We start from the raw sequence: 107898 nt of genomic DNA on the forward strand, positions 1-107898 counted from the left end.
CTCCCACCCACATTTCCCAGAAAAGAATACCCATGGGAATTCTGGAACTGGAAACATGGTGGGGAGGGTGTACAAGCCTCATACTAACTCAGAGTCACTACATGTGCAAAAAGAACATAAAGATTATCCCACTTTGTTTAAACTAAGGTAAGGCATCCACCACATTATTTTCTTCAAAAATGTCTCCCCTCTCTCAAAATCCTCTTACACATTTGCAAAGAGAAAATTTTCCCATGGAAGGGGATGGTTTTTTTGGACGTGTTTTCCAAAAGTCCTTCTTTCATTGCTAGGAATTAAAGAGCAAGAGAGTCTTTTATTCTTATAACTCATTTATTTGTTCCAGCATTTGATTTCTTTAGTAACTTCCTTTTGGTGTTCTGGTCAGGCCTCATGACAATAATGTAGACTTTGGGGAAGAAGATGCACCCCAGCAAGCCTGCACTGGAGGCTAAAATGGAGAAGACCTCTACAGCCACCATAAACTTCCCTTTAGTGCTGAAATATGTGGGAATAAATGAGATCCAAATGCTGCAAAAAATCAGCATGCTGAAGGTGATGAACTTGGCTTCGTTGAAAATGTCTGGCAGCTTCCTGGCTAGAAAAGCTACAGAGAAGCTTACAATAGCAAGAAAGGCCATGTAACCAAGGACTGTGTAGAACATAGGGGCAGCTCCTTCATTACACTGGATTACTATGTGATTAGCCTCAGATTCAAAGTCAAAATCAGGGAATGGAGGAGAGGATTTAAGCCAGGCAATACAGATGATAACTTGAGTAAGAGTACAGAAAAGAGTGATGGAGTTTGTCAATTTTGTTCCATTCCATTTCCTAATCTTATTTCCAGGCTTAGTGGCCATGAAAGCCAGAACAACAGTGACAGTCTTTGCCAGGACACAAGAAATAGAGGCAGAAAATATAATCCCAAAAGTAGTTTGTCGGAGAAGGCAAGTCACTTTTCCAGGCTGACCAATAAATAGGAAGGAACAAAGAAAGCAGAGCATCAGGGTAATGAGAAGGGTGTAGGTAAGATTCCGATTGTTGGCTTTTACAATGGGAGTATCCTGGTTCTTAATAAAAACCCCTAGCACCAAAATTGTGATAAGAAAAAGGGAACCAGCTGTCCCAGCCAAACCAATCCCCAAAGGCTCATGAAATGACAAAAATGTGACTGACTTTGGAATGCAGTTTGTTTTATCTGGATTTGGGTACTGATCTTCTGGGCATTTCTCACAACAATCTGCATCTGAATGAAAGGAAGAAACATTAAATTTGAGGGGGGAATGCTTTGCAGCCAGGACGTCCAACTGAAGTGATGCAAAGACAATCCATTTTAGTCTCAGAAACTGACATGGCATGCAATGTGAGCTCCTGATAGTTTGATAATATATCTAAAGGTGCATGTGTCTCCCTCCTGTAGTTACAAACTGTTTGTCCAGGTTTGGGATTCAAACCAAAAACTGAGCTCCATCTCCCTTAGATTGGAAAGTAAGCTCATCTGTTCAGATGAGGGGGATCTGCTTATCTTAGTAGTAGCAGTGGCATTGGTGCCAGCATCCTTTTTTTAAAAAAAATGTCATCATGTGTGAGTTTGGCAGCATGGGGCTTCTTCTGATCTCTCCTGCACCTACAAGTCCCCTCTGGGGTTCAGTGGTCAGAGCTCTTGTTCCAACCACCCCCATGTTTCTGCAGTAGAAGTATGCTGGGTCACGTATTGGTCTTTGGTTGGCCCTCCCTGCATTAGAGAATGAACCACAAGCCAACTAAACTCTGTAGGACTTAAATTTAAGATAAACCAGTATATTGATTCCACTGAGATTAATACAGCAAAATATATGCACTTGTTTGTTTAATCAGGCTGTAGAAACATCATAGGTGTCCTCTCCGCTAGACATTGAAGGTAGTATTAAAAATTTTCCCATGAAGTTTGTACCACACTCATTTCACTGTCACATCAAGTAAACAGTTTTGCTGGGCTTTTCCACTGCATCAAAAACAGAAACAGTGAGTCAAAATACATGATTTTATGCCTGACATGAAACTATGTCTCTAACTCACTTTCAACTATCTTAAGGCCTATACTCACTAACTAGATCACCTTTCCCCAACCTCATGCCCTCCCAATGTTTTGGATCATCCTGGCTCGGAGTGATGGGTGCTATAGTTTAGAACATTTGGAGGGCAAGAGGTTGGGGAAGGCTGGGCTAGATAAAATTCTGAGACCACTTCTTTCTAATCAAATAGGTTATGAAGATGCCTTCTGATAAAATGAATGAATTGTAAAAAAACAAACAAACAAAAACACCCTTCTTTACATGTAATAGAGTATTTGCATACAGAGAATTTGCAAAGAACAAAGTCCCTTCTGATTTTTCAGAGCTATATGTGTGGGTCTGAAATTCACAGGACATTGACTATATTCCAGGTTTTTGCAAGACATGGTCTCTCCATAGCTCTTACTTGTGTAGTTAGAAAACGTTCCTTCTGGGCATGGAGAACAAGCAAAGCAACAGACAGGATTCCCTTCAATGGCTATCTTATGCTGACCTTCAAGGCAGCTCTTGGTGCAGATAGATTGTGGAACCTAAAACAACATGAAAACGAAGTTCACCACAGCCAATCACAAACAAACAACCACACCTTAGGCCAACCCCAACCTCTCTCACAACCAAAGGAACACAAGCGAATAGTAAAGAGAACCCACACAAGCAATGCTGACAAAAAACCTCACACATATGTAATAGAAACATTGCCACCCGACCCCACCCCCACTCACCATGCCTCCCTCCACCTCTTTCCCCCTTTTCTTCTTAGGTAACACTAATGTCTCAACAAATGAAACTGAACTGTAGAAAATGTAACTTGAAAAAAGAAACATTGCACATACTTCTGTAAACCAAGAAATCTTTAATAAAAACATGTTTTATTTATATAGGAAAAAAATAGAATAGAGATTCACAAAAATGATGGGGGAAAGCAATGGTTCATGTCAGCATGTGAAAGAGATTACTGAAAGACCATATGTTTTTTGTGAATATAAGCAAACTTTATATATCTGGGAAAACAAAATAAATGGCTCAAATGAAGGCTTCAAATGTATTTTTTATTCTTTTGTACTTTACTGGGAATCTGTATATTTGTGGACATTTCCATGGGTCAAATGCAATGTGTATTTATTGAAGCTGCACACAGGACTCCCATTCTGATTTTGGGGCTGATCCAGGGCTTCCTATCAGCCCTGATTTATCCTGGAACCAAGCCCCCAAGTGAAACAGCGGGAGCCCTAATGCTTAAATAGGCTTGAAAACCTAATTAAACATGCGGTTGAGAGGGAGAAAAGGAGATGCAGTGTCTCCTTCTCCCATCTTCCTGACTCCATGTTCCTGACTCCAAGCCCTGCTGATTCATGTCAGTCAAGACAGAAAGTATGGGGCAGGTGTATATTTTTTCCATATTTAAATACATATTTTGAGCGAATATATTTTAAAGAAATGCAAAAGTATGATGGAGCAGAAATAGACAGATTTTCTGATTCTCATCTTCAATTGCATTCAATTTAAAAGATTTAAAGATATATGAAATTACTACTTAGTGTGGTAGGGGGAGAAATTGCTAGTGCATAGTAGTATATTATATTAATTATCAGTGATTAAAATAAAAAACAAAACAAACCACAACAACAACCCCATAGCAATTCTTACTTTCTTGAAATTCTTTTGCCAAACAATTCTTGTTGAATTTATAAAGAAAAATGGTTCAATTGATGGATGGCGCATGTAGACTCTACCAACTTTCCTGTTAATTAATGTATTGTTTGGTAGGGTAAACCAATTGAGAATGTCATATCCAGATGTTGATTCCCCCCTCTCATCAAAAAAGACATCATCTGTTGAAGTAATATGGTATCTGACTTCCTTCAGAAAAGGATGCAGCTGCATAGCATGATCAATTAGAAGAAGGAAATGCACAATGGTCAATATTTTTTGCTCAAATGCAAGCAACATTTTTTAATATACCGCAATAGCATTTTTTGCATTCATATCCCAAATAATAAAAACATTAGACCTGTACAGACATCCTCTGTATACATGCTTGGAGTAATAAAGTTATGCACTATGCTGCAGAAGCCTGACTCTGGGCACTTTCATTTTTAGACGTGGACTCTTCTTGTGCTCAGAGCAGGGCTTTCACGGTAATGGATCCACAGCTGTTGAACCAAGTTACCTGGCAAGCCAAAGTAACTGTTTGGTTAATTTCAAATGTGGAAGACAAATATTGGATTACACCCAAACTTGAGTCAATATGAAATCAATGTGAGACTTTAATCATGACTAATGTTAATTCCTATTGATTTCGGTGGGAAGTAAGTACAACTAATTTAGTCTGGATGCAAGCTATTGTTATTTTAAAAGTCATTTTTGAAGACAATGTGGTTCTTTTGGTGTGTGTTTTTGTAATGGGAAGTAAGGGTAATAGTTTTATTTTTATGCATGATTTGCTTTTATGTGTATACTGCAAGTCCTCCAAGTTGGGAACAATGTAATTAAAAACATCATCACAAAGCATTCATAACACCATTAAGACTCCAAAAACACAAACTTGGAAAAAGTTTTCAAGCATTTTCAACTACTGGGTCTTAAAGGCCCAAGCGAATGGATAAAACTTTAACTGGCTTCTAAATGCCACCAATGACAGGCTAGCCATATTTCCTCAAGGATGGAATTCCAGAGACCAAGGGCCACTGCTGGAAAGGCCCTGTCTTTTGTTATCACTCAATGAGCCACCCCCAGTTGTGGGACCATGAGCATGATCTCTCCAGTTAATTGAAACACATGGACAGAGTAATATTGCAGGCCATGATTTGGGATGTTTTATGTCCCATTAGCCCCCATCTGGGGGCTAATCATCAAAACTTTTCTCATGGACCCCTTTACCAGAGTACCCTTAACATTTTGTTGCAGTTTTGACTAAGGATCCAACCTGTTATGGCTTGGCCTCTCCCACAAATGCGAGACAACTCTGGCTGTTAATTATTTCAGATTTATTGCTAAAACAACAAAATAGGACGGAGCTCCTCTACTCACCATCCTCCCCAGAAGATGGAGTTGCCCAGACTGAGCTCCTCCCCCTTCCCCAGCATGAAAGCCCCCACCTTCTTTTCCAGTATCTTTCGCACATCTCAGCCACTTTTGAGATCCTACGAGATTTGGGAGAGAATGCTTCCTGCATTCCAACATCTAACTCACTATTGGAGCTCTCACACAGCCGCCTGTCACTTTGGCCCTGTCTTTTGTCTCCCCTTTGTTCAGAGCTCAGATTACAGCTGCTCTCCCCCTCCTCTCTGTCTTCTGCTGTTAACTGTTCTCTTTCTATGCCTGGTTCTTCTTCTCCTGTCAGCATCTGAGCTTCACTGACACAACCCAATGCCTTTTCTGCCAAAAGTTGTGACTGTTGCTATGAGGTAGGCAAAAACTCCAGACAGGCTTAATTTGTCTGCAGGCAAATTCCTCCCTGGCCCTTAATACAGCAACTGATTAATTCCACAGCAAGGCTGTGCTGGAGCACTGTCTACTAGCCTTTGGGCAGGGCCAAAAGATACAGAGTGAGTGTGTTGACTGTGCTGGCCACTCAAAGCACAGCAAGAATTTATGCAACAGAGATGGATCTGAGTGGAGACTAGCTCCCTAAGGTTCATCTCCCAAACCACACTCACTATTGGCCAATCTTAAGTTTGGAGAGATGTCCCAGAAGTCCCTGCTACTGGTAAAAGCTGTTATTGCTGCTGGTGGTCATGCAGTTGAGAACCCCTGGTTTTCCCATGGCCACGCAAAGCCACGATTGCCGCCACTGGAAAAACAGTTTGAAGAACAATAGTAATCTGACTAACAAGAATACACTAAAGCAAGTAGTAGAAAGTGGTAGCAATAACTGCAACTGAATTGTTTCATTGGTGGGAACAGGCGGGTTTTTGGAAAACTGAAAATTTGGTTCCCCCTTCTTTAAGCTGGAGACCATCATTGCTGTCATTCATCTTTCAATTTCTCAGGAAATGGAAACCTTGAATAATAATATTCCTTTGTTAACATAGATCCATCCTGAGACATACTTTTCTTTAGTGGAAACAGAAGCTAGCAGCAATTGCTCATAACCTTAAATAAGTAGAAAGTAAATATTCTTACTACCTTCCATGGTTTAATTTTATGCATCTTTGGTCTTGATCTGTTCTCCAGCTTTGTTGTGATGTATCTGGATGAATACATTTCATGTAAAGATTTTGCGATAGCATAAACAGCTTTGTATATATTGTAGCTCAAGTCCAATGTTTGCAAATCAAATTTGTACTTAGGCAAATCCTTAATCCTTTCATTTCCAGTACATAGTTGCCAAAACATGCTGCCTGAATCTAGTGATGGAATGAAACAGCTGAATGCAGCCCCCCAAAAATGTGGCAGAAAGACATCATCTGGGTATTTGCTGAGGGTTATGTTCTGAAGAAAATGGCGAAATCCCACAATTTCATGTTTATGGAGAGCAAATGACAAGGTGCCACTGAAGGAAGAAAATCCCATATGCAGATAAGAGACACTAGATAGGAAGTCCCATTGGGATGTGATGATTAAAACCTTCCCTGAAACTGCAGAACTTTCAATAGTTATCTTTACCCAGATGAGGAAATCTGTATCTCCATACACCACAATGATACTGGAGGATGACTTAATTATTTTATTTTTTACATGCATAGTATTATCAAGCATTTTTGGAAGCATTTCTGTAAATTCAATGCACACACCCTTTTGGACAAATTCCTTCTTCAAGTTCAGGACAAAGGTTTCACCTTGATCATTATAAGATGCTATGAGGCCAACCCAGGTCCAACCAAAGTGCAAAACTAATTTGGTTATTCCTAAGGTCTGAAGACCTTCATTTGGGACAGTCCGGTAGAAAAATGGGAAAAGGGTTTTACTTCTCAATACTTCATCAGATGATCCATAGCTGATCTAAAATGAGGGGGAAAGAAGACAAGTGACCTTTTCACTGAGAGTCACAAACAAAGTATCACACATTTCCGTATTAATTTACATCCCAACATCCTTCCTATTGGTGGTGAAACCGTGCTCACATATAAACTGTCTAATATCGCTAGAGATAAATAATATGCCAAAAGAAGATCTGGATGTCTGAATGTTCTATCATGAAAGTCTCTCCCAATATACACACCTGTGGTATCTTGTATAAACCTAAGATAGTTGACATCTGAATGGATGACATGGACTTTAGCCCTCCAATAACAGCTATTAAGTTGTTCTGTTTCCTGCAGGTGTAGTTGGGAACTGCTCTGCCTCTTCCTGAAAGGATACTTAATGAACATTCATATGTTTTCCTTGCATTGAAATAGTTTTCATGGGTGTGAAATCCCAGAGTCATGTTGGGTAGCAGATTGGGTTTCTTGTTTATCTCCTCTACTGCATAGACCAAGGCAAGAACATGTTGATAATTGCGAGTCAAGGGACTGCAATGAGAATTAATTCCGTAAATGCACAGAAGATGCAGTATTCCATTACCGCCACACATGCACACACACTGCAAAATTTAATTTCAAGAGTAATTGCAAGAAACCACTTATAAAAAATGCAGTAATCATAACAAAATGCATAGAACTGAATCATAAGTACACCCCATTGAAATCACAACTGTTGGCAGCTGTTGAGTAAACATTCACAGGCAAACCAAGGTTTACTTCTGCGTAATGTGTGGAATGGACAGAAATACCAGCTTGATTTGGAGTGATCATTGAGTAGTTTGGGGAAAATATATGTAATTGCTGAAGATTTAAAAAAAATTCTTCCCAGTTTAGCCCTTATTTAAATATTTTTGTATATGTATTCAAGTATGTGTGAAGAATATGAAGAACCATGTCTGTATACCCACCAAACACACACACACACACACACACACACACACACACACACACACACACACACAAACCTTACAGGGATTCATCTTTATTGAAATAAATGAACTTTTTATAAGAAGCATTTCACAACATATTTGAAACAGCTTTAACACATTTAGAGGAAGAAGAGTGACTTACTATGGATCTAATGAGTAAGCAAGAGGAGGCTGAATATCAAATCTCTCTAGCTTTTCCCATGTAAGGAACTGAGATACAAGTGCACCAATAATGAAATCCCCATCTTTATGGTACCCCTCTGGGTAGCGGTGTTCAAGTATACACTTAAAGTGGGTTTCCTTCCCTACCACATTTGGAAACAGCAGTGAAAGGAATACCAGAGAGAGCATCATGAACATTTCAGAACAAGGTCTGCCAGGGCATGTTTCCTTCACATGTATCCCAGGGCTATGATAAGAAAGTAAGGCCTTTAGAAAAAAGATTGACTGAATAAGAGAGAGGAAGAACAAGGATTTTTGATGCATGCCTAGACTGAGGAAGTAAGTAATAGAAGAAAACCTTCAGATGAAGATACATTCCAATCTATCTCTCTATCTGCCTTCTGAATTGGACACAAATGGGAAAGGTGTTTGAGAAGAATTTGGTGTTTCCTGCGAAATATTCAAGGAATTTTGAAGAGGGTGGAGGGTTAAAATGAGTGGATATTTTTTCAGAGGTGCCTCATACCTCTGTGCTGCCACCTGCTTCACCAAAAATAAAATTTCAAGACCAACTCAGAGGTCCAGATGGAACATGCAAAGAATTTTGTCAAGAAGTGATTTGAGAAGGCTAGAAAAACATATTCCACACATGAACTAGATAATCTCAATATAAACCATCTTGCTTATAAAACAATACAATCTCACTTAGGAGTTAGGTATCTGAGGTAGAAATGTCAGGTCAGGCCAAAGGGTGGTCTTATTTATAGCTTCACTTAAGTACTCCTAGCCACTTTCACTGCAACATTTTTTCTTAATACATCCCTTCATTGCTATAATTCTGATGATCCTCAGCTGAATATGGGGCATGAGGGAATTTACCCAGGTGCTTCAGTAATTGAAAGGTAGATAGACAACTAATTTCACCCAGAAGAACTAGGTGAACTGTGGTAAATTCTTTTGTTTTAAGCTTGATACAGGTCAAACCAAACTAAAACAACTGACAGACTGCCTCTACCCAGATACACCCAACTGTTGTTTACATTCTCCAGTCCTTGTTCCATGTGCCAACATCATCTGAAGTTATGATATCATTATAATTCATTTCCACATTTACTCTGTGGATGTGGAATCTCCCCGAAGAGATACAAAAATCTGCTCTATTTTTGTATCTCTTCAGGAAGGAAGCAAAACATATCTGTTTTCAGACACCTCAGTCTGCAAGATGTACATTTCAGCCCTGTATTTTTTTTAAGTTGCTAATTTCCCCTTGTTCAATGCCACCAATAGTCTAAATTAATACACAAAATTAACACACAATACTCAACAAAACATTAAATCCAAGATAAATATATACCACAACTACAAAAGGTAAACCACACATGCACACCCCACCAAAAAATTAGTCTTAATTCCCACCAAAGGTGAACTTGTTGCAAAAATACAAATACAAATTGTGATCAAAACAAGATACATGTTCTTAATCAATATTAAATGATTGAGTGACTACTGTACTACTGTTATCATTGTCATCATCAACAACATTGTTACAATATGATTACATAGCAATTACAAATGTACTTCACATATATAAAAAGCTTTGCGTCTTGTAGGAATATTGCAAAAGTTAGAGACCTTGAGTTTCCAGGACAGGAGAGGATTTGGGGTCAAGGGGAGAGAGGGAGAGGAAAAGACAAAAATGAAAGGTAAAACAGGAGGATAAAAGGTAATGAAGAAAAGATTAGAAAAATCCCACATACAATTCTGATCTAACAGTAACCAAGTGAAAGCATCAAAGTTTAGTTGTGTGTGAGAGATGCATGATTCCTGGGAAAGAAAATGTAGTTTCTTATAAACTTGTACCTCTCTCCTGACTGAAAATATAGAGCAAGGCCTACCCAGGTATTTCTGTGGTTCTCTAGCCAGATTCAGCCTGTGGAAGGAGGCTAGAAATTTGCTAAATTTGGGATGAAACTAGTCCAGATTCTGGCATTCCACATTCAGTGTGTTTGTGTGTGTGCTGTTCTAATGTGCACAAAAAAGGAGCACATTTATCAATCAAAATGAAAGCATATATGTTTAGTGATGCTATCAAATTTGAAGTCACTTTTGAGAAAGCAACACCTTTAGCAAATCTTAAGTCAGTCTTTTCTTCTCATTTTGCACTACTAGGAATGAAATATGTCTCCTCACTGCTTCCTTTACTTCTTTATTTCTTAAACTATATATGATGGGATTGATCATGGGAGTCAGGATGGTATAACAGATAGAGAAGACTTTGTGAAGGGCATTCAGTCTGTCAGTGTTCGGAATCACATAGACAGCCATCAGTGTGCCATAGAAAATTGCAACTACCAATAGATGAGAGGAACAGGTAGAAAATGCTTTTTGTTTTCCGGTTGCAGAAGGGATTTTCATTATGGCTATAATTATGAAAGTATATGATGTGAAGGTCAATATAGATGGGGGAAAGGTGAATACAGAGCATAAAACATATATATACCACTTTAACGTGCTAGTGTCACCACAAAATAGTTCTATGATGGGGAAGGTGTCACAAAAGAAATGGTCGATTTTATTGTCACCACAGAAAACTAACTTGGACATGATAATCGTTGTCATAGTAATTGACAGAAAACCACTAAACCAAGAGCTCACTATGAGTTGGAAACACAATTTGCCATTCATCATGGTGACATAATGGAGAGGTTTACATATAGCTAAGTACCGGTCATAGGACATTGCTGATAATAAGTAGCATTCCACACCTCCAAAAAAACCAAAGAAGTAATGTTGCACAAAACATGCATTGACTGAAATCACTTTCCTTCCCGTAAGGAAACTGGATAACATTCTTGGCAAGATGTTTGAGCTGCAGAAGGTCTCCAAGCATGAGAGGTTCCCAAGGAAGAAGTACATTGGGGTGTGAAGGTGTCGGTCAGTGGCAACTAGTAAAATGATGAGGATGTTCCCAGCCATCGTCACAATGTAGATAAAAAGGAACAAAAGGAAAAGAAGAATCAGCAGTAGCTGGTGGTGATCTCCAAAGCCCAGAAGAATAAATTCAGTTACATGTGTATGATTTAGCTGTTCTTTATTTTCATATAACTGCACCTGTAAAAAAGAAACAAGTTCATGGCAAAATTGAATGGTTTTTATATCTTGGATCTTAACACTTCAAAAGGAGCACATTTCTTTTGTTCTACATATGATAATTGTTCAGCTGCATCAACTTTTAACCTGGCTAGTTTTTGCAAGAGTTTATAGTTCCAACAATCATAATTTCATTTCTCAAATGGAATATGGGTTTCCTGTTTCCACCTAATGGAACTACAATATCTGCATTAGAAATCCAACCTGCCAAATTTCCATTTCTCCATCTAACTCACACCTCCAGCAGCCTTGCACCCTTGTAATTCTAAGCATTGTTAAGTACTATATTGCATGCATTTTATATATTTCAAAAGAGAGTAAAAGGCCACATACCTTTAATTGGGTAGTCATGACTGATTCACATAGGTTAATTTTGTCTGTTTCAGCAACCAACACATAATTTCATTAGAAGTTCTTCATCTATAGAATTTGTTTTGTCATGTTGGATAGTCTTACCCATACTATCTAATATCTCCTTTGTGATTCTTCTGCTGTTCTTTCATTTAATATATGGCAGTACTTAGTCTGAAGAAAAAAATGTGGGTGACACTGAAAGTCAAAATATCAAGAAACGTGTTAATTGAAACCTCCTAAATGTGGCCAGGTTCCTTTCCACCTTCATGTCTCTTTCTCTAAACAGACAAAGGGAGACAATCCTACTTAATCTGGATCACAAGGTCTAAATATATATTTCTAGGCAGATGCTAACAGAACCATGTCCATTATTATTATATTACTGGAGAAAATACAGAAAGGAACCTATCACATCTGAAAGAATCTTTTGAATGTGACTTGCCTTTTATACATTAAGATTAGCTTCTCCTTGGTATAGTGATTATTACAAGATGCCCCTCCTTATTACTAGTGCATTCTGCACTCAAGGGGAATTTACAGGACAGGGAGCAATCAGCAATATATAAATTTATTTTCTTTAATGATGTCTGCTGAGCATCTTAATTCAGGAGTGGGCAATCTTCAATTCTGGCAGACAGGGAGGGGGCACATGGCAGTGGTAGATAGAGTCAGAAGCAAAAAAGAGGGTGGAGAGATGGATTTTATGTTTATACAGTAGCCTAGTGGATACACACACTCTCACACCCATCTCCACCATCCATCTGAACAAGCAAGTGTCATTAGAGTGCAAGGACACATTCCAGCAAGGCAGGGAATATCCAAGGATACAGTGGTACCTCGGGTTAAGAACTTAATTCATTCTGGAGGTCTGTTCTTAACCTGAGGTACCACTTTAGCTAATGGGGCCTCCTGCTGCTGCAGCACTGCCGCCGCGCAATTTTTGTTCTCATCCTGAAGCAAAGTCCTTAACATGAGGTACTATTTCTGGGTTAGTCTGTAACCTGAAGCGTCTGTAACCTGAGGTACCACTGTATTGCAAAAAATACACAAGGAGTGTGAGGAATGTGGCCTGGCAAAAGAGGAGTTGACTGTGGTGGGTACCAAATGCAAAACAGAGAGGCCTGGAAGGCAACATTTGGCTCCCAGACCTTAATTTTCCCCACTCCTTCCTTAAATTAAATCCCTTACCTGGCTTAATTTGGATATGCCATTCCCTGCCCCTGTATGAAATATAAAACTGCTTGACCAAGAGGCCAGTGAACAAGGTTGGAATTTTGACTGAGACCAAACAGGCTTGTCTTAAGCCCATGGTCGGTTTAGAATAATTAGAAGAAATTAGAATAAAGTTCTAAACTCAAACATTAAAAGCAACTGGTCCCTGGCAGGGGCCTTCATATGGCTTAGCTCTCCAAGGTGCAGGGCAAGGGTACCTGACTGCCCCCCCCATCTCTGCAGAGGCCTGGGGCTAAATATACCAATGCCCAGTCATAAATTGCTCCTTGAATCAGTTAATCCCTATGATTCATACATATGGATAGATGTAGTTCCTCAAGTCAGAGGAATTCCCAGAGCCCAATAGAGCCACATGGGCTAACCAGCATTTCTCAACCTGATACCTTCCAGATGATTTGAACTATAATTCCTATCACCCCTGACCAAGGGACATGTCGACTGAAAAGAATTGTTGTCCAGAGCAACTGGTGGTTAGCAAGATGGAGAAGGCAAGGCTAACCATTTTTTTAAAAAAAACTGTCCTATGTTAGCTATATTTCCACTGCATGTTTTTTCTGAGCATCATGTGCTTAACGTTACAACAGCCATTTAGAATTATAGAATTGTAGAGTTGGAAGGGCCCTCAGGGCTCATCTAGTCCAACCCCCTGCAATGCAGGAAACTCAACTAAATTGTACTTGACAGATAGCCTTAAAAACTTCCTTAAACATACAGTACTTCAAAAAGCAAAAAGGCCTGGCTTGGTGCAGAGTAGAATGAAATAATTTCATAGGCCCCGCCACTCATAAGGGTCAAGATAGCATGCTGATGCACACAGAGTCCATTGGGCAGTGTGTCATGTTAAAAACTTAAGTTTATTGTTCATAAAATGTTATGTTTGTATTCATTGTATTTGAAATGCTGTGCAGAGGTTTGCATTAGGTAGGTGATGAAGCATGGAGGGGTGAAGGTTTCTTTCCAGTCGAATTTAATTGATGCCCCATCTCTTGGAACTGGAGATCACTTTATTTTCACAGCAGGAGAAGTCATTCAGCTCAGCGTTATGAACAAACAAGTTGCATGTATGGATCTCTCTCTGGGAGCAGTGAGAGTCTAGACCTTGGACTGTATGAAGAACTTAAAGAAGACTGGGCCGCATTGCTAGTTGTTGAAGAACAACGTGTTAGTTTATTTTTGCAGTTTATTTTGTAGCATTTCTATTTTGCACAAGGTCCAGATCAGGGATTCTCCTTGCAACAACTCTTAGACTTTATACTTGAAATACACATAGGCTTTTGAGTCACTCATAGGCTTTTGTGGTGAATGGGAGAACACACATGGTTTGCTTGGGTGGAGAATAAATTGAAATCTTACTAAAAGAAAAAAAGTTTCCATAATTACTGCTTAATGAGGGCTCCCACACAGTACAACTCTGAAGTTCAGTACCATTTTTCATAAACTTATTAAAAATGCAACTTAACCTATAGATATTATAGTTTCTGGAGTACAAACACTGAATAAATCCTGCCATCGAATTCACCTTCATTTGCAGGTAACAAATTGGGGTGGCCATTTCTGTGCTTTTTCCAGGGCAGCAATTTTATCCATAAAATCTTTTGGGGGGAAGGACTTATCAGAGCAACCCCGAGAAAGAAAAAGTGCAACCAACAAAGCTCTGCAGCTGATGCCAGGACCCCAAAATTACTAGCAAATATGTTGACTTTAAAACACGAGGGGAGGGGGGAAACAAATTTATTGAAAAATAGAATGTGTTTGATAATTTTTGGAATCTATCATTCCAAGATATTATGCAGCCCTTTACGCTGTAAATATAATAGCAGACAAGGTCACTGAATACGTATTCTTAATGTTATTTAAACCATATTTTATTGTCTCCATATGAATATATGAGATTATTAATTTATATTGGTATTTCATGTTTACATTCCTATATATTAAATATGACTACAAATACTAGAGGGAAGGAGGAAGAGGGAAGGGGAGAGAGAGAAGAAAATAGGTATGTTGCTTCACACCCATTCCCTAAAAAAGGAAATCCTTTTACAATGTTGCACTTGCTGTTGTTGTTTAGTTGTTTAGTCGTGTCCGACTCTTCATGACCCCATGGATTAGAGCACGCCAGGCACTTCTGGCTTCCACTGCCTCCCGCAGGTTGGTCAGACTCATGTTTGTAGCTTCGAGAACGCTGTCCAACCTTCTCGTCCTCTGACGTCCCCTTCTTCTTGTGCCCTCAATCTTTCCCAACATCAGGGTCTTTTCCAGGGAGTCTTCTCTTCTCATGAGGTAGGCAAAGTATTAGAGCCTCAGCTTCACGATCTGTCCTTCCAGTGAGCACTCAGGGCTGATCTCCTTAAGAATGGATACGTTTGATCTTCTTGCAGTCCATGGGACTCTCAAGAGTCTCCTCCAGCACCATAATTCAAAAGCATCAATTCTTTGGCGGTCAGCCTTCTTGATGGTCCAGCTCTCACTTCCATACATCACTAAATGTTGCACTTACTCTCCTATTATTTCATTTCAGGTGTTTGGACCCAAATGCCACCTTCCCCAAATCAGACAAACCCCTGAAACCAAACAAAAGGAGAGCCAGTATGGTGTAGTGGTTAAGAGCGGTAGTCTAGTAATCTGGGGAACTGGGTTCGTGTCTCCGCTCCTCCACATGCAGCTGCTGGGTGACCTTGGGCCAGTCACACTTCTCTCAGCCCCACTCACCCCACAGAGTGTTTGTTGTGGGGGAGGAAGGGAAAGGAGAATGTTAGCCGCTTTGAGACTCCTTAAAGGGAGTGAAAGGCGGGATATCAAATCCAAACTCTTCTTCTTCTTCTTCAAAAGGAGACCAGCTACGTATATCTGCTACAACTACCATTGCATAGTCAACCCCAACTTCCACCCTTACTGGCACAAAGTCAGTAGGATTTTGGATTTGGTGGTTCTTCTGCCCCAGATTCTACCTTCCCAACCCCATAGGATTGATTTCCCTATGGTGCTATAATAGGTAAACACTTATTTTTAATGGTTTTCATGAGAACTTTCCATTTTCCTTCTTATTATTTTCCTATCTCTTTGTTAACACATTCTGCAGAATCCTCTTTTATGATCAATTACCCTAGTTCTGACCCATGCTACAACTGCAGACCTCTGAAGAGACTCCCTTACATCCTTGTTTCTTAGGCTGTATATGAGAGGGTTGATCAGAGGTGTTATGATTGTGTAAAAGACAGAGAAGGCTTTGTTCACATCTCCCATGGTGGCAGAGTCTGGTAAGGCATAAGCAGCTGCTATTGTGCCATAGAAAATGGTTACCACAGTGAGGTGTGAGGAACAGGTGGAGAAGGCTTTTTGCCTCCCAGTAATGGATGGGATCTTCAGAATGGCAGTAATGATATAGACGTATGACATTAAGGTTAGTGTAAATGGAGGAAGGGTAAATATAGATACAAAAATTAAAATCAGTATTCTTAAAAGAACTGTGTTACTGCAAGACAACTTCATGACTGGGAAAGTGTCACAAAAGAAATCTCATTAGGACCACAGAAGACTAACCTTGACATCAATATGATTGTTGTAGTACTAGCGAGAAAGCCAGTCACCCAAGAACCAGCAGCCATTTGGAGGCATAACTTGCCATCCATTAGGGATGCATAATGGAGAGGTTTGCATATGGCTAAATAGCGATCATAGGACATAGCAGAAAGGAGATAACACTCCACAGCTGCCAGGTATGCAAAAATATAATGTTGCACAAAACAACCATTGACTGAAATAGTCCTGTCTCCAGTCAGGAAGCTAGCCAGCATTCTAGGCAATATAGCTGAAGTGTACAGGGACTCCAAGCAAGATAAGTTTCCCAAGAAGAAATACATGGGAGTGTGAAGGTGTCGATCAGTCACAACCAGCACAACTATGAGGACATTCCCAGCCATGGTCATGATGTAGATCAGGAAAAAAACCAGTAGCAGAATAATTTTCATGTTTTGAAGATGACTGAATCCCAACAGAATGAATTCCTTGATGGCTGTTTGATTTTTCAGTTCTGGGGTTTCACCAGCTTGCATCTGTACCAAATAAATAATATTGTGGATCACTTTAATCACTACTTATGTTGCACACACTTCCACTGTTGAAGTCAGTCCAAAAAGTAAAATTTCTATTTAACACACTGGTTTTACTTACTGTCATGTTTTTCTTCCATGTGGAAAGCCAGTTGCTTTCAAATTCATAGATCCAGTCCAATAACACCCCCCAAAAAACTATATATCTGGAAATGACAGATATAAAACTACAACTGACTTGAAAGCAATTGTTTGTTGTAGAGAACAGCTCGCTTCCTATTTTTAAACATATTCCTTTGCATAGCTCTTGCTATGGATAAGATGCCTATTTTAAAACAGTATTCAGCAACATCAACAGTCCCTTGGAACCACAAGGGGAAAATATGAAATCCCCAGAGGAAATTTGCTGTGTATGGAAGAATCTGCATCTTCTAATGAATGTAACAAAGAGAACAGTGGATCAGAGGGACCCATTGTGGGATGGCAAGTGAGTAGAGTCCCTCACTCTTCAGGTAAAGACAGCTTAGAGTAGAGAGAATTAGGAGCAAGGTGAGTTAGAAATTTCAAATTTAGGATGGGAGTTTGCTGTGATGTGACTGAGAAGGAAAGCTGCAGGCTGAAAGGCAGCATGATGCCTGATGTCTGCTTGAATCCAGGGCTACAGCTATGAGAGGAATAGGACCCTCTTGGAGTGTCAATGCTGTGAATCCCTCCATCAGGCTAGACTCAGGCTACATATATGTATAAATGAACCATAAATGACACCACAGTCTCTGCTATGCCTCATTTTCCAAAAGAAAACACAAACCCTGGGCAAGCCACTTGGAACCCCCCTGGAGTCTTGCATCGCTCAGAGATTGGGGTGGGGTGCAACAGGATGATTACTTAAAAAGATAATGAGAGCCAAGGTCAATGAGATCAGAGTCCAGCATTCAAATTACCAGATTAATATGGGAAGCCTACAAGCAAGGCATAAGTGCAGTAGCATCCTTCTTCTCCTAAACCCAAGTAACTGATGTTCAGAGGCAAACTAGCATATAGCCATCAAATCTAGTATTTTATTGATTGATTGATTGATTGATAGATTGAATTTATATACCGCTGTAAACCCGGGGGTATATGAACAAATATTCTATGCTGGAGGGGAGGATCTAATCCCATTTTTTGGTCTAATCCCTCTTTCAATGTTTTGCTATGTTTTTATCGATTTGAAGTTACCCAGTATGGCTGGGACTACTCAGCCAGATGGACACTGCATCTTTCACATGAGGGAATAATCTCACTTTGGCCCATCCAGGATACGCGGACTTGTGGGTGGATGCCCAGGTGTTTCCCCATTGATTTGCAGCTGCGTGGACACCAGCCAAAAGTAAGATACTGTGGCCAAGGATCCATACATGCTTGCTGGGCGTACCTGGAAAGGAATGGTCACAGGGAACTCATAAGTGACTGCTGACTTCACTGGATGTAACCCTTCTATGCTTTGGAATGCCATGGCCTTGATGGGTTCAGGATCCAAACCCCAAGCTGCCACCATTGAGAATGAAATGTTACCTTGCAGGCATTCTAACACAAGAGGCAAAGGACTCGGATGATGCACTCAGATTTGGCTGACTGTTTGCCTACCTGGCTTAATTCATTAATTCTGCAAGAGTCACTATGTTAATTACTAGTCAATATTAAATGATATGTAAATTCAGCATGAATGCTTTAGCACCACATTATAAGTTGGTAGATTCATGCCACTGATTGCTTTGGCCCCCTTTTATACAAGCGGACCAGAGTGAAATTTCCCTTGGCATAGTCTGCTCCTGTTACCCCAGCCCCTGGCCCCTGCAGATTGACTGAATTTGAATCTGGGTTTGGTGGGAACCCAGAGGCCACCATGACGGCTGTTGGGGACATGTCAATGGGCAGGAAGAAAGAGGCTTGGCTGTGGGATGATGGGAGAGCCTTGCACCGGGTCACAAACGTCGCCCACTGCTGGATTGGTGAATGGTCATTATAGTTAAACTGTGTGCTGTATGAAAGTGTATCCTTTTACTTGTCCTGAATCACCCACCCTTCAGCTTAATTGGATGACCCCTGTTCCAACATTATGAGAGTATGTGTGTGAATCTTATTTCTTTCCACTTTCTCCACGGTGGGTAGATCTGTGTTCACGTGAAAGATTGGGATAATGTTTCCCATGTGTCAAGATAAACTGGTTTTGAAATTGAGCAGTGTTTTATTTGTTTGTTTGTTTGTTTGTTTGTTTGTTTGTTTGTTTGTTTATTGTGATACAGTCTGATAAAATCCAATTTCCTATTTGGTACATGAAAACATATGGATTCATCTTGTTTGAGCTATGTATCTACAAGCAACTGACGGATCTGTCTCTTCAGTGCCTTCTTTACTTCTTTGTTTCTCAGGCTGTAGACAAGTGGATTTATCATGGGAGTCAGGACAGCATAGAAAACAGAGAATACTTTGTTAAGGTCTCTCAGTGTGACAGTGTTTGGTAACACATAGACAATGGCTATTGTGGAATAGAAAATTGTGACCACAATAAGATGAGATGAGCAAGTAGAAAAGGCCTTTTGTCTGCCACTGGTGGACTTGATTCTCAATATGGCAGTGATAATGGAAGCATAAGATATCAATGTCAGCAAAAATGGAGGAACGGTGAATACAGAAGCAACAAGGAATATCAAAATCCTCAAAAGACTAGTGTCACTGCAAGACAATTCTATGAGTGGAAAGACATCACAAAAGAAATGATTTATTTCATTGGGGCCACAGAAAGCTAACCTGGACACTAATATTATTGTTATGGAAATAGCCAGAAATCCACTGATGAAAGAGACACCAACTAACTTCACACAGAACTTACCATTCATATGGGTTGCATAATGCAAGGGTCGGCATATAGCTAAATAGCGATCATAGGACATCACAGATAAGAGATAGCACTCAGCTGCCCCAAATGATGCAAAGAAATAGTGCTGAACAAAGCAGAGATTGAACTGAATAGATCTGTCACCAGTTAAAAGGCTGGCCAGAGTCTTGGGCAGAATAGTAGAACTATAGCAGGTCTCCAAGCCAGAAAAATTCCCAAGGAAGAAGTACATGGGGGTATGAAGATGTTTATCAGCTATAACAAGCATGACAATGAGAATGTTCCCAACCAAGGTAACCATGTAGAAAAGCAGAAAAAGCAAGAAGAGAAGAATTTGCAGCTCTCGGAGATTACTAAATCCTATAAGGACAAACTCGGTCACATTAGGTTGATTTTCCTTATCGGTGCTGCTTAGAAGTTGCATCTTTGGGTAAAACATATTCATATAATCTGGTGCAAATAAGAGAGGAACACAATATTGCAAATATTATGGGTTGGCCTTCAATTTCACCATTCAGAGGAGCAATCAAAGCAATGAGTCTTAAGCACATTTGAATGCTTAAAACTCGATGTGAATGGTACTGATGCACAACAACATTCTGATGCACAGCAACATTCTCTGATGCACAGCAACATTCTCTGCAGTGTGCTACAGCTTAGCTGTTGTTGTTGCTGCTGCTGTGATATTCCACCCTTCCTTCTAAAGGCACCTAGGGCAACAAACACATAAGTAATAAAATTAATTAATGTATTAAAAACATGTTTGAAACAATTCCATTACAGATGCAGAATGGGAAATATCTCTACTTGAAAGATAAGAGGCATTATGGAGAAATGTTACCTCTCCAGACTCAGAAAAGAGCCACTACTTTTTCTTGAGAGAGGAGGCTAAACTATGCTTCTAAAAGCAAACCAAAACAAAACAAGCTCCACATATTACCATCACCTGAAGAAATAACAAAAAAATATTGTCCCTGCAAATGGGGCTACATACATAGGAGCTTGAATGCAGGTCTTCCCAGTCTCTCCTGCTTTCTCCTACTCTGGATCTTAAGAGCAGGACTCATAAGCATCATAGAATCATAGAATCATAGAGTTGGAAGAGACCACAAGGGCCATCGAGTCCAACCCCCTGCCAAGCAGGAAACACCATCAGAGCACTCCTGACATATGGTTGTCAAGCCTCTGCTTAAAGACCTCCAAAGAAGGAGACTCCACCACACTCCTTGGCAGCAAATTCCACTGTCGAACAGCTCTTACTGTCAGGAAGTTCTTCCTAATGTTTAGGTGGAATCTTCTTTCTTGTAGTTTGGATCCATTGCTCCGTGTCCGCTTCTCTGGAGCAGCAGAAAACAACCTTTCTCCCTCCTCTATGTGACATCCTTTTATATATTTGAACATGGCTATCATATCACCCCTTAACCTCCTCTTCTCCAGGCTAAACATGCCCACCTCCCTTAGCCATTCCTCATAAGGCATCGTTTCCAGGCCTTTGACCATTTTGGTTGCCCTCCTCTGGACACGTTCCAGTTTGTCAGTGTCCTTCTTGAACTGTGGTGCCCAGAACTGGACACAGTACTCCAGGTGAGGTCTGACCAGAGCAGAATACAGTGGCACTATTACTTCCCTTGATCTAGATGCTATACTCCTATTGATGCAGCCCAGAATTGCATTGGCTTTTTTAGCTGCCGCGTCACACTGTTGGCTCATGTCAAGTTTGTGGTCAACCAAGTCATCATATATTAGTTCAAAGACCTCTTGATTTCCATGGGAAATTTTAAAAAGTAAGAATGTGATTAATTCTCCCACTAAAAAAAGAACCAGTTGACCTTAAAAGTGTCTAATTTTTGCACCTTTCTTTTAACTTCCAACAATGATAAATCTCTTTAGATATGTCTCATTTCTCCTGCTGCTTTTGTCACATGGGACAATTTTAAAAGCAGTGCTGACCCAGTCCTGCATTTTCATCCATTCCAACATTTATTAAAGATAAATATTATTACTGCTGTCTCAGTTTTCATCTTTTCCTTCATTATTCATCCTACCTTATACTTTGCCCATAATCTGGGATTTTACAGTTGGAGAAGTTATTAAATCTGTGGTTTGCTGACAAGACATCCAATTAGATTCCTCACAGCATTGCAGCATGCCACTTTAAAGCATTTAACAGAGTTCGTTACTAAAAAACTAAATGTCTTTTGGAATGATTTCAATTCTTTTAAATATCAACTGCCTCATGGCCTGTTAATTTACAGACTATTAATTTCAGTAAGGATGAGTTTAAACTGCAAGCATGATAATCAATGGCACAAGAGTCTCCAAGGAAGAAGGGAAATTAGGAGAAAAACCACTGGGGCATCCTGTTAGACTTAAGCAAAACTCTAATCCCACAGGAAATATTAATGAGGAAGCAGAGGCTGATCAAAACATAACAATAATAAACAATGCCATGATCTAGGGTTAAGTTGAACCTCACCTGTATTTCTTTGTCCCATTCATGAGCAGTGAAATCAGGGTCACTGGGTTTTGGATTTTTTTGGTTTTTTCTAGGATGGGTGGCTAACAGTACCACTCACAGGGATATTCAGGGAGATAAAAATATTAGCCAGTCAGGTCACCTCTATGGGCAGGGTTGCAGTGCCGTAAACAGGGGGGCACACCCTGAGCCTCTCCCCTTTTGAACCTTACCAGGATTCACCACCCACTCTCCCATTTGTATATAGCCTGTATGTAGTCCTGTTCAAAGATGAGTGGGCAGGACAAGGTGGACCTTGCTATGGTATATGTGGTCACCATATTCAGGGCCAGGGAGGATTTTTCCTGCAGACAAATTGGCTGGTCTGTATATTTTCACCTACCTCATAGAAAACATAACAACTTTGGCGGTTAAGGCATTGGGTTGTATACTTAGCTGATCAGGTAAAGGGGCCAGGGAGGGGCTGTCTCTGTCTGAGAGCCCACACAGGGGCCAACAGGCCATAGCAACCTTCTCAAAGGTGGCCCTGGCAGGTGACCCCCCCTTTCTACACCTACTTATCAACCAGCAGTCGGGCTGCTTGATACCAGATACATACCCAATGACTTTGGCCAAAGCCTATTCCATCTGCAATCAATAAAAGTTTTGACAATTTCCACCCAACATCAATGTCCTATGTCTTATTTCATACTGAGACCCTGCACCAGGTAGCAGGCATCATGTGCCTGGGTATGCAAATGACACTTGTTTTCTGTTAATAATCTTGTGTGGTAGCTGGAGTCCAAGGATTGAAAACTGTTGCCTTCCAGATATTGTTAGGTTCCAACTTTTGTCAGATCTAATAAGCATAGGTCAGGGGTTATTGGAGCTGTCACGCAGACACACCTGGAGGGACATAGATTTTCCTTCCCTGCTGTAAGCATCCAACGCCCACACCAGAACCAGAGTGTTTGTTTAGCTACAAGTCAGCTACAGAAAAACTTGTTTGGTAAAATAAAATTATCTGGAAATAGCTATAGAATTTACCAGTATTCTCATGACCTATTTATTGGATTTTTTGGTCATGTAAATATCACATTTGTTGCACTCTCAGCCAGATCACATAATTTTCTTCTTCATGTCTAAATAATTCAATGATAAGAAAGAAAAGGGGGGAACAACCTGCCATTTTAAGATGAGAGTTAAGACTATGGCATGTTGGCTCAAGTGCCACAGAATTGTGAAATCAGAAGCTAGGGTGGATGCCTCAATGAATGTATCCCATGACCATGCAATGTCACAAATATTGCTTGCTTACAACCAGCAAAGATCGCTGTTGCTGCCTTGGTCTTCCATTGCTAACCACCTGAGCTTTACTGGATTGCTAGAGGACTCCTCATGTGAGTTTTTGCTTTTTGCGTACCTCATTCCTTTTTTGTTGACCATTTTATTCCCTCTTACCCCTTCAAGGAAAGCTGTGAGGGTGAGTTACATGAAACCCCTCATGAGTGCTTTTCCCTCCTTAAAAAATGTTTAGGAGTTCTCTCATTTTATAGTTCAAATCAGGAAAAATAAATGCAGTAAATGGACAAAAGTACAAAGATTCACAAAATGTTTAGGGGTATGCATCCCCTTGTCCCCCCCCCATCTCTTTCTGTCATTCATATGCCCCCCCACTCACCCCAAGCATACACAGTAATACATTTTTCCTCATTATCTTGGGTGCACTTGATGCTCTCCCTCCCTTGAGTGTCTTCTATTTTTTTCTTGCCGTTATTGATTGTTAGAAATTTGTACTCATTAATTTCCCTTATGGCTTTAGTGTTTTCTTCTTCTTTTACATTTCTTACTGAGATTTTTTCAGGTTGATTAATTGGTTTGGATATATATATGATCTATAGATTAATTGTATTATGCAGGGGGAGGGATCTCACAAAAGATTCATCCACATTTTCAGTATAGGGCAAGATTGTCAAGGTGTCAGAGACACCTAGGCAGCTTTGAAGTGTTGGATATAATGATGTTTCGCTAATATAATGGCTTCTACCTAACATACAACTGATGAAGATCAACAGAAATTATGTTATGTGTCCAACTATTCCCATGCTCCAGGATTCCTGAACACTCTTTGCCTGTGACCTGATCACAGCCTGGGTGAAGTATTATTTTATATTTATTTTTCAATTCCCATTTAGATTTCAGCTGTTTAAATTAAATAGTTTTATTTGACAGAGCATCAGGATGAAAACAGGTAATATCTCATACTGCTCTAACACACAAACATAGGAACTAGGGACTCAATACTAGAGGCAGGAAAGGTGTGAGACTGCAGCGGCATCAATAACAGCAAGACTGGCCAGCAGATCATGCTCAGGCATAATCTTGACTCCAGTCACAGGAATGACATGCAATAATCATAGTGACTGACTACAGTTTTAATATTTCTCTTTTTCACATTTTGTTTGTCATCTTTCCAGTGCGCTCTCTCTCTCTCTCTCTCTCTCTCTCTCTCTCTCTCTCTCACACACACACACACACACACACACACGTGTGCACAGACACACACAAGCCCTTGTAGCTGTTCATTCATTAAATGGATGCACAGAGAAAATGTAATCAGAAAAGCTCACTTTCAAGATGCAGAAACATCATGAAAACTGACATTGGGTTCTACGGTTTTCAACTGGTTTTGCAGTTTGACCGACAATGGAGTAATACACCAATATTTGGGATGAATTAATTATTAACAGGAAATCAAGGTGAACATTCATTGTTTTATTACAGCCTGACAAACAAATAAGAACAAATGCTCAATAAATCCAACCCTGAATAAACTATATGCAAACAAATTAGGATGAATACTCAACAAATAGGTCATCTGGAGGTGTTCCAAGTAGTTTTTGAGTCTGTTGGTGAACAAGTATGCATTTTCAATCATCTAGGCTCTTTTATCAGACAATTCTTAAGTTTGATAGTGAGCACTCACACTTTACATTGTGGGTGCCCTTTGCAGGATTGCACATGGTGCTACAGTTCCCAGGGAACTTACTGGCAAACAGGGACTGGCCTGCCTCTCAGTGTTAATTTTTGGAGGTTCATGTCCAGCCTCAGTAGTCAAGTTTCATTGCTGGGAGGTGGTGCCAACAGTATCCAGGCAGTTGGCTTAGGAGATTCACCCTCCCTACCCTCCCTTAGTTTAATGTTCTCTTGTTTGCAGGTTAACTTTTTCTTCCTGTTTAGCAGGCACTGCTATGGTCTTTGACTGGTTGCTGTTGAAGGACAGTGAAGAAATTTTCCTGCATTGGCAGGTTTTGTCTTCCCTGTAGCAGTTCGTCACAACTTTGGCGGTTATGGCCTTGGATGGAATCCTTTAGTCTTTTCTTCCCTTTATGGGGGGGGGCATGAAGTGGTGATTCACCCCCCCCCTGCAGCGGCAATTCCAGGGTCCGCTCTTAAAGGGGTTATATATAAGGGGTGTCACTGGCCATACACTGAAAGTTTGTCAGTAAACTACCCTGCGTGTGGTAATATGGGCTGGGCTGCCTGCTACACTTATGTCTCACAGAGCACCCCCATATCCCATTTACCCTGATGAGCCCCAGTTCCTCCCAGCTGGGGGGTTGGGAGGGATACACGCCCACAGCCTAAGCCAAGGTCTTCCTACATTCAGAAGTTTAATAAAGTTGTAGCCTAATTTTAATTCCATATAACATTATCAGAGTCTTTATTCTTTCCTTATGATCCCTGGGGGCTGGGGCTGTCACTGCCTGGTCATGCAACTGGCAGAACTTCACCCTCTCTTTTATTTCATACTGCATTATATTTGTTGCCAACTGCTTGCCAATGAGATCAATTCTGCATGATATTAGAAATTAAGATGCCTCTAAATGTGCATATGGATTTGTGTGTCTAGATACTGGTGAGCTCTTGCATGCTGCTGTATTGTTTAAAACAGAACTTGCACAGATGAGCTATGTAAGCTCCTTTATTGAAATTATCCATACAAAATACTATTAACTTTAGTTGCTGCCAGCATAGAAATTGAAGCAACTGATGCTTAGCATTCACATAAGTTTTGCCTCACCATGAGCTTGAAAGCAGCCCTTTATCTGTTCTGCTGACTAATGTATGTGACCTATATTTGGTAGAAATATCCCTGAGAAACCATTGAGTTACATAATTTATTGGTGAAACTAACACTGAAAGCAAAGAGCATTGAGATTTTTCCACAAATCCCATCCTTAAATGTAAACATCAATTTATTTGGATTGTTGTCTTTGGGCTTTAACTGCACATAATGTTAAAGGACTGAATGCAATTGAAATGCAGTGTTTCTTTTGTAAAATAAATGAAATGAAATCACCCTCAACAGGTGCTGAGTAGAAACAGGGAGATTTTTCTCTTCTAATGTGATCCCACCTGCAAAGTTTCTATGCATTGACAGGACTACAGTCTTAGCAAATAATTACATGTCGTGCCCATTTGAATGTCAACATAATATAGAAGAATTGTTTATTTAACCTATATATAATGTGGTTTGCTCAGCCTACCATCCTGCCCATACGCTGAGTCAAAGAAACTCCTGCATCAGTTCTACAAGTGCAAAGCTTTATTAACACTACCTGCTGTTATTTAGATACACCTCAGCATGAAACAAGAAGAAGGAAATCAGACAGCCCCTGTGGCATTTATTCTCCTGGACTTCAATAGTGATGATGTACCGATACTACTTTTCATCCTGTTTCTACCAATCTACCTTGCAACCATGGCTGGAAACATCCTCATTATTATTCTAGTGATTCTTGATCAGCATCTTCACACACCCATGTATTTCTTCCTGGGAAACCTGTCATGCCTGGAGACTTGTTACAGCTCAACTGTCATGCCAAGGATGCTGGTCAGTTTTCTGACTGGAGACAGATCCATTTCTGTTCATGGATGCTTTGCACAGCTATATTTCTTTGGGCTACTTGCAACTACAGAATGTTACTTTCTGGCAGTGATGTCTTATGATCGTTACTTAGCAATATGTAAGCCATTGCATTATGCAATACTCATGAATGGAAGAATTTGCTTTCTGCTGATTGCTGGATCATGGATCAGTGGGTCACTACCTATCAATGTCATGATATTCTTGGTATCTCACCTGAGTTTCTGTGAGGCCAACAAAATAAACCATTTCTTCTGTGATTTCACCCCAATGATAAGACTTTCCTGTGATGACACCAAAGTGGCTGAAATGACAGCCTTCATTTTCTCCTCCATAGGCACTCTGCCCCCTCTTTTAATAACCATGGCATCTTATGTTTGTATTATCAAGAGCATTTTAAGGATCCCATCCACCACTGGGAAACAAAAAGCATTTTCTACATGTTCCTCTCACCTGACCGTGGTTGCTTGCTTCTATGGCTCCCTGATGATAGTCTATGTATTACCAAACAAGAGTTATCTGAGTGAGTTGAAGAAAGTATTCTCTCTATTCTATACTTTGCTCACCCCACTGGTCAATCCTCTTGTGTACAGTCTGAGGAACAAAGAAGTGAAGGAAGCAATAAAGAATACTTTATTTAAGATGATTCATAGAATTCATTAAGATTGAGGATAATGCGGGGGACGATGAGGATGCTTCATTAACATAGATTTAATTATTTCAATGTTTTTCATTGTCTTCTATTATATCCACATGATGTATTTAGTTGAAATCTTAATCAGGTAAGGATCTTTTGCATATGCTTTTTCTCATTGAAACTGCACTGCAAAATCTAGAGAAGCATGTGAGTTGCATTCTTCTCCATAATCACATTTGAAACACAAAATATTTTCATTGTGAAGAGCAGACCAATCAATTTTTTCATCCTTCCCTATTCTGAATTCTGAAGTAAGCCTCAACTGACAGTAGGACTCAAATCCTCTCACATGCCAGCCACTAGTATGACTTTCACAATCTCTCCTTCAAGCCCACTCCTTACTGAGGAGACAGTAAAGCCATTTCTGGACTATGCCAGCCTAAACAGCATGAGTAGTCACAAATGACACAATGTTCAATAACACAATATAAATTCCATGCACACAGAAAACTGGGCTGTCAAGCAAAATAGTGAGATGTTAACCTATACTGAGATTAATATGCACTAGACTGAAAGTTTAACTCATTCTTTTCTGAGTTGGGATGAATAAAAGGGAGTGAAAATTGCTCTGAAACTTCAACACAAGCATTTGTTTTGGTTGTTTTTGCCAGCAGTTGTTTCTTGATACCAGATTCCCTCCCACTAGGAGTCCCTGCAAAGCAATGCCCATCATTATACAGCATCATTCTATGGAAAAGCACCAGTCATTAGTTCTGTGAGGATAAACATCACCCCAAAAATATATGAAATGGGTGTTCCAGTTTTGCCACGTACAAATGTGGAAACTAATTGGGGTGGATATGTTTTGGCTCTTAATTATATGTTTCTACTTGACATGCTAAATTTCTGTGATCAGAGAATGTATTTCTATAGATAAACTTATTTATTAATAATGTTTATATACAACCCTTCATGAATAAAGAAAGCAGGTGGGATCTGGAATGCTTTCATGTGAGTCCAGACTTGAAGTTTGGGGTGAAACAGTCTAAAAATAGATTTACCATTTCATTTTATATTTCTGTGAGAACTAGGTGTAAGTTATATTATGATAAGATCAGTTCTCCTGGCTGAAGGACTGCCATTTCAAACATGTGAGAGAAATAATGAGATGATATCTGTTCATTCTTTCATTCTCTATGTTTATGCTCTGCCTCTCTCTCCCACCTGACCAGTGGTCTCCCTTGGGTAGAAACTTCATTTGCAGTCAACAATGGTTCTTGGGGGCTTTTGTGTTCTGCTTAGCTTTTCCCACTGAGAATAAAAGAATGGTGTAATTAACCTGGAATATGAGAAAGAATGTGTCTGTGAGACTGTGCAGATACAAATATAAATACAAATTGATATATTCAGTGTGTCAGAGCCTTCTTCTTAATAGTATAAACAGATCAGTGATGTTACCTGACCTTTCAAACATCATGAAACAAAGAACTTTCTAGAAATGGATGTGAAAATGCGTTGCCCTCAGCAGCAGGTACACTGAGATTTTGGGTAAAATTGCTTTAGGTACCCCCCCATTTTTACATTCATTTCAGGGATTTTTGACTCATTTAGGATCTTGTTGATGATTCTTCAATGGGAACAATCCTTAATGAGAAGAGAAGCAAGTTTTCCTGATAGCCAGCTCCCCATTATTACAGATTACCTTGCAATGCACCCAGTTCTCTCCCATTATTCACAGGGTTTCGTAATTTTTTATTTTATTCAATTAGGTTTTCCACTGCTTAAAAGAGGGAGAATTTTGCAAATTTTATACCATGCAACATTGTTCAAAATATGGATATCAGAAATGAGCATTTTTTAAAATTAATTTTTAAGTATGTTATCCTTTACATATAGAAAACATGACTCTCTTTCTAGAGCCAATATAAAATAATTTATTTTTATCCCACACTTTTAAGTGCAGTTCCTCCTATTGTGGATTTGTAGGGAAGCAGATCTGCTGCACAACCAATTTTCTTTTTCACTTTTGCACCCTGAATTTGCCTGTCTGTGATTGAACCTCCTCCTGAATAGTGGCAGTTTGACAGTGCCCTTCTTCTGAGTGAAGGATTTTCTGCAGCTCATGAGAAGTGAACAAACACACTACATAGCAACTTGTTAATAGATGCAGCAAAAACAATGCAAGCACTGGTGTATGTGTGTTGAATGATGGTTGCTTAATTCTTGTGTGGGGATGGGGGTGGAAACCTATTTTTTCAATTACTCAGTATATTACTTCCTATCTATAGATGCAGCATTTGAAAAACTCAGAATGGCAAAACATAACAGGTATCACCGAATTCCTTCTCCTTGGATTTAGGAATGTTGAGAACGTGAATATACTCCTCTTTTTGTTATTTCTAGTCATCTATATTGTGACTCTGTCTGGTAATCTCCTCATAGTTGCACTTGTCATGGCTGAGCAGCACCTTCACACTCCCATGTATTTCTTTCTGTCCAATTTGTCCTTTGTGGAGATATGCTACACCTCAAATATCTTACCCAGAATGCTGAACAGTTTTCTTACAGGGGACAAAACCATTTCTATTGTGGGCTGCATCTTACAGATGCATATATTTTCCACCCTGGCAGCTACTGAATGTTACCTCTTGGCAGTGATGTCATATGATCGCTACCTAGCCATATGTAGACCATTACATTATGTCACGCTTATGGACAACAGAACATGCATCCTGCTGGTTTCAGTATCCTGGTTAATTGGGTCGCTGCTTATAACCATCTTAACATCTTTGTTGACCCAGCTCACTTTCTGCAGTCAATATCAAATTGACCATTTCTTTTGTGATTTTACACCTTTAGTAAGACTGTCTTGCAGTGACACCTGGGTTATTGAAACTGCTGCTTTCATAACATCATCCATCGGAATTCTACCCACATTTCTCATAACTGTAACATCTTACATTTTTATCATCAGTACAATCCTAAAAATCCCATCTATGACTGGGAGGCAAAAGGCCTTTTCCACCTGCTCTTCTCATCTCACTGTTGTTTCGGTTTTCTATGGATCTTTAATGTTTGTCTACATCTTACCAACAACTGGTAAATTCAAAGAACTAAATAAGGTTTTCTCCTTTTTGTACACAATCCTAACTCCAATAGCCAATCCCTTCATATACAGCCTAAGGAACAAAGATGTAAAGGACACCCTTAGAAAAGCATTGTGCCAATTTGGGTTTTTTTCTTGTATTCATTGATATCGGAGAATACCAGAAATAAAGACTGGTGTAACTGTTATTGAAGGTCACAGAGATCTGTTATTCACGTCTGTGCGTTTCAATTACATGAATGGGTTTGAATCCAACTAAGTCATAGATACATTGAAATCCATGGACAAGACTAATTAAATCCATCAATTTTATTAGGTCTGTTACGATTGTAAGGGACAACCCATATCATATATTTAAGGTAGGTACATGTTTTTCCCCAAAGAACCTTGGGAACTGCATTTTTCCATTTACAGAGATACTATTTTCTGCATTTTTAACAAATACATTTCCCAGAATTTTCTGGCAGAAACCATGTGCTTTAAGTGTACTTTGGATGCGTTTTGAATGTTCGGTGTGGATCTGCTCTTAGATGGATACAAACCATGATGAATATGCCTCAACTCTTATTCTGCTGTTAATGGATACTGTCTATGTGCTGTTACATTTTATATATCTCAAAAACCTTGTATATTGATTTACTGATTGTGTATATTATATATGATCACAATGTATTGAAAAATTGTATAAAATGCATTATACAATATTGTATACCTTAAACAAGATAACTATTGACTGAATGGTTTTAAATAATCATATACCCATAAAATCACAATTTGACATTTATTTCAATACTTAGCAGCAGTTTTAGACTGGATGCTGTCCACTTAGGATTACAGTAGTTGTTTTGTTCTAAAACCAAGGGCAACCATGTGATTCGTGTTGGAACAAGCTTTGATCACCTAGGTAAGGCCTCAGCATTGGCTTAAAATAGACTGAATGTCACTTCACTCTCCTCAACTGCTGTTAAAGAGCAATGCATTACTTTGTATTTTGTATTGTTTCTTTGTAAATATTTTAAGGCTGTTTCCAGTAAATCTTTGAAACGCATTCTTGTGGTGGAAAGCTATTATTCTATTATTTATTTATTCATTTATTTATACCCTGTCTTTTTTCCTGATGGGACTCAAGGCATCTTATTAAAATGAGAACTGCTGAAAATATAAAAGCTTAATTTTGTATGTCTCTTTAAAATGGGTTACTTGAAAACAAAAATCTTTTGATATGTCATTTATATTACCCTATGAATTACAGTGATTTCAGCATCAAATATTCAAGTCTTTATTTTTTCTAGCTATCATCTGATTTATTTAGATGCAACTGAAAAGCAATAAGAAACAAGGAAATAAAACAGAGTCCATAACATTAATCCTCTTGTACTTTAATAATGAAGATATGTGAGTTTTATTTTCTATATTGTTTCTACCTATATAACCATAGATGGAAACATCCTCATTATTATTCTAATGATTCTTGATCAGCATCTTCACACACTCATGTACTTCTTCCTGGGAAATCTCTCCTGTCTGGAGACTTGCTATAGCTCAACTCTCATGCCAAAGATACTGGTCACTTTTCTGACTGGAGGCAAAACCATTTCTATCAATGGATGCTTTGCACCACTATGTTTATTTGGGCTTCTTGCAACTTCAAAATGCTGCAGAACCCCTCACAGAAGGAGCTGCCTCAGAACAATGGCATTCACCATATAGCAACATCCCATGGGAAAGCATTAGTCATTAGCAACTGTGAGGAGCACCATCATCAGTGCCACTGGAAAGCCAAGCTAGTGTTCTAAAAGCTTATTTCTAATCCCTGAACAAAAAGTCCAAAATGGGTGTGCCATTTTTGCCACGTACAAAGGTGGAAACTAATTGGGTTGGATATGTTTTGGCTCATTCTTAATTAAATTTCTGTGCTCAGAGAATGTATCTCTATCTATAGTTGGACATTTCTATTAATAATGTTTATATCCCACCCTTCATGAATATAGATAGCAGGTGATATTTGGCTTGAACAGTCATGTGAGCCCTCACCTGAAGTCTGAGGGCATACAGTCCAGAGATAGGTCTACCATGTTATTTTATATTTCTGTGAAAATTAGGCATAGTTATATTATGATAACATTGGTTCTCCTGGCTGGAGGGCTGCCATTTTAAATATGTGAGAGACATAATAAGATGATATCTGTTCATTCTTTCATCCTCAGTGTTTATGCTCTGCCTCTCTCTCTCCTACGTGACCAATAGTCTCCCTTGAATAGAAACTTCATTTGCAATCAGCAATGGCTCTTGGGGGCTTTTGTGTTCTGCTTGGCTTTCCCCACTGAGAATAAAAAAATAATGCAACTAACCTGGAATATGAGAGAGAATATGTCTGTTAGACTGTGCATTTACAAATATAAATACAAATGAATATATTCAGTGTTTCGTAGCCTTCTTATTAATAGTTTGGACATATCAATGGGTAAGCCAGAAAGACATCACCTGGACTTACAACTATCATGAAAGAAAGAACCTTCTAGAAATGGATGTGAAAAAGCAGGTACACTCAGATTTTAGGTAAATTGCTTAAAGTAGATTTTTAAAAATTCTACTCCTTCCAGTGATTTTTGACTCATTTAGGATCTTATTGAAGATTCCTCAGTGGGAACAATCTTTAATGAGAAGAGCAGCAATGTTTGTCATGTTTTCCTGAAATCCAGCTGTCCCCATTATGACTGCTCTTCCCTGAAATGCACCCCATGTCCTCCCATGAATATCATGCTTTCATAATTCTTATTTTGATTCTATTATGTTTTCCACTGTTTATGAGAAGGGAACTCAATTATGCATTTTAAAAAAAATACCAAACAACATTGTTCAAAAGATGGATACGGTATCTGACATGAACATTTATGTTTTGGATTGGTGTTGACTAATTCCGTAAGAGTCCTTGACTCAGTATATTATTTGTTAGTTGTAGAAGACATGACTCCCTTTCTGCAGCCAATATAAAACCATTTATTTTGCAGTTTTGCACCCATGGTGAAACGTCCTTGCCATTACACCTGGGTAATTGAAACTGCAGCACCAGCCTCAGGAATTCTGTCTATTTTTCTTGAAACTGTGATACCTTTTATTTTCGACAGCAGCACAGACCTGAAAATCCCATCCATGGCAAAAGATACTATCTACCTGCTCTTTTCAACACACTGCAGGTTAGATTTCTAGTTTAAAGGAACCGAGGCTATGATTTTTTTTAAAAAAGGAGGGGATAATAATCAACAGCCAAAACATTTAGACTAACATTGGCTCAAAACTTCTATCATGAATCTTCCTTACATTGCACACACCTCCTTTTTCTTTTACACCACGCATAGGCAAACTCTGGCCCCCCAGATGTTTTGGAACTACAATTTCCATCATACCTAGCTAACAAGACCAGTGGTCAGGGGTGATGGGAATTGTAGTTCCAAAACATGTGGAGGGCCGGAGTTTGCCTATGCCTGTTTTACACCTTACACCCATCCAACTTATCTATATTTCCTATGAAGTGCACACCTGTTTCCACATGTCTTAAGTTGCTTCTAGATGACTTAGAACCAAGAGTCATTAGAACCAAGGGTCATTGCACAAAGTTTGCAGAGAGGATAGACAGCATCAGGGAAGTTACACAATGTTGCAATTGTTATTCCACATATTTAAGAGCAGTTCCCCTTATTGTGGATTTGTGGGGAGCCAGATATGTTGCACAACAGCACAAGCCATTCTTTCTTTTTTACTTTTGCACCCTGAATTTGCCAGTCAGTGATTGAATCCTACCCCCAAATAATGGCAGTTTGAAAGTGCCCATCTTCGGACTCAATAATTTTCTGCAGATTTTCTGCAGCCCATGAGAAGTGAACAAACATATTACATAGCAACTTGTCAAGAGATGCAGCAAAACCAATGCAAGTGCTGATTTAAAATGGCCCTGCTCAAAAAGACATGTATATGGCACAATGGTGTATGTGTGTTGTGTGATGGTTGCTTAATTCTTGTGTGGGGATGGGGGTGGAAACCTATTTTTTCAATTACTCAGTATATTACTTCCTATCTATAGATGCAGCATTTGAAAAACTCAGAATGGCAAAACGTAACAGGTATCACCGAAATCATTCTCCTGGGATTTAGGAATGTTGAGAACTTGAATATACTCCTCTTTTTGTTATTTCTAGTCATCTATATTGTGACTCTGTCTGGTAATCTCCTCATAGTTGCACTTGTCATGGCTGAGCAGCACCTTCACACTCCCATGTATTTCTTTCTGTCAAATTTGTCCTTCGTGGAGATATGCTACACCTCAACTATCTTACCCAGAATGCTGAACAGTTTTCTTACAGGGGACAAAACCATTTCTTTTGTGGGCTGCATCCTACAGATGCATATATTTTCCACCTTGGGAGCTACTGAATGTTACCTCTTGGCAGTGATGTCATATGATCGCTACCTAGCCATATGTAGACCATTGCATTATGTCACGCTTATGGACAACAGAACATGCATCCTGCTGGTTTCAGTATCCTGGTTAATTGGGTCGCTGCTTATAACCATCTTAACATCTTTGTTGACCCAGCTCACTTTCTGCAGTCAATATCAAATTGACCATTTCTTTTGTGATTTTACACCTGTAGTAAGACTGTCTTGCAGTGATACCCGGGTTATTGAAACTGCAGCATTCATAACATCATCCATTGGAATTCTACCCACATTTCTCATAACTGTAACATCTTACATTTTTATCATCAGTACAATCCTAAAAATCCCATCTATGACTGGGAGGCAAAAGGCCTTTTCCACTTGCTCTTCTCATCTCACTGTTGTTTCGGTTTTCTATGGATCTTTAACATTTGTCTACATCTTACCAACAAGTGGTAAATTCAAAGATCTAAATAAGGTTTTCTCCTTCTTGTACACAATCCTAACTCCAATGGCTAATCCCTTCATATACAGCCTAAGGAACAAAGATGTAAAGGATATTCTTAGAAAAGCATTGTGCCAATTTGGGTTTTGTTCTTGTATTCATTGATATCGGAAAATACCAGAAATAAGCACTGGTGCAACTGCTGTTTGGACATTGTGGATGCCAATCCCCTCCCTGCATCACCCTAATTCAATACTGTTGCTTGGATTAGTAAAGTTGCTGTTGACTTGAATTCTCAGAAGATCGTTCAATTGGTTGATCTGTAACCAATCCAAGTCTGAGTTGTTTCTATTTCCTCTCAGTTTTTAGTATGCTACTATATTGTCTTCATTGTAAAAATGGTTTAAGGTGTAAGTTTAATACACATAAAATGCATTTTTTGTAGGCATTGTGTTTGAAAACATTTTACAAGAAAAGTTTGCATTAGGCACAAGTGGCTAAGCTCTGATGCTGATGGAAGCAAGTTGCTTAGGATCTATCTGGCACTAGAAAAAGGAAAGTTTTTGGAACTGTATGAAGGACTTAAAAGAAGATGGGTCCACATTGCTTGCTGTTAAAGAGCTATGTGTTACTTTGTATTTTGTTATGTTTCTTTGTAAATATTATAAGGCTGTATCCAGTAAAGCTTTGAAACCCATTCTTGTGGTGGAGAGCTATTAATATCTATCTATATCTATATCTATCTATCTATCTATCTATCTATCATCTATCATCTATCATCTATCATCTATCTATCTATCATCTATCTATCATCTATCTATCTATCTATCTATCTATCTATCCATCATCTCCCATCTTTTTCCCTGACAGGAAAAAAGTAGTGCTAAAAGTATCAAAGCATATTTTTGTATGTATCTTTAAAATGGGTCATATGCAAACCACAATCATTTGATATGTCCTTGATATTACCTTCCAAAGTGACTTCAGCATCATATATTCAAGTCTATTTTTTTTCTAGATTCTGTATGATTTATTTAGATGCAACTGAAAAGCAATGAGAAACAGCGAAATCAATCAAAGCCCATAAATTTCATTCTTATAGTTGAATAATGAAGATATTTGGGTTTTGTTTTCTATATTGTTTCTACATATCTAACTTGCAACCATGGCTGGAAACATCTTTATTATTATTCTAGTAATTCTTGATCAGTATTTATACACACCCATGTATTATTTCCAAGAATTATATCCTGGCTGGAGACTTGCTACAGCTCAACCATCATGCCAAGGATGGCAGTAAGTTTTCTTTAAGAATCAAGCAGGAGTAATGTGAAACAAAGCTGTCCCTCCTACTCTGCCTCTGTACTGTTTTGTGCTGAGCCACTTCTTGATAACTGTTCCATTTGTCTGCCGTATGGGTCACTGAGTTTCTCTCACTTTCTGATCTCCTAACTCATTTACTTAGCTCTTCCTCATCCAGCCAGTCCCTGACACAAAGATTCAAATGGAACAAAGTTGTATGTCCATATTTAGCCAGCGAATGGCCATGTGACTTTATGATGTAGTATTTCATCTATCCTCCAATTTGGTGGCTTTCTTTTTGCCATGGCAAAGACCAAACTAACTAGTAATCAAGTAAAAAGCATGGAAATAAAATCAATAAGACTACAAATAAAAACCAACACTACTAGATATAAACTAGTCCTAATGGAGAGAGAATGAAATTTCTAATTGGCATGGTGCAGCCCTGGAAGTCTCACTATGCTAGCCTAGAAGAATCATTCATGTCATATAAACCAGTATTCCAATTTATATTATGGAGAATGAAATGGGCAGATATCACTTAGTCAGAATACAGAATCTTGGCTTTGGATAACCCAGAAAGGTTTTTATAAATTATGATTTCTAACAGATATTTATTTTTTGGTAGTATGCATATTTATGGATTTCTAAACTGTCCTTGAGCTTAAGATATCACAGGGTTCCCTTGAGTTAAACAAATCCATCAGGGATTTGCCAGGAAGGAAGTTATGGATATAGTGTTAGGAGAACCACTAATTTCCCTTATGATTTAGGCACTGACTTTTCTGTGTCGATTTCCCATTGAGATTTTGCAAGCCGATTAATAGATTTGGATGCTTACATAAACTATAGAATGGTTGCATCTTGCAAGAGCTGACAAATATCAAGAAGAGATGCATCAAAATTTTCAGTGCAGCATCAGATTTTCAAGACTTCAGGGAAATCCTCCAGATGTATACTTGAAACTACTAGATACAGAACAGTTGCTAACAAGACATACATTCAAGATCTGACATGTGTTGGTCGTGCAGAAATGATGCTTGTGCAATTTTTCCCGTGAGACACATTTTGGTGTAATGCAGAGGGGGAAACCCATAATTCTTCAAGAATCCGGTTTGTTCTGGCTTTAAGGTAAGGAGCACAGTCAACTATTTAAGCGCAATCCTATAATGTGTCTCATGAATAGTAAATTCAACTAATTTCACTGGCGCTTACTCTCAGTTAAGCCAATATAGGATTTCAGCTTCCCTCCCTTCAAAATAGCTCTGAGAAATGAAAGCAAACAAATAGCTGGGAGTACTTACCATGTGGCTCTAATATTTGGCCCCTGGGAGGCATAGTTAAAATATTTTAATATTATATCATATTTTAACATACAAGACACATAGAGTTTAAATATATGGTTGGGAAAGGGTGTACCAGAACTGTGCAGGATCAGAACCCCCCACTTACCAGTTTTTAAGCAAGGGGATCTAATTCTGCTCCTTTGTGAGCAGATTCCCTGTATGGAAGGGAAACTGCTCATAAAAGAAAAGCAACCAGTACTGAACAGCTTCAGATTTCCTGGTTGAGAGTTGTTAAATGAGAAGATCCAATTCTGTGCAGTGCTGCTTCAAGGGTCAGCAAGATGTAGAGGCCTGGCAGGAAAAGTTAGAGGTTGGGAAAGAAAGGCATCCACCTGCACCCATACCTTGTCCCTTGAAGATGCAGCTGCCCAGTAGGTCCCTCCATTTTATGCTTCCTCCTCCTCCTTTCTCATGCCTGCCTCTCCTTCCTGCCTGAATTCTCACACCCTGCTGTTCAGGTTTTAATTTAAGAAGCCCAGGCAACTCTTTCACCATGAACCTGAATATGTCCAATCAGCTGCAATCTTTGGCTCCCAGATAGAGCCAATTTGCCTTGGGTCAACCTGGAAACCACTTACCCCTGCTGCATTTAACAAAGAGTCAACATACAGCTTAAAAATGCAGTTGGAAATGAAAGCACCAGCACTGTGAAGGATCAGATTCTCCTGCTTCCCAGCTTCCCAGCTATTAAGCAGGAGGAGCCAATCATGTATGGTGCTGTTCTTTCACAAGCAGCTTCCCTACAAGCAAGACAAGCCTCTCACAAAAAACCTAGTGATCAGCACTGTGCGAGGTAAAGAATTTCCTGGTTAAGAGCTCATAACAGAGAGAGTTTGATCCTGTGCTATGCCACTTTAGAAGGCAGGAAGGAGGAGAGGCCAAGCAGGAAGAAGGAGAAATCCATCAACCTGTCCACCTCACACAGATACATTCTCTGTCAAAAATGTAGCTGCCAAATGGGTTTTCTGCTCTTTCTCCTTTTTCTGCCTCATGACAGTCTCTCTTTCCTGCCTGAAACTCCACTCCCTGACAGCCCAGGACAAAGGGATCCACAGTTTCCCCAACCCAACTCAACTGAAGCCTGGATCTCTACAAATAGGTCTTATTTAGCTCCGGATTTAAATTTCAGTCCAATCCTTTGCACAGCCCTAGCCATTACCATTGTAATTCAATTTGTTTTTCACTTAATGTGAACACTCTGTCATATACAGTGCTATTTGTTCTAGAAAAAGAGGTGCCAAAACCATGAATGTCTCCCTTGCTCTCTTATAATGGCAATGGTGACCACCTAAGAGGGGCCGGAACTGAGTTCCACTGACTTCTGGTTGACAAAACCCCCTGGTCATATATACATGTCAATGTTTTTCTCAATATTGTCTGTCCCCCCCCCCCAGATGTCAATAAAGAGCAACGAGGAAGATGGAAATCAAACAGAGCCCATAACATTCATCCTCTTGGACTTTAATAATGAAGATCTGCAGGTTTTATTTTCTGTGTTGTTTCTACCTATCTACCTTGTGACCATGGCTGGAAACATCCTCATTATTCTATTAGTGGTGAATAATCAGCACCTCCACACACCCATGTATTTCTTCCTAGGAAATCTCTCCTGCCTGGAGACTTGCTATAGCTCAGCCATCATGCCGAGGATGCTGGTCAGTTTTCTGACTGGAGACAGAACCATTTCTGTTCATGGATGCTTTGCACAGCTGTATTTCTTTGGGTGTCTTGCTGGAACAGAATGTTACTTCCTAGCAGTAATGTCATATGATCGGTATTTAGCAATTTGCAAGCCACTGCATTATGTAATGCTCATGAATGGAAGAATTTGCATCATGCTTATTGTTGGATCATGGGTCAGTGGATCATTGGGTATTAGTGTCCTAATATATTTGGTATCTCAGCTGAGATTCTGTGGGCCCAACAAAATCAACCATTTTTTCTGTGATTTCACCCCCATGGTAAGACTTTCCTGCAATGAGACAGATTTGGTTGAACAGACAGCCTTCATTGTCTCCTCTTTAGCCACACTACCTCCTCTTCTAATAACTGTGTCATCTTATGTGAGCATTATCAAAAGTATTTTAAGAATCCCATCCACCATTGGTAAACAAAAGGCATTCTCTACATGCTCCTCTCACCTGACGGTGGTTGCTTGCTTCTATGGCTCCCTGATGATAGTCTATGTCTTACCAAACATGAGTTCCTTGATTGACCTGAAGAAACTATTATCTTTGTTATACACTATGCTCACCCCTCTGGTCAATCCCCTTGTGTACAGTCTGAGGAACAAAGAAGTAAAAGATGCAGCAAAGAAAACTTTCAAGCTGTTTCAGAGAGCTCACTAAATTTCTGGTAAAAATGTGGAGGAGACCACTAGTGCTATTGGCTTTATGATGTCAATGTTTTACTGGGACTGATTCTGATTAATTAACATATTTTGCCCCTGACTTCTTTATCAAAGCAGGAGTTCAACCTTGTATGAATATATAGCTTAGCTTCATATTGGTATTGAGTCCAGCATCAAGAGAAAGGATTATAGAAATAATCCTTTGGTTTATTCTTGTGGTTTATCCTTGTGGTTGTGATTTACAACAAGAGAAACCTCGCAGTGCATCATAAAACTACCTAAAAAGAAAAGAGGAATCTGAATCATATGTTGTCAGCCCATTGTTCCACTGTGTTGCCAATACTGACTGGTGGCAGCTCTCCAGAATTTCAGGCAGGACTCTCTGCAAAACATATGAGCAGATGCCAGGAACTGAACTTGGGATTTCCTGTGTACAACCACTGAACTATGGTCCTCCCCAAAATGCAACATATACACCTAACTGCAACATTTAAAAAAGTAGCTGTCTTTCAAAATCAGCACATCTCCAAATTTTGCAATGCAGGCCTTTCAGCAAGTAATGTGTACAAAAGACATACACTAGTAAAATTAAGATGGAAAGGTTTGTTATATTAGGGGGAAGTGCTTTGCAAAAATATGTTATGTCAGAGAAGATTGTATGCAAAAATGTGTTTATTTAGAGAGAGTCACACTACAATTCTTAAGCATTTTCATGAGTACATATTATTTGTTCTGCTTTTAAAATACAAACTGCCTTGGCCACTGGAGTTAAGAATGGAAAAATGAGAAACTGAGAGAAACCAAAACTGAATGTTTTGCTCATTCCTCTTCACAGTGCTGGGGCAGGTGGAGCTGATGAACATGAAAATCACTATCTCTCTGGTCATCTCATCATTTTCTGAGTGAAAAGGGAGTGCAGTAGTATCAACCCTATTATCTGCATGGATTATCTGAAGAGAAGGGCTTTGTGTGTAGGAGTCTGTGTATATGTGGCAAATATTTTCACCCCTGAACACATTTTTGCATTCATTTTTGCTGGTTTCAGAGACAATGCAACAGGCACTATAGTTGATCCTCCTTAGCCCAATTCAACATGGAAATAAAAAATCATTTTTCTATTTTTTATCACCCTTCTTAGACAGACCAGACTTGCATATGTGACTGACCGCTACTCCCCATTTCCTGTCTTGAACCAATACACTTATGCTTCCTGTTATAAAAAAAACCTCCTTCATATTGTATGTTTTAATCAATCTTAAACAAAGCTTAAACAAATTTGATGGGGGAAAAATGAGCTCAAACAAATTTAGCTTAAAGAAATTGTGTTCACAGCAGTGGTGGAGTGTAAGGTCCCACTGCCTGGGGCAGGTGCACAGGGTGCCCCACCCACCCAATGGGACAAGGTGAAGAGGGAGCCTGCTATTCACAAAACAAATTTTTTATGTTGCTCCTCATTACTAGAGAACTGGGAGTTTCTTTGATCTCAACAAATCCATCAGTGATTTGGAAAAAGCTTTGACATTAGAAACAGTAATAATTTCCCTCATGAGTCAGGTATCTCCTCTGTGTTCATTCTCCTTTGAGATTTTACAAGCAGATGGATAGATGTGAATATTAACTTAAGCTATAGATTGATGATATTCAGCAGTAGCTAACCCATATCCACATATCCATAATCCACATTTTCAGAGCAGCACTAGATGGCCACAAAATCTTCCAGATATATATTGAAAGATACTGGATGTAGGACTGTTACTAGCAGGACATACATTAAGTTGATGCCTGTGGAAATAATGATACTTGTGCAATTATTTCCATGATCTACAATTTTGGGTAAATCAGAGGAAAACTCAGAATTCATCTGGAAGCTGGTGAATTCTGGCTTTAAGGTAAGGAGCACATGAAACTTTTCCAGGAAAATCCTCTATAAGTTTCTTCAATAGTATGTTTCGCTAACTGCAGTGAGACTTACCCCAAGTTAGTGAGCATAGGATTTCAGCTTTAAAAAAAACAAAACAAAAACAAACAAACCTGTAGCTCTCAGAAACTAAGGAACATACTTCCCAGAAAGCTTTACACAGCCCCTCCTATCAACCTAGTGGCTCAGATTGTTCTGGATTTGTCTTTGGATTAGAAGCTCTACTGACTGTTGCACAAATTCACATTGAATTCAAAGTGATTTGCTTAAGAGTAGATGTGCATTGGATTGGATAACACTCTAAATGTGTCAGAGATTGTTGGATAACAGTGGATAGCTTGTGTCAATGATATATTTGGATTGCTGTTGTTAATGTTGTGATGTAACCCAATACAGAGAGTTTTGTTTGCTTAAATGTGGGTTGAGTACAAGCTACCATCCTTTAGAATGTCATTAATATAATCCTATGAATTAAAGTGAATCCAGAATCAAATGCTCAAGTCAAATTCTTTCTTAATAATGTCTTATTTATTTAGATGCAACTGAAAAACAATGATAGAGATGGAAATCAAACAGAGACCATAATGTTTATCCTCTTGGACTTTAATAATGAAGATCTGTGGGTTTTATTTTCCATACTGTTTCTTCCTGTTTACCTTGTGACCATAGCTGGGAACATCCTCATTGTTATTCTAGTGATTCTTGATCAGCGTCTTCACACACCCATGTATTTCTTCCTGGGAAACCTGTCCTGCCTGGAGACCTGCTACAGCTCAACCATCATGCCAAGGATGCTGGTCAGTTTTCTGACTGGAGACAGATCCATTTCTGTTCATGGATGCTTTGCACAGCTATATTTCTTTGGGTTTCTTGCTGCTACAGAATGTTACTTTCTAGCAGTGATGTCTTATGATCGTTACTTAGCAATTTGCAGGCCACTGCATTATGTGATGCTCATGGATGGCAGAATTTGTATCATGCTCATTGCTGGGTCTTGGATCACTGGCTCATTGGGTATCAGCATCATAATATTTTTTGTATCTCAGCTGAGATTCTGTGGTCCCAACAAAATCAATCATTTCTTCTGTGATTTAACCCCTGTGATAAGACTCTCCTGCGATAAGACTGATTTAGTTGAAATGACAGCTTTCATCATCTCCTCTATAGGTACTCTGCCACCTCTTCTAATAACCATATCGTCTTATGTTGGCATCATCAAAAACATTATAAGAATCCCATCTACCACTGGTAAACAAAAGGCATTCTCTACATGCTCCTCTCACCTGACTGTGGTTGCTTGCTTCTATGGTTCGCTGATGATTGTCTATGTCTTACCAAATATGAGTTCACTGAGTGATTTGAAAAAACTTTTTTCTCTGTTCTACACTCTGCTCACCCCACTGGTCAACCCCATTATATACAGTTTGAGGAACAAGGAGGTAAAGGATGCAGCAAAGAAAACTTTCAAGCTGCTTCACAGAACTGATTAGAATTCAGGTCAAAAAGTGTGGAGAACATTGACTGCATTGGCTTCACAATATGAATGCTTACAAAAACAGGTCATTAATATATTTTGCCTCTGCCTTGTTTATCAAGGAAGGAATTTGAAAAAAATAATTTTACTTGACATGAATTTTACACTTTGGTTTCATATTGGTTATTGAATGCAGCATTGCTGTGTTTTGCAATGAAAGAAAGAAACAATCTCATAGCACGTCACAAAATTTCCCAGAAATAACAAAGGAAGGTGACCGATATAGAGTCCAGAGTTTCAGGCACTATGATAGTTCCCAAGTATGTAACATATAACTCCAGAATTCTAAATGCCTATCATATGTGATGCTATTCAAGCTGGCTTTGGGCAGCTAAGAAATAGGAAGTTTAGGGGCATATACAGATTGCTGTTGACTTTTTGACTGCAGGAAGGATCAATGTGTAATTCCAAGCAAGCAACAAATGCACATCATTTGTTGATAATATGTGTGGTCAGAAAGGGTAAGGTATGTCAACTGTTAAGTGTAAAACAAAAGAAGGGAATTAGTATGAATAAGAACTTTTAACTGATTCTGAAATAATACAATAATCTTTCATAACAAAATACATAGGCACCTACACATATCAGAGAAGTAACTGAGAGGTCAAATAATGTGAGAGCATGCAAATGGTTGAAAATAGAAAAATAGGTGGTTCTGAAAATGGAAGGGAAATTGCTAAAGACTTAAAAAGAGTGCTGATGAATAGTACCAAACTCCTTGTTGACAATGGGTTCAAGAGTCTGTTCCCTCCATTCTGTTAGGGTAAGGAACACACACACACACACACACACACACACACAGGCTTTGAACTATTCACACGCACTTTATGGAAATTCTTAATGGACTTCTAAGATTTGGGGCTTTTAGAGTTAGGGAAGAGGTGGATGAAACCCAAATTTGAAGGGTTGATGCAAGACCTGAAGAAATTAATTTCTGGCCCTCAAAAGTCCCACAATTTTAATGAGGGAATAATTCATTTTGATTCTCATTTCAATGGGAACTTACCAAATTCACCCTTTCTGAAATAATACATGAACCAAAACATTGCCATCTTTAAAAATCCTCCCTTCTTTGAATTTTGCAATGCACTTCTGACGTCACATAATGTATACAAGAAGGCGTATATTAGTGAAAATATGCATTATGTTAGGGGTAATTTATTTGCAAATATGTGTATGTTAGAGACAATTGCATAGAAAAATGTTTGTATTTTGAGTAATTCTCAGTAATTTTAAGAAGAGCCTGCTGCGTCAGGCCTTTGGCATCTAGTCCAGCATCCTGTTCTCACGATGGCCAACCAGATGGCTGTAGGAATCCACCAAGCAAGATTCCAGCACAACAGCATTCACCTCACCTATGGTTTCCAGCAAGTGGTATTCAGAAGCATTGCTGCCTCCAACTGTGAAAGGCAGAGCATGAATTTGTCTAATTCTCTTCTAAAGCTATCCATGTTGGTGGGTATCATCACATCCTGTGGAAGCAGGCAACTACGCACTGCATAAAGGAGTGATTTCTTTTATTTCTCCTCAATCTTTAAACAATCCGTTTCATAGCATGTCCACAAGTTCTATTGTCAATAAGATGTAGAATTTTGGAAAACTAAAGCTATGACTGGGAAATTGAGAAACTGTGACTGAATGATGTTTATTCCCAGTTATGGTGCTGCAGTAGATAAAACCCACTACTGTGATGGAGGTGGAAATAATTTCCTATCTGATAATCAACTCCCTCTTTCCATGAGCACAAACAGGGCAATAACTTCCTTCCTTGGATTATCTGCATGGATTATCTGAAGGTATGGGCTGTGTGTATGCTATATGTATGTTTGAACAATAGTGTAGAGTTTTTTGGGGGGATATGAATAGTGGCAAGTAAAATAAATAAAAAGGCAAAGCAAATATCTTAAACATGCAGAATGATCAGTAGCTTCTGCCTGGTTTGAGCAACCTGGCTTGCATAAAAAATAACAGATCTCACATAGATGGAATCCTGATCTAAATTGGTTGATGTGAGTTTTGAACAGATTTCTTCATGGAATTCATTGCAGATTGCCCAAGAGAATATGCCAGAAATCAAAGGGGAATCCTTGATTTCCCTTGTGCTTTCTATTTTTTCTTCTCCATGTTCATATCCCAGTGAGATTTTTCAGACCTATAAATAGAAATGAGAGGTTAATTTATGCTAAAGATTATATTCAGTAATGGATGGCACCTCTGAAGAAGAAGCTATCTATATATTTATTATAACAGAAGATTCCAAAATCTTCAAGAAAATATTTGAGATAGGTGGATTTCAGGACTCTCTGTAAGACTTTCCAGCAGATGTCAAGAACTGAACGTGGAATTTTCTGCACACAATATGCAACATATACACCTTCGGTTCAGCGGATGGATAGATGTTAATGTTAACATAAGCTATAGATTGATGGCATTCAGCAACAGCTGAGCCATATCCACAAGAGATGTATCCACATTTTCAGAGCACCACTACAGGTGATGGTCAAAAAATATTCCTGATATACCTTTGGGTATAGGGCGGTATAGAAATTAAATAAATAAATAAATAATAATAATAATAATAACAACTGATTATTATTTTTTGGAAAAGTAGCTGTCTCTCAAAATTAGCACATCTCCAAATTTTGCAATGCAGACCTTTCACCGAGTAATAGGTACAAAAAGGCATTCATTAGTAAAAATAAGATGGAAATATTTATTATATGAGAGGAAAGTGCTTTGCAAAAATCTGTCATGTTAGAGAAGAATGCATGGAAATGGAATGGAAAAATGAGAAACTGAGAGAAACCAAGACTGAATGTTTTGCCCATTCCTCTTCACAGTGCTGGGGGAGGTGGAGCTGATGAACATGAAAATCACTATCTCTCTGGTCATCTCATCATTTTCTGAGTGAAAAGGGAGTACAGTGGTATGAACCCCCCCTTCTATTACCTGCATGGATTATCTGAAGAGAAGGGCTTTCTGTGTAAGAGGCTGTGTATGTGTGGCAAATATTTTCACTCCTGAACACATTTTTGCACCCGTTTTTGCTGGTTTCAGAGACAATAGAAACCAATGAAAACCCTATAGTTGGTCCTACTTAGCTCAATTCAACATGGGAATAAAAAGCATCTGTTTTTTAATATCCTTCATAGACAAGCCAGGCTTGCATATGAGACTGATTGCTACTCTCCATTTCCTGTTTAGAACCAGTACCCTTATGCTTCCTGTTATATATAAATAAACCCTTCACATTGTATGTTTTAATCAATCTTAAACAAAGCATAAACAATTTAGCTTAAACAAATTGTGTTCACAGCAGTGCCGGAGAATAAGGTCCCACTGCCTGGGGCAGGCACATGCGGTAATCCCCCCAAGGGGACAAGGCGCAGAGGGAGCCTGTTGCAACTTGGTTTGCAAAGTGATTATGCTGCTCCTCATTACTAGATAACTGGGTGTTTCTTGGATCTCAACAAATCCATCAGTGATTTCCCTGGAAGAAAGCTATTACAGTAGACATAGGAGTGCCACTAATTTCCCTCATGAATCGGGTGTCTCCTCTGTGTTCATTCTCCTTTGAGATTTTACAAACATATGGATAGATGTGAATGTTAATATAAGCTATATATTGATGGCATTCAGCAATAGTTGACCCATATCCACAAGAGATGTATCCACATTTTCAGAGCAGCACTAGATGGTCACAAAATCTTAGTGATATATATTGTAACATACAGGATGATACTAGCAAGACATACATTAAGTTGATGCCCTTTGGAAATAAATAACGATACTTGTGCAATTATTTCAATGATCTACGATTCTGGGTGATACAGAGGAAAACTCAGAATTCATCAAGAATCTGGTGAATTCTGGCTTCAAGGTAAGGGGCACATGAAACTCTTCCAGGCAAATCCTCTATAGGTTTTTTCAATAGTAAGTTCTGCTAACAGTATTGAGACTTAGCCCAAGTTAAGTGAACATAGGATTTCAGCTTTTTTATGATTATTATTTAACTCTCAGAAACATAAACTTCCCCGAAAGCTTTATGCAGCCCCTATCATCCACCCAGTGGCTTAGATTGTGCTAGATTTGTTTTTGGATTAGAAGCTCTACCGACTGCTGCACAAATTGACATTAAATTCAAAGTCATTTGCTTAAGAGTAGATATGTATTGTACAGTATTGGATTACACTGTAAATGTGCCAGAGATTTAATTCTAAAAATAGCAGTGAATAGCATGCATCAATCATATCATAGCTGAATCATTGTCAATGTTGTGATGTATCCCAAAACAGAAATACAGTCATACCTCGTGTTGCGAATGCTGCGGGTTGTGTGTTTTTGGGTTACGGACACGCCGAACCCAGATGCACCGGAACTGGTTACTTCCGGGTTTCGGCAATCACACATGCGCAGATACTCTAAATGTCACTTTGTGCATGCACAAAAGTTCCGAATCGCGTCACACGTATGCACAGACACAGCAATGCGGGTTGCGAGTGCTGTGGGTTGCGAACGTGCCTCCCGCATGGATCACATTCGAAACCCGAGGTTCCACTGTAGAGAATTTTGTTTGCTTAAATGCAGGTTGTGTACAAACCCCCAGCCTTTTGCATGTCATTGATATAATCCTATGAATTAAAGTGAATTCAGCATCAAATACTCAACTCTAATTCTTTCTTGATATTGTCTTATTTATATAGATGCAACTGAAAAACAATGATATAGATGGAAATCAAACAGAGCCCATAATGTTTATCCTCTTGAACTTTAATAATGAAGATTTGTGGGTTTTATTTTCCATACTGTTTCTGCCTGTTTACCTTGTGACCATAGCTGGGAACATCCTCATTGTTATTCTAGTGATTCTTGATCAGCGTCTTCACACACCCATGTATTTCTTCCTGGGAAACCTGTCCTGCCTGGAGACCTGTTACAGCTCAACCATCATGCCAAGGATGCTGGTCAGTTTTCTGACTGGAGACAGAACTATTTCTATTAAAGGGTGCTTTACACAGCTGTATTTCTTTGGGTCTCTTGCAGCTGCAGAATGTTACTTACTAGCAGTGATGTCTTATGATCGCTATTTAGCAATATGCAGACCACTGCATTATGTGACGCTCATGGATGGCAGAATTTGCATCATGCTCATTGCTGGGTCTTGGATCAGTGGCTTTTTGGGTATGAACATTGTACTATATTTCGTATCTCAGCTGAGATTCTGTGGGCCCAACAAAATCAATCATTTTTTCTGTGATTTAACCCCCATGGTAAGACTTTCCTGCAATGACACTGATTTGGTTGAAAAGACTGCCTTCATTGTCTCCTTTGTAGCCATACTACCCCCTCTTGCAATAACTGTGTCATCTTATGTTTGCATTATCAAAAAAATTATAAGAATCCCATCTACCACTGGTAAACAAAAGGCATTCTCTACATGCTCCTCTCACCTGACTGTGGTTGCTTGCTTCTATGGTTCACTGACGATAGTCTATGTCTTACCAAATATGAGTTCACTGAGTGATTTGAAAAAACTTTTTTCTCTGTTCTACACTCTGCTCACCCCACTGGTCAACCCCATTATATACAGTTTGAGGAATAAGGAGGTAAAGGATGCAGCAAAGAAAACTTTCAAGCTGCTTCACAGAACTGATTAGAATTCAGGTCAAAAAGTGTGGAGAACATTGACTGCATTGGCTTCACAATATGAATGCTTACAAAAACAGGTCATTAATATATTTTGCCTCTGCCTTGTTTATCAAGGAAGGAATTTGAAAAAAATAATTTTACTTGACATGAATTTTACACTTTGGTTTCATATTGGTTATTGAATGCAGCATTGCTGTGTTTTGCAATGAAAGAAAGAAACAATCTCACAGCACGTCACAAAATTTCCCAGAAATAACAAAGGAAGGTGACCGATATAGAGTCCAGAGTTTCAGGCACTATGATAGTTCCCAAGTATGTAACATATAACTCCAGAATTCTAAATGCCTATCATATGTGATGCTATTCAAGCTGGCTTTGGGCAGCTAAGAAACAGGAAGTTTAGGGGCATATACAGATTGCTGTTGACTTTTTGACTGCAGGAAGGATCAATGTGTAATTCCAAGCAAGCAACAAATGCACATCATTTGTTGACAATATGTGTGGTCAGAAAGGGTAAGGTCTGTCAACTGTTAAGTGTAAAACAAAAGAAGGGAATTAGTATGAATAAGAACTTTTAAGTGATTCTGAAATAATACAATAATCTTTCATAACAAAATACACAGGCACCTACACATATCAGAGAAGTAACTGAGAGGTCAAATAATGTGAGAGCATGCAAATGGTTGAAAATAGAAAAATAGGTGGTTCTGAAAATGGAAGGGAAATTGCTAAAGACTTAAAAAGAGTGCTGATGGATAGTACCAAACTCCTTGTTGACAATGGGTTCAAGAGTCTGTTCCCTCCATTCTGTTAGGGTAAGGAACACACACACACACACACACACACACACAGGCTTTGAACTATTCACACGCACTTTATGGAAATTCTTAATGGACTTCTAAGATTTGGGGCTTTTAGAGTTAGGGAAGAGGTGGATGAAAACCAAATTTGAAGGGTTGATGCAAGACCTGAAGAAATTAATTTCTGGCCCTCAAAAGTCCCACAATTTTAATGAGGGAATAATGATGTGGAATTTTGGAAAACTGAAGCTATGACTGGGAAATTGAGAAACTGTGACTGAATGATGTTAATTCCCAGTTATGGTGCTGCAGTAGATAAAACCCACTACTGTGATGGTGCTGGAAATAATTTCCTATCTGATAAAGCCTCTCCTCCTTCAGGAGGGGAGGGATTGTGAGCGGGAGACGATTCCCGCGTCACACAGGAGACATTCTGCCCCCTGCCCTCTCATCATCGCTTGCGTGCCAAGCCTCCCAGTTGGACACCTAATCGGGTGCCACCGTGGGGGGCGTGGTTTAGCTGCTCAAATGCAGCCACGCCAGCTCTCCCCACCATTGTGCTTCAGATTTTCCACAAGTCACCCAACCACCACTCCCTTTAGGGCATCGCTTCTTGCTCGACCTTGCTATGGACCCATGGTTGGTCGCCCTGGTTGCCCAGGGGGCCTGGTAGGAGCTTTTTCCAATTGGCAAATTGGCACCGGCCTCTTGGTTTTTTTCGCCTACCTCGTAGCAATCGTCACAACTTTATTGGTATTTGGCGGTTAGGCATTGGAATGTGTTGTTGGTGTATGGAAGGGCAAGGTGTGGCCATCGCCTACCCCTTCACTTATGGGTATTCCGTTAAAGGAATCCGGCGATCATGGATCCTGTCCGATGCCCTGTGTGGTGGGGGGCCATGGCACGACCCTCGGTGACATCAGGGGAGAGCTTATAGTTGTATTGGCATCAACAGGCTTCCCCTACTGGTGATTAACCCCTCATCAGATTCACCCCTCTCCGAGTGGGTGGAGTCGAATTTGCTGTGGTCCAATGCCTAAGCCAATATCTTCTCACATGCTGTAATCAATAAAGTTGTGGCCTTTTCTTGCCCATTAACCTAATATACTGTGTCCACATGTCTTCATTCCCCCAAGCGGGGATCGGGTCCTCAAATCACAATCAACTCCCTCTTTCCATGAGCACAAACAGGGCAATAACTTCCTTCCTCGGATTATCTGCATGGATTATCTGAAGGTACAGGCTGTGTGTATGCTATATGTATGTTTGAACAATAGTGTATGGTCATCCCATTGGGTTTTTTTGGGGGGGGATATGAATAGTGGCAAGTAAAATAAATAAAAAGGTAAAGCAAATATCTTTTAACATGCAGAATGATCAGTAGTTTCTGCCTGGTTTGAGCAACCTGGCTTGCAATAAAAATAACAGATCTCACATAGATGGAATCCTGATCTAAATTGGATGGTGCGAGTTTTGAACAGATTTCTTCATGGAATTCACTGCAGATCGCCCAAGAGAATATGCCAGAAATCAAAGGGGAATCATTGATTTCCCTTGTGCTTTCTGTGTTTTCTTCTCCGTGTTCATATTCCAGTGAGATTTTTCTGATTTATAAATTGAACTGAGAAGTTAATTTATGTTATAGATTATATTCCGTAATGGATGACACCTCTGAAGAAGACAGCTATCTACATATTTATTATAACAGAAGTTTCAAAACCTTTCAGATAGATTGATTTTTTGGAGGATTGTCCCTAGTTGGAAGATTGTCCCCTCTCATAAATTTGAGAGTTGTTATGTGCTAAAGAAACTGTTTGTTCAATGAAGTCCATTATCCGGAATTTTTTTGTAATAGGAAAAACAACAAGCAATCAACTTTTGAGGGCATTCTGGCTTTAAGGTAATGACACCTGAAAACTCTTTATCACCTGATTCAGAATCAGACACATATATTTTCTCATATGTGAAGGTAAAGGACCCCTGACAGTTAAGGCCAGTTGCGAATGACTCGAGTTGCAGCGCTCATCTCGCTTTACTGGCCGAGGGAGCAGACATTTGTCCGCAGACAGTTTTTCCGGATCATGTGGCCAGCATGACTAAGACACTTCTGGCAGACCAGAGCAGCGCACAGAAATGCCGTTTACCTTCCCGCTGGAACAGAATGGTACCTATTTATCTACTTGCACTTTGACATGCTTTCAAACTGCTAGGTTGGCAGGAGCTGAGACCGAGCTCCAGCAAAGCACTCTGATGGATTGTCTTCACTGAGACATAAAGGAAATAAGCCAAGATGACACTGAAATTTGGAACTCACTTTCTGCTTTATTTTTGCCCCATATTGGGTGGACGATTCTTGCATTGCAGGAAGTTGGACTAGATGACCCCCATGGTCACAACTAGAGTCAATTCTATGATTCTATGATTTCTTAGGAGTCTGCAACTTATAATTTCCATGCAGAAAGTTAGCTAGTGTGGCCAAGGGTCCTAGTTTACATAGGTCCATCATTTATCTATTTGAAGGACACTCTGGTTCAAGGCTTAAGAATAAATGACTGTAAGAAGGGAGGACAGGAACTTTGAAGTTGCCCATGAGCACTTAGCTTCCAGAAAGTGGACCGTACAGAGATACTAGCCACCTATTGATTCTTTCTCCATTCCTTTCAAAATTACATAGAAATTAGATTATGCAGTTTTAATGGAAATTTAGCCCCCCTTCTGTTCTCTTCTTTAGTGCTGCTTCACTGGCTACCTTAATAGACACCAGTAAAAGAATACAAAAGCAGCAATGCTACCCTGATTTGGATGCACCTATGCAAAATGCCCTCTGTGCAGCCCATTCTTAAAGTGGACTTTCTTTCCCCCGCTGACCTGCATCATTTCTCATCATTGACTATGCTGGTGGGGGGAGGGGGGAGCTGATAAGAATTAGAGTCCAACAACATCTGAAGAACAGACAATGGCTGCTTTGGATTTAGAACACTAGAAATATCACAGCAGGTTTTTTTCCTCAGGCCAACATGTACACATTGCACTATTTGGATTATTGTTTTCACTACTGTAATATACCTAAAATGTGATTGGCTGAATTACATATCCTAAGCATGATTCCAAAGTGTAATACAGTGGTACCTTGGGTTACATATGCTTCAGGTTACATACGCTTCAGGTTACAGACTCCGCTAACCCAGAAATAGTACCTCGGGTTAAGAACTTTGCTTCAGGATGAGAACAGAAATTGTGCTCTGGAGGCGCGGCGGCAGCGGGAGGCCCCATTAGCTAAAGTGGTGCTTCAGGTTAAGTACAGTTTCAGGTTAAGAACAGACCTCTGGAATGAATTAAGTTCTTAACCCGAGGTTCCACTGTATAATTCAATAGGGCTTATACCCTAATAAGTGTGTACAGCAATGCAACCATAATTAAAGATACACTCAAACATACTTTCATATCTTTGAGCATATGCTGAATTAAAACAACAAATGAATCAAATAGTTCAGCCTAAATATTTCTTAATTTTTATTGCAATTATTTAGATGAACTTAGATGTCAACTCAGAAGAGGAAAATCAAACAGCTCCTGTGGCATTCATCCTCTTGGACTTTAATAGTGAGGACTTACAGACATTGTTTTCCATACTTTTTCTTCCTATCTACCTTGTGACCATGGCTGGAAACATTCTCATTATTATTCTAGTAGTCCTCAATCAGCATCTTCACACACCCATGTATTTCTTCCTGGGAAACCTGTCATGCCTGGAGACTTGCTACAGCTCAACCATCATGCCAAGGATGCTGGTCAGTTTTCTGACTGGGGACAGAACCATTTCAATTAACGGATGCTTTGCCCAGCTGTATTTCTTTGGTTATCTTGCAGCTACAGAATGCTATTTTCTAGCAGTGATGTCTTACGATCGCTATTTAGCAATTTGCAAACCATTGCATTACGCATTGCTGATGAATAGCAGAATCTGCATCATGCTAATCACTGCATCATGGATCAGTGGATCACTGAGTATCAGTCTTATAATATTTTTGATATCTCAGCTAAGATTCTGTGGACCAAATGAAATCAATCATTTCTTCTGTGATTTGATCCCAATGATAAGACTCTCCTGTGATGATACATATTTTGTTGAAATTGCATCCTTTATTGTCTCCTGTATAGGCATCCTGCCTTCCTTTCTAATAACACTTACATCTTATGCTTTCATCATCAACAGCATTTTAAGAATTGCATCCACCACTGGTAAACAAAAGGCATTCTCTACATGCTCCTCTCACCTGACTGTGGTTGCTTGCTTCTATGGCTCCCTGATGATAGTCTATGTCTTACCAAACATGAATTCATTGAGCGACTTGAAGAAAGTATTCTCTCTGTTCTACACGTTGCTCACTCCCCTAGTCAACCCCCTTGTATACAGTTTGAGGAACAAAGAAGTGAAGGAAGCCATAAAGAAAACACTCTTTAAAATGTTCAATAGAATTTATTAAAATTCAGAAGAAAAACCAGGATAACTCTTTCACCTCTAAAGTGTGGGAAACAAGGTGGAAACCTCTTTGTTTCCATGATGTTGATGTTTTAAGCTATTGAATAAAGAAAGAAATCTTAATGCATTTTTTCAATGTTTGTTTCAGAGGCAAGGTCCAGAAATCAGTCTGTTTTGCAATCATATATTCCTGTTTGTGTTTAAGTTGACAGAAATTCAAATTCTAACACAACTATCAGAAAACCTTTCAGCTACATTATATATTTTTGTTTAGGAGCTTTCTATTCAAATCAGCATTCCACTGCCCACATTCATGGGATTGGTGAGCCTTTCAATTTTAGTTTATTTACTTTTCTCATCACCACCCCCCCACTCTTATATTCAGGTCTCCACCTCTCCACATTTGTTTTTTTAAAAAACATGACAAAAAATTATCTGCATTTTATTAATTTCTCCTAGTACTCCCATTTTGTATGTGTTCTGTCCTCTCCCCAGGAATGTTGCTACATCATACACATCTTAAGAAGCCATTCCATCATCTCCTTATAATTCTCTTAAGGAAATGAAATGGGATTGCTTGCAGAACAGTAATTGGATAGGAAAGGCAACTTCAGAATTGTTTCTATGCCCACCCTTGACAAAAACTGGAGCTAGTTTGTCTTGTTACCAGCACATGGTTATCACTATTCTGATTAGAACATCTAGATCAGACTTTCGTAACCTTAGGACTCCAGATGCTGATGGACATCATCCTTTGCTAGCAGGACCAGAGATCAGGGATGACTGGAGTTGTAGTCCAACAACATCTGGGGACCCAAGACTGAGAAAAGCTGATATTGACAGAGTGGTACTCTCCCTGCTGCCAGACATTTGAAACATACAAAAGGACAAAACAAATGAACATATATCAGCTAAAATCCTGAATCCGAGTCCAGATGGTGCAATGATTTCTCCAGGGCTCTTGGTCTGAGGAAATCTACAAAGGATTTCTCAGAATGCGGAAAACTCATTAATCATTGTGGAGTCCTTGGTTTCCCATATGATTTTGATAGGTTTTTTGTTTTTGTTTTTTTACTCTTGCATACTCCTTTCCCAGTGAGACTTTTCAGATGCAGTGATACATTTAGATGGTTATATAAGGCATAAATTGGTTATATGCAGCAATGGCTGCACAGTTCAAGCAGAGACAATAATCTTTTCATTATTACAGAGGATTGCCAAATTTTCATGGAATACATGATACAATATGCATTCAAAAGATAGAGTGTACTGAAGACCAGCAGAAAGTGCATTTATTTCCATTCTTTTACAAGTACTTTGCATTCTAAGATGAAGCAAAACCAACTCTTCAGCCATCCAGTGTGTTGTGGCTTTAAGGTAAGAACTCCTCGAAAGGAGCACTTTAGCATGAAATCAGTGATCTGGTCCAGAATATGAATGAAGTTGTTGGACATAGTTTCAGGCCAATTTAAATTTCTATGTATTTAGCTTCTAGTTTGAGTTAAGAGATGTAAAAATGAAGATTTAAAATGGCATCAGTCAATCTATTCTCTCTTGGACTAGGAGTCAAATGACCAAAAACCAAATGGCTGTTATGTTTGAAGAGAGACATGTCAATGGAATTGCATTTGTGTCTTTTGAGCATGTCAGCTAGGACTTTTGTGTTCTATATCTGATTCCATATATTTAGTGGCCCCTTAAGAAATTGATCTGCCAACTTGGACTCTATTTCCCTCCCTTCCTTATGGGAAAATCAAGTACTCTGAGGCACACTGATACATTGAACTAGCATTGCCTACTGCATTATGTTCAAACTAGGACAGGGAAATCACACCTTGAGGTAGTGGGATGGAGCAGTTGATACAGAGGGTGTGCTGATAGAGCAACCACTGTGTAAGTGATTTTTATTGTGGCTCAGAAGTGGTGAACTTCTCTCCCTACAGATGCTGCTTCGCTACAAGTCCATGTGGAAGGTGACAGTTTCCCCACCCTTGACTTACATCTGGACAGCCATAGGTTCCCCATTATTGATCACATGGTTCCGGTTGTGGCACTGATGGCCTCCACAGTTGCCTCCCAGTGTCTTAAGGTAAAATGTAACTCAGCTATATGTTGTAATAGGCTTTTCAAGTCTGAAACATTATGGAAATGATACAAGACTCTGTTGCATCCTGTGCTTCTTTCATCCTTTCTTTGGTTTTATTTTTGCTGTCCTCTCAGTGAATGGGGTATTTTTTGTTGTTGTTGCTTGTTTATCTGATTTTTAATTTATATATTTTATATTGCTTTTTACAAAATGTTTCACAGTAATGTACAACAATGTTAAATAATAAATACTTAGGCAAACAGGAATGTCTTTGACTACTAGTAAAACACATCACTGACAGTGCCACCACAAGGAACAACCTTTTCCTGATTTACACCTGATTAATCAATTGTTCTCCATGTGTCATAGAATATGCATTCTTTTTGCTTGGCTCATTGGCTCCAGCCATTGTAGGGATCTGATTTTATGGAGAATTAAGCCCTCTTTATCTGCCACCATCTTCTTGGGTGACAGTCAGTCTCTTCTCTCTCTTCCATATCCAAAAGACTTATGTACGTATTTACAAGGCCCAAGCCTCATAAACTCCCCCTGGCCTGAGATTTAGACAGGGACCCTCTTTATTGACCTTTTGGCATGTGACAAAACACTTTCTTATATCAGCAGGCTTTTTGATGATTTTGAAATGATTCTTCTATTTTATATAGTTTACTTTTTGGAATAGTATGTACTACTTAGCAATATTAATGGATAAAGTGGATGCGGGTGGTGCCTCTTGGGCTTGCCAATCAGAAAGTTGGCAGTTCAAATCCACACAACGGGGTGAGCTTCTGTTGCTCTGTCCCTGCTCCTGCCTACCTAGCAGTTTGAAAGCATGCCAGTGCAAGTGGATAAATAGGTATCACTGTGGTGGGAAGGTAAACAACATTTCTGTGCACTCTGGCTTCCATCACAGTGTTCCATTGCACCAGAGGTGGTTTAGTCATGCTGGCCACATGACCTGGAAAGCTGTCTGTGGACAAACTCCAGCTCCCTCAGCCTGAAAGCGAGATGAGCACTGAAACCCCAGTCGCCTTTGACTGGACTTAACCATCTTTTACCATTACCAATACCATATTTTTCGCTCCATAAGATGCACCCCACCATAAGACGCACCTCATTTTTAGAGGAGGAAAACAAGAAAAAAATATTCTGAATCAAATGTTGTACTAAACTATTTAATAAACAACCGAAGGGTTTCATCAGAATACCCTGAACCTTGAAGATACTTATATCACACACCCCCCACGCCACACACATCCAAGGAAACTGCTAGGTAGGAGATCAGGACAGACAAAAAGAAGAACTTTGCACAATGTATGGTTAAAAGACAGAACTTGCTACAAGACTGAGCGACAGCTACTAACTTGGGTGACTTCAAAAGGGGATTAGACAAGGGGCGCTGCACAGTTCTCCCTCTCTGTGCAGTGCCTCTCCAGCAAAGTGGGAGGAGAAACAGAAGGGGCTCCGTTTCGCCTCCTGCTTTGCTGAAGGGGCACTGTGCAGCTTTCCCTCTCTGCGCAGCACCTCTCCAGTAAGCGAAGTCAGAACAGCAAGAGGGATCGCTGCGCAGCGAAAGCAGCAATTCCTCTTGCTGTTCTGGCTTCAGTGAAAGCTGCACAGCCTACATTTCCTCCATAAGACACACACACATTTCCCCTTACTTTTTAGGAGGGAAAAAGTGTGTCTTATAGAGCGAAAAATACGGTACCTTAAACAAAGTGTTCATGTTTCTAAAAAATATATTAGTAGAGATGTGTGGTGAAATAAATCATTGCAAACATTTTGGGGGGTCAGATGGGCTCAACATAAGGAAATGCGCTTGATTTTTTGTGTTCAACAGAATCTTCCAACATCACTACTAGGGAGTAAGTGTGTGAGCTCCTGAGAGGAATGAGCTTTATTGTAACTAAAGCAAAACAATTAGACCAATGAAAACCAGGAATTTGGAATCTGTGGCCATCATGAATAAATGTTGAATCCCAAATGGACAGCCGCAGGCTCCCCACATCTGTTGCACCCACTTCTTTCACATACACACATTATTTTAGTGTCATACTGAATTTTGCAATATATTCTTGCAAAAGATTTCTTGTTTAATTTTTCCTAGTTAATACTGGATATACTCACAAAACAAAAATAGAGCCTTTGAAATAAAGGGGGGGGGAGTTGGTCATGAGACCCAGAATGTTGTGGTGGTTAGTGTAAGAGTGCAGCTGTACTCCTTGGAGTTAAAGCGATATATTTCAATCAGCCTGCTCTAAGTCATAAACTAATCTTCTGAGGATCCTGAGGAAACAAATATTCATGCCTAATTGCTATCTATTATCCCTTAGATGCACTTGACTGTCAATGAGAAAGAAGAAAATCAGACAGCTCCTGTGGCATTTATTCTGTTAGATTTTAACAATGATGACCTACAGATGTTATTTTCCATTCTGTTCCTAACTATCTACCTTGTCACCATGGCTGGGAACATCCTCATTGTTATTCTAGTGATTCTTGATCAGCGTCTTCACACACCCATGTATTTCTTCCTGGGAAACCTGTCCTGCCTGGAGACCTGTTACAGCTCAACCATCATGCCAAGGATGCTGGTCAGTTTTCTGACTGGAGACAGAACTATTTCTATTAAAGGGTGCTTTACACAACTGTATTTCTTTGGGTCTCTTGCAGCTGCAGAATGTTACTTACTAGCAGTGATGTCTTATGATCGCTATTTAGCAATATGCAAACCATTGCATTACACAATACTTATGAATGACAGAATCTGCATTCTGCTGATTGTTGGACCATGGATCATTGCGTGTCTGGCAATGAGTCCAATAATATTCTTCATGTCTCAACTGAATTTCTGTGGACCCAACAAAATCAACCATTTTTTCTGTGATTTCACCCCCATGGTAAGACTTTCCTGTAATGAGACTGATTTGATTGAAACTACAACCTTCATACTATCCTCCATAGGTACTCTGGCACCCTTTGTCATAACTGTGTCATCTTATGTTTACATTATCAAAAACATTTTAAGAATCCCATCCACCACTGGTAAACAAAAGGCATTCTCTACATGCTCCTCTCACTTGACTGTGGTTGCTTGCTTCTATGGCTCTCTGATGATAGTCTATGTCTTACCAAACATGAATTCATTGAGCGACTTGAAGAAAGTATTCTCTCTGTTCTACACGTTGCTCACCCCACTAGTCAATCCCCTTGTGTACAGCTTGAGGAACAAAGAGGTAAAGGAAGCAATTAAAAAAACATGCAAGATGCTTCAGAGGCATTATTATTAAGGAAAAACTTTTTACCTTCAGAATGTGAATGCTTTATGCTGACTAATAAAGGAAGTGATATTAATGCATGTTGTTAAATCATAATTTTAGAGGCAGGATCCTGGAAAAATGTCTGCTTTGTAGCTCTTGTTGACACTCAATTTGGAAAGACATTAAACACTGACACAACTATCAGGAGGCATTCTTCCAACCACAATATATGCCTTAGACCATTTGGTCAACCCCTTATCTGCAGTTTGAAGAACAATGGCATAAAGCACACGCCAAGAAAAAAAGTGTTCAAGGTGTTTCATAGAATTCATTGAAATTTAGGGAGAAATGGGGGAAACTGCATAATAAGAAATCAAGTAGATACCATTCTATATCCTCAGTATGAATGTTTCTGGTGTCTGGTGTCTAATAAAGAAACTTTTTATATATTTTGTATTGGTCTACACTTTGGACACAGGACTCTGGAAAGTAGTCTCTTTTTAATTGTTATTTAATTAAGCTTCCTGTTGGCATTCAAACAAAGGGGCAAAAGATTCCTGCACTGCAGGGGGCTGGATTAGATGACCATCCAACATTAGGTCCCCTTCCAACTTTATATTTCTGTGTTTCTATTGTTCTAAGTACCAGCCACATTGGCTATTCATTTTTTAAAACTAAAGCAGGGGGACTTTTTTCATAAATGCCAGATGTTTCTTCATGGACATCTCTCAAATCCAGCAGGCAAGGGGCTTTATTAGAGTTCAGGGAGACCTTCCAGGAACTGGAGGAGGGTATGAAGCAAGACAAGTGAAGGGTATGACCTGGACGGAAAGTGTGCCTGGAGCTTAGAGAGTAAACATGGCCTGAGGTTCCTTACCCTGCTTTAAAAGAATATATTCTAGCCTGCACTTTTCCCCCTAAAAAATGTTTTGGGATACTCTCATTTTGACTCAAGAAAAGCACAATTTTATAGTTCAAATCAAGGGAAATAAATAAAGTAAATGGACAAAAGTACAGTGGACCCTCTAGTTAAGTACTGCTCTGGATACGTAAGTTTTGGGTTACGAACGCGGCAAACCTGGAAGTGTATACTTCCGGGTTTCACTATGCATGCATGCGCAGAAGTGGCGCCTCTGCCTATGGACTTTTCGGGTTGCAGACAGACCCCCGGAACAAATTTAATTCGTATCCAGAGGGTCCACTGTAGAAAGATTCACAAAATGTTTAGGGGTATGCGTACCCCTGCGTACCCCTAGAAAAAAGCACTGATTATAGCACACAGTAAAAGTTCATATATCAGCCATCAAATGATGGTTTAACAAATATTTACAAATAAATTACCTTCCTGTGTGTCAATTTCAGTGTTAATTAATTTTGCAGAGGCCTGTTAGTCTATTTTCAGGAAAACATTGCAAAGTTAGTGAAGTGAGGATTGACTCATCTCAAAGCTAAGTATGGTGAAGAAGTTCATTAAAAGCAAGCAGAAGAATGAGCAAGGCTCCAGACATGACATGTTTCCCAGGAATTGCTAACATGCATTACACTATAATGTATTCACTGTCTTGATTATAACAACCTGGGTTGAGTGGCGATCTCAGATGGATTTGCAACTTGCAAAATAAAGGAAAAGTGGAAAAAATATGCAAAATCATATAGAGCTCTGAACGCACGATTTACTGGCAGGGATTATTTTTCTAGTGAATTTCTTCATAGCTCTTGACCTCAGGGGGGAAAAACTACAGAGAATTTGCAAACATTAAGGTAACCCACTGATCATGGGGGAGTCGATGATTTCCCAAATGATTTTGAAATGTTTCTTCCATTTATCAGTGAGACTTTTCAAGGTGCATTATATAACTTTATATAAGATATATTTGGCAATGGATTACATTAACCAAGAAGTGACATTCATATTTTCAATATAAACAGAGAATTGTCAAACATGCAAGGACATTTTCTAGATAGATGTTTTGAGGGATTGTCAGTAATAGGATGACATCCATGCAATTTACATTTGACAGCAGATGTGTGCTGAATACCACAATGAAAAGTAGATTGATCCAGAACTTTATGGGATTCATCATCTAATGTGTTCTGGTAATAAGGTAAGGATCCATGGAAATAAAGCTTTTAGCACCAATTTGCAGGTGTGCTACGCCATCCAAATAAAGTGCTTAGGATTTTGTAATGTCCATTTAGTTCAATGCATTAATCAGTCAGTTTAATGTAAAAGATCTGAAAATGATTATGAAAATATAATAGGCCTATCCAGTCTCTTGTACACTGGAATCATGTAATGAAGGATCTATCACCCACAACTGCTAAGGCAGAGCTGAAAGTTGTCATTGTAGTGGGACATGTTACTTTTTGGCTTGTCAGCAGTTCACTTAGTGGACTTAAGATTTAGGACTTGCCATTTCACACCTGACCCCATTCACAGTGGCCCTAAAAGCAATCTAGCTGTTATTCATTCTGCAAACCCTAAAATATGCCTGTTGGAGTCCCCTATGTCTCTTCATTAATATAATGCATTTTGTTCTGAACTCATGTATACGAAAGGAAAGCTAATTATGGTATCCAGATATCATCACTTAAATAACTTCTTTTTGGATTCTACATTTTAGATTGCTATATCTATGGTAACATAGCAGCTTTCAGTCTTTTATGATTGTAATCCTATAAACACTATGTTTGGGAGCAAGCCACATTAAGTTCAGTAGGATGTACATCTTAGTAGACAGGATTTCTAGTCAAATTTTTTTTACTATAAATTTTGTTCCTCCTCTTTGCCATGCAAGGATGAGCTGGCTAGTAACTTCCTGAGTTCCTGAGAGAACTTCAGTATGTGTAAAACAGGCCTAGGAAAATGATCAAGCTACAGTTTTTTAGTGGAACAACATTTTTTTTGAAAAATAATAATATTGCAAACCAGATGGACTCCAGCTCTCACTATACATTGTCATCACGGTCAATGGTCAAGAGTAATGGTACTTGTAGTCCAATAACATAAGTAGAGCCATAGTGGCCCATCACTGTTAGAAACTTTAGAAAAGAACTTACATGTAAAGCATTCTTAGTTTCATAACATAGTTAAAAAGAGTTATGGTGGGTTGCTTAACTTTCATAGATATACACCAGAAACCACTGCTGGATTTTTTAAATCAATGGGGCTTACGTTAGTCTTGAAATCCAGAATGGAGTAGTGATTAGAACATCATGCCTGGGAAAATCCAGTTTCAAATCCTTGCTTCCCCTTATCCTAACCTCACAAGGTGAAGATAGAAGCTGGTGGGAGAGGAATGTGTATTACCTTGCACTTCTTGGAGAGAAAACAATAGAAGGTTAATATAGTAATAAAAAATCCATTGATTTCATCACGTTTCATCTAAATACAGCTAACAGGCTGTAACTTCTCAATCACATATTCAAACCTAAATATTCATTAATATTATCTGATATTACTTAGATGAATGTCAACACAGAAGAGGAAAATCAAACAGCTCCTGTGGCATTCATCCTCTTGGACTTTAATAGTGAGGACTTACAGACATTGTTTTCCATACTTTTTCTTCCTATCTACCTTGTGACCATGGCTGGAAACATTCTCATTATTATTCTAGTAGTCCTCAATCAGCATCTTCACACACCCATGTATTTCTTCCTGGGAAACCTGTCATGCCTGGAGACTTGCTACAGCTCAACCATCATGCCAAGGATGCTGGTCAGTTTTCTGACTGGGGACAGAACCATTTCTATTAACGGATGCTTTGCCCAGCTGTATTTCTTTGGTTATCTCGCAACTACAGAATGTTACTTTCTAGCAGTGATGTCTTATGATCGTTACTTAGCCATTTGCAAACCATTGCATTATGTAATGCTCATGAATGGAAGAATATGTATCATGCTTATTGCTGGATCATGGATCAGTGGATCACTGTTTATCAGTCTCATAATATTTTTGGTATCTCAGCTGCAATTCTGTGGTCCCAACAAAATCAATCATTTCTTCTGTGATTTGATCCCAATGATAAGACTTTCCTGTAATGATACCAATCTGGTTGAAACTACAGCCTTCATAATATCCTTCATAGGTACACTGGCACCCTTTATCATAACTGTGACATCTTACATTTTCATCATCAAGAGCATTTTAAGAATCCCATCCACCACTGGTAAACAAAAGGCATTCTCTACATGCTCCTCTCACTTGACTGTGGTTGCTTGCTTCTATGGCTCCCTGATGATCGTCTATGTCTTACCAAATATCAGTTCACTGAGTGACTTGAAGAAACTCTTTTCTCTGTTCTACACTTTGCTCACCCCACTAGTCAATCCCCTTGTCTACAGCTTGAGGAACAAAGAGGTAAAGGAAGCAATTAAAAAATCATTCCAGATGTTTCAGAGAACTTATTAAAAAATTTAGAGGAAAGGGGAAACCTTCTCACTATCACTGACTTCATGGGTGGACTTCACCATTGATATATATGAATTTCATCTGCATTAGATCTAGTGGATCTTTCTTAGCCACATTTCTGTGATGGGGAGGACCGACCCCAAACTGAATGAACCAATAGATGTGTTCTTTTCCTTTGCACATAGGCTACATTTCAGCCATTGAAAATCAGAGGGTTGCACACATTCCCACTTATTTGTCCATCCTCCATCCAAGTAATTAAGAGGCATTATCATATTTTGAGATCACGTTTAACCAGGCAAACACACTTATAGAAGGGTCACACCATGAGGAGATGTGTAGTCTGGAAAGAATCCCAACAGCCAAAAAGGGATGTCTGGAGGGTTGCCATGGGCCTCCAGGGCTGAAGTTTTTCAATCCTAGTCTACCACTTCACTGCTGAGTCAGGGAACTGAGAGGCGGTCTCCATTGCCACTAATGATCTAAACTGGCTTCCTTTTGAAAAGATTTTGAACACAGACACAGTTACTAGGAGACATTCTTATAACTGCACTATATACATTCTGATAAAGAGTCTCCCCCTTCAAATTTGTTTCATTCCTCTTGTGGCTTTAACAAAAATCCACACATGGATTTTTAAATGTTTATTTCCAGCTTTTGCAAATGTAATTATTAAATAAGGTATGTTAACTGGAATGGAAAATTAACTTCTATGCTTGATTTAGAGTTTATAGACTTCAGTCCTTTACTTGCCTGCTGTTTGGTTTGCTGAAAATGCACCTTACGATGTTATGCCATTGGAAAAAGGATTTCCACTTTTTTTCTGAGAAGGCAAAAATATGTTTGGGGCATAGTGGGGCAGTGATACATGTCATGAAGTGAAAAGGTTAAGAAGAGCCTCTTTTCCATTGTGGATCTTTAATGGATATGGCAGTTTTAAACCTTAATTTGGAACTTTGCCTGATGCATTCATAAAAGGAAATAAAATTCCCCCAATTGAATCTATGAAACAAGATGGAAAGAATGGACCAGAAGAACAAAAATATCAAGTTGAATGAAATCCTCTCATCACTGTTCAATATATTTGGTAACTACACATAAAGAAATATGACTTGTGCTGCAGTAGCTAAAATGTTAAATCACCATTTGGGATGTATGAATCTGTCCATTTCAATTTCTCTCCATTTCTCATTTTTGTAATATTAATTATATTCATTTCCCACATGTCCACATCAGTTTGCATTATAAAACAGTCCTCATGAAACTCCATCATGTTTGTATATATTTTTGCCTAAGAGAAACATTTTTGGAAAATAATGTGCCCTAATATAATGCATTTTTGTATGTTAATGTCACAAATGTATGAATTTTACTGTACATGTGTATGTATTTTTGTCAACATTTCTTCATGTGGGAACTGCACTGCAAAATTCAGAACATTGCAAATTTCACTCCATATAAGTTTCTCATTTAGGTGTCTATTTACATGGCTTTAAGAATAATAGAACTGTAAAGTTGGAAGGAACCTCAAGCATCTAGTCCAACTCTCTGCAATGCAGGAATCTCAACACATTGACTTACTCATTGAAATAATGGGTTTCTTACTTTGTTTATTTAAAAAATATTTAAGTTATACCGAAGAAGATCTCATGAAACATGCAATGGTAATTGAAGTGTGCACTGATTTTAAAAATAGAAGGTATGTATAATTCTGTATATTGAATAATAAAGCAAAATGATGGAGCTGTCCAAATGTAATATGTTTACTAATGGGAACAGTTAATTTTTTTAAAAAAATAATAAAGGTATACAAATATAATATAGCTTAACTAATGGAAATATATTCATATTAAACACCAATAAAACTGAGATAATTCTAAAACATTTCAGATACACTGATATGCTATCAGAAACCTGTGAAAACGATAGACCAAAATCTTTCTAGGAACAATTAGCAGCTGTACATAGATTTGATGGAGTTCTAAGAATCACTTCCGGGTGATTCTATACAATCATCATTTCTACACCACTATCTCTCCCCCCCCCCACAGGAATAAACATAATAATCAGGTAACCTTCTCCCTGTCCACCTTCCACGATGAAGCATTCTTATTAGCAAGCTCCTAAACTGGCAGATACATTCAAGCCACAATACTGTGGGAGTCTCTGCTGGATTTCTAATTTCCATGTCACTCTTTCCTAGCAATCATATTTCTGCGCCAAAGTCTACTTACAAACAAGATTAGGGAAAGGAGTGATAAAAGGAGGCTTGATGGATGATACTGAGGAGCAAGGTCTGTGATAGGGGTGTGGGGAAAGTGACTTTTGTGGATTGGGGCAGAGCTATGTTTCTACAATTATTTCTGATTCTTATATGGCTTCTTTGCTGTTCCTCCCACCTCCCCCAGATTCAAACTGCCCCTCCATACCACAGTTCAATTTCCAACTTCCAATTTCCAATTTTTACTGGGTTCCATAATTCTGATGAACAATTTGTTCTCCCCAACCCCTTTTCTCTCTTTGGATTTCACTGCCTATACTTCCCTGACATCTATCAATTATTACCTGTGCCGGCTGTCAATTAGTTAAGTTACATTATATGCTCCATAATAGGCAAATAGCTCTGGGAAATTGCAGGTAGCTAACCTGTAGATCTCCATATATTGCTGGACTACAAATCTCATCATCCATTACCATCAGCAGCACTGGCTGGGGCTGATGGGAGCTGGAGTCCAACAATATCTGGATGCCTACATGCTTGCTTCTCCTTCCGTAAATAGGATAAGTAAGAGTTCAAACTTGACCTGCTTCATTACATTTATCCATTTCTGCTACTTCCAGAATACAAGTTTTGCATCTACAAGCCTTTTCAAGGCTTCACGTACCTTCTTGTTCCTCAAGCTATAGATGAGGGGATTAATCATTGGAGTCACAATAGTATAGAAGATTGAGAAGATCTTGCTTGTGTCTACAGAGTGTTTAGCAGCAGGAACCACATACATTGTAATCAGCGTCCCATAGAAAGTTGTAACTACTATGAGGTGAGTGGAGCAGGTAGAAATGGCCTTTTTAGACCTGGTGCCAGAAGCCTGTTTCATAACAGCTGACAATATATAAGTGTAAGACACAACCGTAAGTAGGAAAGGGATCAATGTTAGACTGGAAGAAAGAATGAAAGAAGTCTTTTCAAACAGGTATGTGTCAGAGCAAGCAAGTTTCAGCAGTGGAGAAAAATCACAAAAGAAATGATCGATTTCATTGGGCCCACAGAAGGTCAAGCTTATCATCAGCAACACTGTAATTAAGGTTATCAGAAAGCCACTGATCCAAGAGCTAGCAGCCAGCCAAACACACATGTTGCTGTTCATAACAGTTGTGTAGTGGAGAGGGTTGCATATGGCGATATAGCGGTCATAAGACATCACTGATAGGAGAAGGCATTCAGTGCCACCCAGTGATCCAAAGAAATAAAACTGAATCATGCAGTCCATAAAAGAAATGGTCTTCTCCTCAGAAATCAAACTGGTTAGCATCCTGGGAACAATGTTGGATGTATAGATGATCTCCAGGAAGGAAAGGTTACCCAGGAAGAAATACATGGGTGTGTGCAAGCTACGATCTGTTGATACAGTGATCAAAAGTAAGAAATTGGTAGCAAGTGTAACCATGTAGAAGATCAAAAACAAAGCAAACAGGAAGGGCTGCATTTCAGGGGTATCTGAGAATCCGAGTAGCAAAAATTCAGTGACTGAGGTCCCATTCCATGTGGTTAGGTATGCCATGTGGAGTTAATCTAGAGGAAACAGCAGGAACATAAATAATAGCTGCCACCAGGTCTGTTGTCAGTGTGGGAACACTGGAACAGAGTTAAGTACACCTAAATTAATTGAAACCAATAGCCATGTTTAGGTGGCTGGTGGATTGTGGCCAGTTCTTTATCTTCCCAAAAACCGCAGATGGAAATCAACGGATAGAATGAGGCGTTACTACCAATATGTTGCAGTAGAAGCCTCTGAAAATTTTCTCCTTAGAGTTGGAGTTACCCTCCAAAAAAGCATTTAATGTGGGAGAAATGAGGGGAGAAAAGACAGAAATCAGAGGTACCTGCCTCTATTTGCATACATGGAAATGCCTTCTGCTTGGGATTGGCCCAGCCAAGATGAATAACAAGTCAGTTATTAGTATAATTATTAAAAATATTATATGTTTATTTATACCCCGCCTTTTCCACTGACCCGACTCAAGGCAACTTAAAGATAAAATCAACAATTACTAAAAACATAATAAAAGCAATAATTAGAAAAAACAACTGAACATTAATGGAACTAAAACTATATACACATATAGATATCTAGGGAATCCTTACTCCTATGGTCCATCAACCTGATCTTCAGGAATGAAACAAGTGTTGTCCTCTCCATCTTAGGAAAGTCTATCTGCTTCCTTTTCCACATGTCTCATGCTTTTAGATACACACAAGCACAGCTACTTTACATATCGACATCATATATACTAATAGTGAATTCATTTGGGTGTGATTCCCCCTCCCAAGACTTTTGTATTTCTGCAAATTTTGGAGTGCCCCCAAGCCTGGTGGTATCTTTCTTGTGGTGGTGATATTTTGACTGCATAAGGATTGTTACCTGAGCGGGGGGGGGGGGGGTGCAGCAGCATGCTGAGGGGCAGATTTGCAGTAATAGAAAAAAAGGTAAAAAATAAAGAAACCAGCAAAAAGGGAAACAGGAAGCACCCCAATGACAAAAAAAGATGTTCAATGATGGCAATGCTGACTCTCTGTTGTGTGGGATGAAAATGGGGCAGATTCAAATTCTACAAGAGAGCCTAGCTCATGGGCTGGCTGGAACACTGAGCAGCAGAACTCCATACTGAAGCAAACTAAATATCCATTTACGCTAGGCTCAGCTTTCTCATGCTCTCAGGTCCTTCTAGTTTCTATACTCACAATTATGTTTTCCATTCAGCACTGCATTATATGCAGGAATGCCCTGCGTAGGTTTTGATCTCTTCTGGAAGACATGCCATCTCTTCACCCACCCAATTTGTAATATTTCCCCTTTTATATATATATAAAGGTATCACAGGTCACTATGTCCCTTAGTGACTTCTACTAGGATGTTTTGGTTGTCACGCAAGAGAATTAGGCTGGGGAATCCTCCCTCTCCCCCTTTTCCCTTTGTAATAGAAACAGAAAACAACAAGGCAATTATTTCATTGTAAGAGCCAGGAAGACAAGGACATGGAGCATCCCATTAAATGTCAATTGTGTATCCTCTGACAGAGGCATGGTCCCACCACTCACTTGTACACACACACTGCTTTGCATAGAAACCTGTGATTATCCTCCTAGTTAATGTTGTCCCCTTTACATGCTCCTTTCTCCCACTCTCTCACACACTTGCCTCCACCATAATTTGTCTAAGCTTAATATCCTTCCTTGGAGTTTTGAAATTCAGGTAAGAAATGGGAAACACCTCATTCACAATATCATAATCTCCTTCAGTTGTGGGCAGAACGCTGGATGGGGGGGGATGGACAGGAAAGGTAAGTGTGGATTAGCCCTTAGACCAGCGGTTCTCAACCTGTGGGTCCCCAGATGTTTTGGACTACAACTCCCATCATCCCTGAGCTCTGGCCTTGCTAGCTAGGGGTGATGGGAGTTGTAGTCCAACAACACAGGTTGAGAAAGGCTGCCTTAGACTAAACACCTGTTGTGACCTGAATTTCTTCCCTTTCTTTTTGAACTTCCAAGTCACACTAACTTATAACATGCCCTTCTTTATACTATGATTCTATCATGATTAAGATCCAGGCGCTCTTGGAGGAGACCCACTTTCTAGATCCATTTCAACTAGGATGTGGCCTGGCTTTGACACAGAAACATCCCTGGTTGACCTCTGTTGGGAGACAGGTGCAATGTATCCCTGTTAATCCTTCTTTAATTATCAGTGGCTTTCAGTACCATCAACTACTGTATTCCCTTTGAGAGGCTATCCAAATTGGGGGTGGGTGACTATGCTTTTCAATGGTTCTGTTCCTATTTGGATGGTCATCTTCAGCAGGTGATTTTTATTTTTTATTTTTTCACCAAGGAGCCTTCAATGTTGGGTTCCTCAGGATTCATTTCCATTGCCCAAGTTGCTTAATATCTACAGTATATGAAGCTGCTGGGTGGAGTCATCCGGAGTTTTGGAGTGTGTTGATGACACACAGCTCTATTTTACCTTTACATCTACAGGTGTGGCAGTGGATAGGCTGGACAGGTGTCTGGAAGAGAACCAATAAAGTGAAACTCAATCCAGATAAGACAGAGACACTGTTAGTGGGTGGTTCTCTAGACAAGATGGATAGGAGATTGCCTGCTCTTGAGGTGGTTACACTTCCTCTTAAGTAACAGGTACGTGGCTTGGGTTTGCTCCTGGATCCTTTATTATCATCTGAGGCTTTGGTGGTATGGAGTGTTGGAGGGGGATTTCCAGCTGGTGGCAGAGGACAGAGTGACTCCAGGAGACATAGGTGTAAAAACCCAAACTAAAACGAAGACTTTATTACAAAACAATAAACACAAACTCTGGTGGGTGTTATTCCTGCAGGCAGGCTATAAAACTCAGCTTTTTTCCTTTATAGCAACGGCCAGCTGCAGCCAATTAATCCCAGAAACTTCTTAAAGGTATACACACATGTTTCTGTGCCGAATGTCCTCTAACATGGAGGTCCTTCTATCAGCTTTAGCTCTATGGACAAGGACAGCCTAACATTTGTGCTTTGTGCTCTGTAAACCTCTAGGTTGGATTACTATAATGCGTTATAAATGGGTCTGCCTCTGAATTCAGTTCAGAAACTTCAGCTGGTGCAAAATTTGATGGCCAAATGGTTGCTCATTAGAACAAGATGGTTTAAGCTTTAAGCCAAATTGCACTGGCTGCCAACTAGTTTCCGGGCCCAGTTAAGAGTGCAATGCTGTACTATATCTTACATGGCTCAGGACTTCAATATCTTCAAGACCTCTTCTCCCCATACAAACTGACCCAGATCCTGTGCTTGTCATCTGAGGCTCTTCTCTATGTCCCCGCTCCTTGAGAGGTTCTGAGGATGACAAAACAAGAATGGGCCTTTTCTGTGGTGGTTCCCCATCTGTGGAATGTTCCTTCAGAGAGGCTCAGATGGAGCCATCATTGCATGTCTTTAGGCACCAGGCAAAAGCATTTCTCTTAACCCCCATTCTTTAAATAATCTATGGCCCGTTAAATGGGGGCTGTTATCATGATTATTTTATTATTATGATGTGTATATTATGCTATATCTTATGTTTTTCTTATTATGCGGCATCCCTAGGAGTGCTGAATCACTGATGCTCCCGGGATTATGCCACCACTGAGAATTATGGAGAAAGTGGTTTTAAAATATTGCCCATCTAATTGAGCTAACTAAAACACTTAGACTTCTCTTTCAGTTCCAAGTTTTCATGGGAACAAAATAGTAATCTATGCCTCCTGAAATGTTTCTACTATATCTAGAGCATTGCATACATAAAGATGCTATCCCGTGCTGTTTTAGTGCATTATCTTTCAGAGATTCATGTAACATGAATGCTTCTTCATATTCCATATTTATATTTTTTTGAATAGTGAACTGACAACATGCTTTTTATTGGAATGATTTCAGTCTTTCTCATCCAATACACTGAAGGCTTATTAGAATTCCAGTACAGTTTGAAGAGTCCTGCATCTCAGTTTAATACCAAATGACATTCAGGAAGTTTGGAAAGACCAAAGCATTTAAAGGTATTAGATGTTTTTATACTTTGCCATGTTAGTTTTATTGTCATTACCCCATCTTAACAAATGATTGCAGTTAAAGAAATATTTGGAGAATTTTGATCTGGAACTCTGACTGTTCCTACAATCTCATCTGGTTCATTTGTATTGCTTAGAAGAATGCATAATGTGAGGGGGGGGAGAGAAGAAGCACTACAACTTCTTCTACTCAGCTTTATCTTTTGCAACCCTGTATTTTGCTCAGTGGGCTGAATCCGAAGGATGGCCAAGAATACAGGAGCTTTCAAGAAACAATTGCATTTATTTTGAAATTCAGAAATGAGAAAATGTCACCCTTGCTTCTCTAAATGGTTTATCGATGAAAATGAGCATATGTTTGTTTCACAGTTATTTAAATGCAGGACACAAAATTCTTAAATTCTGTGTAATAGTGAAGTTGCTCTATTAGAGAGAGTCTAAGTTTCTGAGTGTTATTTTTGTAATTGATCATAGTAGAAGTTATTATGATTTCATTTCTTGCCAAAAGGGATCCTTTAGGCTCACCCCACATCATGCTCAGTGCAAGAATCTTCAACACAGAAAACATTAAAGGGTTTGAATTTCTCCAAAGCAAGTGTGCAACACCATTTCCTTAAATTTGCTGATAGCTGATAATGAACCAATAGAAACTTATCAGTAATCTGTTCTCATTATTACAGTACCATACTTTCCTTAACCTTCTAGCAAAATACCATGCAAATATTACAAAATGAGGTCCCTTTCTCTTTCTTTCTTTTTTGTATGTCATTGCAGATAATATTTGAATCACGATATGAGAGAAGAAAATGAGACTGAATTGACTGAGTTTATCCTCATTGGCTATTCTGGTCGGCCAAAGACAAGGATGGGACTCATTGTTTTCCTGATTGTTGTATATGCTATCACTGTAGTGGGAAATTTTATTATAATCTTGGTGACCACAACTGATCCTCGGCTTCACAATCCCATGTATTTTTTCCTCAGTAACCTGTCCTTCCTTGACATTTGCTATGCATCTTCTTCAATCCCACAAGCCATTGCAAATCTTCTGGTGGACAAACCCACCATGTCTTTTGCCATGTGTTACTTCCAAATGAGTAGTGGTTCCTACTTAGCAGTGACTGAGTGCTTCCTGTTGGCTGTCATGGCTTATGACAGACTTATAGCCATTTCCAGCCCACTGCATTACATGTTAATCATGAACAAGAGACTGTGCATTCAGTTAGCAGCTGGAACATGGTCAATTGGCTTATTTTTAGGGGCTATTCCCATTTATGCCATTCCAGCTCGCTTTTGTGGGAAAAATTTGGTGAATCATTTCACATGTGAAGTCAAAGCAGTTATGAAGCTGGTTTGCTCAGATACTTCCTTGAGCCAGCTGGTTATGTTCTTCACTGGGAGTGTCACTTTGCTTGGTCCCTTTAGCTTTATCCTTTTCTCATATTTGCGCATAATTGTGGCAATTCTAAGAATCCACTCAGCAGGGGGCAGGATGAAGGCTTTCTCCACATGTGCTTCCCACTTGACTGTAGTATCCATATTCTATGGCACCTTCATGTTCTCATATCTCCGCCCCCAAACTAAGACCACAAAAGATGTAGACAAGATAATTTCTCTCTTCTATGGAAGTGTGACTCCCATGTTAAACCCATTAATCTACACTCTCAGAAATCAGGAAGTTATAGGGGCCTTGAGAAGACTTGTGGGAAAGAAAGTAGATTCATGAAAAAGATACCTTGATCATATTGAGGATTGAAATATTTTCTGTGCCTCTTGATGTTATTGCTTCTGTTATTATCACAACCTTAACAGCTACTGAATACATTTGAAACTAGGAAAGCTGAATGTGTTGTGTATAATGGAAATAAAGGCTCCTTGAAAATCTAACTGATATGCTAAAGGTAAATTTCTCCTCTCTTTCAGATGCAGCTAGGTGGAATGATTGTCAATTGAAACCAAGGAAAGGAGACAAACAGTTGGTTTCAGCTGAATTGATGGAGTGTGCTTTAATGTCTGCCATTTCCCTCAGATGCAGCCAGCTTGTAAAACAGGCTACAATGTAGCTGCTGAACAGGGATAGAAAAACCTCTGTATCTCCTGTTATAATAATGCCAGGTCCTTTCATTTTCCATATGTTCATCTAGTGTAGGGGTAGCCAACATGGTGGCCTCCAGATGTTGTGGACTACAACTACTATCATCGCTGACCAGTGGCCAAATTGACAGGGGTCAGGGATGGACAAATCTGTAGATCTGGTTATCATTTTTTTCCCTGTCTTAAGTTCAGGTCTCTGCATTTCTACATCACTTTCTGTTGTTTTATTTATTATTTCTAATAAATCCATGAAAATTTATTAGCATTTTATTTTTCTTATAGATTTGTACATATGTAGAATTTTATTCAAAGAGCTTTTTGTATTTGTTTTCTTATTATTCTTATTCTTATTTTTACAAAGAAACAATCATAAATAAATAGGAATAAAAATGTGAACTCCACCACCGAGACCATTCCATTCTAACTATCCAACCTCCAAAAATTTCAACACCTCTTGCAATGGTTTGACCCCTTTCCATTTTAACAGTACATATTCTACAAACATTTCCCATATCTCCTCGAAATCATTTCTCCTGCATATTCCCCATTTTATCTTAATGGCACATGTTAATTTATCATTAATAGCTATATCACACACCTCTTTATACCATTCTTTAATTTTCTATTCTGCTTGCTACTTCCCAGCTATCATAATTCATACAGCTGTCAATAAATTTGTGAGCAAGTCCTTCATAGCCTGTGAACCTTCCACCCCATCGTAAATTGATAATCATGCTACCTCTGGACTTTTGGTCAGCTTTAACCCAGTGATTTCTCCTAAAACATATGTACAATTTTTCATTAACATTTAGTGCAAATTTCTCCTAATAAATTCATTTGCTATACAATTTTCACTAAGGTACACATTTTTACAAGCAATTTTGCAAATGTAATGCATTTTGTATTAATATATGCAGTTTTATGCTCGGTTTAATAAATGCATTTTGTTTGCATTGAGACCTATGTCACAAAATTCAGATGAATGGGAATTTTGAGAGATACAAAACTGGAATTAGGCAAGTAACACTATGGGGAGCTTATTCACTTTTGGGTAACTAACAGGGGGTGGGTCGACTGACTTTTTCTTTTTTGACAAAACACTTATATGATGGGTTAATATGCCTTGTCTTATCAAAATCTTCTTCCATAAACAGTATTTCACTATCTAAAATTATTGCATCATTAATAGGAGTATTAGTGTCAGCATTATTTATAACCCAGCCTTGAAACAAATACAAGTATAGTTCTATGAATATATATTTTTTTAAGAAAAAAAATGGGATGAGAACCTCAATAACAGTGGCATGAGTTTACTGCTCAAGTATTCCCAATTTGCCTTTTTTGAGATTTGAACATCTGTTAGGTCCCATCATGTACCCTGATATTCTTCCAAGTCAAAGTAAGAAACTATGAAGCAGAGTACTGTTAATTTCCTGCAGAAAGACATTTTCGCACTAGAGCCCAACAGCACTAATTAGGTCTTAACTTTGAATCCCATAAGGGAAAATGTAGCATTCCAAGAAACTTAAGAATTGCTTCATAATGTAGTTGTTGCTTGAGTGGGAAAATATATTAAGGTTATTTTCTTTTTTATATGTATTCAGGGAAGTGGTAATCAGAAATGGCCTTCTGCAGTTCAAATATCTTTCTCAAGCTGAACCAAAGCCCCCTTCAAAGTCTGATTGAGATTTGATCATTTTCAGCTTTCCCTCTTGCTGATTTCTGCCAGGTCCCATTTATTCAATAGTTGTGGAGAGGCTAGGAGGAAAATTTTAGGAGAGGAGGCAGGTGACAGTGGATAGCAAGCCTCCAAGGTTGTATTGTACCATCATAGACACAGGGATATGTTGTCATTGCTGCTGCTAACATATTATTTAGGCACCAAACTAACGGGTTTTCCAAATGTAACCCCTGTAAGCATGGGACTTCCAGCGACCCATGTTTTTAATTCTGCTTGCAGACAGACCCCAATGCACTGCCGTCATAGCAGCCCCAATTCAAAAAGAATGGGCTGCATATTCTGACGCTGGAAGCCCACAGGCCTGAATAGCCTTTCTTATCACTCTGGTAAACTGGTGACTAGCTAAATGAGTTCCATCACTGTGATTAAGGAATGGGCCAGCTCCAGGAGGCCTGAGTTGCAGAAACCTCCTGGCTTCCTTGGCCAGGCAGAGACCCCTCTGTGCTGTCAAAAGCAAATATTGATTTGCTGAAAAATGAAATAGTGGCAGACTGAATTCTTAATGTCTTGGCTGGCCGCCCCAGGTGGAACAAATGCACGAGATAATGACAAACTTAGATCTGTAGTTGGTGGAAGACCCAATGCAATGGCCAATGTCTTCACATGAAAGGCTATAAAATCAGCCCAAGCTTTCTTGTAGGACCTGAGTAGAGGGGGCGAAAGAGGCGACTACTGCCTGTGTCAATATATGCTTCCAGGGTTCCAGAGGTGGTCTTCAAAAGTCTTGGGCAGCCATCGTGCTTCTGGTGCCAATAATCTGAAGCAGTATATCTGAAATCGAGACTGTGCAACAGCAATTTCGTTAGACACCCCAGGGATAAATTTGGCTGAAAATACAATGCTAAATTTTAAACAATGCAGGACAAAGGCCCGCAGAAGGCATGTAACCCTGTGGGAACACGATGACTGCTTTGCCAATACACTCAAAATGATTGGCCAAGAGGACTGGGATGATCGTGGTGCCACCTTGGTGTGAGGATATTACTCCACCCATGCCAGGGTGGGGAGAACTGGGTTGATGGCGTTCCCGCAACCAGGGCCATATTTTAAGATGATCCCACTAACCCCTAAAAATAAGCCAATTGACCACGTCCCAGCTGCTAACTGAATGCACAATCTCTTGTTCATGTTTAACATGTAATGCAGTGAGTCTGGAAAGGGCTATGAGTCTGTCATAAGCCATGACAGGCAACAGGAAGCATTCAGTTGTACATAAGTAGACACCCCTGCTCATTTGCAAGTAATATGTCACAAGTAATACGTCACAAAGGACATGGTGCATAAGAATCCACTCAGCAGGGGGCAGGATGAAGGCTTTCTCCACATGTGCTTCCCACTTGACTGTAGTATCCATATTCTATGGCACCTTCATGCTCTCATATCTCCACCCCCAACCTAAGACCACAAAGGATGTAGACAAGATAATTTCTATTTTCTATGGAGTAATGACTCCCATGTTAAACCCATTAATCTACACTCTCAGAAATCAGGAAGTTATGGGGGCCTTGAGAAGACTTGTGTGGAGGAAAGTGGATTCATGAAAAAGATACCTTGATCATATTGAGGACTGAAATGTTTTCTGTGCCCCTTGCTGTTACTGCTTCTGTAATTATCACAACCTTAACAGCTACTGAATACATTTGAAACTAGGAAAGCTGAATGTGATGTGTTAAGATGGAAATAAAGGCTCCTTGAAAATCTAACTGATATGCTAAACACAAATTTCTCCTCTCTTTCAGATGCAGCTAGGTGGAATGATTGTCAATTGAAACTAAGGATAGGAGGCAAACAGTGATGGTCACACACAAGTTTTCAAGCAAAACAAGGAAATTTTCCCAGTATCATTTGAAAAGATAAAAACGCCATCTAACTACAGTGAAATGATGGAACTGATCCTGAATGAATGCTTTTTTATTAATCAGTATAAGAATTTGCTGATGGATGCGTTGGGAAGAGGCACTAAAAATGAAGGGCAACAATGGATCCTTCTGGAGAATGCAGCACGGATCACACAGTCTAATTAATAATTGGGCCCAATTCAGAGACCAATGCTGAGGTAATATGTCTTACATGGCTCAGGACTTCAGTATCTTAAGGAAAGCTTCTCCCCATACAAACTGACCTAGATCCTACACTTGTCATCTGAGGCTCTTCTCTATGTCCCCGCTCGTCGAGAGGTTCTGAGGATGACAACACAAGAATGGGCCTTTTCTGTGGTGGCTCCCCATCTGTGGAATGTTCCCTCAGAGAGACTCACATGGAGCCATCATTACATGTCTTTAGGCACCAGGCAAAAGCATTTCTATTAACCCCCATTCTTTAAATAATCTATGGCCTGTTAAATGGGAAGGGGGCTGTTATTATGATTATTTTATTATTATGATGTGTATATTATGCTATATCTTATGTTTTTCTTATTATGTGGCATCCCTAGGAGTGCTGAATCACTGATGCTCCTGGGATTATGCCGCCACTGGGAATTATGGAGAAAGTGGTTTTAAAATATTGCCCATCTAATTGAGCTAACTAAAACACTTAGACTTCTCTTTCAGTTCCAAGTTTTCATGGGAACAAAATAGCAATCTATGCCTCCTGAAATGTTTCTACTATATCTAGAGCGTTGCATACATAAAGATGCTATCCTGTGCTGTTTTAGTGCGTTATCTTTCAGAGATTCATGTAACATGAATCCTTCTTCATATTCCATATTTTTATTTTTTTGAATAGTGAAGTGACAACTTGCTTTTTATTGTCCACTGGAACGATTTCAGTCTTTCTCATCTCATACACTGAAGGCTTACTTGAATTCCTGTACAGTTTGAAGAATCCTCCATCTCAGTTTAATACCAAATGCTGACAAAGGACATTCAGGAAGTGTGGAAAAACCAAAGCACTTAAAGGTATTAGTTGTTTATATACTTTGCCATGTTAGTTTCATTCTCATTACCCCACCTTATAGCAGTTAAAAAGGCATTTGGGGAATTTTGATCTGGATCTCTGACTTTTCCTCCAATCTGGATCATTTGTATTGCTTAGAAGAATGCATAATGTGTGTGGGGTCGGGGGGAGAAGAAGCACTACAGCTTCTTCTACTTAGCTATATCTTTTGCAGTCCTTTATTTTGCTCAGTATGCTGAATCAGAAGCATGGTCAAGAATACAGGAGCTTTCAAGAAACAATTGCATTTATTTTGAAATTCAGAAAGGAGAAAATGTCACCCTTGCTTCTCTAAATGTTTTATCCATGAAAATGAGCATATGTGTTATGCACTAAAAAGCTATGTCAAAAGTGACAAAATAAATAAATTTGTTTGTAATGCAAATATAACTATAAAATATTCAATTTTAAGTCAATATTTCTGCAAAATATTGGATCTTGAAACATATTTGTAGAAATACAGCAGGATATAATGCTGCTGGATTAAACTTCATAATATTAAAAAGTTGGATTTTTATGTAAATTGTTTCACAGGTATTTCAATGTAGGACACAAATTTCTTAAATTATGTGTGAAATTGAAGTTGCTCAATTAGAGAAATAATTTCAAAGTCTAAGTTTCTGAGTTTTATTTTTGTAATTGATCATAGTGGAAGCTATTCTGATTTCATTGTTTATTTCATCTTTGCTCGTCTATTTCTTGCCAAAAGGGATCCTCTAGGCTCACCCCACCCCATGCTCAGTGCAAGAATCTTCAACACAGAAAACGTCAAAGGGTTTGAATTGCTCCAAAGCAAGCAGTGTGCAAATCATTTCCTTAGATTTGCTAATAGCTCATAATAAACAAAAGAGAAGCTTTAATAGATTTTTGAAACTAATCATTAATATGTTCTCATTATTACAGTACCATACCTTCCCAAACCTTCTAGCAAAATACCATGCAAATATTACAAAATGAGGTCCCTTTCTCTTTCTTTCTTTTTTGTATATCATTGCAGATAATATTTGAATCACGATATGAGAGAAGAAAATGAGACTGAATTGACTCAGTTTGTCCTCATTGGCTATTCTGGTCGGCCAAAGACAAGGATGGGACTCATTGTTTTCCTGATTGTTGTATATGCTATCACTGTAGTGGGAAATTTTATTATAATCTTAGTGACCACAACTGATCCTCGGCTTCACAATCCCATGTATTTTTTCCTCAGTAACTTATCCTTCCTTGACATTTGCTATGCATCTTCTTCAATCCCACAGTCCATTGCAAACCTTCTGGTGGACAAACCCACCACGTCCTTTGCCATGTGTTACTTCCAAATGAGTGGTGGTGCCTACTTAGCAGTGACCGAATGCTTCCTTTTGGCTGTCATGGCTTATGACAGGCTTATAGCCATTTCCAGCCCACTGCATTACATGCTAATCATGAACAAGAGATTGTGCATTCAGTTAGCAGCTGGGACGTGGTCAATTGGCTTATTTTTAGGCGTTATTCCCATTTATGCCATACCAGCACGCTTTTGTGGGAAAAATATGATTGATTATTTGACATGTGAAGTCAAAGCAGTTATGAAGCTGGTTTGCTCAGATACTTCCTTGAGCCAGCTGGTTATGTTCTTCACTGGGAGTGTCACTTTGCTTGGTCCCTTTAGCTTTATCCTTTTCTCGTATTTGCGCATAATTGTGGCAATTCTAAGAATCCACTCAGCAGGGGGCAGGATGAAGGCTTTCTCCACATGTGCTTCCCACTTGACTGTAGTATCCATATTCTATGGCACCTTCATGTTCTCATATCTCCGCCCCCAAACTAAGACCACAAAGGATGTAGACAAGATAATTTCTATTTTCTATGGAGTTATGACTCCCATGTTAAACCCATTAATCTACACTCTCAGAAATCAGGAAGTTATAGGGGCCTTCAGAAGACTTGTGGGAAAGAAAGTGGATTCATGAAAAAGATACCTTGATCATATTGAGGATTGAAATATTTTCTGTGCCTCTTGATGTTATTGCTTCTGTTATTATCACAACCTTAACAGCTACTGAATTCATTTGAAACTAGTAAATCTGAATATGTTGTGTTAAAATGGAAATAAAGGCTCCTTGAAAATCTAACTGATATGCTAAAGATAAATTTATTGTTTTAAAAGTAGCTTCTTTCATGTCAAAGCAAGTAATTCCTAACAGTGTTTAAATCTACCGTTGGAGATTAAATCTAAGGAAGTCATGTACATGCACAATACAAACCAACTTAATACAAAATGCACTGTTGTACGATTAGAATTTCTGCATTAGCATATAAATAGTTGAAATGGTGTTGATTAAAGTGACTACAATTTTCTAAATGTTGTAGAGAAGTTAAATTACAAAATACCAGCCTGTAGGCTTAACCATAAAGCCCAAATGTATTTGCTTTCCCTATTTCCTAGTCCCTTTGTATTTGGATGTATATAGTTGTATCCAATGCTAGACCAACTTAGAGAAGACCCATTGAAGTCAATGGACATCATTAACTTAGGCTAATTAATTGTAATCAGTAAAAAGGTTAATCAGACACAATAGATGAGAGAAAAATAAGCAAATTCAGATACCAAAGGTTAAATTGTATTCACAACTGGTCCTATAGTGACCTACTGTAATTGGCACAGGGGAGATAAATATTGGAGAAAAGGAACTAAAATGGCAGTTACTGATTCCAGCTAAGCAGATGGATTTCTTTCTCTCTCTTTTTTGTCCTTTCCCCTCCCTCTGGTTTCAACCCGAGGAAAATATCTGCACATAGAAACAGGAAAGGAGGAGTGAAATGGCCCTTGGTCAAAACCAAGCTGTTGGGTGGACCTCTCCTCTCTTTCAGATGCAGCTAGGTGGAATGATTGTCAATTGAAGCCAAGGAAAGGAGGCAAACAGGTGGTTTCAGCTGAACTGATGGAGTGTACTTTAATGTCTTCCATTTCCCACAAATGCAGCCAGCTTGTAAAACAGGCTACAATGTAGCTGCTGAACAGGGATGGAGAAACCTCTGTATCTCCTGTTATAATACTGCCAGGTCCTTTCATTCTCCATATGTTCATCTAGTGTAGGGGTAGCCAACATGGTGGCCTCCAGATGTTGTGGACTACAACTACTATCATCACTAACCATTGACCATATTGACAGGGGTAAGGGATGGACAAATCTGTAGCTGTGATTTTCTCCATTCATTTTTTTCCTATCTTAAGTTCAGGTCTGTGCATTTCTACATCACTTTCTGTTGTTCTCTTTATTATTTATAATAAGTCAGTTGCCCAGGTTTCCTGCAACATTATCACATCGAAACTCGTTATGTACTCATGAAATGACTCATTCCCTACTTTGTTGGCACAACCCGCTATGTTCCATGAAATAATATTTAGGCTACTCTCGTCATTGGCAATTTGGCTTCATTGTGACGGGCAGATTGTAGTCAGCTCTTCCTCTGTCTCAGTTATAACACAGCCATTCTTGAGGTGTCTGAAATGTTGTTCTTTCTGGGGTTGTTTTACAGACTTGTCCAGATTGCCAGCCGTCAGCAGTAGTGTCCAGTTGTTTGTGGCTTTCGGGAGATCAGAGTAAAAAATGATTAGATCTGTCTCTGGCAGTCTTGATGTTGTGCTTTCCTTGGGTGTGGCATCATCTGGCAGTGGGTGATCTGTTTTCAGTCCATGAAAATTCATTAGCATTTTAAAAAATAGATGTGTACATATGTAGAATTTTATTCAGTGAGCTTCTTTGTATTTGCTTTCTTTTTATTATTATTATTATTTCATTTTACCAAAGCTACAATCATAAATAAATAAGAATAAAAATGTGAACTCTACCACTGAGACCATTCCATTCTAACTATCCAACCTCCAAAAATTTCAACACTTCTTCTAATGATTTTAACAGTACAAATTCTACAAACACTTCCCATATCTCCTCAAAATCATTTCTCCTGCATATTCCTCATCTTACCTTAATGACACATGCTAATTTATCATTAATACCTATATCCCACACCTCTTTATGCCATTCTTCAATTTTATATTCTGCTTGCTACTTCCCAGCTATCATAATTCATACAGCTGTCAATAAATTTGTGAGCAAGTCCTTCATAGCCTGTGAACCTTCCACCCCATCGTAAATTGATAATCATGCTACCTCTGGACTTTTGGTCAGCTTTAACACAGTGATTTCTCCTTAAACATAAGTACAATTTTTCATTAACATTTAGTGCAAATTTCTCCTAATAAATTCATTTGTTATGCAGTTTTCACTATGGTACACATTTTTGCAAGCAATTTTGCAAATGTAGTGCATTTTGGATTAATATATGCAGTTTTATGCTCAGTTTAATATATGTACTTTGTTTGCTTTGAGACCTATGTCACAAAATTCAGATACACGTGAATTTTGAGGGCTAGTTGTGCATTGGTTTGTGTTTTTGTTCAAGAGGTGTGAATTAGGCAGCTTCTCATTTAAATACAAACAAAATTAAATTTCTCTCCTCTTCCTATTGATGCAAAAGTATAATTGTTGTAAACAAAATTGAATTAGGCAAGTAACACTATGGGGAGCTTATTCACTTTCGGGTAACTAACAGGGGGTGGGTCGACTGACTTTTTCTTTTTTGACAAAACACTTATATGATGGGTTAATATGCCTTGTCTTATCAAAATCTCCTTCCACAATGAGTATTTCACCTATCTAAAATTATTGCATCATTAATAGGAGTATTAGTGTCAGCATTATTTATAACCCAGCCTTGAAACAAATACAAGTATAGTTCTATGAATATATTTTTTTTAAGAAAAAAAATAGGATGAGAACCTCAATAACAGTGGCATGAGTTTACTGCTCAAGTATTCCCAATTTGCCTTTTTTGAGATTTGAACATCTGTTAGGTCCCATCATGTACCCTGATATTCTTCCAAGTCAAAGTAAGAAATTATGAAGCAGAGTACTGTTAATTTCCTGCAGAAAGACATTTTCCCACTGGAGCCCAACAGCACTAATTAGGTCTTAACTTTGAATCCCATCAGGGAACATATAGCATTCCAAGAAACTTAAGAATTTCTTCATAATGTAGTTGTTGCTTTAGTGGGAAAAAATATTAAGGTTATTTTCTTCTTTAAATGTATTCAGGGAAGTGTACATCAGAAATAGCCTTCTGCAGTTCATATATCTCTCTCAAGCTGAAACAAAGCCCTCTTCAAAGTCTGATTGAGATTTGATCATTTTCAGCTTTCCCTCTTGCTGATTTCTGCCAGGTCCCATTTATTCAATAGTTGTGGAGAGGCAAGGAGGAAAACTTTAGGAGAGGAGGCAGTTGCACTTTGAGCAGCCCCCCAAAATGAGACACAGTGACACAGGATTTTAGTTTAAGTTTTTGGGCAATTAATTTTATTAAATACAGAATTTGAGTGGTATTGGCTTAGGCATTGGAATCCCACAGACTATATCAGACTCCCGCTCACATCGCAGGGAGTCTGTTAAGGGCGAAACATCGCCAGAGGGAGCACTGCCAGTGGCAACCAACTTGAGCTCACCCCCAGTGTCCCCATGGGTTCCTGGCATGGCCCAAGCCCCTACCACGGAGTTCCGGACAAGAGCCAGACCGACCCCTGGATTCCTTTAATGGAATACCCTTGACTTTGGAGGGGTATGTGATGGCCACACCTCCCTTCCCCCACACATTGCTGTTCCAATGCCTAACTGCTAAACCTTACAAAGTTGTGGCGATTACTATGTGGTAGGTGGAAATGAAATGGCCCTGCCAATCTGCCTGATTGAAAAATTCCTACCAGGCCCCCATTGCAAAACAGGCGACCAACAAAGTGCATAGCAAGGCCAGATGCACAAAGGAAAGGGTGTTCCACTCTGCAAGGCAAAAGAGGTCCAGCAAACATCGCACAGGGCTTATATTGTTTCACAGCCACCCCCCAAGCCAAGCGATTGGCTTTAGGGTCCACGTGACTGCAAAATGACCAACCGGAGCGGAACAGGCTTACCCTGCCCGCACCTGATAGTGGGGCGTGCTCAGAGATCCGATCACAACGTGTACCCTCAGTCAAGTGGATCCGATTTGACAGAGGATAGCAAGCCTCCAAGCATGTATTGTGCCATCATATACACAGGGATATGTTGTAATCACTGCTGCTAGCATATGATTGGAAGGCTTAATCTTTATATACAAATTATATTTGATCTTTCCCACAGCACACCCCCAAATATTGTTATCTCACACAGTTGAGATGTTTTCAATATTGAACAGAATTTCAGCAACTCCAAAATCACCACCCCCACCTTTCATCCCCAAACCCACTCACTTAACTGACCATCCTTGGGGAGAGCCCTGAAGCAAGCCAAGGCTATTAGCCTTGCTATTCAGGAGGCTGTTAGCTGCAAGATCAATCAAACCAGGACTCTTCCTATCGTTCTCAACATGTGTGCCTATCAGAAGAGTGATTCAGCTGTGTTCCTCTGCCTTAATCTGCTGAAAGACAAGTAACTGCTGGACTCCTTACTAGTGCGGTGCCAGATTTTAATTAAGTTTGACGAAGGAGGATTGCTTTGGATTGATGGCTAAGAAAAAAAAGCGGCAGCGAGAGCCCTCCGAGCCAAGTTGCTTAACCAGATCAAAAACAAAATCTAAACAATTAAGCCTGACAGACTTCTCAGACTGGACAATTGCCAAAATTGAACAAGAGGTGCCTGATGGGCTAGAAACAAGGACAAGGGAACTTTTCAAACCTTGTATTTAAGTGTTTGACTAAGAAGCTAACCAGGGGGAAGGATGGACAAATTATAGCAGAAAAAGAAAGATCAAATCATTCATCAAGGAGACATTAAACCTACAAAGACCAGTTGCTCCAGTTCTAAGTGGCTAAGCATGAAGAGAAATCCTCATTATCCCTTATGGCCTCACAAACTCCACAGCATCACTCTCTATGATTTAGAGGAATGTGTGTAAAGGAGATGAGGTGGGGAAGCTTTTTAAGTCTGAGATCCACATTCTTACTAGAACAGCTTCGGGTTGTGTGTTACATATTACTGGTGGTGAGAGCAAAGGTAAAAGCAGTTGGGCTCAGAGGCAAACAGTGCGGGGAGCAACATACAAAATACTTGCTTTTCTCCTAAAAACTGCTTTCCTGCCATGAAAAATAATAATCAAAGGCTTATACAGGCATAGCTCTTTCTTCTATCAAAGCAAGCAGTTCAAGAATACATTCATGCACTTGAGGAGAAAGGTCATTCTCAAAGGCAAAGGGGTGTGGCATGGTGAGAGTCCAAAACACCAGACAAAGCGAGCATGAGTACTGCATGCACCCCCTGGATCTGAGGTTCCACACCTCTGTACACATGTAGACTCTCCATGGTTAGAGGCTTTCGAATACCAGTTGCTGGAAAATGCAGGAGGAGAGAGTACACTTGTGCCCAGGTTCTGCTTGGGGATTTCCCATGAGCATATGGCTGGCCACTGTGACAGCAGGATGCTGAGTTATATGGACCCTTGGTCGGAGTTCCTTTCCCTAGCCATAGTCCAAGAGTTGGACACTAGAGGGCAGGGACAGCGGCTCAGGGTCTGAAGGCATGACCCTGTTATTTCCCACAACCGAGTTGCATAAAACCTCCAAAGGGCTACTGTGTCATAGATAATAGTGTCAATGTTAAATATGGCCCTTGGATTACTGGGCATATCTAGGCACAATTTATAGTGCTGCTATTGAACTCTGAAAGCCATCTACAGGTTGAGGAAGGCCAATATGCTAACAGATAAATGTACTCAGGTCTTAAGAATCAGCATAAGAGATCCTGCTCATAAACCCAAGATCAAGATAAATGAATTTACTGGGATTAAGAGACAGGGCCTGCTTTATTGTCAACTCATTTTGGAGCAACTTTGACTCAACATGGTATAGTTAAGAGTGTTGTCCCTGGGAGACCAATTCCCACTGTTGCTCATTTTAACTTGATACAGCCTTACTTTTTAAACTGACTGTGTATGAGTATATGAACTTGCTTGTGGGTATGTTTTTGTTTTTACATTTAAATTTTACTTAAACTCATTAAAAAGATATACAAAAGTTTATACCCAGCACAAAGTATTTTTTTAAAAAATAAACCAGAACAAAAAAATCCTAATCTAAAAAGAAACCATTCCTCAACAAGAGGGAATATATCTTTCCATAACTTGCTTCTTTTTCCATTGTTGATTCCATTTGTTTGTTTCTTTTAAATAATTCCTTTACCTTACAATAAGTCTTCTTAAGGCTCCTTTTACTTCTTGATTTCTGAGTGTGTAGATTAGTGGGTTTAACATGGGAGTCACAGTTCCATAGAAGAGAGAAATTGCCTTATCCAGTTCATTTGTGGTTTTAGTTTGAGGTCGGATATATGAAAATATAGCAGTTCCAAAGAAAATGGTTACCACAGTCAAATGGGATGCACATGTGGAAAAAGCCTTTAGTCTCCCATCTGATGAATGGATTCTCAGAACTGCCACAATAATGCATAAATATGAGAAAAGGATAAAGGCAAAGGGAGCAAGCAATGTGAGGGATCCAATGAAGAACATAAGCAGTTGCCTCATGGAGGTATCTGAGCAAGCAAGCTTCATAACAGCTATGAGTTCACATGTGAAATGATTGATCACATTTCTCCCACAAAAGCGAGCTGGCAGGGCATAATTGGGAATAACTCCTAAAAAAAAGGCACTTGACCATGTCCCAGCTGCTAACTGAATGCACAATCTCTTGTTCATGATTAACATGTAATGTAGTGGGCTGGAAATGGCTATAAGTCTGTCGTAAGCCATAACAGCCAACAGGAAGCATTCAGTCGTTCCTAACCAGACACCATTGTTCATTTGCAAGTAACACATCGTAAAGGACATGGTGGGTTTGTCCACCAGGAGATTTGCAATGGCCTGTGGGATGGAAGATGTTGAATATCCAATGTCAAGGAAGGACAGATTACCAAGGAAAAAGTACATGGGGTTGTGGAGTCGAGGATCAGCAATGGTGCCCAAAATAATAAGAACATTTCCCGCAATGGTTATGGAGTAGACAACTGTCAGGAAAGCAATTAATCCCATTCTTGTCTTTGGTCGACCAGAATAGCCGATGAGGACAAATTCAGTCACTGCAGTCTCATTTTCCTCTTCCATATCCTAAATGAAATATTCAATGACACTGAGAATGGGATTTTCTAAAGAAAGGACATAACCAGCTTGCTAGTCAATAGTATTCAGGTATTTCAGTCATTAACACACTCTAACATGCTAAAAAAATCACAATCCCACTAACATCAGAGATCACTAGGACTTGTGAAGGTAAATTCATATAGGATTGCATCCAACAACATGTCTAATCTTAAGTAAAGAAATACTGAATTCAATCAGATATACTAAGTTTATTTGGAGGTTATCAAACAAATACGATTTGTGTCACTGCATTTTGTGTGTGCTTACAATGGATCCCCAATCCAATAAATCTGAGTGAATTAATTGTTTTTAAATTTTTCTTTTCTTTTGTTTATGCTTCCCAAAAAAATTAACAAGATGAATACATTATTCAAGTTTATGTTCTCATTTAAAAAGAGATGGCTGCTCATTCAATACATATAGAAATATACTTTTAAAATAGACAGTGAATACCTTCAAATGCCTTTGACCTTCAAAACATTTTTGATGTCCTTCATCAGCATTTGTTACTAAAATTAGAATTGACATTTTTTAACCACTGGTCTTCACCTGGTGGATCATGATCCATTCATGGGTCACAGCCAAACACAAGATGGTCTTCCAGAGGAGTCTTTCAGATATGGAAGGTAAAAAAAAAATAAGAAGCTGGCTGAAAAATTAATATTTGAGATAAAGTGGATCCTGAGTCTGAAAAGGTTTTATAACATTATGGGATAAAGGATTGCCTTAATAAAGTATCAATTTCTGATCCTTGGAGAGTTTCAAAATGTTCTAAGTAGAGAGAAGGACAGTGCAGAAGGTAGTGGGTATATGTTTTGTTCATATCTGGGGGGAAAGAGCCCTTCTCTCAGGTTTTTTCCTTAGTTAGTTTATATTTTTAAATACACATCCTTATTCTGCATTTCCTTGGGTACATAGTCCCAGGAGCCTCATTGATTCAGCAGCCTCAAAAACACTCTCTTGCAATGCAGAATTGAATCTGTACCTGCTCATATTGTAAAGAAAAAGAAAGGAATCTGGTGCATTTTATGTGGGGGTGGTCCATAACACACCAGTAGAGTACATTGTACACGAAATATTTCCCAACAACTCCGGGTAGGGTTGCAAATTTCCCTGCCTGAAATCCTGGAAAGCTGACATGGACATACTTATTCCTAAAAATGTTTACCTTTGACATGTCAACTAGATTTGCAAGAATCTTTTATTAGCAATATTAACACAACAGGTGCAGATAAAACCTTGCTCCCTGCCTAAAATAGATTTTTCAATAGTTGTAGAATCATTCATCCACTTTAAATGTGGTGCCTTTCCCCTTCCCACACATCTTCTTAATGCTCCTTTTACTTCCTGATTTCTGAGTGTGTAGATGAGGGGGTTTAACATGGGTGTCAGTACCCCACAGAAAAAAGAAATGGTTTTATCAAGCTCTCGTGTGTCTTTACTTTGAGGTTTGAGGAATGGAAATATAGCAGTACCGAAAAAAATGCTTACCACAGTCAGGTGGGAAAAGCCAGCTTGAGAAAGCCTTCTACCTGCCACCTGATGAATGAATTATTAGCATGACCATTATAATGCACAAGTATGAGAAAAGGATAAAGGCAAAGGGGCCAAGAAATGTGAGAATCCCAGTTAAGAACATTAGCAGTTAGTTCAAAGAGGTATCTGGTCAGGTAAGCTTTAGAACTGCTTTCACTTCACATGTCACATGGTTAATTATGTTGTTTCTGCAAAAGTGAGTTGGCATTGCATACATTGGTGACTACCCCTAAAAATACACCACTGCTCCATGTTCCAGCAGCTAACTGAATACAACATCTCTTGCTCATGATTTGCATGTAGTGCAGTGGACTGGAAATGGCTATATACTGGTCATAAACCACGATGGCCAAGAGGAAGCATTCAGTCATACCTAACGAGACACCACCGTTCATATGCAAGTAACACTGCAAATGGTGGGTTTGTCCACCAGAAGATTCACATTCTTACTTGAACAGCTTTCTGGGGGGTGGATCACATACTACTGGTGGTGAGAGCAAAGGTAAAAGCAGTTGGGCTCAGAGGCAAAAAGTGTGGGGAGCAACATACAAAAAACAGCCTTTCTCCTATAGGCTGCGTTTCTGCCATGAAAAAATCAAAGGCTTATACATGCATAGCTCTTTCTTCCATCAAAGCTAGCAGTTGAAGAATACATTCATGCACTTGAGGAGAAAGATCATTATGGGGTGTGGCATGGTGAGAGTCCCAAACACATGTAGACTCTCCATGGTTAGAGGCTTCGGAATACCAGTTGCTGGAAAATGCAGGAGGAGAGAGTACACTTGTGCCCAGGTTCTGCTTGGGGATTTCCCATGAGCTGGCCACTGTGACAGCAGGATGCTGAGTTATATGGACCCTTGGTCGGAGTTCCTTTCCCTAGTCATAGTCCAAGAGTTGGACACTAGAGGGCAGGGACAGCGGCTCAGGGTCTGAAGGCATGACCCTGTTATTTCCCACAACCGAGTTGCATAAAGCCTCCAAAGGGCTACTGTGTCATAGATAATAGTGTCAATGTTAAATATGGTGCTTGGTTTATTGGGTGAATCTAGGCACAATTGAAAGTGCTGCTATTGAACTTTAAAAGCCATCTACAGGTTGAGGAAGGCCAATATGCCAACAGATAAATGTACTCAGATAAATGTACTCATAGGCCCAAGATCAAGATAAATGAATTTACTGGGATTAATAGACAAGGCCTTCTTTATTGTCATTTACCAATTTACACTGTTGCTCACTTTAAGTTGTTACATCCTTACTTTTTTAAACTGACTGTGTATGAGTATAGGAACCTGCTTGTGTATTCGTTTTTGTTTTTACATTTTATTTTTACTGATACTCATCAAAAGATATGATAAAGTTTATACCCAGCACAAAGTATCTTTTTAAAATAAACCAGAATAAAGGGGGGTGGGGGAATTAGTCTAAAAAGAATCAGGAGCAAAGAGAAGGAAGGAGGATAGGGCGATGGAAGAAAGGAAAAGAAAGGAAAAATATAAGGGGGAGTAAAAGGGGGGATTATAAGTAAAAGTTGAAAAGACTTTTGATTCTCTGTAAGCTAAATATAATTAGTTGTTCAAAGTATTCACTCAAATAGACATCAAACTATTTTATTTTCTATAAAACACTATTTTTTTTCAATCTTCAAATCCAGTTACTAAAGGTTCATCTTCTCTTTCATGCAAAATGTGCATAAGAAGTTTCCAATCAATTATAAAAGTCTATAATGATTTTTCCTGATTAAACATGTTAAGTTTGTTATCTGAGCTAAGTCCAATAACTTTATCAACCATTTCTCAATAGGAAGGACTATATCTTTCCACAACTTCCTTGTTTTTTCCATTGTTGATTCCATTTGTTTGATTCTTTTAAATAATTCCTTTACCTTACCATAAGCCTTCTTAAGGCTCCTTTTACTTCTTGATTTCTGAGTGTGTAGATTAGTGGGTTTAACATGGGAGTCACAGTTCCATAGAAGAGAGAAATCGCCTTATCCAGTTCATGTGTGGTTTTAGTTTGAGGTCGGATATATGAGAATATAGCAGTGCCATAGAAAATGGTTACCACAGTCAAATGGGACGCACATGTGGAAAAAGCCTTTAGTCTCCCATCTGATGAATGGATTCTCAGAACTGCCACAATAATGCGTAAATATGAGAAAAGGATAAAGGCAAAAGGAACAAGCAATGTGAGGGATCCAGAGAAGAACATAAGCAGTTGGCTCATGGAGGTATCTGAGCAAACAAGCTTCATAACAGCTATGAGTTCACATGTGAAATGATTGATCACATTTCTCCCACAAAAGCGAGCTGGCATGGCATAAATGGGAATAACCCCTAAAAAAAAGGCACTTGACCACGTCCCAGCTGCTAACTGAATGCACAATCTCTTGTTCATAATCAGCATGTAATGTAGTGGGCTGGAAATGGCTATAAGCCTGTCATAAGCCATGACAGCCAACAGGAAGCATTCAGTCGTTCCTAACCAGACACCACTGCTCATTTGCAAGTAACACATCGCAAAAGACATGACAGGTTTGTCCACCAGAAGATTTGCAATGGCCTGTGGGATGGAAGTTGTTGAATATCCAATGTCAAGGAAGGACAGATTACCAAGGAAAAAGTACATGGGGTTGTGGAGTCGAGGATCAGCAATGGTGCCCAAAATAATAAGAACATTTCCCGCAATGGTTATGGAGTAGACAACTGTCAGGAATGCTATTAATCCCATCCTTGTCTTTGGTCGACCAGAATAGCCGATGAGGACAAATTCAGTCACTGCAGTCTCATTTTCATCTTCCATATCCTGAATCAAGTATTCAATGACACTGAGAATGGGATTTTCTAAAGAAAGGACATAACCAGCTTGCTAGTCAATAGTATTCAGGTATTTCAGTCATTAACACACTCTAAAATGCTAAAAAAATCACAAGCAGTTACTTTTAAAACCTTACACATCATACTCCCTATTAAAATTACATCAAAACTAAATTGCAGCCACGTGGGCACTCTTTTAACATGCTTACATTCTATCCTCTTTAACTGAGAAATCGTTTGGGGGGGGTGAAGTTTGTATAAATGCATTGCAAACTATGGAAATCCCCTATCGATCTGCCATTTCTTCTTCTGTATTTTCCTGGTTTAATCTCATCATCATATGGCTGGCTGATCATGCATAATCTTGGCACACATTGGGGTCTGACTTGTTAATAGTATAGCATACATCTCCCACAGACAATCTGAAATTTGTGTTTTAGAATAGCTGCATTAATAATTCAGAAATTATGGTCACACACAGGTTTTCAGGCAAGACAAGGAAATTTTCCCAATATCATTTGAAAAGATAAAAATGTCGTCTAAATACAGCGAAATTATGGAGCTGATCTTGAATGAGTGCTATTCTTAAGTAATGAATATTAGAATTTCCTGATGGATGCATTGGGAAGAGGCACTAAAAATGAGGGGCAACTTTTGATCTTTCTGGAGAATGCAGAAAAGATCACACAGTCCAATTAATAACTAAATCTTGTACTTCGAATTTATGCAGAAGTCTCCATATTGTCTTAATTCAATTGGACTAATGAGAGAAAGTTACCATGCTAACTTTCTTAAATTCATTTAACTCAGGATTCAAGTTACACTTTTGTGATTTTCCCTGCCACTGAAGCAATACATTGTTCAGGGAATCTCCCTGACCCTCCAAAAGAGCTGCAGAAGGATGATGGAAAACTGTTCTTCTACAAACCTCCATAACATTATAATTATACTGCTGCTTCCAGTTTAAGTCCCACTAACATCAGAGTTCACAGGGACTTGGTGTTGGATGCAATCCTATATGTACTTACCTTCACAAGTCCCTGTGAACTCTGATGTTACTGATGTCTAATCATAAGTAAAGACATATTGAATTCATTCAGATGTACTCCAAGATTATATGGAGGTGATCAAACAAATATGATTTGTGGGACTGCATGTTGCGTGTGCTTACAATGGATGCCCAAACCAATAAATGCAGATGTATTAATTGCTGTTTTTGCGTATTTAAATTTTTGTTTTCATTTTGTTTAATCTTCCCAGTATATTTAACAAGCTGAATACAACATTCAAGTTCATTTTCTCATTTAAGAAGACACAGCTGCTCATTCAATACATATAGAAATATACATTTAAAATAGACAGTGAATACCTTCAAATGCCTTTGGGCTTCAAAGCATTTTGGATATCCTCCATCAGCATTTGTTATTAAACTGATAGTTGACATTTTTTAACCACTGGTCTTCACCTGGTGGATCATGATTCACTCATGGGTCACTACCAGACCAAAGACAGCTCACCAGGGCAGTCTTTCATATATGAAAGGTAAAAAATAAAAAATAAGAAGTAGGTTGAAATATCAATATTTGAGCTAAGTATGGATCCTGTGTCTGGAAAGGTTTTATAACATTATGGGTACACAGGATAAAGGACAGCATTAGTAAAGTATTAACTTCTGATGCTTGGAAAGTTTCAAAATGTTCCCAGTAGAGAGAAGGGCAGTGCATAAGGCAGTAGATGTATGTTCAGGGAAAGAAAAGCCATTTCCCCCTTAGTTAGTTTACATTTTTAAATACACATCCTTATTCTGCATTCCCTTGGGTACAAAGTCCCAGGAGCCTCATTGATTCAGCAGCCTCAAAAACACTCTCTTGCAATGCAGAATTGAATCTGTACATGCTCATATTGTAAAGAAAAAGAAAGGAATCTGGTGTGTTTTATGTGGGGGTGGTCCATAACACAGCAGTAGAGTACATTGTACACGAAATATTTCCCAACACCTCCAGGTAGGGTTGCAAATTTCCCTGCCTGAAATCCTGGAGAGCTACCACAAGTCATTGAAGACAATACCTAACCAGATGGACCAGTGGTCATAACTTGTATAAGGTGACTTTTAATGTACCTGTGTTTCATAGCAGTTCCAAACTCACCCCCCTCACTGTTTCATTTCATTATGAGTTGATTTCCAAATTCCCTTTATCTACATACATCTCCTTAGAATTTGAATAGATTCGCCATTGAATGACATGGATGGAGATTCTTCTACCTAAAAGCCAAGTTATAGGGAACCAGGCAGAGGGCCTTCTCGGTAGTGTGAAACGCCCTCCCACCAGATGTCAAAGAGAACAACAACTACCAGACGTTTAGAAGACATTTGAAGGCAGCCCTGTTTAGGGAAGCTTTTAATGTTTGATGTATTGCAGTGTTTTAGTATTTTTTTTGGAATCTGCCCAGAGTGGCGGGGGAAGCCCAGCCAGATGGGCGGGGTATAAATAATAAATTATTATTATTATTAAAAATGTTTACCTTTGACATGTCAACTAGATTTGCAAGAATATTTTATTAGCAATACTAACAGAAGAGGTCCAGATAAAACATTGCTCCTTGTTTAAATATACTTTTACTGTGGCACCTTTCCCCTTCACACAAGTCTTCTTAATGCTCCTTTTACTTCCTGATTTCTGAAAGTGTAGATGAAGGGCTTTAGCATGGGTGTCACTACCCCATAGAAGGAGAAACAGTTTTATCCAGCTCTTGAGTGCCTTAACTTTGGGGCTTGAGGCATGAAAATATAGCAGTGCCATAGAAAATACTTACCACTGTCAGGTGGGAAGCACATGTAGAGAAAGCCTTCAACCTGCCACCTGATGGATGAATTCTTAGGGTGGCCATTATAATACGCAAGTATGTGAAAAAGATAAAGGCAAAAGGGCCAAGAAATGCAAGAACCCCAGTTCAGAACCTTACCAGATGGTTCAAAGAGGTATCTGGGCAGGTAAGCTTCAGAACTGCTTTCACTTCACCTGTCACATGGTCAATCATGTTGTTTCTACAAAAGTGAGCTAGCATTGCATAAATTGGGACTATCCCTAAAAATACATCAGTGTTCCATGTTCCAGCTGCTAACTGAATACAACACCTCTTGATCATGGTTAGCATGTAATGCAGTGAACTGGAAATGGCTATATACTGGTCATAAGCCATGATGGCCAAGATGAAGCATTCAGTCGTACTTAACCAGACACCACTGCTCATTTGTAAGTAACACATTGCAAAGGACATGGTGGGTTTGTCTACCAGAAGATTTGCAATGGTTTGTGGGATGGAAGTTGTTGAATATCCAAGAAGGATCCAAGAATGTCAAAGAAGGACAGTTTACTGAGGAAAAAGTACATGGGGACGTGGAGTCGAGATCAGCTGTAATATCTCTTCCTCCTTCTGCCATTCCTATCCATCTACGTCTGCTCTTGGGGGCGGGGGCATGTTGCAACCATCTAGAATAGATCTAGACAGGACTGGGGGAACCTCAAGGGTGGAGAGGAAATAGCTGGAAATTGCTTCCCTGGGATGATCATGAAATATATTGTAGTCAAGGCTGATGAACCATCATTTTTACTTTGGTTAATAGTTTCAGATTTGTTAAAAAAATGAAAAGTATGTTGTTGTTTTTAAATGTTCAATAATATTGAATGTGAAATCTTAAACATATTTATTTGCCGATTAAATAAGATGTAAAAAAAAAGTATACATTGCTTGGTAACAAATAATAAACAAACAAAAAACAAAACTCTCAAAGCAGTTTACAAAAATGATAAAACTATCAATAAGAACAATTAACAGTAATAATTTAACACTTTTGAAAAGTTTAAGTAACAATAAATTATAAACAGATTAAAAGTTGCATAAACCTAAGTATCTGGGTATTTACAATACTTTAAATATTTTTGTCATTTCTCCTGGGTGTTCTTTATTAGTAGTTGGTATTAAATGAAAGAAAAGCCCAATAAGACTTATTACTTTGTTTCTTAGTTAGCTAATATTTTTAAACCATGTTCTTCCTCTACATTCCCGCTGGAGGATATTCCCAAGAATGTCACTGATTCAGCACCTAAGAACAGCCTCACACCATGCAAAATTCATGCTGTTAATATTTAAAGAAAGAAATTAAGCCTCCAAATAATTTTTCATTCAGGTAAAAATGAACATGGGCAAATGGGATTGCTGCCATCTCTGAAACTGACTGCAGTCATAGACTAATTAAAATACACTGATTTTACTGGCGCCTATTGAGTACACTCTGAGTAAAACATAGTTGAAAACCACTCATTTAAAATAAAGGGGAGGAGGGCTGCAATAGATGCTAGAATATCAACCCACATCAATATTAAATAAAAAGTTGAAAGAACACACACAAAAATCTGTCCATATATCATGCTCTGGTGAGGGAATTTCAAAGATGTGGCTTCACAATTAAAAATGCCCTTGGTGGTAACTCAGAATTCTAAAACTTCAGAAAAAGATTATTATTATTATTCTTTTTAAAAAGGAGGGAGTAAAAGGGAGAAAATAAAAAATAAAAGATGAAAAGACTTTTGATTCTCTGTATTCACTGAAATGGATATCAAACTATATAATTTTTATAAACCAATATTTTTTTCAATCTTCATATCCAGTTACTACAAGTTCATCTTCTCCTTTATGCAAAATGTTCATAAGAAGTTTCTAACCCTAAAAAAGGATATAATGATTTTTTCCTGATTAAACATGATAAGTTTGTTATCTCAGCTAAGTCCAATAATTTTATCAACCATTTCTCAATAGGTGGGACTATATCTTTCCATAACTTGGTTGTTTTTTCGTTATTGAATCCCATTTGTTTGTTTCTTTTAAATAATTCCTTTACCTTAAAATAAGTCTTCTTAAGGCTCCTTTTACTTCTTGATTTCTGAGTGTGTAGATGAGTGGGTTTAACATGGGAGTCACAGTTCCATAGAAGAGAGAAATTGCTTTATCCAGTTCATTTGTGGTTTTAGTTTGAGGTCGGATATATGAGAATATAGCAGTGCCATAGAAAATGGTTACCACAGTCAAATGGGACGCACATGTGGAAAAAGCCTTCAGTCTCCCACCTGATGAATGGATTCTCAGAACTGCCACAATAATGCGTAAATATGAGAAAAGGATAAAGGCAAAAGGAACAAGCAATGATAGGGATCCAGAGAAGAACATAAGCAGTTGGCTCATGGAGGTATCTGAACAAATAAGCTTCATAACAGCTATGAGTTCACATGTGAAATGATTGATGACATTTCTCCCACAAAAGCGAGCCGGCATGGCATAAATGGGAATAACCCCTAAAAAAAGGCCACTTGACCATGTCCCAGCTGCTAACTGAATGCACAATCTCTTGTTCATGATTAACATGTAATGTAGTGGGCTGGAAATGGCTATAAGCCTGTCATAAGCCATGACAGCCAACAGGAAGCATTCAGTTGTACCTAACCAGACACCACTGCTGGCTTGCAAGGAACACATTGCAAAGGACATGGTAGGTTTGTCCACCAGGAGATTTGCAATGGCTTGTGGGATGGAAGTTGTTGAATACCCAATGTCAAGGAAGGACAGATTACCAAGGAAAAAGTACATGGGGTTGTGGAGTCGAGGATCAGCAATGGTGCCCAAAATAATAAGAACATTTCCCGCAATGGTTATGGAGTAGACAGCTGTCAGAAATGCTATTAATCCCATTCTTGTCTTTGGTCGACCAGAATAGCCGATGAGGACAAATTCAGTCACTGTAGTCTCATTTTCCTCTTCCATAGCCTGAATCAAGTATTATCTTGAAGGACACTGAGAATGGGATTTTCTAAAGAAAGGAAATAACCAACTTGCTAGTCAATAGTATGCAGGTATTTCGGTCATTAACATACTGTGAAATGCAGATTAACATGCAGTTATTTTTAAAATCTTACAAATTGCTCCCTTTTAAAATTGTATAAAAACTAAATTGCAGCCATGCAGGCACTCTTGTAACTTTCCTACATTTTATCCTGTTTAACTGAGAAATAGTTTAGTTATAAAAGAAAAAAGTTTGTATAAATGCATTGCAAACTATGGAAATCCCCTATTGATCTGCCATTCCTTCTTCTGTATCTTGCTGGTTTAATCTCATCATCAAATGGCTGGCTGATCACGCATAATCTTGGCACACATTGGGGTCTGACTTCTTAATAGTATAGCATACATCTCCCACAGACCATCTGAAATACTGGTACATGTTTTAGAAAAGCTGCATTAATAATTCAGAAATTATGGTCACACGGAAGTTTTCCAGCAAGACGACTAAATTTACCAAGTATCATTTGAAAAGATAAAAATGTTGCCTAAGTACAGTGAAATGATGGAACTATCCTGAATGAGTGCTATTTTTAAGTAATGAATATAAGAATTTCCTGATGGATGCATTGGGAAGAGGCACTAAAAATGAAGGGCAACTTTTGATCCTTCTGGTGAATGCAGCAAGGATCACAATCCAATTAATAATTAAATCTTGTACTTTGAATTTATGCAGAAGTCTCCATATTGTCTTAATTCAGTTGGACTAATGGGAGAAAGTTAATGCTAACTTACTTAAATTCATTTAACTCAGGATTCAAGTTACACTTTTGTGATTTCCCTTGCCACTGAAGCAATAGATTGTTCAGGGAATCTCCCTGACTCTCCAAAAGAGCTGCAGAAGGATGATGGAAAACTCTTCTTCTGCAAACCTCCATAACATTATAATTATACTGCTGCTTCCAATTTCAGTCTCACTAACATCAGAGTTCAAAGGGAATTGTGGAGGTAAGTTCATATAGGATTGCATCCAACACCCTGAGCCCGGCTTCGGCTGGGGAGGGCGGGATATAAATAAAATTTATTATTATTATTATTATTAATCATAAGTAAAGACATACTGAATTCATTCAGATATACTCTAAGCTTTTCATAAAGTGATCAAACAAATAAGATTTGTCGGACTGCATTTTGTGTGTGCTTACAATGGATGCCCAAACCAGTAAATGCGGATAAATCGATTGCTGTTTGCTCATTTGAATTTTGTTTTTATTTTTGTTTCATCTTCCCAATAAATTTACAAGCTGAATACATCTTTCAAGTTCATTTCCTCTTTTAAAAAGAGACGGTTGCTCATTCAAAATATATAGAAATATACTTTTAAAATAGACAGTGAATACCTTCAAACGCCTTTGACCCTCAAAGCATTTTGGGTGTCCTCCATCAGCATTTGTTATTAAACTGAGAGTTGACATTTTTTAACCACTGGTCTTCACCTGGTGGATCATGATCCACTCAGGGTTCACATCCAGACCCAAGATGGCCCTCCAGAGCAGTCTTTTATGAAAGGTAAAAAATAAATAAATAAGAAGCAGGTTGAAAAATTATTATTGAAGTAAAGGTGGATCCTTAATCTGAAAAGGTTTTATAACATTATGGGTACACAGGATAAAGGGTTGCATTAATAGAGTATCAATTTCTGATCCTTGGAAAGTTCCAAATGTTCCCAGTAGAGAGAAGGGCATTGCAGAAGGCAGTAGATATATGTTCTTGGAAAGAAAAGCCCTTCTCTCAGTTTTTTTCCTTAGTTAGTTTACATTCTTATTCTGCATTCCCTTGGGTACATAGCCCCAGGAGCCTCATTGATTCAGCAGCCTCAAGAACACTCATGCAATACAGAGTTTCATCTGTACCTGTTCATATTGCAAAGAAAAATAAAGAAATCTAGTGTGTTATATGTGGGGGTGGTCCATAACACAGCAGTAGAGTACATTGTACACGAAATATTTCCCAACACCTCCAGGTAGGGTTGCAAATTTCCCTGCTTGAAATCCTGGAAATCTGCTACCAGTCAAGGAAGACAATGCCGAACCACATGGATCAGTGGTCTGAGCTTGTATAAGGTGACTTTCAATGTTCCTGTGTTTCACAGCAGTTCCAAACTCATCCCCCTCACTGTTTCATTTCATGATGAGCTGATTTCCAAATTCCCTTTATCTACATACATTTCCTTAGAATTTGAATAGGTTGGCCACCGAATGACATGGATGGAGATACTTCTACCTAAAAATGTTTACCTTTGACGAGTCAACTAGATTTGCAAGAATCTTTTATTAGCAATATGATCAGAACAGGTCCAGTAAAGCATTGCTCCCTTTTTAAATATACTTTTACTGTGGCACCTTTCTGCTTCCCACAAGTCTTCTTAATGCTCCTTTTACTTCCCGATTTCTGAGTGTGTAGATGACGGGCTTTATCATAGCTTGGAATCTGTTATGTTGGCTCTAGGGGTCAATTTTATTTGTCTCATTCACTATTCAATGCAATTTACATAATTTTTAAAACTTCATTTATGTATGTTACAAATTTACATAAATAACATACTTTATTTCCACAGCATTTATTGTCAATGCAAAGGGCGGGGGGGGGGGACACACAAATTAAACAGCAGGGGATGTCATACATTACATGTCCATTGCACAGTGTCATTAAATAACAACAGTTATTACCGATTTCTAGTCACTGGGTTGATTGATTTCTGTTCTGGACACAGGATGAATATGGGAATATCAGCCATTTCCACATCTTCAACATCCCTAGTAGGCTCCACTGTGATTTAGGACCATTACAGCCCAGGATTCTAAACTGTGTGGAGAGCAGAGTAATCTCCCCAAAGTATTTCAGCTCCCAGTTCATGAAATGATATATAGTTGCGTGTGTAGGTCCCCAAGCCACCCCTCAAAATAATTCACAAAACACACGTAATTTAAATTTAAGGTTTTTGGGCACTATTTTGGCCACAACTTTATTAAAATACAAAATCTGTGAGTGGTTGCTTAGACATTGGTTATGACTATCTGTCCCCCCGCTTGGGACAGAACTGACATTCCAAACTCCATCGGAAACCAGTGAAGGGAAAGACAATGTTGGGGATCAGTTGAGCTGAGCGACAGCCCTCACCGCTCACCCAACCAGCTCCCCAAGGCTTGCCAGCCCTGGTCCCATTTCAGGGATTGGACAAAATCATGGCAAGCCCCAGGATTCCTTTAACGGAATTCCCTTCGCGCACCATTGGAGGGGTAGGCACAGCCTATCCTGAGCCCTCCACCACCAGCTTTTTATAACCAATGCCTAACCGCAACCTTACAAGTTGTGACGAATTGCTAAGTAGTAGGCAAAAACCATGTGGCACCAGCCAATCAGCCAAATGGTAAAATTCCTACTAGGCCCCTGCCCCAAGGCAGACGACCCCATGACAGGCAAAGCAAGGTCAACCAGAACACAGGGCGGGCGGGCGGGCAATCTGATGCACTCTGCTAAAGAGAAAGCAAAAGCCAGAGTGCCCCAATATTTAAAGACTATGGTCCCACCCATCAATTTGCTACAAGCAATTTGCCCCAGCAACCTAGTCAGCCAATCATTGCACCAGGCAATAACCATTAACCTCCCTGGCAACAGAGGGCTGGCTTGGCAGCCCACACTGCAACCCGTGCTCTCATTTTAGGGAGAACACGCTTTGCGTGATTAGAATTCAATGAAGGAACAGGGCAGATGGACTTTCCCCCACTCTCCTTCTTGCAAAAATCTAATCACATAGGCATGGACCTCTGAAGAATGCTACTGAGTAACCATATTCTAATTCCAAGCTCTTTTACAAGTTTCAATTACTTCTCCATGAGTTAAAATGGAAGGATTGGGAAATAAGAAGGGGGAGAAGCATGAAAAACAAGCAGCTTACCAACTGAGATATGAGATTTAGAAGTGCAAGAGCCTCAGAAGTATGGTGCCCATAAATATTAGACTTCATTGACTGACATAGAACCAGTCATAGCAAGAAGGCATGTCCTTGAGTCCTGTACCATCTGTTTCTGATTCTTACATTCATATTGAATATATAACACAGGAAAATAAAGGACAGAAAGAAGCATAGTGGTCATAAATGTTTATAATCTCTGACTGCTTTGAGCTATGCCCTAGAAAAGCACCCTGGTTATTTGAGCAACACATTTGACAAATGAAATTACAGGTTTTCTAGAAACTGTGCTCTGAAAGGTGAAAAATATTAGCTACAAGAGAAGGAGAGTTCATGAGGAAAAAAGTACATAAGGTTGTGAAAAAAGTACATAAGGTTGTGAAAAAAGTACATAAGGTTGTTAGTACTCACAACCAACATTATAAGTCCACTTCTAATTAATTTACAGTGCAATTGTGTGCATGCTTATTCAATTAGTAGTAAGGCCCACTATGCTCAGTGGGTCCTACTGCAAGTGAAATGGAACTACAATTACCATGTTTCTTTGAGGGAAGCAATGTGCTTTTAATATATGGTATGGTTGTGACCTCAATCACTGCATGACTGGAACAACTTTTGCAAGTCCCAACCTCTCCTTCCCCTGTGCACCCCAGAAACTTGCTTAGTATCATCCCCAATCCTTCAGAGTCAACTGGGAGAAGTGTGGAAAAAGCATGGGGAGAGAAGAAAGGAAAATTCAATCGCACTTGCAGAGATCATTGCACAACATAAGCTTAATTCTACATCCCCAGTAGATTTAACTAGGGGGTAGAAAATAATAGAATATAGTGGTGCCGTTGAATATTTTTTTTATCACAATCAAGTAGAACATACCAGTGGATAAAGGCTTGTTCAAAAGTAGCAGCACCTATGAGAACTTAATTCTGTTCACTATATCTCTATGCTCATTTTTTAATTATTATTTCTCTTTTCTTCCCACAAGTCTTTTTAATGCTCCTTTTACTTCCTGATTCCTGAGTGTATATATGAGTGGATTTAACATGGGAGTCACAATTCCATAGAAGGCAGAAATTATCTTGTCTAATTCATGGGTACTTTTAGTTTGTGGTCGGAGATACGAGAATATAGCAGTGCCATAGAAGATTGTTACTACTGTCAAGTGGGATGCACATGTGGAGAAAGCCTTCAGTCTCCCACCTGATGAATGAATTCTCAGAATTGCCACAACAATACGCAAATATGAGAAAATGATAAAGGCAAAGGGGGCAAGCAAGGTAAGAATGCCAGTTAAGAACATCACCAGTTGGTTCATGGAAGTATCTGAGCAAACCAACTTCAAAACTGCTTTGAGTTCACATGTCAAATGGTCAATCACATTTTGTTTACAAAAGCGAGCTGGCATGGTATAAATCGGGATTACCCCCAAGAATATGCCACTTGTCCATGTCCCAGCTGCTAACTGAATACAAAACTTCCTGCTCATTATTAGTGTGTAATGTAGTGGACTGGAAATGGCTATATACCGATCATAAGCCATGATGGCCAAAAGGAAGCATTCAGTCACACCCAAGCCAACACTAATGCTCATTTGCAAGTAACACATTGTATAGGACATGGTGGGCTTGTCTACCAGAAGGTTTGCAATGGACTGTGGGACTGAAGATGTTGAATATACAATGTCAAGGGGGGAAAGGTTACTGAGGAAAAAGTACATGGGGTTGTGCAGTCGAGGATCACCTGCAATCACCAAGATGATGAGGCCATTTCCCACCACTGTTATAGAATACACAACAGTTATGAAAACGAGTAATCCTATCCTTGTCTTTGGTCTACCAGAATAGCCGATAAGGACAAACTCAGTCACTGTCGTCTCATTTTCCTCTTCCATATCCTGAATTCAGTATTATCTGCAAAGACATAGAGAAAGGAATTAATCTAAATCAAGGCCACGGTCAAATTACAAAAATGTTATGCAAGTAAGCCTTTCAGTCAGAGGGGAGGATGACTTTTTCTTATGATGCATTATTTATTTTATTTAATCAGAAAGTTAGCGTGAAAATATTACCATATTTTTCACTCTATAAGACGCACCAGACCACAAGACGCACCTAGTTTTTGGAGGAGGAAAACAAGAAAAAAAATATTCTGAATCTCAGAAGCCAGAACAGCAAGAGGGAACGCTGCACAGTGAAAGCAGCAATCTCTCTTGCTGTTCTGGCTTCTGTGATAGCTGCGCAGCCTGCATTCGCTCCATAAGATGCACACACATTTCCCCTTACTTTTTAGGAGGGAAAAAGTGAGTCTTATAGAGCAAAAAGTACGGTACTTCTCTTCAAGTATCATAGGAAAAATAATTCACATTGTATAATTATTTGCATGCATTCTTTTTATTCAAGTGAGTGTAGGAGATTATTGATTAAATTATGAAAAACAATACTTTGAAAGCAATAAAATGTAATCCAAAATGTATTTGTTTAGGGCTTTTTAAGTTTATAAATGTGTTATATAAAAAACAAAAACAAAAATGCATTTTTGGTAAACGAAAAACGAAAAAACTTACTCAAATTTATAGACAAGATTAATAAAGATGTAAATATAGTTAAAATAAAATTATTATAAAGTATTAATTATTTACCTTTTCTTAAGAAAATAAATAAATGAATGTTGCTTAACTATGATTTTATTATTCCATTAATTTACAAAAAGAACCATTTTCCAGTAAACTTTTTATCTTTATTTATGAAATAGCTTTGGTTGTTGGGGCACTTTGGAAATATAGCTTTTTGTTGCAGGTTCAGAATATAAATTATACTAAATCATTAAGTGATTCAAAGCACATCCCTGGGCATATCTACTTAGAAGTAAGCTCCATTCAGTTTGGCTGGAGCTACTCTAAGGTAAGAGGATATAGGATTGCAGTCTATGTTGAAACATTTGCATGGTGATGAAACAACTGAACTAAAACTCACCTTACAAACAATATATCTTTCTCCACCTATGTTAAATGAGATACATCCAAATGACATTAATAATAATGTTGGAGATGTGAATATGTTAGGACAGCTTTAATGCAGATTTGATAGTTATGCCCACTTATTTTGGAAATATGTTTTACATGATTTTTTAAAAAATGAACCAGTACATCTAGAGCTGTAAAGAATTTTATTCATGATAACTTAAGTTTGTATTGATGTGCATTGGAAAACCTCACATTCCACTTTAGGAATAACTGAAAAACAGCAACAACACTTCAATGTCATTTGTGAAGCTGGCATAATATTCAATATAGCATTTCAGTTGAAAGACTATTTTATCAGGGCAGACGTGAATTTTATAAAGCATAAAATAGCAGCATTGAAACGTGCTTATTTTTTGTCTTTTAGTTTAGAATACCTTCAAGAAAAACCTTTAAAACTCTGCTGAGAATCTCTCTCACTCTCTGGACACCTGCCACTGCAAAACAAACACACACATCCCTACTGGATCTCTCTCAGAAATATTAACTCAAGTATTTCACTTTATATACCGTAGAAACTGCAATATGTGAATTGCCTAAAAGCAAATCTAGATCCAAGCGATTTTGCTTCATCTGATTGCAGTTTGAATACTCACAGTTTGTCAAAATAGAGCACAACATCTTTCAGCTGGATAAATTTGGCAAGAGAAATAAAGAATGAAATGAAAACACAACAATACCTTAAATGCTTTTGCCCTTTAAGGCTCTGTGGATGTCCTGTGTCTGCATTTGTTATTAAATCAAGAAGCAGCATTCTTTAAATTACATGGGAATTGCATCCAATCATTATGTGGAACAATGAGAAAAATCTAAAGATGTTTGAATAGCAACTAGGAAAACTAATTCAACTTAATATTTTAAGAGATTTCAAAATAATAATAAGAAGAAGAAAATTAAGTAAAACTAGATACCGTATAAGAGGATGAATTTTGCATCTCTTTCATGATGGCATCATAATTGAAAATGTGTGGAATTGTCCTTGTGCAGCCCCACAATAAATACTTGCATTAATAAAGTCTCCTTTTGTGTTCCACAGAACAAAAATCCAACTATTTTGTTGTTGTTGTTGTTCTTATGCATCCATATAACACCAAAAAAAAAAAAAATTAGCCCAATAGGACTTCATTTGACTTTGTTCCTTAGTTGCTTGCTATTTTTAATGAATACTCTCCCTCTTCACTCCCATTGGTGCATAATCCCAGGGGAATGAATCAGCATTCTCAAGAATATTTTTAAACAATACAAACTTTCACGCCACTCTGCAGGAATATGGACCTACATAATGCTTAATCTGAAGGAAAACTTGTGTTGGTCAGGTCCTGCTGGTGAGCCTCCCATAGTCTCTTTGGGAAACAAGATGTTGGATTAAATGGGCTTTTTCCTGTCCCAGCTACAAACTCCTTGTCTTCTTCTTTGCTGTGTATAGGGTAATTAGAGTCCAAATGAACACACTGAAAAGGAACTTCTAATATCCATGCATTCACAATATTGTTTGTTTAAGAGCCTTAATTCCTGAATGTACACAGAAATATAGAATCATAGAATTATAGAGTTGAAAGCAACCCAGAAGTTCATCTAGTCCAATCCTCTGTGATGCAGGAATCTCAAATAAAGCATCCATGACAAATGGCTTAAAAAACATCCATGGAAGGAGAGTCAACATCCTCACAAAGGAGGCCATAGGATGGTCTATGGATATTTGCCAGCTTTATTTTTGCCTTTATTTATTTGAAGATCTTCACAGATTAGGGTGTGTGCTAATGTGAACAGGGCTAGTAATCAAACTCATTAAAGTGTTGCATTAATATCTATTGAGGCATAGTGGGTCACTTTTAGAATTTATACTGGGATGACATGGATCCTAGCATTCACCACCATCTAATTGCAGTCATTTAAGAAAAAGTGCACAACTGTTTTTTTTGGTTCCATCACCTCTGTCTCTTCCCTGTTGCTCACTCTCACTAAATTGCACGTTGGAAGGGCTGGTCTGAACAGTAATAGCAGGCAAGCACCTTC

General features: G+C 38.9%; 19 protein-coding genes and 2 pseudogenes across 19 annotated transcripts; 11 read left to right on the top strand and 10 right to left on the bottom strand.

The window, feature by feature from the left end:
* Nucleotides 1-326: 326 nt before the first annotated feature.
* LOC128400423 (vomeronasal type-2 receptor 26-like) lies at nt 327-7422 on the bottom strand. The gene is made up of 5 exons (XM_053362609.1): nt 7216-7422; nt 6660-6995; nt 5233-5451; nt 2458-2581; nt 327-1243 (listed from the first exon to the last, which is right to left on the bottom strand). The coding sequence occupies exons 1-5, from the start codon at nt 7420-7422 to the stop codon at nt 327-329; spliced, it is 1803 nt and encodes a 600-aa protein (XP_053218584.1).
* A 2820-nt stretch (nt 7423-10242) lies between these two features.
* Nucleotides 10243-11610, bottom strand: LOC128400424 (olfactory receptor 1019-like). The gene is made up of 2 exons (XM_053362610.1): nt 11593-11610; nt 10243-11220 (listed from the first exon to the last, which is right to left on the bottom strand). The coding sequence occupies exons 1-2, from the start codon at nt 11608-11610 to the stop codon at nt 10243-10245; spliced, it is 996 nt and encodes a 331-aa protein (XP_053218585.1).
* A 4302-nt stretch (nt 11611-15912) lies between these two features.
* On the bottom strand, nt 15913-16901 carry LOC128400436 (olfactory receptor 6N1-like; annotated as a pseudogene).
* A 2342-nt stretch (nt 16902-19243) lies between these two features.
* On the bottom strand, nt 19244-20200 carry LOC128400437 (olfactory receptor 5B21-like). The gene has a single exon (XM_053362626.1). The coding sequence runs from the start codon at nt 20198-20200 to the stop codon at nt 19244-19246; it is 957 nt and encodes a 318-aa protein (XP_053218601.1).
* A 6691-nt stretch (nt 20201-26891) lies between these two features.
* LOC128400690 (olfactory receptor 1020-like) lies at nt 26892-27824 on the top strand. Its single transcript, XM_053363102.1, has one exon. The coding sequence runs from the start codon at nt 26997-26999 to the stop codon at nt 27822-27824; it is 828 nt and encodes a 275-aa protein (XP_053219077.1). The 5' UTR covers nt 26892-26996.
* Nucleotides 27825-30086: 2262 nt separating this feature from the next.
* LOC128400438 (olfactory receptor 2AP1-like) lies at nt 30087-31052 on the top strand. The gene has a single exon (XM_053362627.1). The coding sequence runs from the start codon at nt 30087-30089 to the stop codon at nt 31050-31052; it is 966 nt and encodes a 321-aa protein (XP_053218602.1).
* Nucleotides 31053-34985: 3933 nt separating this feature from the next.
* LOC128400439 (olfactory receptor 2AP1-like) lies at nt 34986-35951 on the top strand. Its single transcript, XM_053362628.1, has one exon. It carries the CDS (start codon nt 34986-34988, stop codon nt 35949-35951), a length of 966 nt encoding a protein of 321 aa, XP_053218603.1.
* Nucleotides 35952-39786: 3835 nt separating this feature from the next.
* LOC128400760 (olfactory receptor 6F1-like) lies at nt 39787-40782 on the top strand. Its single transcript, XM_053363220.1, has one exon. It carries the CDS (start codon nt 39787-39789, stop codon nt 40780-40782), a length of 996 nt encoding a protein of 331 aa, XP_053219195.1.
* Nucleotides 40783-43238: 2456 nt separating this feature from the next.
* On the top strand, nt 43239-44192 carry LOC128400441 (olfactory receptor 6B1-like). The gene has a single exon (XM_053362629.1). It carries the CDS (start codon nt 43239-43241, stop codon nt 44190-44192), a length of 954 nt encoding a protein of 317 aa, XP_053218604.1.
* A 1334-nt stretch (nt 44193-45526) lies between these two features.
* On the top strand, nt 45527-49893 carry LOC128400442 (olfactory receptor 6B1-like). The gene is made up of 2 exons (XM_053362630.1): nt 45527-45610; nt 48940-49893. Exons 1-2 carry the CDS (start codon nt 45527-45529, stop codon nt 49891-49893), a joined length of 1038 nt encoding a protein of 345 aa, XP_053218605.1.
* Nucleotides 49894-54215: 4322 nt separating this feature from the next.
* On the top strand, nt 54216-55172 carry LOC128400749 (olfactory receptor 11L1-like). Its single transcript, XM_053363204.1, has one exon. It carries the CDS (start codon nt 54216-54218, stop codon nt 55170-55172), a length of 957 nt encoding a protein of 318 aa, XP_053219179.1.
* Nucleotides 55173-59605: 4433 nt separating this feature from the next.
* LOC128400443 (olfactory receptor 2AP1-like) lies at nt 59606-60544 on the top strand. The gene has a single exon (XM_053362631.1). The coding sequence runs from the start codon at nt 59675-59677 to the stop codon at nt 60542-60544; it is 870 nt and encodes a 289-aa protein (XP_053218606.1). The 5' UTR covers nt 59606-59674.
* A 3460-nt stretch (nt 60545-64004) lies between these two features.
* LOC128400324 (olfactory receptor 11A1-like) lies at nt 64005-64928 on the top strand. The gene has a single exon (XM_053362477.1). The coding sequence runs from the start codon at nt 64104-64106 to the stop codon at nt 64926-64928; it is 825 nt and encodes a 274-aa protein (XP_053218452.1). The 5' UTR covers nt 64005-64103.
* A 2831-nt stretch (nt 64929-67759) lies between these two features.
* Nucleotides 67760-68710, bottom strand: LOC128400444 (olfactory receptor 10A7-like). Its single transcript, XM_053362633.1, has one exon. It carries the CDS (start codon nt 68708-68710, stop codon nt 67760-67762), a length of 951 nt encoding a protein of 316 aa, XP_053218608.1.
* A 4840-nt stretch (nt 68711-73550) lies between these two features.
* Nucleotides 73551-74468, top strand: LOC128399274 (olfactory receptor 13H1-like). The gene has a single exon (XM_053360541.1). It carries the CDS (start codon nt 73608-73610, stop codon nt 74466-74468), a length of 861 nt encoding a protein of 286 aa, XP_053216516.1. The 5' UTR covers nt 73551-73607.
* Nucleotides 74469-80523: 6055 nt separating this feature from the next.
* LOC128400625 (olfactory receptor 13H1-like) lies at nt 80524-81497 on the top strand. The gene has a single exon (XM_053362937.1). It carries the CDS (start codon nt 80531-80533, stop codon nt 81461-81463), a length of 933 nt encoding a protein of 310 aa, XP_053218912.1. The 5' UTR covers nt 80524-80530; the 3' UTR covers nt 81464-81497.
* A 6258-nt stretch (nt 81498-87755) lies between these two features.
* LOC128400445 (olfactory receptor 13H1-like) lies at nt 87756-88661 on the bottom strand. Its single transcript, XM_053362634.1, has one exon. The coding sequence runs from the start codon at nt 88602-88604 to the stop codon at nt 87756-87758; it is 849 nt and encodes a 282-aa protein (XP_053218609.1). The 5' UTR covers nt 88605-88661.
* A 3465-nt stretch (nt 88662-92126) lies between these two features.
* LOC128399383 (olfactory receptor 13H1-like) lies at nt 92127-92990 on the bottom strand. Its single transcript, XM_053360767.1, has one exon. It carries the CDS (start codon nt 92973-92975, stop codon nt 92127-92129), a length of 849 nt encoding a protein of 282 aa, XP_053216742.1. The 5' UTR covers nt 92976-92990.
* A 2709-nt stretch (nt 92991-95699) lies between these two features.
* On the bottom strand, nt 95700-96471 carry LOC128400446 (olfactory receptor 13H1-like; annotated as a pseudogene).
* Nucleotides 96472-97957: 1486 nt separating this feature from the next.
* LOC128400807 (olfactory receptor 13H1-like) lies at nt 97958-98878 on the bottom strand. The gene has a single exon (XM_053363368.1). The coding sequence runs from the start codon at nt 98876-98878 to the stop codon at nt 97958-97960; it is 921 nt and encodes a 306-aa protein (XP_053219343.1).
* Nucleotides 98879-103824: 4946 nt separating this feature from the next.
* Nucleotides 103825-104754, bottom strand: LOC128400447 (olfactory receptor 13H1-like). Its single transcript, XM_053362635.1, has one exon. The coding sequence runs from the start codon at nt 104752-104754 to the stop codon at nt 103825-103827; it is 930 nt and encodes a 309-aa protein (XP_053218610.1).
* Nucleotides 104755-107898: the final 3144 nt, after the last annotated feature.

This window comes from Podarcis raffonei, chromosome 13, assembly GCF_027172205.1.
Source record: "Podarcis raffonei isolate rPodRaf1 chromosome 13, rPodRaf1.pri, whole genome shotgun sequence".
NCBI classification, from domain to species: Eukaryota; Metazoa; Chordata; class Lepidosauria; order Squamata; family Lacertidae; genus Podarcis; species Podarcis raffonei.

Bases quoted from the DNA above. Each gene is read 5' to 3' on its own strand.
- LOC128400447 (XM_053362635.1), bottom strand. From the start codon at position 104,754: ATGGAAGAGGAAAATGAGACGACAGTGACTGAGTTTGTCCTTATCGGC.
- LOC128400442 (XM_053362630.1), top strand. From the start codon at position 45,527: ATGGCCAACCAGATGGCTGTAGGAATCCACCAAGCAAGATTCCAGCAC. The intron at 45,611-48,939 runs GTATTCAGAAGC...TTATTTATATAG, and splicing joins CCTATGGTTTCCAGCAAGTG to ATGCAACTGAAAAACAATGA.
- LOC128400807 (XM_053363368.1), bottom strand. From the start codon at position 98,878: ATGGAAGAGGAAAATGAGACTACAGTGACTGAATTTGTCCTCATCGGC.
- LOC128400690 (XM_053363102.1), top strand. From the start codon at position 26,997: ATGGCTGGAAACATCCTCATTATTATTCTAGTGATTCTTGATCAGCAT.
- LOC128400444 (XM_053362633.1), bottom strand. From the start codon at position 68,710: ATGGCATACCTAACCACATGGAATGGGACCTCAGTCACTGAATTTTTG.
- LOC128400437 (XM_053362626.1), bottom strand. From the start codon at position 20,200: ATGCAACTTCTAAGCAGCACCGATAAGGAAAATCAACCTAATGTGACC.
- LOC128400760 (XM_053363220.1), top strand. From the start codon at position 39,787: ATGTCAATGTTTTTCTCAATATTGTCTGTCCCCCCCCCCCAGATGTCA.
- LOC128400324 (XM_053362477.1), top strand. From the start codon at position 64,104: ATGGCTGGAAACATTCTCATTATTATTCTAGTAGTCCTCAATCAGCAT.
- LOC128400441 (XM_053362629.1), top strand. From the start codon at position 43,239: ATGCAACTGAAAAACAATGATAGAGATGGAAATCAAACAGAGACCATA.
- LOC128400423 (XM_053362609.1), bottom strand. From the start codon at position 7,422: ATGACTCTGGGATTTCACACCCATGAAAACTATTTCAATGCAAGGAAA. The intron at 5,452-6,659 runs GTAAAGATAACT...CCTACCTCATAG, and splicing joins ATACAGATTTCCTCATCTGG to CAACAGTCACAACTTTTGGC. The intron at 2,582-5,232 runs GTTGGAATGCAG...ATGTTGTTTTAG, and splicing joins GCTCCAATAGTGAGTTAGAT to GTTCCACAATCTATCTGCAC.
- LOC128400625 (XM_053362937.1), top strand. From the start codon at position 80,531: ATGAGAGAAGAAAATGAGACTGAATTGACTCAGTTTGTCCTCATTGGC.
- LOC128399383 (XM_053360767.1), bottom strand. From the start codon at position 92,975: ATGGGATTAATAGCATTCCTGACAGTTGTCTACTCCATAACCATTGCG.
- LOC128399274 (XM_053360541.1), top strand. From the start codon at position 73,608: ATGGGACTCATTGTTTTCCTGATTGTTGTATATGCTATCACTGTAGTG.
- LOC128400438 (XM_053362627.1), top strand. From the start codon at position 30,087: ATGCAGCATTTGAAAAACTCAGAATGGCAAAACATAACAGGTATCACC.
- LOC128400749 (XM_053363204.1), top strand. From the start codon at position 54,216: ATGAACTTAGATGTCAACTCAGAAGAGGAAAATCAAACAGCTCCTGTG.
- LOC128400445 (XM_053362634.1), bottom strand. From the start codon at position 88,604: ATGGGATTAATTGCTTTCCTGACAGTTGTCTACTCCATAACCATTGCG.
- LOC128400443 (XM_053362631.1), top strand. From the start codon at position 59,675: ATGTTATTTTCCATTCTGTTCCTAACTATCTACCTTGTCACCATGGCT.
- LOC128400439 (XM_053362628.1), top strand. From the start codon at position 34,986: ATGCAGCATTTGAAAAACTCAGAATGGCAAAACGTAACAGGTATCACC.